Source organism: Nipponia nippon, unplaced genomic scaffold (assembly GCF_047370975.1).
Source record: "Nipponia nippon isolate SJK-2023a ecotype South Korea unplaced genomic scaffold, ASM4737097v1 scaffold_1, whole genome shotgun sequence".
Taxonomy (NCBI): Eukaryota; Metazoa; Chordata; class Aves; order Pelecaniformes; family Threskiornithidae; genus Nipponia; species Nipponia nippon.
The window spans coordinates 126,690,951-126,835,129 of NW_028262290.1; the positions used below are offsets into that span (position 1 = coordinate 126,690,951).

Consider the following 144,179-nt stretch of genomic DNA (forward strand, 5'->3'; position numbering starts at 1 on the left):
GTCCTCTAACAGAGAGCACTTCGCAGTATTAATTAATCTGGTATTACACATAATAGTATATTGCATATGTTTTTTCGTTTGCCCTCGCAGTATGCGCTGCATTGCATACATTGTAGTTTCCACCTCTGTATCTTGTTTTGATAGAGGTAGTGAAATAAGAGTCATATCTACTACCCTAACTGAGCTACTCTGATGGTTAAAACCAGATGGTATAAACATCATCACTGTGGTTGCCTGAGGTAGGGGGCTGGACATGGGGCAGCTGAAAAGATGGGTGGGGTATTAAAGTTGGGTATCTGGAAGTTATCCAGCTGCCTGCATCAACAAAAGCTTGCCATTGGTCACCATACCATGGCTGCTCTTCTGCCCCTACTGGTGATCACCAAAAATGAGTGAAAAAGTAGATACAGTGAGTCTAATCATCTGTCTTTATAGAGCCATACAAATTTATCCTGTTATCGAAAGCAAAAGGAGTTTCTAAAATATTTTCCAGCAAGGACTGGATTATCAATTCCTCTCAGAAGCGTCCACTAAAAAAGTTAAAATTCCATTTATTTGAAGACTTTGATATTGGTAGCAATAAAAGTCACTAATTAACATTCCATAGGATATTTCATATCTGATTGCTTGCTTAGTTGGGAAAAACAACAACTTTCTAACTTTGAGCCTTTTACATAAACCACTAAGAGAATGCGTTGGACATCAGCCTGTAACACCACACTCAGACTTGAACTCTGATGAGAAGTATCTAGAATGCTCCCAGAATCACAGCTCTGATTCCTGTAATTTACTGTAATTATATGAAGCAAGTCTTTCCTTGTAATATAAGTCAGTAAATCTAAGATGAGAGCAAATCTTTTCATACTTCACCAACTCCAGTCACAGTAGCAGCTGTTTTGCCACATGAGTACACCTGCTAGAAATAAACTAATAATCTAGAGCACCTCTGGCATCAATCATAGCATCAGTCTTCATAGAGGAAAATGTGAAATTGCTTACAGTAAAGAGTCAGTCAAGCTAGAAAAAATCACTACTAGGAATACCACACTATAAATAAATAAAATAATACAGAGAGTGTAACCTGCAAATAACCTAATAGAAATACAATTGGCTTGAGATGAGAATAATGCAGAAATAAGCACACCTTGGTAACAGAGAAATGTGATTATCAGGATATGGAAATTCAACATTAAAAAACAAAAGATAACCTGCAGAAAGACCGCAAAGTGTTTCTGAAAGAGGTGTAACAAAATTAATGGGTAACATTAAACACAATAGAAAGAAAAAAGGTGAAGACAGTTTTTTTAATCTTGATATAGGTATACTCAGGGGGAAAAAAAAGTAATTAAGAATAGCACTTAGATAGCATAGAGGAAAGCATTCTTTTTCAATCAAAGCATGGTTCATTTAATCACAATCAGTGTATTCGTGTCAAGCAAATGAATGACTAATGGCTAAAAGACCTCACTAACATTGCTGGAAACTGCCAATTGCCACTTGGTCAGATGCAAAACACCTGCAAGCTTTAAGTGAGACAAAGTTTGTAGGGAAAGGTATCAATTTTGGTTAGAATAGCTGGTGCTTAGCTGAAAAAAAAACCAAAACCAAAACCAACAACCCCCCAAGCCCCCAGAAGTTGAGCTCAATGAGCTAATTTCATCTAATGTTTAGAGTGAGCTGTTTGCAAGGGTCCAGATGAGGCTGTTAGCTGCTGTTGAGTGGAGGAGTGTGCCCAATTATTGCCTGTAAAACAGTGAGAGGCCTGTAGGAAGTGGATGCGAGGTTAATTGTACAATATCAGAAAACCGGTGTTTCTACTGGGTATGTGATTTTTTTATATCCAGTACTTCCTTTTTTTTTCTTTTTCTTTCCCCAGGCCTGTTGGATTTTTTTGTTTGGTTTTGGGAGAGTTATTTGGGGGCTGGAAGGATGGGTTGGTAGGTGTTTGGTAGACTCAGCAAGCAGACAGAAAGAAGCAAAAAGACATAAAGAGAAACTAAAATTGTTTTGCTTTGGCTTTGTGTAACACTACTAACTGAGGAAGAGGGTCTACTGTGTTTAATCTGCTCATAATCTTTCATGCTGAATCCTAAAGAAACTGTGATTCTTTTTGACGTGATCTCATGTCTCAAAAGGGGATCATCACGCTGCATAAGAAACTGTGTTTGCAGGGCAACTTATTTGCTGACAGGAAACGCAACCCCAACTTTATCAGTATCTATTGATGAAGTAAGAGACTAAGTTAAATGATATTTATTTACATGACTGTAAAAGCTACATAGATGAGGCCAGCTATTCTGAACTGGGGAAACAAAAAAACCATAATCTTCCAAGGAGTGGGAAAGGATAAATGCATACATATCATGGATTATGGTTTCTGTCATGATCTCTGAGAATTTCTCAAGTTTGAAATCAGCTTGCCACATGACATCCAAGCTGTAATGAATAAAATCAAGTATGCAGTAGCTGTTAGAAAAGAAAAAATCTAGAGCTACAAAATGCTAACTTCTCAGATACAAGAATACCATTTATTCTACTGTTAATGATATTGCTTAGCTGATTTTTTTTCTTCTCCCATCATAGAGCAGTGTTTAATCAAAGTTCACCACTCCATGTTCAATATGCATAGATATTAGCATATACTAATCAGTTACAGTTGTTACAGAAATGCCTTAATCAAAGAAAAGGCCCACGGGGTGGCAGGGAGGTGAACAGTGGCCTCAAGCCTGGCACTCCCCGGGGAGGCTTCCCTCCCGGCCAGGCCGCCAGCCTGACCTCAGCGGTGCTTGTCCTATGCTTCACGGCTACGCCATGCATAAACCTCACAGAGCGGCAGTTGCCATCATCTTCTCGAGGGGATTTTGGAACAATTTCTTTCAGAAAATAAGTGTTTGAAATTAGGTTTAACTCTGCAGCTTTTATAGTATTTCCATTCCAAGCTGCAACAGCAGGAGTTAGAACTCCACAAGAAGCGTGGCGCAGGAAGAGTGGGAAAGGCTCATCTTGCTGCTGCTGCAACAAGCAGTTGCTCTAAATAAAACAGCTAAGACTAATGATTTTTATCTCCTAGTTGTGCTGTTTAATAAACAGCTGTTGTTCTGCTTCCATGGCTTTCCGCTACAGCAGCTGAGGTGCTGCAGGTGAACACAGGACCCGATGCGAAGCTCCGGCCGGGGGAGCTGCGGCGGGGCCCATCAGCCTTCAGGCCGACTTCAGCCAGAACCCCGGTGCGGGGGACGGCAGCCCCGGGGCGGCCTGTGGGGCCGCTAACGGCCGCAACGGCCTGCAGGGCCTGAGAGCGGCTCCACTGGACGGGGCCGCCTCACAGGCGAGCCTCCGGTGTCGCTTCGAGGGGCGGGGCCAGGCGCGAGGCCCGGATGAGCGTGGCGGCCGTGCAGTGACGCCACGCGCCGCCCCCACCAATCCGAGGGCGCGGCGGTGGTTTTTGAACGTCGGGGGGCAGTGCCCAACCGTCCGGTCGCGCGCGCGGGGACGCCTTACCGCCCCCCGAGGCCGAGCGCGCGGGCAGCGGTTGCTGCCGTTGTCAGGTAAGCCGGGGCTCTGCGGGGGCCGTCGGGCGGGAGCCGGCAGCGGCTGCTGCGGTAACGGCCGCCGGGGCTTGGGGGTGGCCGGGCCGGTATCGCTTCCGCCAGGGGCGCGGGCAGCCGCGGCCGTGCGTGGGAGGTGCCCGGCGGTGTATACGCCTTTCTGAGGAGGTACGGCTGGTCGGTCGGTCGGTGGGTGGGTGGGTGGGTGTCGTGAGGGTCTTCCTTCAGTGTTAGAGGAGCCGGGGGCCTGCTTCCGACGCCTCGGGGATACCGCCACCACCCCCCTGCCACTTCCCCCCGTACCTCCCCGATGCGGGTGTTCAGAGGCCTCGGCCTGGTCTTCACCGCGGACACCGTGCGGTTTGCAGTTCGGATAATCGGCAATGGTAACAGTAGCCATGCTGCAAAAATTGTTTTGAAAACGGCTATAGCTGCGTGTCTTTTCATATTTGTGGGTCTATTCTACGTGTGTGTATATGCAACTTAAACACACCGTGAGCTTTGCTCTTGTTTCTCCGTTCCTTTTGGCGTCGGGGAGAATTGTGCAACACCAGCTTAATGAGTTCTTCCCCTGTTATATTTCTAAAGGTAGAAGATGGCTGAATACTTGAAAAAGCCCTTCAAAGACAGTCTGGCTGATATAAAAGAACGAATGAAAGAGAAGAGAAATCAGAAATGGATGAGGTTGGGTAAAATCAGCCAGATCTCCACTGTAAAGTGCAAAATAGCAAGTAAGATGCTTATATATTTTAATAGTTTTCACAATTTTTTTTTTAAACCAAGTTGAAATAATCACTGTTCTGTTGCAGCCAACAGCTCCATGCAAATGAAGAGCATCCAAGCAAACAACAAAGCTCTAGCTCAGGCTTTGCAAGAAGAAAAGCTCAAACTGAGGGATGCCGAGGCTACCATCCTTCATTTAAGGAAAGAGTATCAAGATCTGAAGGTTCACATGTTTGACTTGCAAAGAAATCTTGGGTTCAAGCAAGCACAAGGACTTGTTGAGGTATTTATAATAATAATAACGTTACGATTTAGTGAAGCTGAACATCAGAATCTGCACCAACCCACTGATATCTTTATGATCTTAAAGGTTTCATAAAAAAATAACTAAACATATAGAACAAGTTTTTTCATATTTTCATCTAATCTTGTCACTAACTAAATGTTTGGGTGTTTTTTTTCTGGCTACTCTTTCCTCTTTAATTAAAATCTATCTTCTGTGAATTTTTTTTTTTATCACAGTTGAAGGTATCTGACACAGGTACCTTCAGGATTTAGTCATCTCATAATACCGATAAAAAGTTATTACATTGGCAGTGGATACTAGAGTATGACAATAACAGTGTTCTTTTCCTCCTTTTGTCCGTTAGAATCAACTGTCAGCCTTGAATGAGATCATTTCAAAAGTTTCTCAGAATTTACGGGACTCAATTGATCTCCTTAGCCCAGCAAAGAATTTGTGTTCCATAGGCATAGTAAGTACCTTTTCTTCTTGAGGGGCAGGATTTCTGTTAATTCTTCCCCTTACTCCTTCCAGCATAGATGCATGTAGTTTTTGATATTTGAGTCTTAGTTTGGAGGTACGACTAGTCCCACGGTTCCCAGCATGACAGGGGGCCCAGACTGTGAGGGTGTGTAGTAGGTTGTTAGTGGGACTGAGGCTCTGCTATGAGGTGCTAGGGGCACCCTGATTTTCTATGGTTTTGTGTCTTGTTCTTTCGCAGTTCCTTCCCCTGTGAACTATCTGTATGATTGGGCTGGTGATGAATGTGCTGACTTGCAGCAGCTGAGTATGTGAAATCCCACAGCATTTTGCATTAGCCAGCCAGAAAGAAAAAGAGTCAAGGGCCTGTTTGGCCTTTCTGTGGGCAACTTGGCTGTTGTCTAAAATTTGTATATGGTGCAAGCTTGTTTCAGCTATTTAGTCACGGTAAGATTTATTTTGTTGACAGAATCAGAGAGTGCTTTCTTCAGTTCTTGAAAATAATTCCGATGTCGTAGGAGAAATACATTCAGTGTAAGTATCTTTTATTAATACCTATTTATGTTTGAAAATTCTGTTACAGTAAGCTTAATTTTCTGACTGGAAGAAGGGAAGAAATCCAGTGTAATGAAGTAGTTCATTGTCATAAAATATATTGCTATTGAGTAAATACTACCTTTGGTATTTTCTCTAGAGGACATCTACAGTGTGCTGATGGAGATGATCAAGTACTTCCAAGTGTGATGGAGGCTGATAGCGATAGAAATGAGCTGGCTCATTCTGTGTCAGAGATCTGTGAGGAATCTGACAATGTTATTTCCTTAATCAAAATAGTTCCAGACAAAGGTAAATCAAAGTATCAGACATTGCTCTATTCTGAATCAGGAAAAAAATGTGTGAGTATAAGTTTAAAACTTAATTACTGCTTTTGAAGTAACTGTCAAGCAATTTTCCACTTCTTATAAAGGTTAGATATTTACATTGGCAATCGGTAAACTTTCTGAATGAAGATGCCTGGCAAAAAGGGAGAGGAATTTGAAAATGCTTTGTCTTCCATATACCTGCAATCTATTTTCATTATCTACCAAATAGTTCAACAGAGTTCAAGAGTTCATCTTTAATCATCTGTTATCATTTATGAAATCAACAATTGTTGACAAAGCTAAATACTCAGAAAAATAAATGACCTGTAGATAACCTTTCCAAACAGAACAGTTTTTAAAGGAAAATTCTAATGTAGTATACTTAAGTGCTTTCTGTCTGGAAGCTGTATTAAACAGAGCTTAACTTGATTGCCAAATACTGATTTATACGGATCTGTGGAGAAAATTCTAAGAATAGCCTTAATTTTTGACAGGTTCAGAATTTGCACAAAACCTTAACAGGCTGTTACTATTTAGCTTTAATATGACTTTTTCTCTTCAATTACAAGGACGAACATCTGATTTTCATCTGGACAACACAGGGTCAGAGCTGGAAAAGGTTTCTTCAAGTGGAGAGGATGGATTTGGTAATGTGTTACCAAAAAGTGTGTCCACCAGGCGTCGCTATTCAAAGATGAGAAATCACAATGAACTTTGCACTGGTGTCTTGGACCATTCAGAAGCACCTGATTCAACAAAAGAGCTTTCTAAACAGGATGAAATTAGACTTGAGGAAAGTCTAGAGAGGTGTACTATAGAAAACATAAATTCAGATATTTCTCAGCTGAATGAAAACAAGGTAGGTTCAGAGCTGCTGTTGAGGCGGATAGATTCTGAAACTGCACAGTATAACTTAAACAATAATTCTGATCTTAAACAACACAAGTGTAAAAGCAGAAAAGACTCTCAAGTATGGAAAGATAAGCGTCAGAAGGGAAAACTGGAATGGCCTAAAAATAATTCCAGACAAAGACCGAAAAAACAACAGGGTAAAGAGGCTTCCAAAGAAAAGTTGGATTTCTTGGGCGGCTCCAGCGATGCTTATGACTTTCATTTTGAGGAGAGTGTCCATGTTACACCTTTTCGACAAAATAAGGTGAATGACACAGATACTCGTGTGGATGACAAAGACTTATCTGAAACAAATACCGTCGAGTCAAGTGATATTGAAGATTCAGATGATAGCCTCTATGAGCCTTACACGAATAAATCAAAAAAAAGGAGAAGTTCAGTGGACAAGAAAGATACATCACCAGTCCATGCAAGACCAAGGTCTAAAAGATGTTTGGCACAGCGTGAGCAAAAACTCCATAATGAAAAAGAGACTGAAAGCAATAAATCAAGTGACAAGTCTATTAGTAAGTATAGAAAGTGTTCTGTAATTTGTTTTGTTTCCTTGAGAGATTGTTTAAGGGATTTTAGGCTTTTTTTATTTTAGGTTTTTTTAATAAATACAAGCAGAATAATGTTATAAAAAATTATTAGATTAATTCTTCTGTCTTATTTTTTTTTCTCAGCAGAAATTGAAATTAAAGATATGTTTTGTTTAAGAAATTGGTCAACAGTGAATTAATACTATATTTTAGATATGTCTAATGATGTATTAAAGCTGAGGAAAAAGAGAAATAAGTATAATTGAGAGAGAAGTGGAATAACAAATCACACTTTGCCTGGCACTGCTTAGTGTTAATTTATTTTTCCAAATTAAAATCCTGAATATTTGTTGATCCTCTTCTGTGTTCTTAAGTGGAAAGATGAAGATAATAGTTGTAGCTGAGAGTTACTTCACATCTACTATGCTCATTGACATTCTCTTTTAAGCTAGCTTGCCTGAATTGTCTTAAGTGTCCCTAATTTCTTCCTAGGGCAGCCTTCTGAGCCATCTCGTGGTCATCTTTGTGATGTTACCAATACCGCTTCATTGCTTCCCAGAATGGGGAATGCAACTATTGTCCCAGAAGGTGAAGGACTACGATCTCCAAAACGCAAGCGAAGCTGTACTCTTACTGTGAACTATAAAGAACCAAGTATTGCAGGGTAGGTGTCTTACTTTCCAGTTTGATATAAAGTTCATGATATTCCATCAAATGGAGGATTTGAGGGGATTATTTAAATATTGGAAATAAGTTCTTAACAAAACATTGAGAGGTCTGATGTTAGTAATATGAAATAGTTCATGTGAAATTGAACTTACTAGCTGAAAGTTAATGTTTTAAGTGATGTGGGGAACAAAACTCAATTTTGCTCGGGTTTTGTTTTTTTCTGTTTTTTTTTAACAGGAAACTGAGGAGAGGAGATCCATTTACAGATACACATTTTCTGCATTCTCCAATTTTCAAGGAGAAAAAAGATGCTAAGTGCCATTCTCTTAAGAAAGAATCTCTGTCAAAATACAATGAGAAATTTGTTGGTTGTCGTTGAGATTTGCAGTCATGATAGCAAAACCACGCTTGCTCCATGAAGAAAGGCAATCTTTCATCCAGCAATTATTGTTGTGCAGTATCTTACGCAAATAAGCAATTATTTCTATGTGTCTAATAACAAGGATATAAAATTAAAGGGTTTTGTTTTTAATCCAGTGGCTCGTTTTTAATGATATAGACAATTTTTATAACTTAAGGTGATTCCATTCAAACCCTTTTGAGAGAAGGCATCCCTACATCATGGATCTGTGAGTGTATCAGGAATATCTGATGGAAAAGATGGTGAATGTAATTTTATGACTTATACCCTTCTTGATCTTACAATGGTTGCAAAGGTGAACTTCAGGCACTTAAGATCAAATGTTTTTGTGGTTTTGTTTTTTTTTTTATAACAATGTTTGTACAGATCTTGTTTATGTAACGGTTGTAGTTTCACATTGAAGCTCGTAATAAACATCTTAGTGTTTGGAAACAGCTTGGAGTAGGTTGGTGTTCTTTTTGCACAGTTTCTATATTGGCTTCAAGGGTAGCAATGTCAGTAGTAGGCATACTGCAACCTAGTGTACTCCTTTCCTATCTTATGGGGCATAAGCATTGTTTAGAAGCAAGAGTGCCAGGTGTAATTTGATTATGAAGCTGCAGCTCTCAAAAGTAGGAATTTAGAGTTGGTTGGTACTGCTACAAATGCAAGTCATAATCAACTTAAGCGGATAATAGGAACAAAGCAAATTTATCTGTGAAAGTTGGTGAAGAGTGCTCTGCTTTGGCAGAGCGTAAACTAAACTGCTATTATGGGACTTTGTAATAATTTTGGCCCTGCTTTGCCAAGTGCCTTTACTAGGGGAAGATCTGCCACATCTGAACTGGTACCATTTGGTACTACAACAGGCAATATGCTAGAACAACACTGTTATAAACTCTACAGCGAGATTTCAAGGTTGCAGAGCCCTCAAGCTAGCTTTTTTTTGCTTAGAAACATTTAAAAGTATTAATGGATACACGAATACAAAGAGGAAAGCTACATTCAAAATAAATAATGGGAAAGTACAAAAATACAGGTTCTTCACTTGCCTTGCAAGATTGCCTGTCTTGCCCGTCCCACTTCAATAGGTGTAAGATCTTTCCCTTTCTGTAACAGCTGTTTATGAGGGACAGAAAAAGAACAATGTGATAGCCAAGTAGCCCAAGGCAAGTGTGGTGGGCCTGGGGCTTTTTTGGATTGAGTAAGCTTGAAGAATTGCTGCAGTTCCATCACAACTGCAAGAAGGAGTCTGAGTCTAGCTCACCTGACATCAACTGATGTTCCTAGAAGCATCCAGGAAAACAGCTAAGCCTCTTTACCACTCCTTGCTACCCTCTGAACAGCATGCTTTTATGTGATGTGGCACAGGACTAAATCTTAGGGGATGGGGAATTAAAAAAATAAATCTCTTCATACTCTCTAATTGTCTGTGAGGTATTAGCATGGTCATAGCTTTCCGTACTGAATTCTCAGCTCCCAGGGAACTCGGAGGCTTTTTTGCATATTTTCCAGTGTACCTGGAAGAGGCACGGACTGCGTTCTTGTAGAGCCACTTGCTCAGTTGAGAAATTGCTTTAGTGTGTATATCTGTAGTGCAAGAACTAATTAATGAAAAAAAGAGACCAAAATAAGTAGGGTTTTGTACATATATAATTTAAAACTATTCTGTACCAGTACAATATATTAATTTTACAAATGTAAAATTCATCAGCTGTTAAAGCATTTGCAAAACCACATATCCTACCGTAACTTTATTGCACAGTATCTATGAAAATATTAATTCTTAAATTAGAAAACAAATGTTTCAATATAGAAGAGACAAATCTGATTGAAAGACGATAAGAAAATCTACTCTGAAAATAACAAAATTTCACAGGATACCAAGCTTAACAGGTGCATCTGTAGGCCCAATCTACAAAACAGGATTATAGCATCCAGTACTGGCTATTAAAAAAAAAAATACTCACTGTACCTTTGTTATAGATCCAAATGTAGGTCAGACTAATCTCATACAAAACACTATGGCAAGTCTAGTGTTAACATTTTGAATACCTTGTGTACCACATTTACTACTTCCAGGTAGTTCCTGACATCTACTTGCTGAATCGACTTGTGATTTAACATTGCACAGGCATTTTGCAGGAATATATTCCTTGACACAGCACAGGATTGGGGTTTTTTCAGTCTTATAACTACTGAATTTTACCAGTGTAACATCTGTAAATATAAAACACCAAGAATTAAAGTTAAATCTGTTTTTCACAAAAGCAATTCTAATTTACAGTTACAAACTCTAATTAGAAAATGTCAAGTGACAACTTTTTGGCCTGTACTGATCTCCATTAGGAAGTTAGGTGTACCTCTTAAATGTAGTGTAAGCAGCAAAATATATATATATTTTGTATATATATATATATAAGTGCTCAATTTGAAGATATACTAACATGAGTTGTAAAATGTTAATATGTTCCTGGGTCTAAATAATCACAGTTAATAAGCATTTACAATAAAGCTTGGTAGAAAATCCAGTTTACCACAGAGCCAAGTATATAAGCTAAGCAGCTGTCATATGTTGACGTCTTTTGTGTACAATAGTCTTATCTCTGCTGAATAATCTAAAGAATTTATCAGTGAAGAGCAGTAAATAGGGTGGATCATGAAGTGCATCAAAACCTTAACTCTACTAAGCCAATTGAACTTGTCTAGTATGCGCAAATTGAATTCTCTGAAGTTATTTTGGGTACTTATGTCCTGCATAAGCCAAGTCACTATGACATTACACATCTAGCCAGATTTTTTTTTTTTTTTTTTAAATAGTGGTTATGAGATTACAATCTGCAGGTAAAATATTTATCAAAACCCAAAATGAATAGAAAAACTTGCATCTATCAAAGATTACAGGCAGTCCTTTTTCAGAACTGGCTGCTCTTTTCTCACAGCTTCTCAACCAGCTGAGTGTTTCTTTTAAAAAATAATATCTTATAAAAAGATTCTACAAAGAAACAGTGTTTCAGAACCCCCCCCAACTGTTGTTATCCCTTACTGTTTTCTTTTTTACTGGAAAAAAATAATAAAACTATCAAATAGGTACTGCATTAGGTAAGCTATAACATTTGTTGTCTGGGAATTTTCTTCATATTCCCAAACATGTGCAATTTCCCACATGTTTCGTGGGGTTTCTGAGGCTGTAGCTGATAAACTTACTATGAACATATGGTAATGGGCACACAAAAGAAATTTTCCGTAATTAAATACGTTATAAAGCATTTTAATAAAATAATTTTTGTAACTTCAGTATAATACATGTTTGCAAAACTAAAAGGGTTTTTAAAAGTGCTAAGTATTAAACAGAAGTTTCTTGAAACCTTAAAGTCCCACAACTCAGATATATAACGGCTTCCCCTGCCCATAAAGCAGGCACGCTGATTGGTTGTAAAAAAGACAGTGTCACTTGTCAATTAATCCAGCTTCTTTAATTTTTGTGTAGAAGAATTTCTCCAGTATATTGGCACATTTGTAGTATTCACTCTCGGGGGGGTTGTACTCTCTGCAATTTGTAAAGACTCGCTGCAAGTCTGCCATGAATAATTTCTTAGACACGTAGTACCTATTCTTGAGTCGCTCACTCATTGTTTTGAGATCTGTACAGGAGAAAAATAGATTAACAGCGTTTGATTCAAATACTTTTTGTATGCAATATCCCTTTAGATTGATATGCCAATTACCAGGAACTGGCAAAGCTAGGATTTGGCATTCCTAATTGCCTTCATCTAAGGCGTGGTCCCTTTTTTAGCTTCAACAGCAATTGAGCCCCTGGAACTAAGAAATATTTCACTGTAAGAATGATTTTGTGTAGAGTTTATTTTTTCTTCTTTAAAAGATTAAAGCATCATTCTTTTGTGTTCTCATACTTCTCTGAGATTTCAGTGAGTATTAGGTGTCTCTAACTCTCCTCTAACTGTTCTGTCAGGCAAAGCTGTTGTCAGCTCTGCTGGAGGAGGCCTTAGGAGTGTACAAGCAAAGAAAGAATTCAAACATCACAAAACATGTATGTTAACCTAAAATCCTCACTTCTGTGCGAACACAGCAGAGAAGAGACATCTGTCTATACTACAAGCAGTACTTGCAGCTTTGAAAAAAGATTAAATGTTCCACACTCTACGTATATTTTAATTCCATCTTCAAAATTTATAGTTTCATATCCCTTTTTAAGAGTCACGTGAGAATAGATCTCTCCTGCTTTCAACACATCATACGAAACCTTTACTTACAGAACATTCTTTAAGAAATGTCGTCCTTTATACTAAAATCAGTCATCCATAAAATACGTAAATCATCTCAGTGTCACCCCACACAGTTGCTTTCCCAGAAATTCTTATCAGGCATTTAAAAATTTTGTCTACATTACAAGTGTTCTAGGAGTGAGTACTGGAACAGAAGTAGTGGGAGGTGTGCTGGATGCCTTGGCTTCTCTCACCTCAGATGCTCTAACAACCGTTTTTTTAGCAATGCTTGAGCCAGGCTTCAGCAGCATCTTTGTGAAACCATAATAGAAACAGCTGAAACTGAGAAGACTGACTGCCAAACAAGTATTGCAAGGAAAGAAGAAACCAAAGACCTCCAATGCAAAGGAATTAAACCTTGAAACTTAAGATTTAAAAATACGGTTGTGGGTATTTTTGGTTTTGTTTGGTTTGGGTTTTTTTTTTGTTTCTTTAAGGGAGATTTTACTTTGGTAAAATAGAGAAAAACTATGTCAAATTGACAAGAGGGGATTATTTAAGAAAAGCTTGACGGATGCTCTCAAATACTTCTTCCAATGATATACAACTTGCCATTCACTAGTGTTGCGCAATATTTTGCAAAAGCAAAGGCTCATTCAGCTCCCATTACGTCTGAAATTTAGGTGCCTACATCTAAACTAGATATCCATAGTCTAATTATAGTACCCGACTGAGAAGGCTGTTCAGCTCACCCTAAAGCAAACATTGCCTGGCTGGTCAGTTTAACTGTTCTCCTCTAACTACAGTGAAAGTTTGGCTCCATCTGCCACTCAGCCATACAGCTTTTGTATTACAGATGAAAAGAAAAAAAAAAAAAACAAACAACCAGTATTTCTTGAAAATAAGCAGCTGAAAGAGCACTTAAAACAGGGGGGAAAAGTGTTTCTACATGAGAACTGACCTTAGGAGGTAGTAAAAAAAACCTACAGCCATACCTCTCAAACAGTGTACAATTTATTCTGTGTGCAAAAGTAAGGACAAATGTTATACCTTGTATGTGATAGCAGAAGGAAAGGCAATGATGTTTCTTTTTAATTGAAATTATGTCTGAGCGATTTTTGTATAGTATCAGCATGCTGGCAGCAGGAGCAGAAAGCAAGCAGAAGTTGATCATGAATCAAAACATGGTTTAGTTGTGCTGTTTCCTTAGCTGAAAAAACAAAGCAAAACTAAACCGAAGACCTCAGCTTAATCCTAAAACGAGAGCTGCTGCCCCCACCTCCAATGTAATACATCTGAACACGGAAAGGACAGACAACATTCCTACTTTGGGTTTGCCAACCCAGGCAGTAAGTTCTTTGTAACCACTGTTCAGATTAAACAGCCTTCTAGATCTCGCCTCTACTCAGAAAAGCAGATGGAGAAAACTCTGCCACGGGAGGGTGTCAACATTCTTTTTCTTCATTGCTAGAAAATACATCTGTGCCAGGGATACAGGAAGCCGGCTGCTGTTTTATAAAGTACATATATATTTGCTATTTGGAGATGAGAAGTTGAATATAAAAAATCATTAAGCCAAATTGGTATGCACAGGCGAGGAGCCTATGCAAAGCAACAGGAACAAACACTTCCACTCTCTGAGAAACTGATTGATAGTAGCCTGCAATGAACTTGTATTTCATTCTCTAATAACATTAAAAGATACAGAAAGCGTAATCAGAAAGATGGAAGTGAGTATTGCATAAACAATGAAGGAAGAGCAGGATTCAGTTTTAAATCTGCTGCAATGCAAATCAAAACAAGCATCTGTTTAGAACAGCACTAAATCATCATTGAAATTATATGACCCAGCAGTCAAAAGCAAAGAAAAACGTTATTAGCAGCTGTGTACTTCCCTTTGCAAGTAATCCTGCATAAACAATAGCTGCATGATTTAAAAGTAAAATAAATAAATAAATAAACACCTCGGACAACTTTGGCAGATCTAAAATACAAAGATAAAAGTTATCTAACAATCAGTTGCATGAAGCATTTTCCTAAACTTAAATTGGAGCAAACTGTCAAGACTTAATTAGAAAACCCTGGTAGTTTTGAAAAGGTTTTCTCTATGTGATTTAGAAAGCTTAAATCTGTTTTTCAAAGCAATTCAAATGCTTAGGTGTTCCTGAAAGTTTGCCTTGAGATTTTTTAACATACCAGTAGGATCTGCAATGACCAGTTACCACACACAAAAACATATTCGTACAACTCCCATAAACCAGCTCCGTCCCAAAAGTTTCTAGCCGACTGCACCATTTAAAAGCTTGCTAGGGCTCTCTAGGGCATACTAAGATTTCACATGTATACACTATAGATGCTTCACAAAGGTCACAAAGCAGTCATAAATTTCAAATGACAGCATCATACTCTTGTCACTTCAGAACTGCAAGCTATTCAGCTGCAAGTAATATATATCTTTTAACATAAAACAATCAGATTACAATTTATCTGCTATGTCTCCAGCTATAAAGATTTTTAAACTCTATACTTAAAAAATGTTAATGGCATTACCCATGGGAAACCTTATAACTTCATAATATCCAGGAGCTTCTGTTCTCTTCACAGGTTCCATGAAGGGCCAAGCGCTTTGATGGCTCTTTGGTAAAGAAAAAAGTAAGGTATCTAATATGGAAACTCTATATTGGAAATAATTTAAAAATCTTTACAGAAGGTAAACTAGAACTAGCACTCACCTTCACCTGCTGCAGGATGGTTTTTAGTGTGCTGTAAAGCTGATCTGGATCCTTGGGCTCTTTACTTGAAACAAAATATGAATACAAAAAGATTGGCTTGAATCCCTTATCTTCATTCCTACGACATGCATCTTACCTAAAAGCAACTCCAAAGTTTCAAGCATTTTATGGAAAAAATAAAAGTAAAAACAACGCACAAAACAAACAAAAAACCCACCCCGCCCCCCGAAAAAAAAACAAACCCACTTAAGAACTCATCCCTTGCAGATTATTTATCTGTTTTCCAATGGATGGAAGGAAATATCAAAGGACATTGTTTAAAGACTTTTCTCAAAGGAATCTCCAAACTGCTTCATCATTTTACTTTGTGCAGCACTTACCCTCTTTCTTTTCCGCTTGGTTTCCAGCCAGTCTCTCCTGTACACCAACAACATGAGAGATTACATGGGAACTACAGTAGGTCAAAACATTAACTGAGTTATTGCAACTCTAAAAAGACGAGCCATTTCAGCACTGCTGCAGTAAAATGCATTTGTTTGACTAAAAGCTACTCCTAATAAATAACACAACCATCTAGCCTACAGCCCCATTCAATTTCCTACATGCCTCTTCCTCCAGACTGCTGAAAAGATTATAAAATATTCCTACATGAAATACACATTTTCTCAATAATTCAATACATATTTTACCACAACCTCTGTAAAGAATAATGATGTCAAATTTATCCAATTTGATTCCCTAGGGACAGAGAAGAAATTGCAGAAAAGCACAATTGAAAAAAATCCCCCAAAAGATGATACATAGATGTTCTAATTCTGTTTTGTCCTGTAAGTCCATGCTTAGCACAGAACACATCCTTGTACAGGAATGAAGTGCGTAACAGCAGTGCCAAAGGGAAATTGCTGACTACACTGCGATACAAATCAAAGATGGATCATATATAAATAAAATTACACACAAGTACATAAAAGAGCATCAGCCTGGGATGCCTTGGGGAAGTCTCGAAGACAACACTTGTACTGGAAACACAACAATCTTCATAGAAATCAAATCAACAGACCAAAACAATTACACTTTAATAAAAAAGAAATACGTGACTACATTAGTATTTCTAGTCTTGGACCTTTCTTGGGCTGTTCAGCTTCTGTTCTACATTAAAAGAGGTTGATACATACTAATTCCAGGAATGCTTTCTATAGGAATCTGCCGTACTCCATCTTTGAAGCAAGAAAGACCAGGATAAACTTTTCGTATCTGAGCTTGTTTCCTTTCTATGAGCTTTTTAATGATCTGTAATAAAGCAGCAGAGAAAACAAAAAATAATTCATTTGCTCAAAAGTAACCCAGAGGATTAATGCAAAACTGCGATGAACAGAAACACTCTTGCTTCCTAATCTTATGGTCCCTATAGATCCCCTGAAGCTGGTACACAGGGGTGAGCTACCTGGCTGAACACTGATTCTGCAGGTGAGGCTACCAGGTCTCTCAGCTGCCTGTTTAGGTGCAAATCTGGAAGAAAAGGGGGCTTGCTGTATTTATCACAAGCTGCACAGCTCCTGGGAAGGCGGCAGCAGACGTAAGGAAGGAAATTTCCTGGAAGCAGGTTTGGAAACTGGCTCTAATTCTAACAGCTGGTGCTTCTGAACTGTTTTGGCACAGCCTGGTCAGAAATTTCAAGGCACATATTGAATGCACATATTTCAATGCACATATATGTTCACATTCCAAAATTTTAGAAATGCCTGTTCACTTTGAAATCTCCATGTAACTGTAGGAGTTGCTTAGATATCAGTCAGAGATACTCTTACTGAAGATTTTCTCTCGAGGAAGTCAGAATGATGCCACTCTTTGGAACCGATATTCCACTCTGCTGTGTAAATGGCTTGTAAATGTAAATGTAAATGTAAATGTAAATGTAAATGTAAACAGGCTTTCCCAATTCTGGGGTACACTCTGTTCTGCTTTGCAATCTCATTACCTCCATTCCAAGTAATTTGCTTTGGTGCTCTTGATAAACACTTAGACGCTTACCTAAGCTTTGTGTGTCCTGAATATGTCACTTTCAAAATGGCTTACTCCATAACTGGGAGTAAACAAATGCACAGCCATTCAGACCACCACAGTTTGAGAGACTATTTCCTTTGGAAATAATAAAGATGGACATATTTTCATTTTGAAGGATCTTTACTCCCCTGTATATGGTATTTTCTCTCAAAGAAGAGGAAAAGAAAGAAATCAGACTTTCAATAGAGGTTACAAATGTTAAGAGAGATACAGTATACAACAGCACCATGGCCAGATTCCAGCGTAACATCAAAATACTTTCAAACTAATTGTTAAATCCACCTTAAACCCTTCTTATAATTTAGGAACTAGTGGCTCTTCCTGATTAAAACAAGCTGTTCAATCATGAACACTGATTACTCACAAGTCAGCAGGTCACAAAGCTTTGCATAAAGGGATTTTTCATGTTTTTCAGAATGACTGTAAATGAGCTACAAATCAGGCAGTGCAAACTCACAAATGGTGGTCTGCGCCCGGTACCCAGTGTGGGTGACATGGTCTTAGCAGCCACAGGCACATACTCTAATTCTTTAAATAAAAGCTTAGATCTTGTGAAAACCTTCACTTCTAAAAGGACAGGACTAGAAAAGTCTGATGTCCAGTACTGGCCAATACATGCAGCAAAACAAATCAGTACATAATCCATGCTGTCAACATTCAAAATTCTACTTATGTCCAGGTATAATCTTCACTGCTTTTGATTTGAGCAGACAAGCGAACGTTCTTCATAAAGCTGCGGACTGTGAGGGCTATTTCTAAATTTCCTTGGAACAGGGAGAATAAAAAGCCAGATCTGTGTTTTGAGTGTCAAACAGGCAAGCAAGCCTAAGATGCACTTTCAAAGGTGTATATATTTACCCTCAGAGAAGATACAACAGCATAGATCAGTGTATAATAACAGCTTTCTTTCTAATAATGGTAGACATGAGATGTCTGGAGGACCAAGGCACTTTATCTCCAAGTGGAGTGTCTCCAAGTGCTTTGGAACAATATGGACATCCCACTAAATGAGAGAGCAAAGAATGCAAAATAACATACACTAATAAAGCAGTTACAGAGCCAAAATCTTAAAAAATAATTTAAGTTTTTGGAAGTGACATGTTGATGATTTGGGCCCAGAACTGTATTACTGCAGTTAAGCATGCCTGAGATGTAACAGGCTACAGGAGACACATCCACTATCTGCCCACGCTGACAACATCCCATCCCTGAGGGGAAAGTGATATGTCCAGCAGTAGACTGGGACCTGAAGAGTAACCCAACCAAGCAGAAATGAAAGGGAAAAAATTATGATCTATGTTGTATGGACATATGAAAATTTTCCCAATGAGTGAAGTTAAGAAACCTTGTAAACTACTATGTATAGCACTCAGGTATTGTCTGTCTTTCTGCAAGCATGGGCCAAATAGTTCTATTGGAAGGAAAATGATCATTCCATAGAGAAGCATTTTAACAAAATAAAAAGTCATGAGATTTGACCAACCTTGAAAGAACAAATTATCCTTGTAATTTGTATTTCTTTAAAAACCCAGGAAGGTATTTAAACACAACTGGAAACACCTTAATTATTTTGCTAATAAACTGCCTTATTATATGGAATATTATTATGGACTAAATAAAGAACATCCCACATAAACTCCAAAGAGGAACAGCCTGGAATTTAAGATGGCCCACCCTTGATTTGTATATTACAACAGTGGCAGAAAAAATAATCCTCTTTCTTTCAAGTAAAATACAGGACATGCAGTACAAACACTCCATTCAAAAGTCACTCTAATGAACACTACTGTCATTGGGGGGGGGGGGGGGGGAGAAAAAAATTGACAATGCTGCAGAAAAAATCAATCTCACAAGATTTTGCTTAGTTATCATTATGACAAAAAATTTAGCTATGAAATACTCCTCAAAATATCAGTACTTTTCAACACTTCTGTTATCGTAACGTTAGTAAGGTAGCACTTAATGCTTCAACTGCAAAATTATGGCACTGAGGCTCGAATAAAAGAATTATTCTAACTAATAGAAGCATACATTCCAATGTTTTAAGCGCCAAAGCAAAAAAGAGAGCTAACCTGGCACTGACTGAATTGTTTCTAAACATCTGAATAGATTATAATGTTCAGTGTTTCATTTCAGCCTTTACCTCTTTTTGCTTTTTAATGATTACAGAAAATTCCGTGTAGGGGATCCTTGGATTTAATTCACATCCCATTAATGTGGCACCCTCATAATCCTTGATGTAGCCAACATATTTTGCTTTTGGTACTTTAATATCTTTGGAGAAACCCTGAAGAAGAAAAAAACCTCAAGCTGTTATGATGCCATTTTCCTTTTACATTTGTTTTAACTGAAATGCTATGATGATTTGAACCAAATTAATCATAATGCTAAAATACAATAATAATAATACAATGGAAAGAGTTACAGACCATGGTTCATAGTGTCGCAAACACCTTCTTATGGGAGTTGCTTGATATAAGAACAGTTAATTGCTTATATGTATATATGTATATATGTATATGTATATAAGACTTACTTGTTTTTTGAAGTAGCCAATAGCATATTCATCTGCATACGTGAGAAAGTTGAGAATGTTGTGTTTGATGTGGTACTCCTTCAGATGGTTCATTAGGTGAGTCCCATAACCCTGTGTAAAACATATGAGGAAAAAGCCATTACAAAGCCTTTGGGGACTGCACATATCAGAAACTGTGGACCGAGGGTTATTAGAGACTGTTTTTCAAGATGCAGTCTTTCCTCTAGATCCTGTTTTAAAGATTTTCTCATAACTAACTTGGTGAGGCGTACTTAAGATCAAACTGTTTTCAGCCTTGTAAGGGTATCTTTGTGATCCAACAGGGAACACAAAATATCACAGCTTCTAGTGCCTGATTCACTTTAAATCTAAAAGAGACCGAAACCTAGACTCTCTCTAGGGGTAAAGTGTAGCTCTAAAGAGGTACATCGTCCTGGAAGTTGTAATTCAAGATGCACACATTATTTTTTTCCTTTTAAGTTAGATATCAACTATTAACAGTCACACATTTCACCAATAACAAAACTACATATATTTTAATAATAGGGCATCCTTTCTTTAGCCATATCACTTCAAAACTGCAAAGCAGTAGGAATACCAAAATGACTCCTTCTAGAGAAACCCGTTCTAAGATAAATCTTTGTTTCACTGTGTTCTGTGCACCTGTAGCAGAAACAGCCTCTGCCTCAAAGGATTTATAATCTGAACTTATCATAGGGCATAAAAGGGAATAGTGAAACAGTTATTACCATAATAAGCAGCAGAAAACTATTGAGTCCACAATCATATAAATAGCTATGCCTTCTGACTGCACACAGGAATAATTTCCATTTTCATTCAACGCCAAAATAAACAAAAGGTTCCATTTATTCACATTTCCAAGTAAGCTATAGTCTTCCCCTTCTGCTGTGAGAGGAAGAAATGTAAAATAGACAGGAAAGCCCATAATAACCTGTTGTTCCTGCATATGTTCCAATTTTAACATCATGGAGACTAACTAGACACTTAGAGATATATACATGGAATCGTTTGGGCTACTCCGTTCTTGAAAACTGGGGAAGTTTTTATTTATGTACATAGGCCAGAAAAATAAATTAGAAAATACATACTTCTGATTTAATTCACGATTTAATAGTCCCAAACATGGAAACAGCCAGATAAAAGCAAGTTAGGTAACTGCTGAAACTCAATACAAAAAATTTAGTAGTAAGACATTTTCTTTAAAATCCTGCTAATCTAGGTACAAAATTTGTGCATTAGTCCTTCCTTTTCAGCTAGTGTTTGGAGCATCTGGTATTCAGACCTCATATTCAAAATTAAGACCTCATATGTGCAAAAACAAGTACTTCTGAATTTGAGGAAGCTCTTAAAGCCGTATGTTCACTTGTTAAAGTGGCACACATCATGCATGACATTAAATACGAAGAAGTGGTTTGACAACTGACGACATGTTAAGTGATACAGCATTTCTTAGCATTCAGAAGTGCTCAAGACAATGAAGAGACTTTCCAATTGCAAATTTGAGTTCTCAAATTCTTTGAGGACAAACACTCTGAACAAAAATTTTTAATGAAAAATGTTTTCCTTAAATGCAAGCTAGCAGTACCTGAGCTAGCCAAGCTCCTCACTTCCCTTCTCATCAGCAGGGTGAAAGGAACAGCGTATGAGACACTGACATTTTATTTACACCTGAAACATTGCAATTCATTCCAGTAACTCTAAAGCATCTAATCTCTGACAAAAAATGTCAACTTTGTGTCTCAAAGAAATTCCAGCAATTATGATGACAATTACTTCAAACATTTTCTGCTGACCTATTATTTTTATAACCTTCATAGGATTTATTCGTTCTCACAAACACTTGCCAAAGTCTAACAATCCTAAAAGGAAACTAAGCCATGTACAGTAAAATTTAAAATAATTTTGTAACATGGGATCAAACTATCCCCAAAACAATCCAACTTTTAAATATCACATATAAAGGAAAACAGTACCCATATTCCTTACTCCAGCCTCAAACTGAATTAAAATAGGACTTTATTTTTCCCAAGAGTAGGTAGTTCACCCATGTGCGAACATCTAGTTTTTCTCAGTTACCTGCTGGTAGGGGTCATCCTACTCAGATAGGAATATGGGAAGGCAAATTTTCAGAAATAGTCAACTGATACAGCGAGGCACCCAGAGGGTAACAGAAGAAATTGTGCATTATGTGTGCACATGCAACCTAGGAGACACTCTGGTGGGTCAGATTTATTTGCTCTATTATATTCTGAAAGGTTATTTCTAGAGAATCAGAACACACCTTTGGCAGTCTAACTTGTGTAGTACAGTTGGTTGTTTTAGTAGAATGAAAACACCTTTTATGAATTAGTCAAGCTTAGAATAGATATAACTTAAGCATATTCCATTATTGTTTGCATTTGCTAAAACACTTTGGATACTTTTACGACAGGCCGCTGCTAAGTGCAGGGGAATGTTCCTCTCTAGCACCAGAGTTGAATAAAATGAAATATAATCCAAGTACTAACAGTTGTCACAGGTTTTCAGTCCCACTGTGTTACCCTCCCACACCCAGAGCTCTTCCCTTCAAAAGAGGGCACACAATCTCTGCATATTCAACTGCTACAAACTGAATTAACCCACATCTCAGCTCTAACAGTTTCAACTGAAAAACATAAAGCTACAGCACCATCTAAAGGCAAAATCCTGAATCAAACGGTCATAGTTAGATCTACCTGTAGTCCCCAGGAAAGAGGGAGGAATCTCCTGTATTCATAGTGCTCTATATTCTTTCAACACAACCACTAATTCTTAACACTCGGAGAACATTTTGTGAAATTAAATCAAAAAAGAGTGTATAGAATAGATCGTGTGCTTATATTGCAATGCAAAACTATACCTAATTTTTTTGATCTATCTCATTTTGATTGAAGTCATGTAACGCCACAAAGTGATCATAGAATCATAGAATATCTCAAGGTGAAAGGGATCCATAAGGATCATCGAGTCCAACTCTATGCTCCTCACAGGACTAACAAAAACTAAACCACATGACTAAGAGCATCATCCAGACTGAACACAAATTACTGTCACACACAAGTAATACTTATTTCAGTCAACCACAAGGTGTTGCACTACACAGAGAGGCAATTGCTGGAGACAGAGAAGTGAATACTTGGAGAATGGGAGGCTACTGGCCACTATTGTTGTGTTAAGAAAGATTTTATTTATTTAATTCATTACAAGTAATCCTAATATTATGCTGATGATTCCAAATCTTGCTTTGGTTTTGTGCATTATACTCAGAATCACTGTATCTTTCAAACTCTATTTCTGTTTGGCAACTCAGCAATATATTCAATGTGACTAACAAAATTAGGAGCATATGCAATAGTGAATGGGACTCAAATGCATTTAATAAACTCTAGTAGAGAATTGTTTTTACCTTGACTTGCTCATTAGAAGTCACAGCACAGAAAACAATCTCCGTAAATCCTTGGGAGGGGAACATTCGGAAGCAGATACCACCAATAACACGACCATCTTTTATTAATGCAAGAGTCTTGTGTTTCCTGAGTAGGCAAAAATAACAGTCACTTTAATTCATGTACATAGTACATAAAGTGCCATTACCTTTCTTTTTTCAGAAACTTGATTCACTTCTTTCCATGATGCTAATGCAATTGTATATGCCTCTGTTAAGTTAGCTGCTTGTATCTACAGGAGAGTTGCTATTTTAACATCATGCTTTGAATTTACCATAAAATTCATCATTCATGCAGCAAGGTCCTGGCCTTGCCAAGTACTCCTAGATGCTAGGGTAATGCCCAATAAATAAGAGTTGTATTGCTTTCATTGAATCTATTGCTGGCAGTTATGCCATTGCGCAGTTCTCAGGATGATTTTACCCTGACTAAATTAGAAATTAATGGAGTTACAGGACAGCAAGTCCTTTCTAAGGGATTCCTGTTTCCTTGCATGCACTCTCTGTAGCTTAGCTATCAGCTTCAAATGCAGCTGATGAAGCAAGAAATGATATTTCTTATTTCTAGTCACCCACTCCTAGTGGAATCAAGACCAGAATAAATATCCATTTCCGTTGCACTTACATTGACTGCCAGGAAAGACATAGCGAGGTGCAATCTGAACCCTTGTGTCAAGGATTAAGAATTTTAGTGTAATCCTCAAGGTCTGGAAAGATTTACACTGCAACTGTTCTCTAGATTATTCAATACACGGTATCCTATAAATTGCATAAGCAATACAGTAAATTTACAGAAGATATCTTTTTGGGGGGAAAGGTTGGTGCCAAAAGTGAGCCCCTGCCAAAAAAAGGTAGTCTGAAGAGTAGTTATATTTTATGTGCACAGTTGAAGGAGATTTTATACATTTTATATATTCTTCTTTTTCTTCTATTTATTTTGGTGCTTTTTATTTGTGGAATGACAGCAGCAATGTTGTAGCTTGAGCTTTTAATTTTGTTTACTCATGTTTGTATTGTTTAAGCAACGAGATTCAGTAAGGATGGCTGTTTTGGAAATAAGAACATTAAAGGCATAAGGTAAGGTAATAGCTGAAAGAAATTCGGGAAGAGAAATGTTGGACTCCAGTATCTCACACTTGACGTAGGTTTGTATGACCCACTACCCAGTGTAGGTCTCCAGTGTGTGTCCCTGGAGATTCACAGCAATGCTGGGGTACTCTGAGCTGTCCAGGCAATGTGCTTCCCTTCCTTTGGGTCAACTGCTTGCCTCGGGCACATAAAGGAGGGCATTTTCTTGCTGTAGCAATATCTATACCTCTTTCTCAAGCGCAGACCACTCTCCAGACAGATATCTATACTGAAGAGCACTTAAACTACCAGCAGTTCCTCTCAGCCTACTAGAAGAGTCTTTCCCAATAAGAAATACGGGAGAAGGCCATGACTCAACATCACTACTTCAGAATTTTGCTTTGATGTTCGGTTATGAGGGAACCTGGCTTTTTCAACCAGTAGCCTCTGCTTGAGGTCACAGTGCTGCTAAGGCTCCTAAACTCAGACAAGATCCCAGTGCTGCCTGCCTCTCCTGGCTGAGCGGTGCTTACCCCCACACAGAAGAGGTGAAAGAGTCTGGACTGTGCTGGCCCTCATGAGACAAGTGCTGTTCCAATCTGAAGAACCCAGAAGAAGGCCCCAAGATCAGTCTCCTGCGCCTGGAGACCGAAGTCCTGTCCAACAGTCCCCAGCACTGGGCTGTTTGTGCTTCAGGCACGGCACAGACCCAGCAGCAGCAGTGTTTGCTGGCACTGAGAGAGTATCGCCGAGGGAATGCTAGTCAGCCTAAAAGCAGAGGAAAGGGTTCCAGAAATGTTTTTGTAACTGCTGCAGCTATAATACCGGGCACAAAGACAGAGGCTGATATCACCAGTGGTGGAGAAAGGCAATTCCACAAACCAGGCTGCGTAGCTGGCTGTGATCAGCTCAGAGCTTCTTAAGTCTTTGCTGACACACACAACAATGAGCCCACAGGCACCCTCCACTGCGGGGTGCTGCAGTCAGTACAGCAAACCCCTGGGCTACCATTAGGCATGGATCGTTCAGAGGCAGAAATTTTAGCACATACTGGTTGAAAGGAAGCAGACTCTGCAGGAAACACAATGGTGGAAAAGCGGACACTTCTGAGAAGAACCTCCCTTCATGCTTGCGCAGCTGAGGCACAATTCAGTCAGGACACTAGGGCAGGCGGAGGCCCATGTGTAACCTGTGGATGCTGCTACAGCCAATGTGCCTCTTTTCAAGTGTCTGCAGTGTAGAGTTGCACCCAAAGCAAGACAGGAAACTTGCACTGATAAAGAGAAAAGCAGCGTGCTTGGGTGAGGAGTGATTTCTCCCATGCTGACTTAAATGCTGCTGTTCTTCATAAATCCCACAAGTTGTTCTCACTGAAAAACTTCAGTCTCTGCTGCCATTTAGTTCATGATCTCCACAGACTGAGGATGGAGCAGCCTGCAAGTTAGTATGGGCCTGGAAACCACTAATAAGCACCATAATTACTTTCTGACTTTCAGTTCTAACATTTGAAAGTACAAGATAGGTAGGATCTTTCCCTGCAGGCCCACGTCCCTGTATTGGGTTTGCATGGCAAGATTTTGGTATCAGGGGAGCTACAGAGGTGGCTTGTGTGAGAGGCTGCTAGAAGCTTCCCCTATGTCCGACAGAGCCAACGCCAGCTGGCTCCAAGACAGACCCACCGCTGGCCAAGGCTGAGCCCATCAGTGATGGTGGTAGCGCCTCTGTGATAAATATTTAAGAAGGGGGAAAAGCGGCTGCGCAACTGGGCAACTGCGGCCAGAGACAGGAGTGAGAATATGTGAGAGAAACAACTCTGCAGACACCAAGGTCAGAGAAGAAGGAGGGGGAGGAGGTGCTCCAGGTGCTGGAGCAGAGATGCCCCTGCAGCCTGTGGTGAAGACCATGATGAGGCAGGCTGTCCCCCTGCAGCCCATGAAGGTCCACGGTGGAGCAGATATCCACCTGCAGCCCGTGGAGGACCCCATGCTGGAGCAGGTGGATGCCCAAAGGAGGCTGTGACCCCATGGGAAGCCCACGCTGGAGCAGGCTCCTGGCAGGACCTGTGGACCCATGGAGACAGAGGAGCCCATGATGGAGCAGGTTTGCTGGCAGGACTTGGGACCCCATGGGGGACCCCACGCTGGAGCAGTCTGTTCCTGAAGGACTGCACCCCGTGGAAGGAACACATGCTGGAGCAGTTTGTGAAGAACTGTAGCCTGTGGGAAGGACTCATGTTGGAGAAGTTCGTGGAGGACTGTCCCCCATGGGAGGGACCCCACACTGGAGCAGGGGAAGAGTGTGAGGAGTCTTCCCCCTGAGGAGGAAGCAGCAGCAGAGACAACATGTGATGAACTGACCGCAACCCCCATTCCCCATCCCCTTGCACCACTGGTGGGGAGGAGGTAGAGAATTCAGAAGTAAAGTTAAGCCCGGGAAGAAGGGAGGGGTGGGGGGAAGGTGTTTTAAGATTTAGTTTTTATTTTCTCATTATCCTACTCTGATCTGATTGGTAAGAAATTAAATTAATTTTCCCCAAGTCGAGTCTGTTTTGCCCATGACAGTAATTGCTGAGTGATCTCCCTGTCCTTATCTCGACCCATGAGCCTTTCGTTATATTTTCTCTCCCTGGCCCAGCTGAGAAGGGGGAGTGATGGAGCAGCTTTGGTGGGCACCTGGTGTCCAGCCAAGGTCAACCCACCACAGTCCCACAACAAGAAGCCACTCGTCATTAATACAGCCACCGAGATAGTATTTGGGTACAATCCAATTAGATTGGCCACGAGTTATGGGGGCTTGAAAAGATGGGAAGAGGGTAGCACGGGCAGAGCTGCCCTCCATGCCACCTCGGCTGGCCCCTTCCTACACTGCTGCCTGCAACCAGCACCAGGCTCTCTACGTCTCGCCCACCAAACCCCTCTCCAGCGGTACTCACGGATCAAAGACCAAGCGCGTGATGTACTCCTTCGGCATTCGAGGCAGCTGATGGGAGAACACGTTCTGCAAACCAACCAGCCACATCATGATCTTTTTGTTGGGTTTCTGGTTCAGGGAGTTGCCGACCACGTGGAATTCGATCACCCCCCTACGCTCCTCCAGCCTTGCCGCCTCATCCCGGGCCGAGTGTGCCGAGAGGAAGTTGGTCTGCACCACACAAAAGAGGAACAAAATCACATTTTGGAGATTTCACATCCTCTGATGGAACAGCCTTAATGAACAAACAAATGAAACCCCCTCTTTTTTCCAAGCCATCTTTTTACAAAAATAGAGCTGCCAATGATTATCTTTTCTTAGCAGAAGTGACACCATCAAATAAGCTGGATATAAGTCTACGCTACAGTGTACACAGATTATTCAAACTTATTCTGGTAAAGATTAGGCAACAACAGCGATGGTTATGACTCAACAAGTTCCAAAATCTCTCAAGGGACAGCACTCATCCAGTTGAAGCCTATGTCACTAAGTCTTCATATTTTCTTTAGTCCAGCTAGCCTGGACAAAAGTAGTGGATTCGCCTATGCATACTGCAAATCACATATTTTAATGGCGGTGCAGGCAAAGTCATATTTTTTCATTTTAGAACTAGCTTTCCACTATCTATGCCACTATCGTAAGAACCTAAAAAGAACATTTTAATTCCTACTGATTTTGCTGTTACATATCTAGTAATTGCATCCATATATTTGAATGGAGATCAAATTAATACAGACAATTTATTTAACTTTTTTTTTCAAGATCATTTTACAATGCCAAAACATCTCTGCATGCACATACTGTTTACTTTTTAGAGCAAAGTTTGGCTGCTGGGTTTCTAGTCACTGCCAGCCCCAACAGCCAGACTGGCACAGCATTTGTAATATGCAGAGCCATCAGTCACAGTATATAGTTTGAGTAAGAAATGTAGGTGGTTCCAAATCTTCAGCAGTCTCTAGCTAAACCTTGGCAAACAAGAGCTGCTGGCAAAACATAGCCTGGCGAAGGGAACAGAAGGAGGAAAAGCCAGCCAAAAGAAAAAAAGTGTGCAATTCTGTACATGGCACAATTCTGCGATTCTGTTTGTTTTATTCTTCCAGCAGAAAAAAAGAGCAACTGTGGAAGACAGAGCAAATAACTGTTTAGATCAGCCCTTCTGCACTGGACAGAGGTTTTAACTTTGGATCTTTCATTCTGCTGCAGTATTTGAACCCCATTTACCTTATGAGCTACATCTATGATTAACAATAAAAAGCATACTCTGGAACTGTTCTGTAACAAAAGTACTTTGGAAAATAACCTGGGATCTACTTTTTTACTAGCATCAGTTTCCAAGTCTCTTTGCAAACAGTATACAATGCATTAAAAAATGATAGAACTATTCTTCATGTTAATGATGCATTTCATCAATATTTTTTGCTCACCTAAGCATACTCTTTGAAAGTCTCTAATTTTCTTACTGACAGCATGGTAAGTTTTGTGGACTCTGGGCTTATCATACTCTATCCATGTGGAACATTCATTGAAAACAGGCCATTTGCAAACAGACCAGGTCTATATATTTCTCACCTCTGGCCCAAGCATTGCTGCAGGATCTGTAATTGTTGACATTACTTCATTGATTAACTCAATAGGAATATCTCCTACAACCCTTGGTCTTTTTGAATCCTCCAGAGAATAGGGTTCATTATTTTTTCTCTTTTCCCCTATAAAACAAAACCAGGACAAATTAGAACAACCAAACAGTCACAAGACTAGCACTGTGAAGTCTAGCACTTGTGTTACATTCTTTAATTTGTATGCCAAGTTTGGCGATTTTTTTTTAATCCCTATAGAAAGGGAGAAAGAGCAAGAAATGCAATCTGAACAATACTTATCACTGCTGCAATTCTGTCTTTGCACTGGGGTATTAGCATGAAGCAGGATGAATATACCTCTCCTTCTCCTATACCTCTGTAAATTCACAGTGAAACTATTTGCTTTTCTTTTTGTTTCAGCATCCTCTGCAATGAACCTCTCTGTGCTGCTGTCTTGGAAGGTCAGTGCTCAATACACAAATTATAGTGCATACTTTCAGATAACATGAAATCCCATTTGGGGATTCAGTGGAATAAAGTATCCATTATAGATTTCTTTCACCCTTTTTGTAAACCAAGCAGCACATACAGTCTGGCACGTCATACATACTTGACTTAGAAAATCCCTATGAAGTTTCCAAATCAAAATATACCATGTTACTTATTAACTGCCCTACTAACTGCAGACCAACATGTAATACAGCAAAAGCAACCAGTTAAACAAATTCATGAAAGAAAAGTCCACCCAGGATTAGTGGGTACAATAATACTGATAGAGCCAGCTGCTAGCTCAGGATTTATCCAAGCAGCAAACTGCCAAATACCAGGAAAGCATACAAACAGGAATATCACTCCATGGTTACCTTGTTCCTGTATTCTTTCCCTAAAGATCTGCTACTGGTCATTGTTAGAGCCAGGATGCAGAACTTTGCCATTGTGATCAGCACTTATCAGTGAGATAAGTTGGTTTGGGTTTGTGTGTTTGTTTGTTTTTTTCCCTAAGGAAAATCCACAATAGCTTTAAGATCTTCTTTCTGAAACAACCAGGTCGCTTAGCGCCCACTATGCCCACTATTTTACGTATATTGTACAGATTGTTTTTCCACAGCTATAACGCTCTAAATATATGTGGAACAAACTGTTTATTCCCCTTTTCAGACTTTCAAGCAGTACAATTGTTTTCTTAACAATAGCATTTTATTGTTAACCTCCCTTCATTGTGGAAACAGTTTATTCCTATTCTTTATTTCTTACTTTTTAAACAGTTATTCATATGTGAATGGACCTTCATTCTTGTTTCCCAAGAGATTAATTTCTTGTTTCAAAACAGAATTTTTTGAAGCAATGTGTCAAAACCTTTCTGGAAATCCAGGTACAGAAAACCCTTTCCAAATGCTCACCACTTCCTTCACAGAGATGTACAATTCGTGAGTTCTAGAAAGGGCACAGTGAATTTCCACACATCACATTACTCAAACAATTATTCATTCCAGTCTTAATCAGCTTATTATTGTTTCTTCTAATTGTCTGAAATAGGAGGCTTACAATTGACAGTTTCCTGAATTCTCTTAGAACCCCTTTGCTTTGTTCTAGCTTTGCAAAGCAAACTAGCTTTGCATCTGTGTTTCAATTCCGTAGTCCTGAGGGCAATTCCAATGACAGCTCAGCTGCACAACTTAATAATTAGTTTGTCAATTCCATATTTCTTTTCACACTCTCAAAAAAACATAATTCTTCTGGTGACTACTTACTACTCATTTTGCTGATCTGTAATAAAAAAAAAATTCTTGTACTCATTCCCACTTTTAAGACCATTTCCCAACTTGTCCCCCAAAGAAAGCTGCAGTTTAGGAGCCGCCTTAAGTTCCTCTGCAGTGAACACCAAGGCTAAGAATTCATTTAGCTTTTTCTACTTCCTTGAGGACTTACTTTACATGAGCTCGTGATCATCTCTCTGACCTACAAACTCTCTTGACAGACTCATTAATCGTGAGGTGTTTGAAAAGGGATTTACTAGGAGAATTTATGCATTCAACAACTTTTTTTTCCCCAAAACTTTTTTTTTTTAACCTGACCTCATTCAGGTTTTAAATTTAACCTGGTTGGTATGTTTGTGCTTTTCTTTATTGCTCAAATGTATGTAATTTCAGTACCTTGAAATATATAAAAAACCAAACAAACAAAAAAAACCAATGGCCCCTTCTACTCTGTCTTCATTTAAATGAAACCTTTTTTCATGGCTCATAATACATGTACTCCAAATAAAGTGTTTTTCAACAGTCTCTGACACCAGCAGACCCTTCCCCATTTTAACTGAATTTAAACAAACCAATTTTTTTTTCAAATACAGTTGCCATTTCTGCTAGTTAAACATTACCATAGTGGAGAAAAAATATGTGTGTGTGTGTCTTTTAGCAAAAACACCTCAAGGTCACTATTGCAGAGTGAAGACAATGGTCACCATATACTGCAACTACTGATAACATCAACAAATGCCCAAAAGCAAGTCTCCCTCTTCATTACCTAGGTTTGGGTCAAGGGCAGAAGAAACTTTGCAAGCAGGACTCATGTTCCCACTGTTGGGTTGCTCCAGAGACGAAGGACTTGCACTGTATGAAACAGACCTTGCAACAGGAGGAGGATTGATAACTGCAATGGCATAAAAGACAAACACAACAAGATCAGGACATGGAACCCATTACGGTGCTGACTGAGGGACTGTCACAACGAGGGACCCAACTTCACACCCACCACCTGCCAAGTAACAGCTAATGTTGTGCAACAGAGCAATGCCACCAGTTTGCAAGCAGAGACATTAGAGCTTTATCTCAACATATTTTTCTAAACTTCTACCTAACAAAGAACTGTATTACTGCTGAATGACAGTTAGCTTTACTTCATTGCAAATATCAGGCTTTATTATTCTGCAGTGCTGAGCACAAGCTAAGAAAACAAACTTCCTTCACATACCTGCCAAGCCTACTGGAGTTCAGCCTCATGAAAAGGCTTTTTGTAGGGGTCTATTGAAAAGCAAAATCTCATCATTCAGCTTCAGCTGTCCACTTTAACAGTGTTCAAAGACTGCTTGGACAAATTAAACTCAAGGAAGGGAGAAGCTGTTCCACCAGTTAAGAGGATGAAACTATTATTTTAAAAAGCCGCAGACTAACATCTCTCTCTCTAATATTTAAAAAAAAAAAAAAAAAAAAAAAACACTCATCCCAAATCATCTGATTTTCATTTGTGCCAAGATTTTTGGCAGGCAGGTGGGGAGCTGAGGTGACAGCTTGCAGTCTGGACACCTGCAGTCTTTCTCTTTGCATGGCTTTATCCTGGTGTCATCACCAGCAACAGCTCTTTTGTGCCATATTCATGCCAAGAATTCAGTGCTTAAGAGGTGCACATTAAAACGAAGCACTGTAGAAATGTACATGATAGAATGAACTCTGAGAGCAACATGACTTTAGAATTGCAAGGAACTTGCACCTAAGGCATAATTCACCAGTTTATGGTGCAGACCAGGAACTTCTCACAGAAAAACCCTGTATCTGTCACAGTGGAATTTCCCTGCTACTCTAGGAAATTCACTGTCGGATAAAGTGCTGACATGATCGTTTTGTCAACTGATAATCAACAATTGTTTCAAAATACTGAATTGTTACAAAATATTGAACTAAATACCTCCAGTCTTTGCTTCCTAAAATACTGAAAATTGAGGTCAACCCCTGAGCTGCATAAATGGATTTTAAATACTTTTGAGCAGAAAGGAAGAGGATACGGGGAAAGTGAGAGAAAATCATCATCAATGTCCCCCTGCCATTTCAGGGATGACTTATACCTCAGTACCCTAACTGAGGAAAAGTGAATAAAGCTGCAGAGTAGCCGATGAGGCACATGAATAAGAAATAAAGCAAGGAAAAGCTATACAAAACCAAGAAAATCAAAAGGCATGTGTGCAAAGGCAACGGGACATCTGACGTGGAAGGCCCCTACTTCCCTACTGCTAGGACCCTACATCCTTGCTGCTAGGGAGTCAGAGGACTGGTGTGGGTCCTTGTGCAAGGGGATCACTGTCCAGCAGGTGACCCACCACAGCCATTTACCCACTGACCATTCTCACTTGCCCACATTGAGTGCACTTGTGCTGCTCAGGCGATTTGCCTCAGCACCCAGCCCGCTCCACTGGCACCTTCAATTAGCTGGATTTCATCGTCAAAATGGAATCTTTATATGAGGAAGTACCAGAGTCAGACATCTGTGCTTACTCAAGGCAGACTGATTTTGGTATAGCCTGCTATTTGTAAAGCTGCATATCTACACCTCGTTCCTTAGAATTCATCACTTGTACAGGTTTCTCTATATTCAGGTGCTCCCTAACCCATCACTGAATGCAAATTACCTGTCTGGATTCCCAGCTGGCCAGTTCGGGAGCTAGACACCATGAAATCCTGATCCCAAATGGGAGAATTCTGGCTGTATACTTCTTCTTCCAGCATCGACAGAAACCTAGGCACAAAACCAGGTGAAATATTAACTTAATAGGATCATTCAGAACAGGTTCTTTTTCAGAATAAGCATTTGCAACTTTTTTTAATTTAAAAATATTTAATGACTCAGTAAGAAAATGTTGTTGGCCAATTCCTTTTTTAAAAAAAACAAACGCACACAAAATCACAAGCCAGAGTAGACATCAAGTATTTTAATTCAGTAGAGTGCTTTCACCTATGAAAATTTATCTTTGATTATAAGCAATATTTATCTAATTTGCAAATCCAGAAAGAAACAGTTACAAACCGCTTTTACAGAACAAAACTGTGCACTAATAAGAAAGCTATGAGTTGACAGATGCCAAGCTACTCATGTTATACAATGATGACAAAATATGTCTATTTTGATAAACTGGTGTTTTGCAGATGCACTTGCTTTATGCCTCTTACAGATTTATAAAATCCCAGTGTTAGTTATTAACAATGCTCTTAGGAAGATATTTTCATTCCTTTAAGTGTGCTGCTGTAACATTTAATTGCATGTTTGTGCTTGCATAACAGTATTTTTAATCTTACTTTTGTACACTTACAGAAACAGCATGATTTTAAACCTCTCAGTAGTATTATATGAGAGAGAAATTCCACAGATCAGACTATCCAGCATGCCTGCCTTCACAGGGCTAATACAGCAGTTTCCTCTCAGAAGCAAGATAGGTGCTTATCCTATGTTGCACAAAAGGGGTTTTCAGACCAGAAGTTGACACGGCACATTTTTACTCTCTAGTCATCTATATGTATAGAAACTGTCCAGCTGAAACCAACAGGACTGTTGAGTAAGACATTCTTGAACAGGATAAGGATTTTCAGGATCAAGTCCTACTCTTGTATTTTATATATATTTATACCTTTATTTTTATATACTTATACCTTTATTTTTATATATATACACCTTATATATATACAATTATATATTTATACCTTTATTTCATATATATTTATACCTTATATATACATTTATACCTTATATATACATTTATACCTAAGCACTGCAATGTGCGGTGTTTCCTGCTATCTACATGGCTGATAATGGCTAAGAAGTTTGTAACAGCTATTTGACCACCTGTGACGGAGCAGAAGCACAAATTAAACTTTAGCAAAGGCTACCTTTACAGGTAGCACAAAGACTCTGCGTTCAGACCCCGTGGTGACTATTTCCTAGGTACACATAGACATATAATCTGTGGCTGCTCACTTCACCTCGGAAGGAGCGGCCAGGGCAGCCGGGAGCCCTGCACTGAAACCAGGCACCAGCTTCGTGCTCTGAGCGGCAGCTCCTCCTCAGGGTTCACACTGCGTAACACCAGCAGAGAGACAAATGCTTCAGACAAGTACAGCCCGTAAAAGATTTAAGACACTATTCATATTTCCCACAGATCATCATCAAACAGTGCTTGTCTTTCTTTTTTTCCCAGCAGAATATTAAGAGGAACTGCAGTGAATAATAATGCTTTTCAAATTACTTTTCTAGGCTGTAAAAGGCAGTGGAAACATAGGGGCGTATGCACACCTCCTTCCTCCGCAAATCTGCTCCTTGTATCAGTGCGGAGTTAAATCTTTTTTTATACCTATTTCAGGGCCAGATCATAATCATATTCCCAGATATACCCAAACATTCCTGTATCCATAACAGTCTACCCCAGAGACAGTTTACACTTTTCAAAGTGGTACAAGGCACTATTAACAACAGTAGGAGCAAAAAATCCTGGCTCTACCCAGCTTTGGAAAGCTCATATTGTTTTTCATTTCCCTGAGCACTAACCCACTCTAGCCCCAGATAGCAGCTTGCACAGCATCAATGCCACCAGCTCTCCTGTAGGTTCAGTTCCTTTGTTGTTAGGAGGGACAGACTTTTAAAATATGGGCTAGAGCCAAGCCACCCTCACAAAACAAGGATATTTTCAAGTGATACACTACTTTAACAGGAAGCATACAATGAATGATCCTGTCACCATCACCCTTAGCCACCAGCAAAATGTTTGAAATTAAGGACTGTCATAATTGAGCATATTTCAAGACAAGTCATTCTCCCACATACCCCAATATGTAATTACTGTTGTTTAATTGTGAGAGATTGTCATCAATATTCCAGTACTGGAACAGGTAGTCAATATGAAATTCATGAGTTTAGGATTCACTGATGCAGCTTTATACTAACTACTCTCTTCTTTGTCAAATGAACGCATCTCTTCTGGGAGTGGGATGACTACTTTGTTCCCTATTACAATGTTGAATTAAACTGAAATTCTTAGGTGTATATAAACTCCGGTACAACACTCCTCTCTTTACTGCTCCATCACAAAAGCAGAAGACAGCATGTTTTTGGAGATCTGGATCTATGTGGCTCCCCAGGACTACAGAAAAAGAAAGCGAGAGAGCAACAATACCTGCTAATAGGCAATAAGCACAATCCACCAGCAAGATGAATAACCCTTTTTAAAAGTAAAGCCCTAGGACAAAGCAAAACAAGCGGTTGTGTACATAAAATACACTAGTTCAAGCTATGACAGAAAAAAAAGCTGCAGTATGTACTAGTTACTGAATAAAAGGACAAATTATTTTAAGCTGCAAGTAATTTTTCCATTTCCATGCCAAAGTTGCATACTACTGGTTAACCTGAATACAGGCACATTGGGACCCCTTACTTTGGAAAATGGGTGAGGATTAGTGTTCGTTTCTCTTGAGGAAGCTTGTCTTTTTCTTGCCTGGCCTGCTCCAGCAGTTGCCGTCTCATTACAGTAAAAACGGAGCGAAGCAATGTCCTACCAAAAACCTGGGTGGTTTCATACCGAGGTAGACTGTCGCAGAACTGAGGGACATTGCAATAACAAAGCCACCTGTAAAGGAGGAAAAAAGCCAGATAATTATCACCATCTAACATATAAATTAATGCAATAAAACCACTACCCACATCATTTATAATGCAGCTGAGAGCTATATGACAATATAAATCGGTTCCACATCAAGTCTGGACAGAGTTAAGCAGCATTTATATTGCCCAGTTTTTTAAAGAAATGACAGCCAAGTACTTTTAAGTCTCCATATATTCTTTTTCTCTGCAGTCTAGTTTCCACAAAGTGTTCCAGGCAGTGATCATAGATCACATAAAACTCGTGTTGATGTCAGGGATTCTCTCCACAGCTCATTCATTCAGCCTCACACGTCTTCTGCCTGCGACTCCAAAGACCCTTAGCCTGGCCCATTTTCCCCTCTTTAAACTTCTGCATTTCCCCGCATAGATACAAAAGGAGCAACGCTTCTATCTCCACCCCAATCCGACTGGACTCCCACCCTGCTCTCCCACCAGCTAGCTTCTTCCTGACTCGATACTCTTCCATTTACCAGTAACTCCCTCTGCAATGAGTTTTGCATTAAGAAGTACATATGAAAATATAGCATGTCATGTTACTCTTCTTGGAAAAGGGATTATGGTACTGAAGAGTTAGATCAGGAGCACACCGACTATGTAGGTCACGATATCTGTTAATTTTATAAACAAGATTTCAGTATCTGCATGTAAGTGAACAGTCAATGGTATCTGTATTTTCAACAGAATCAGACCACAACCACTATGAAAGCTCCAACAATTTTAAAAAAAAAAAAAAAGTTAAGAATTGGATGCAAACAGACAGTGCTGGATCCTGCACTGGTTTTCTCATCCACACCCGAAGTACAGCCTGTCTCAAAACGCTCTCCCAAACTCTTGTGTCTCAATCTTTGCAAACACAGGAGTTGCAAAAGAGTTGTGAGATACAGATGTTCACAGACCTCTACTCCCTGTTGTTGGCTGATAAAGCACACCTCTCAAAACACAAGGATACCTGTGAAACTCTGATACAGTTTCACTCAAATCATCAGGTCTTCAAATGAAGTCAGTGACCGCACGAATTCACGAGGTGTGCCTGTGGCACACAGCGGCTTCCTCAGCACCTCAAGCAGTGCCTCAAACACCGCGGCGGGGAGAAGCTCACGCTGACAGGTTAGATCAGACAGAAACAGTCAGCACTTTGGGTCGGAGGCAGCCTTAGGGACTGCAGGCAGGAAGGTTTGAGAAACAGCAAGTGACAAAATGATTAACAATAAAAGTCACCAACCAGAGTCAATGCTAGCTATTGATTCCTAATAAAAGTTGACTCCAACCAACCCATTCTATCTGACATCTTTATCACAAACAAATGGAGGGCAAAGACACACCAAAGATGGTCTTAGGAGCCCCATGGATTATCAGTAACTGTCCTTTAAGCCAGGTAGTTATTTGAGGCGACAGGTCATCCGAGCGCACCCCAGTTGGACACAGACACAGCACAGTCTGCTGTATCACCAGCCACAGTCTCAACTCACACCAGGATTTGCTGTTCTCTTTCATGGAGCTGTTTTTCAGAGGAAAGGCCACCAGAAAAGTGGGCTGGAGGCAGTCCTCATGCTCAGCCAGGAAAAATGTCCCTGGCCGTTCCTGGGAACAGGTGTGCTGGCAGAGACGTTAGCTAACTGCTGCCTGCACTCACGGGCGGCACGTTAACTGCTGCCTGCGCCGGCAGGAACCTTAACTGCTGTCTCTGTGCTAACTGAAAAAAGGCGTTGCACTATTGTTATGAGAAAAGCAAAATTAAGAGAGACACGGCTTTTTATCCTAGCTCTTCTTCCCCCAGTGACTAAGTTATTCCTTTGAATTCTGAAGACATCTTAAAAGGTCATAACAAGAACTATCATTTTAAGGAACCTATCAGTATCTATTCATCATTTAGCATTCAAGCACTCAGAAAATTATTTTAATTTTTCAAATCTTCCATGATTTGGTTTCAAACTGTGATGCTTTGCAATGCTTAATGTTATCTTCTTTCTTTTTCTTTTTTTTTTTAAGTTGAATAATAACCTGCCTGAATTTTTAGTACACGAAATAAGGATCTTACATGAGGCTCATAACTTAAGACTGAGAGCAACTTTGCAAACACAGGACGTGCAAAAAGCATTGTTAGATACAGATGTCCATGACCTCTACTCCCTGTTCTTGGCTGATAAAGCACACCTCTCAAAACACAAGGTTGCCTGCGAAACTCTGATATAGTCTCACTAAAACCGTCAGGTTTTCATATAAACTCCATGACTGCAAAAATTCACAAGGTGCACCTATGGCATACAGGTACTGATGTATTCCTGAAGTGTGTACATGCCATATTTGTAAGCAAGACTTATAACAAGCAAAAGCAGCGTTACCTGGTATAATTCACTTTATACCCCGCAATATCATCATTGGGTGATCTTAGTCGTCGCTGAGAAGGTGTCTCCAGGTGCCAGTAGTTAATGCGGTTCAGAAACATTTTAGCCAGTTCCACTATCGTTTGTCTTTCCTTTGACGGCAAGTGGCTAAATTTGTACTGCACAAAATTATTCACACCCTTAAAACAGAAGAAAACAATCTTTAATTATTTAGCCATAATTTTTGTAGGAGTGTCCTTGAACATTCCTCACTTTCTGTTTATTAACCCTGAACTTGCATTACACGGGAAAGAAAACAAATACTGGAGACCATGAACTCCTTGCTCAGCTACTCATGTAGCTGCTACAAGCTGGTTCCCCTGTACACAGCAGCAGATGCATCCAGATGTTTTTATTCTATCCACCTCCAGCAGCTGACTTAAAGGGAGTGTCGAGGTTTAACTCCAGTTGGCAACTAAGCACCATATAGCTGCTCATTCACCCTGCCCCCAGCCCAGTGGGATGAGGGAGAGAATCAGGAAAAAAAAAACACCTAAAAACCATAGGTTGAGATAAAGACAGTTTAATAGACAGCAGAGGAAGAGAAAATGATAATAATAATGATAAAAGAATATACAAAACAAGTGATGCACAATGCAATTTCTCACCACCCGCCGACCAATGCCCAGCCTGTCCCCAAGCAGCGATCGTTGCCCCTTGGTCAACTCCCCCCAGTTTATATACTGAGCATGGCGTCATACGGTATGCAATAGCCCTTTGGCCAGTCTGGGTCAGCTGTCCTGACTATGCTCCATCCCAGTTTCTTATGCACCTGGCAGAGCACGGGAAGCTGAAAAGTCCTTGACTGGTGTAAGCACTACTTAGCAACAACTAAAACATCAGTGTGTTATCAACATTATTCTCATACAAAATCCAAAACACAGCACTATACCAGCTACTAGGAAGAAAATTAACTCTGTTCCAGCTGAAACCAGGACAGAGAGAAAAGGAAAATTCTTTATTTTTCCTTGCTTCTGAAAGTAAAAAACTTTGTCAGGGAAAGAGAAAGATCCAGCAGGCTTTCTTTCTTCTATATGCTCACATATGCACAATTCTGCTGATAATCATGCTGCATGATTTATTTCCTCTATAAATCAAGTATCACCTATAAACTTCTCCAGCTACTTTTCAATAGTAGACTAGGGCTTGTGGACTTCTTGTTAAGTTTGTGTCTACGCATCATATTATTTCTTAAAAAGTGCCAGTATTTCACAAGTACGTTGCCTCATTGCACTTTGTATACTGTCCACTTTAAAAAAAAAAACTACTGAAGATAGTTAAAATGTGTGACTAAAAGTGCTGCAATACATATATATTATAAATCAATTATAATACTGCTGCTTGGCAAATAATTTTGTGATTGAGTTGCTGAACTACTAAAAACAGAATTCAAAATATCAGTCTATTTTAAGAGAAAATTATTTAAAAAAAACTGTAAGAAGAATTACCCTTTTATCTCTATGCTTTACTTTCTTAAGCAAATTGAACACTATGACAAATGTGACAAAAAATTATATTGTACAAAACCTTTTTAATAGCATATTTAAAGAACTAGGAGTGTATGGAGATTACATACACTTATTCTTTGTTTATACTCAAACTAAAGGAGAACTTAAGGTGAAAGCTTCCCAGAAATTCAGCAATAAAGTGTTTTGATTTTCCTAAATTATAAGAAGTAAGAGTTGCAAGGAAATAATTACTACACATAATAGTCTTAACATTTAAAATATCCTGTTTAACAATAGAGCATTCACTCATCCACTGATGGGAAAACATTGAGCTCCTGTTTCAGTGAGGTATGTGAGCCTCTGCATAGTCTCACTGGAGCTAATGGGCTCACTTGTGTGCCAAAAGTGCATTCTCAGCAGCTTATTTAACCAAAATCTGAATTTGTCATGTTCTTTATCCACTAAGAGTTACAAAAGCCTCAGTTATTCTTTGATTTTGGCTTTGTTTTTTGTTGTGTACCCTTTGAAAGAGAAAGCTATGATCTCACTGAATCGGATTGTAACATTTTCATTGATTTATAGAAGACAAGTGTCATTTTAATATTGGATTTCAAAACTTCAACAGCATTTTTCATCACTTTAAACAAAGAAAGAACTGCCACACATAAAAGTAGTATTTTGAGTTCATTCCCTAAAACCACAAAAAAGTCAGTTTCATTAAAGCATAAGATGAATGATGAGGGAAGTCAAATAATGTAACTATTGTACCAACACTAAAGGAGAAGCAGTAGAAGTCTCCTACAGTCCCCTACTTTGTCCTAAGTAATACACAGAAACATCTGCAAACTGCCTAAAATGCCATGTTTTCAAAACCAGTGCCTATGTTTAAAAAAAAAACCCAACAACTCCAAAACAAACAAACAAACCCCCAAAAACCCCACACCAACCAAACCCATGTGTTGACTCTTTACCTGTTCAATGCTAGGTTTCTCAAAAGGGGGACTTTCCAAAGATCCTTCTACTACAGGTTTTCCCATCTGTAAAATACACTTCCTCAAAAGCTGTTAAAAATATACACATTTTTTTAAGTTAGCATATTTGCATACAGAGGGCCAATGGAAGTCATAGGCGCACAACACACTGCAAGTAGCGTTGAAAATCTCCTGGCTACATATCTGCTTGTTTAGTCATCTAAATTTATAGCTACTAAACTTCACTGTGAATTCACCTTCTTTGAAATGCATATGAGAGGCTTCTCTGAGCAAATGGAGGCAGCTAAGTTAGCATTTATGTCAACTGACTTTTCCCAATGTGTGAGTGAGGAGGGTAAGGCTTGCAGGTTGGACAGTTTATAGATGGGACTCAGGGTCAGCTTCTGAATCATCTGGATGACTTTTGGAGTAAGATATGCTACATTGCAAGTTCCACAATATCTAGCCCATAGTTAGCCACTAGAGCATCACACTAGAGAAAAAAATCTCACCAGATAAAGTCAATACATGCATGAGGGGCAGTGAAATTGGCTTATGTGTGAGAGAGTGAAAAACCTGAGAAGATACTACACAAGTTCAGCTTACTTTGAACAGGTAGAAATAAACTTGCTTGGTGTCCGCATCTTCTTCTTTGTGGACACAGGTGAACAGATACTCCACATCCAATACAATCCCCAGGAGCCTATTCATTTCTTCTTCGGACACATTCTCCAGGTGAGAAACATGAGTAGCTAAATGAAATAAAAATCCAAACCTGTAACAAGCCTACTGAGAGAACCAACAGCACAAGTATTCCCCAGGAATCTCAAACTAAGCCCTAATGGTAAAGGCACTGATCCTGTAATAATCTATTTAAACCGAACGTCTTATCAGAGGTAACTGAAATATATGTCACATCGGAGGATGAGGAGGATGTAAAGGTAGTGCAGGGGTGGTAATTCCCACAGTAGATGAACAAAGGCTGTTTGGAATCACAGTGTCTGTTAACACTTAAAACAGACCACACAAGTCCTGTCTATATAGATATGTTGCAATATATAAATACCTACATATATTTTTGTCCAAGAGCTATGCTGTTGAGACAAAGTTTCTTGACTAAAGAAAATAAATCCATAATTCCCATAAATTAGGTAATCCAGTTGTTGATACAAGTAGCACCTTATTCCATGAAGATTTTTTTTAAAAAAAAAAAGCTCCATAAACAGGCTTTTTGTTTTAAACAAACAAATGGACATTACTGGCTAAGTCTCATACTTTCATATCATGTAAAGTCAAACGATGCTTTGTGCATGCTATATTAACAAAGCTTTTGCAGATTGTACATGCTCATTTGTGCAGAAGCTTACAAAAAAGCATCTTTCAATGTATCATAACTTACAAGTAACAAACTCCCTTTTATCATCTCCAAAAGTAAATACAATTCCACATTTGTAATTTTCAAAAGCTTGAGATTTGTACATGTGAAGCAGGACCTTCATTTCAAGCTGGTTTGAACAAGTGGCCCCAGGAAGAGAGAAGCCAATTTAAAACAGAAAGTCAATTCCCAGAAAGAAGATATTTGCATTACAAAAACCAATGATCTTCGCTGAGTCCAGGCCAATGTACATGGTATGCATATCCTTTCCTCTGAAAGGACAAGAAAATATCCTGTACGAGAAAAGGAAAATTATTTAAAAGGTTGGGCATATTCAGTTTTATATATTTTAATAACTTGTATCAATATTTACTTCTTAGATAATTATTACATTATCTTAGATATGCCAGTGTGATTAGGACTGGTAAGAAATTTTCACCATAAATCTGATTCCTTAAGGGGAGAGGAACCGGAGAGAAATAACGCTTGACTTGGAAACGATCATATTTATTGGCCACCCAGCAAAGACGGTTTGTTTTGGAAAGTTTGGTACCTGTCAAAACATTTAAATTCAATAAATTTGTGCAGCTTCAAGCAAAAAGGACACTATGGCCCAGAACATTAAAAAGATGACACCAATCCCTTCCACTTAAATGAACATTTATAATATAGTGTCTTAAGTTCTGAGCATATGCTCAGAATGGAAAGGGGGATGGTCATCATCGGCTTTCTTTAAGGACAAATTTTCAGCATTCTGGGCAGAATAAAACTATTTCATTTCTGTCCTTGAGCCATATATGAAGGTTTAATATTCCCAGCTGTCTGTTCTGATCTTGTAAAAGTAATAAATTCCCTCCTAGATGAGCATTGCATTAGAAATTGATAACATACTAAAGAAACCTCACACTCAACCAACAAATGAATAAAACATCAGCATAAGAAGCCATTTCCACACAGTTTCCATAACAATACTGAAAGTTACCTTGACTACTTAGTGGCCATGTTTAAACAGTTTATTAAACTAGAGAATTATTACCCATATGGTGAATCTAAAAGTAATGAGTGTATTACCAGCATGTATTTACTACTGGTTACCCATTTTCACCAATGTTTGTACATCAGTCCAACAAACTCTTTCTTCGGATGTTCACAGCCCATTCCCAAATTCTTGTGGCCATTAGTAAACGTTTTATTAAAATCAAAGCTTTAGTACACTGACATCAAATACTGAGTTACTCTTGACTAGAGTTACACAGTCCCACTTATCTGCATTGCCCAATTGGTACATCCTTCTTCAGCTGCTGTTGCATTCGCAAAATAATAAATTTCAAAAAAATAAATCACAAGTATAGCTTGCTACAGCATATAGAAGAAGAAAGCAAGCAGAAAGAGCAGGGCCAATGCAATGATATGAAGACTTGAAAAATAGCAAGTTAATTCTTCTAGTTGTGCAACTTCAATAAGCAAGTACTTGAGTGTATGAATTAGGAGCAGTTAGAAAACAGACTCGTAAGGAATGTGGCCACAGTCTATCTTAAAATCAGTGTGTACATAAAAACACTAGTAATGTATATAGGACAGACAAAGCAAGAAACACCCAAATATGCTACGTGAAGGTGCGTAGCGGGAACTGAAGGCAGTGCCGGGGAAAAAAAAGAAAGCCTGAGTGTGTACATAGTGTACTAACACATTAATTAACGAGGTTTAAAAGTGCACTAGACTCAAGACTGAACATGTTTACCAATAAGAAAATGCACCCTGTAACACAGGAGAAACCAATTAAATATAAAACAGAAATGAGCCTCTGACTGTGTAACACCTGGTCTTGAGGCTGGTGGAGAGTGAATTCTCCCAACACACAATTCAGTCACCACTTCACAGTGTTACGGTAGTGACCCAATATATCACCCAAATAAAATAAATATTCATTGAAAGCCCAGTACAGAGCCAAGCTGCGGGGCTGAGCCACAAATAGAAGAATACAAGTTGTAGGTAAGTAGATAGAAATAAGATTGATAAGCTAATATGCACCACCAGACAGACTTATGCACCAAAAACTGCACTGGCTTGAAGATTGAACCATACCCCTAAAAAGAGATGTCTCAAGCAAGACTAATGTCTAGGATTACCTTTGGAAGAAAATAATAAGTTAAAAAAAGGCAAAAAAGCCAAACATCCTACATTTTACATCAGGTATGGCTTTAACCAGTACAGGAATTTCTACATTGCTACTTCAACGGCTCTCTGAGGAAGACAAAATGCAGCGCAGATGATAATCTGAAGCCTGCACACCTTGTGGTCAGTCCGGTTTTAAAGGCATTCAGCAGGAACACACTAATTTCAAGGAGATGAATAGGACAATTATCTTGGAAAACACCACTGAAAGACATATTTTTGCCAGTAGCATGAGGAAGCAGACAGCAACTCATTTCAGTTATTTCAAATGAAACATCATCCTCATTAGCTGCAACCGGCAGAATAAGAAACTTTACCTTTTCTAAAAACAGCAATAAATAAAAATACAGTTTGTTCCATAAGGTACATTTCACTGGTACTGGTTTTACAGTACTGGTTTTCCCTGGTTCCCTAGCTAATGAGCAATATAAGATTTTTTAATAGATCAAAAACAGTCTCAGCCTCTAGAAGAGCCTTTTGTAAAAACAAAAGCAAAAACAAAAATACATAGCCATCCACAAATTCTGTTGAAGAACAGGGAACTGACAGACACATCTCATAAGAATTAAAAAAAAAAAAAAAAAAAAAAAGAAAAACCTCTTTCTTCAAAGGCCAGGACTGCAAGGGATGTGTAACACAAGCTACCCTAACTGCAAAAGAGGCACAGGGAAGCTGCCTGATGAAAGGTTGAAACTAACTTGACTAGAGCGACCAAACTTTCTGCGATACTATGCATTTGTTAATCTTCTCCTGCAAGCAAACCCAGAGATTTGGGATATCAGGAAAGGACAGGAATCTGCTGAAAAGCCTAGAAATAGATCAAATGTAATGAGAGCATAAAAAGAAAAGAGAGCAGAAATAGAAATAAATCCCAATTAAAAAAAAATGTATTCCACACAAAGTACAATATTATTTTTGAAAGTAAAAAATAAATGATCCATTGTGAAGGTTTTATGTTTCCTTTTTCTTATTTCACCGTCCTAAGTTTTGGATATCAACAAAAATTAAATAGCAACTGCTTCTTTTCAATTAGTTCTGAATTTTATTTTAGCTCAATTTTTATTCAATATTTCCTAATGTATACAGAAAAAGTCATCAGCTTTTATTTTGGATAACCACAAATTCTTAAAAAAAATAATACAGTGATTCACTACTCTTTTTCAGGCTATGTGGTTGGTTAACAAATCATTATTATTAGTCGGGGAAAAAAAAAAAGCCCCGCAACAGTATTTAACAGTGGATTTTGAGCAGCTGCTTCCAAGATATGCAAGCTGTCTGCACAATAACTTAGTGCTAAGATGTACAACCCCAGTATTATTTTCTGTGACACGGAAAAGGCACAGTTCTTTTTTTAGGTAAGAATACCTGCTTTAGCAATGTCCAAGAATATTTTATAGTTTATTCTGTAGTAAGAAAACGTAATACAGCCTACAGGAGAGGGTTCACGTTGTAACTAAGGCAGCTGACAGATAAAACAATGTGAGGTTAATGCATATGTTTCACAAAGTATTAAAATTGTTACGGGTAGCTTAAAAGTGCTTTTGCATTTTAACAATTTAAGATGTCGGGGTTGTTAGAAGTTGTACCTTCATTCAATTTCTTCAAAACTCATTTTAGGATATTTCCGACACATTTTAATCTAAGTTAATTGACATTTATGTCCAACCGTTACACCCATCTCTAGGTCTTGGCATGGCATCTTGACTTCCGTCTCGCAAGAGTGGAGACTTCTGGGTGTAAGCACGTGGATTGCAGGAGAAAGGCAAAAGCTTACCCAACGCGTGGCTGCAGCTGCGGCAGGGTTCAGCCAGGCTGACAACCGCCTGCTGCAGCTCTGCCCGGGGTGGCGTGGGAGGAGGGTTGGGGTTCTTCCAGCCATTGCATTTACAGGATTCCTCAGCCTGAAATCAAAGCAAAAGGGTATCGATCAACAGCGTAAAAAAACAGGAACTTGCCGAAACTGCATTATTTCAAAAGCAATAAAAAGTAACATTATTAATTTAAAGTTGTTTGTTTTGATGTTTTGGGGAGGATATTCAGGGTGTTTTGTTGTTGTTGCTTTGTTTGGTTTTGTTTTTTTATCTACCACACAGCTAGACTTTATTTTCTAGAAATAATCAGAAATAGAACAGCACCCCAAACAGAGAGATTAACATGGTTCTGGTAAGCAAACTGTGCTTGGAAAAAATACATACACAAAGTCTGGCTAATTCCTTTACAGAAAGCCCTCACTCTAGCTCCTATATGAAAGAAGTATTCAAACATTTACTGGTATATCAACATGTATAGATCCTGCCACTGAGACAGTTTTAATGATTTCAGCACAAACAGGTTATCTAACAGGCAACAACACATTTATCACTGCCTTATCAGCTATACTGGCAACAAGGACTCACGCAACTAAAACCAAGCCCATGACAACCCAAGCAGGGTTAACTAAATACTGAAATAAGCAAACAATAACTACACTATTGGAGAATGCTGTCTAAAGCAAGGCTTGGCCACAAAAGCCACGGATGCCAAAGACAGTGACGCTACCAATGAAACCTGCTGCTTACCCTGGAAAGTTTATTTATGCTCAGTGACTCCGAAACACCACTCATAGACTGCAGCTAAAAGGGGTGACCATGAAGGGAGAGGTTGTGACTTGGGTAATCACATTTCAAATCATTCAGAAGTTCGAACCCAAAGTTACCCAAAGAGCAACTTCATAGGAGGGGATTCTCTTCTGCATATCCAAAAGATCTTAGTTATTCTGATGGTAAAGTTCTTCTAACGGTAAAGTTCTTCTAACAGCATTCATATCCCTATGTGAAGATCTAATCGGAAGAAAAGCATGCTTTTCTACTGTTCAGAGATACCTGTGCACTGGGCTGTAACAAGATACTCATGAATTGGCAGTGCCAAGACCTCAGTGAGGAAAGTATGCCAATTGCTGCATAATATTTATGACTGAAACAACCTTAGTAGGAAAAATTGTGATGTTAATATATCCAGCACTAATGTGTCATTTTTCAAAACCAATTCTGAATATATTTAATGCAATCTATTTCAGGAACCTATTTCATTTTCCTTTTATGTTTCCAAATCCCATCTTACCTAAGGAAGAAGAACCCAGGAGAAGCAGAAAGGATCACAGCTTGACAGCTCCTAAGACTGACAGCTTTGTAGATTGATGGCAAATTGTTCTTCCAAACTAATTTCAATATTCAGCAACCTGAGCACCAAGAAAAAACTGCTGTCTGCAGTTTGCTGAGCACCACATGATGTTTTTACTATCTCTAATGCTTAAGTCTTTATCCGGCTGGGCTCCTGGCCCCAGATGCCATGGCCTCTGCCTGCGCCCAGGACAGCCTGGCAGGCACGAAGGGGTGTGAGCGGCATTTTCAGCAGCCAGAACCACCAGGATGACTCAGAAATCCACCTGCAAGTGCCCAGCAAAACCACTTCCACATACTTCCCTTGGAAGGGGGACAACCTGCGTCACCTGAACCCCCTGGCTCTGCCAACTCACTGCATGGGTGCAGACTGCCTGCCACCCCGTGTATTTATAATATGCCATCAGGGAGGTTTCAACGTGAAATCTGGGGAAGATTAAAACAATTTATTTTTTTTTTAAGTCTCATAAAATGCAGTCTGGATGGATTTATGGTGAATTTTATGTTATTTTTCTATCATGTTTTCTATGAGTAATATGATTGGCAGAGACGTGAAGAAGGCATGATGTTATTTTACAGCAGAAACCATCTCTCAGTTTCACAGGCATTGAGCCAGTTTTACTTTTGTTTGTTATCCAGACCTACAGGACCTCTTAAAGTTTAATGAGTATCTCAGTGATTGAGTGACACCTGCGAACCAAGGATTGCCCTGATGTGGGGACTTTGGACATCTGTGAGATGATGTGAAACCACATTTTCAATTAGCATCTCAAGCTAGAGATAAAACCAATGCCAAATGAGCTATCCACATTTGCTCTGTGGGAGAGGCAACATTGCCATGAAAGTTTTTGCAGTTAAGACAAGGATAGAGAAACTGTCACAGAAAAAAACTGTCAGAAAATGAGATTATTGCCAAAGAAAATTCAAGAGACAATCACAAAGAAGTTCTCAGACAAAAATTGATTGAATATTATTTTAGGGAAGTAAGATTTGATCCTTCCCATGCAGCTGTCCGGACAAATGTTCAACACTCTAAATTACTGGCATAATATCATGCTTATTATTAATTGCCTTAAATCATACCACAATGAAACATGTCCAAAAAAACCCCTCAAGCTAGGCACAAGCTTTTGGAGAATTTTTTCTCCAAGTGGAAACAGTATTTCACAGAAGCTCACCACACAATGTTTACTATCAAGCCTTAAAACTATAAACAGTGAGTAACTACACAAACTTTAGTGTCACACAATAATTAACAGCAAAGATGCAAACAAACAGATGTACGAATCGTGATAACAGCTCAGTTAAACTGCCAAAAATAAATATCAACCCACCCACAGAAGAATAAAAACAGCATGCTCAACGGCACAGATTTTTTCTGCCCTCGGTAGTATTTCCTCGCCAGATCTTTTTGAAGCAGATGTTAATTTGTATTGTTCAAATTATTCCGGAGACCTTTCTCAAACAACTACGAGGGTGGGGTTTTTTCATTAACCTCTCTATAAAACACCAGAATCAGCATAAATGTTCTGTTAACCGAGGGGAAACACAACCGGAAAAGGTCCTCTTTAAAACTAAGCTTTCATTGTAGATGTTGACAGCGCAAGTATTTTGCAGTGAATAGGCAACGTGCATTCCTCAGTGGCTTAAATTGCTGAGTTGTTTTAAGTCTTCCACAGCGTTTTGTTCATTCAATCCTTTCTTTGACTATCTTCAGCTTTCTCCTTTCTTTCTGCTTTTTTTTTTTTAATGTCACTCATCTGCTTTTCATTAGAAAATAAAGTATGACTTCACCTCTGCAAAAACTTTAAGATCAAAACAGTTTTGAGGGGAGGAAGGAAAAGAAGCACTTGGACTAGTGCATCCAGTCCTTGGAGCCTTGTTTTCTGGGACATCTGCACAACTTTGATAAAGCCACCAGAGCAAGTTGGGGACTTCTGCTTTACTGAAGCCTGCAAAGTAACGACTGTCATCTTTGCAGGCTCGGGGATCACGAACACTGCATCTTCATTGGCAGTTTTTAATAAAATTGGATGAGTGCAGTATAATGAAACACAATTACACACCGTTGCCTGCCCCCCTCCAAAAAAAAACCCAAAAACCAGTGCAGAAATTATGTACAGTTTGCACTGTACAATATAATTTCAATCATTTTTTTGACCCCTTCCATGTTAGGCGGAGCATTACAATGTGGGAAATCAAACTGTCTGGTAGCTCTGGGCGGTGAAAACTGCAACTCCGGACAAACTAAAGTTACTGTTTCCTTTAAAAGACTGAATATACTGATAGCAGTTCAAAAATGGACAGTGAAAAAATACAGCACATTTTAGCACGTTATTAGCATTTTTATTTACAAAGGAAGCACTGAAAGTTACAACATTGCACATCTCGGCTCCTTTTAAGTGGGTTTCAGGTGTCAAAATAATAATGAATAAATGAAGAATGTTACAGTAACTTACGGACTAAAACATTCCTCCCCTTTTTGGATAGTGAAATGAGCATAGGAACATGCAAACTTCAAGCTAATTTAATTACAAAGTAAAAGACCCCAACAGTCTTAAAACTGACTTTCAAAACAGCTGTTGTGCTGGGCTCTCTTTCCAACTCAAAATCATACAGGTTGCCCTGTCTGGTAACTGAGATGCAAAGCAGACTCAACAGATTATATATACACAGTATTACAGATCTTTATTTCCAGCAAGTATAATTACTCTAGAAAAAAAAATATTCTTCTTCCCAACACAAAAGCCGTGTAAAATACCCTGTAAGTTTTTTCCTGCAAGCAATAATCTCAAATTGATGCTTTTAACAAAGAACATCACACAAACCATAACAAATACATTGATGAATTTAAAATACATATTTTTCCTACTCAAATGTCCAGTACCCAGCAACCAGACAGTTAGACACTGCTTGGAGAGCTACTCATACAAATCAGGAAATTAGCTGACCCATTTGTCTTTAACGATACAAAATAATCAGTTCAATGTTAAGCTCTAAGGACATGTTCTTCATTTATTGACCAATGCAAGTATTTTATTGCCTGTATTTTCCAGTTTCACTTACAGAATAGATGTAGGCTACCATACAAAGCTTTTATGAATAACAGGGGCCCAATTCCCACCTTGTAAAGTCAATGGTAGATTTCCTGTTTAATGTAAAGGAAGATGCTTTAATTGGACCTGTAAGACATTGTAAAACAGATTCACCCCACTATCAAAATGATTGTAAGAAAGCTTTAGATGTCTTGTATGTCTCCTATACACTTCTGCAGAAAACAACTTTAACACATTTCCAGTGGAGCTTCAAGGAGCTGTACTTGCACTATACAGATTCCAGCAGTAATATGGCCAAGTCTGCCTCATCTTAATCTGCCTTATAAAAGTCAGGAAAAAAAATATTTCATTATGGAAATGATGGTACATATCTACCTTATGAACTCTTTTTTATGTGTAGGAGCAGGAGAACTCCATAGAGGTCACTCTAGGATGAGAAGTGGGAAGAAGTGCCTCTACCAGGGGTCAGCAGCTGGTCTGCAGTTCGGGACTCAGATTTTACTTCAACCTCTGCCACTCGCTCACCTGCCGCAGGGCCTTGGCCAAGTCATCTCATCATAACCCTTCTCACTCACTGTCCATTTTGTTTATCTGAAGCACAAGGTCTTTCTCCAAGGAGGTATTATTCCCTGCTACCTGTGCAAAAGCCTTAGGCTACTGGGCTCTAATTATATTTATAAGCATCCAGGCATTACTGTAAGATATGTATAATGAGAAATAACCAATTTTACAGAAAACTTAGTGTACTAAAATAGTACATATTTCAACTTGTTTATAAGAAAAACTCCCAGTGAGACTGGAGAGAGAGTTGTATTTTCACATACTGCAAACCAATAGGGAAAAAAAGCCAAGGAGACTTCCTCCTACATCTTCATTAAATATATTTATGTGTGTAAGTCACACAGTGCTGCTTTTATAGAAAAGGGCTGCAAGCTTGCATGCCTAATGCTCAATTTCACACTGGACAAAACCAAAACGATGTATGCAGCCATTCATATGTGCACAGATATAGCAAGTGCCAAATACAAAACCTCACACAGCATACAGCACTACTGTGCGCTTCCAAAAGTCATTAAAACTGTGCAAACTCCTAATATATATCTTATTGTTCAGAACATGCTTTCTTCCCCACACACACAAACTTGGGCTTTAAGAAGGATTTTTTTTAAACAGAAGAGCCTGTTCTCTCCCTTCCACCCCGACCTTTTCTCACAGGGGAAAAAGTCAAGCAGAGCAGCCCAACAGCTACAACTCTCCTGTCCCAATTCTTTATCAGGAAAAAGAAACAAACCCCACATTTACCTGGCCTGGGCAGCAGCTCCCTAAACTTCACTCTTGTTCTGCTCAGAATGTGTGGACACTGAAGATGTCTTCGCCAGCAGTCTTTGTCCATGTTTCCCGTGAAGGGGTCGCTGAAGAGGGACCAGGAGGTCCCTCCTGGGGACTGAGCACCCTACCCCACAGCAGCATCTTCCACCCTTCTCTGCTCAGCCTCTCTGCTGTCGCCAGTGAGACTCACCCTCTACACGGCCACCAAGCTCTCCATCTTCTTGTGTTGCTGCTTTTCATCCCTAGTGAACACATGCTCCCAGCCTCTGCTACTCCCAGCATCTCTGAGGTTAAGTTCCTAATAAATTCTCCCTGCTGAATTTTGTGATGAATTTTACATGGGAGAAGGTGATCAATGCTAAGGATGCTGTTACATATTTTCTGCATTCCAATTTGTACAGCTCTATGTAGATTTACACAAGATTCACGTATGGCCACTACCTGAATGAACACAGATGTCCCATTCTGACATGGTGTATTTGCCTTCTCTCACTCTTTGGCACTCACATACAGAAATGCAAAATAAATGGAAGAGAAGTTGCAACCCAAAGTAAGAAAAAGTCCAAAGTTACACTCTGCACTGCTACAGTTTCTTGCAAACCAGTAATGTTACAAGGCAAGCTGTGTCATTTTGGAGCACCTGCGGGGTGTTCAGGAGGAAAAATAACATTCTCCCACCCTGCTCCATCCTTCCCCCTTTATCCCACAGGAGAAGCCACTTGATTAGCTTACAAGGAGCTTCCCGTCTGCCTACTTGCTTCTGTTTTGAGACCTGGAAGAAAGCTGCCTGCCACTGAATTACTGAAGAGAAGTGAAATAGCAAAGGTAGGTTTTGCATTTTAATCTGAACACAGAGCAGCTTTCAGTGCTGTGGCCGTGCCTAGATCCTGGCAGGAGGTAAAAGGCCATGGGGTGCCCTTGGCTGCGGGTCCCGCTCCATCCATCACTGGAGTGCCAATGGGGCATCCAGGACTTCTCACAGAAGAGGGCCAGCAAGGACACCCCAGCAGAGCACGGGCAGTACGAGCTGTCACCGCACTGTACCCCACCACTGGAGCCCTGTGAGAGGGAAAGAAGGGCTGGCGGCAGGCCACAGCGTGCCCTCCTCCCCTCCCAAATGGCACTCGTCTCACTTCAAATAAAGCACCTGTGACAGTGCACATGTGGGGCTGGTGAGTCCCCAAAAAAGCAAAGGGTTTGAGAAGAGACAAGGCTGCCTGCACTTCTTCACAGCACAGCCACCTCTGTGCAGCAAAGCACCTCAGGAGAAGGCTTTTGTCCTCACAAAGATCACATGGAGGTACATCAGAGGAAGAAAAAACAACCAATGAGGGAAGAAAAAAGCAATTCACGCACTCCTAACAGCCCGCGAAAATCTTACCCACCCCACAACCAGCTTCATTTAACAGCAAGCCTCGGTAACATTAAAATATGGTGGTGCAAAGGGGACTCAGCACTGGGAAAGCTTCAAACCATGCCACCCAGCCTGCAGTGAGGGCCACAAGTTCCAAGTACACCAGCTGCTCTTCTAGCTTACTGACACCAGTGTAATCTTGCCATGTCCCATGTATGCACCAAAGCTGAAGCGGAGGTGCCTGCACATTTGGAAACAGCTAAGAAATAGAAATGTGTATGGCTTCCTTAATTTGCCTTCACATGACAGCATTGCGCCATGCCTTCAGCATACAGTTAAAGCTCCTCACTCCACCAGACAGGACTACAAAGTCATACTATGATGCTTCCTCATGTACGTTAGCATTTAGTTTGGCTCTTCACTTAATGTTTGCCCTTTTGAAGCTTCCAAAGTAAGGGAACAGAGAAAATAAAGATGCACATTTCTCACAAACAGCTATTTTCAACGCTGAAAGCATTAGTAGTGGATTTGACATCAGCACTGCCAACCTGAACATGACAGACCCGCTGTGCATCCAGGAATTGCCCTGACAGCAGCAGCACAGCCAGCGGCCCATGCTCCGAGCACGCTGGTCCTCCTCTGCGCGCCGCATGTGCACAAGCACAGACGACAATGCCCGTGGTCACAGCCCTCCGAAGGGGGAGCGACAGCCCCGAGCAGTCTCCCTCCATCTCTGACAAACAGGCAAGTCCTGCTTCTCCCACCAAGAAGAAAATTGCAGGTGGAAGGAAAGTGCTTGTGGAGGGAAACCCAGGGCAGGGGTCCCGAATATGAGAGGCGAGCACCGGGCAGGCGCTGGAGAAGAGATCCCCGCTGGGGCAGGGTGCAGGCGGGCGGCGGTGCCCGCTGCTGGCCCGGGCACCGGACACCGGGACGGCGGTACGTGATCGGCGGGGACACAACTTTCCCAAGGCCGAAGGCCGCGCCCCTTCGCCTCTCTGCCAAAGCGGCCGGCGACGGTGCCAGCTCGGGGCAGCGGCTTTTGCGATGTCAACAGCCCAGCGCTGCGAGGCCGCCGCCGCCGCGCCCCGGCCGACAGGCAGCCCCCGCCCGGGGCCGGGGCGGGTCGCGCCCCCCGGGCAGGCGGGTGTCCCCGCTCCCCGCCGGGATGTTTACGCGGCGGGCAGCTGCGGTTAACCCAGCGCTTACCGCCGGCACCAGGAGCTGCCCCGCCCCGCCCGCCGCCGCCTCCCACGGAAGGACGGACAGACGGACGCCGGGGACCGGCACCGCCGCTGCCGCCCGACTCGGGCAGGAGGAGGGCGGCGCTGCCCCTGCGGTCCCGTCTTCGGTGCGTTTGAGGTTTATTTCTGCCACCGCCGGCCGGAAAGCTCCGGGGGGAGCAGGACCCACCGGCACCGCCGGAGCCGCCACTTCCGCGGGGAGCGCCGGGCTGCAGCCAGGCCGCCTCCCCCGGCCCTTCCCCACCGCCTCCCTCCCTCTCCTCCCCTCCCTCCCGTCAATCCCCACCCTCCGTGGGCGGGTGGGCGTCCGCGGCCGGGCGGCCGGGTACCTTGCAAGCGGAGTAGACGCCCAGCTTCTCCAGCTTCTTGGCCCGCGGCGCGGCGCGCAGCTGCGCCTTCTTCCCCGCGGTGCGCGCCGAGCCGGGCCCCCCGGGGCTCTCGGCGGCGCTGCGGGCCGGCCCCCCGGCGGCCACCCCCCCGGCGGCCGGGGAGCCCTGCTGCGGCCCGCCGCCGCCCGCCGCCCCGGCCCCGGCGCCGCCAGGCTCCGCCATGCCCGCGGCGCGGCGGCAGCCGCCCGTCCGGCCGGCCGGCGCGGTGCGGTGCGCCCGGCCCTAGACCCTCCCCTTCGCCGCGCCGCCGCCGGCTGCTCCCCGGGGGGGCGGGAGGAGGGACCCGCCGCTCCGCGGGCGGCTCCTGCCCCGCCGGGCGGGAGGGGGGGGGACGGACACACGGCTCCCGCCTCCCGCCGCTGCGCACCGCGGGGGGCGCGCCCGCCTCCCCGCGCGGGGGCTGCGCAGGGGCGGGCGGCGCCCTGCGCCCCTGCGGAAAGGGTGGCGGCGGCGGCGGCACCCGCTGCGTGCGGGAAGCCGCTACGGAGCCATCCCGGCCCTCCGGGAGGCGGCGGAAAAAGTTGCCCTAGAAAGAGGCGAGGTCGCTGGCCGGGCGCACGGCGCGGAGCCCGGGCCGCCGCGGGGGCAGCGCGGAGCGGCCGCGCTCTCGAACCGCGGGGAGCCCGCCGTGCTGCCGCAGCTCAGCTCCCCCGCGTAGTGGCACTACTTTGTTTGACTTAACCGTTGCAGTTCCACACTACGCACTTCACAGCTGCTTTTAAACGCTTCATTTTTTTTTTTTCCAGATAATTTCTTTTTCAGCAGATATATAAATATCAGTCAGTTTTAAATACAGGAGAATTCAAAGGCTCTCTGCTCAGTTCCTCGCTTCATGGTTTGCTTTTTTTTTTTGTCCAGGAACAAGTGTTGACAGCAGGTCAACTTATGTCTTAGAGGCACTACCTTTTAATTGAAAGCTAAAATTAAGTAAATGGTCCCGCCGCAGAAACTGTGCTCTATGCACAGAAGCAAGTGCTTCGGTTTTGAGGCGGTTACGCTCCGTTGCACGTATGTAAAAACGTGGTTGAGCTGTGAGAAACCACAAATGGCAATTCTATAGCATGGCACCACGGTTTAAAAGGTTGGGACTGAGGCTGGGCGTTTGTGTGGGATCTACGGCTCTTTGATGTGTAAACCTGAAGCAGCAATATTAGTTTGGAAGGGAATCCCAGCGTATAAAGAGCTCTGGCAGACGCAGGGCCTTGCCACCTTGCACGGGGCAAGCAAAGATGACTCCAGACTTCTGCAAAGTTAGGAGTAGTATTTGGGGGGTGGGGGGGGAGAAGTGAGAAAATATTTTCGCTGTGGTCTCCATCTTCCCTCACCCCCATTTTCTCAGCTCCTGGTGATATTTTCAAGCATGAGGTTATACAGTGAGTTGGTATTTATGTTAAATGATAGGGGGGGAAAATGGAATAAAATGCTGTAGTGTTTTAATGAAAAAGGGGGTCTGGGGTTTTTTTTGGCTGAGATTTTTCAATCGGCAGGAGGTTGGGGGGGGGGGTGGGGGTCGGGACCTGCACCCCGGCCTCCGACGCGGGGTCCCCGGGGACCCCGCGTCGGAGGCCGGGGCTGGCTTAAGGCTTCCCAGCGGCTGTGACAGCGACCCGTAAAATGGCTGCTGCCATCCCCGGTGCTTTAAGACGGACTGTTAAGGTGGAGGAGCCGCTGCCCTCGGTGGCGGCTGCCCCAAGCTTTGCAGCCAATTCAAGGCGGGGAAAAAAAAAAATCCAGTTTCTCTTAAATTTAAGAAAGACCGATTTTTTTTATTATTTTTTTAAGTGTCGGAATCACGTTTTAAAATAACAAATAGCCGCTGTATGGTAACAGCCACTTAAGAACTCTTTGCTTTCATTTTTTTATGCCAGTTAGGTTTCTACTTTCCTCCCAGGCTTGAAAATGAAACTGTTATTGTTTAGTTTCACTTTCAGCTTTCCCATTTCCCTTCTTCGGTAGCAAATATTGTAAGTGAAGAGCGCATCTGGAACAACATATTGGCTCCTGTGGACCACTTAATGTCCACGCCTGAACATAGACTCCTAGTTTTTCTGGGAGACGCTGTAGCCTTTACATCCCCCAATATGTTTTTTCTTTTCTTTTTTTTTCTCCCCTTTTTTTTTTTTAAATCACCAGCTTCTCCTTTAAACAGTAGCTAATGATACGTAACCCAGCATCAAGTTCGCACACCCGCATAGAAATGAATTACAAGGTTCAATTCTGAAACTACATTTACTATTTTTACATAGGTCAGTAACTCCACTGATGTTTATTAAGGCCACTGAGCATGCATTTATGTCTGAAACGGCACAGGCGAGTGTTCACAGGATCACAGCCTAGGCAAACGACCTTATTCTTTCACCTTATTCTTCACGGTCCTTAAAACCCTGATAAGTTTTTATTGCCATTACAGTAAAACCAAAGCTGAAAGTTGTTACGAAGCAGATACAGAGTTTTGTTAAGTGCCCAAATATTTGTTTACATTTCATGGTGTCTCTGTGAGGATCTAATGGGAAAAACACTGCTTTATTGCATACAGTAAGGCACTGGATAGTATAAAGGCAAAAAATACTTTTGCTGCAGTTCCTCCTTGAATCCTCAAGAGCATGGCTGTCTTGCAATACTATGTCTCTCTCTTTCCCCTTTTTACCTCGCTGCTCAGTAGATAACCAGAACAGTAAGTCTACCAGCCTGTGGCTACGGATACAGTTACTATAGTAACATTTATAAACACTAATTTCACTACACATGCAGAACTACTGCCTGCTACTGCAGAGAAGCAGCTTAGAAAGAAATCATTCTTTAACTGCAAATAGGTGAGTCTTTCTCTTTTTTTGAACTTTAAGCCTGATTTAAATCATTGTTCTCATTCTAACTTTCTGTAAATATATTGTTAAAAAAAAAAAAAAAAGCTTGACATTGCCTTAAACTCCTCCAGTGACAGGTAAATATTACATTCACAATTTTGGCAAGAATAAGGAATGAAAAGATCATTTGCTGGCTGGAAACATGGGACTATAACTTGGGCTATGTTGACTTGTGGTGGCTTCAGTGAATATAAGTTGGCCCTGACAGGTTGCACTACATTAGGAAAACAGAAAAAAAGTTATGCTTTGACATGTGAGTGTATACATGCCATTCTTGGTTTCATATATCCAAGCTGGCTTTTTCTGTTGCCTGAATACACAAGCAAGTACATATTAATTTTCTAATTGTAATGCATGTATAACTCCATTTGGGCACAACAGAATCACTCTGGTGCTTATTTTTCATCATTAAACATGCACTATGAAGATATTAAATTAGATTCAAACTCAAAGCATTCTCTGAAAAACCCTCGCTACATTTTTCAGTTTCTGTCCTTCGGGGCATGTCAGTGGGTTTGCACAAGCCAAGCTGACTCCGAAGCCAGAGTTTAGCAAGCGCTGGTGGGAGCAAAGCAAGCCTAGCTGCCTACTGCCTGCCTCCGGCCTGCGCCGCTTAGCTTGAAAACTCAGGTGAGTAGCCCCATGACTTCAAGAAGACTACTCATCTGCATCAAATTAAGCAAGCCAGGAGCTGGATGAGACACTACCGCCAGCTCCTGTGATTCTCAGGTCTCTCTCAGGCTGCTGATAGCCCTGAGGAGGTGCCTGCTCAGAGCCGGTGCTCCCAGGATACGTGCATCTCACCTTTGTTGCTCTCGCCCGAATTCACCGTGAACACCCGACAGGCTTAAATGCAAGAGCGCGTGCGTTATTCCAGCAAAGGAGGCTGTTGCGTTCTTGAGTCACAAAAGAGGAAATTAAAATGCAGTTTAGGGTGTGCCTGACGCCTGGTTATTAACTAGTTGTCATTTGGGGCTTTTGAGGCCTCAGTCACATAAATTAAAGAATGACTCAACTAATAGCAGCATAATGCTGAATGCTCCCTCTCTGAGAGGGACGTCCCAGCCCGCTGAGGAGCTCTGGGAGCCCACCCGTACCCCTCATCCCCGTCTCCCAGCCTAGTCGGAGCCAGCGTCCCCAACCCAGTCATCTCTCCCTCTCCTTTTGTTCAAGATGGGACTTTCTTCCTGCTCTCCCACCTGTTTTTCTTCTTGCCATTCAATGCAAATGTGAAAAGCGGAGCTCTTGCCCCTCCGGGGAATTTCTCCGAGTATAAAATCCTATTGTGTCCTTTCATTAGCACATTCCTTGTGGGGTGAAGCGGCCCCCCTCTTGGCCACCACACATTCAGGACTGCTATCAATATTTTATGAGTCACTGGAAGTATTAACAGTACAAAAGTTTTGTTCATTATGTTGTCCCTAGCATCTTGTCAGCTTCCCATGGTGCTTACATGTGACTTTAATAATGCAGATGGCAGACCTTCGCACTAGGCCTTTGTCTGTTATAGGGAACCTCACCCCCCAATTACCCAGTTTTTAAAGGAAAAAAAAATGCGAAAAAAAATTTGAGAAAATGTCATTGCAACACTCATGGCTGTTTTAGTAACACAAACTGCTTGTTAGTGATGGAGCACTTAGCAGTTTTTATTCACTTCTTACCCAGAGGATGCTCTTCTTGACTGCAGTCAGAGTTTTGATTTAACAAAAAACAAGTGAGAAAACTAAAGGCTAGGCTCATGCACTGCAGGACATTTACTGCCTTTGCCAGTACAATGTGAAGTGTGTGTGCCAAGTTCAGAAGCTGCTTGTTAAAGTTATTTAGCCACCTGCAGTCACTACATAGGCTTACACTGTGTTATGTCATGGTAGTTAGAGTTCTAGATTGCTTCATGCAAACATGGGATGTACCATCTATTTTTCCCTTACCTTTTCTTTCTTCTGCCTCCCCACATTTTTTTTTTTTTTTTGGTTTATTCCTTTCTCTAACATCTTTTTCTCTTCTTCCTGCAACTTAATATGTGCCAGAGATCCCCGTAATTCTCTGGGACCCCACTCAGCGTACTTTGCCTGTGCTTTGACAGCTTTGCCCACCCTCGTGTAGGGCAGGTCCATCGGTGCTGGCAGCCTCACAGACCCCTGGGCGACTGGCACAGGCTCAGCTGGCAGGAGGCAGGAGGGAAGTGGCCACCTTTCTGCTAGCTGCACCAGAGTAGCTGCCAAGCAGCACCCTTGATATGACACTGATTTAGGTAATAAAAATCCACATTAAAAAAATCCCTTTTATTTCTGTAAAGTTACTAAGCACATCCAACCATGCAAGCCCATGCCTGTGCCTTCCCCACATCTGTGTGGCAGAGCACCTGGAAATCCTAAAAACTAGGGACACAACTGCAAGCACCATGGCTATCTGCTTGACTGAACTGCAGAAACTAAACAGGTTAAAAACCTCTGTTTAGACCAACTGTAATTGCAGTGTGTACGGCTGGAAAAAGCAGAGGAACCCCAGGAGTACAGCAGTAACCCCAGATGTGGTTTTGCGGGGTGAGGGAGGCAGGGTGCTGCTGGGAGGAGAGTGCAGGAGGCACAGTTACGTTATCTTAACCCATCTTCCACTTCTGCCGCAGCTTTCTCCTTGTGGATCCCCAAAACCTCACACATCCACTGTGCCTCCCCTCCCCTGCCGAGCCCAGAGGGCTTGCCATCCCTACTTGATGCTTCACAGCTTCTCTGCTGCACGCAGGCACTCGGGGGTTACGAACTGCCACCTCTGCCCCACGAAGACAGACCCAGTTACTGGGAACAAGTCCAAAATATCTAGGGTGTAGGAAGAGCTATTTTTGCCATTTTTTTTTCTGATTCCCATTTCCCAGTTTGATGCTCCCTCCGAGCTGAAGAGCTACACCTCTGCCCAAGCAGACAGTGTCACTAATTATAACTCTCACCTAAGAAGTCCTAATGATGGGGACTGTTTCCACTTTATAGGATGACACAAAACCAGTGGGCCTGGAATCTCAAGATTCCAGTTTTGGATAACACCTAAGAAGATAAGTAAGGAGACTAATTATCTTAATTTATTCCATAATTATTTTAATTATTAATAACTTCCTTCTTTCTTGCCTATTATCAGGTCTAGAGGTGGGAGGGTTCCCAAGTCCCGAAGGCAGGCTCTGCCCCCAGCATGCTCCTGTGACTCACCAGGTTCATCTTTATCTCTTCCCACACCTTTCATAACAAGACTGCCTTGAAGCTGCATCATTGCTTCTGGGGAATACAGTAAGTAGGCTACTACGCACATCTAAGTTGACCCGCTTGGGAGAAGATGCCTTCTTCCTTCTGCATCAGTCCCTCTGCAGATCGTTTTGGAGAATGAGAGGGCCGGCTCTGCTAAAACTGGTAGAAGGTGTAGGGCATGACTGCTGGGTTAGCAAATGAGTTTGTCTTTTCAGGTGAAGAGTTTTTCAGAGGTCTTATATGCATTTAATACAGGCTAGCCAAGGTTTTTCACATATTAGCGCTTTGCTGCTTTGGCCAAAGGTGACCATGTAAAACTGGGACCTGGTAAGGCAGCCCCTGCACCGGTGACAATGCTTGCCTGTAGCCTGGCTCAGGCTGTGCCACAGGGCATGCACTGCACAGCACTGTCAAGCTGCACCATGGCAAATACTACAGCTCCACTGGTCACCCATGGTGGCTCCTCGGCAAGGGCCAGTCCCAGTGATGCCGAGAGTCCCCACCACAGTTTCTGTAGGTGGGTATGATGCATTTGCTAACAATTTTTCAGGGGAGGTGCCACTGCCAAACTGTGCGACAGGTGGAGGGAAAGGAAATCAGTCAGGAGGAGAGGAGCAGGGCTGAATGCATGGAGGCAAGAAGAGCATCACAGGCACATGGGGAAGGGGTGACTGAGAGGGAAGTGCTGGCTGAGGCATGAGCAGTGGAAAGGTATGGCAAGAAGTAAAGCAGGGAAGAAGGAAAAGACAGGCAAGGAAGCCAGGGCTCATTTAGCAAGAATTTGCAGCAGTGAGGCTTGTTTATACATTTTAGCAGATAATGTTGTGATGAGAAGCTCAGGGAGACTGTACCCTCCATTTTACATCACACAGCCCTTCTCTGCCTCCTGTTGCCCGCAGGCAGGCAGGCATCTTCCCAGCGCTGGTTTCGGCATCAGTAATAGTCACTGTTTTCCAAGACCAAAAGTATGTAGCAAATAATAATGAAAAACCCAATCTCATGGGGGAAGGAGTTCAGGACTAGAGATTGTGCAAGTTAAATGCTGACAAAGGTAAGTGAGGAAGAAGCACACTCTGGGTGGAGACAGGAACGACATGTGTCAGAGGGAGATGACTGCATATGGGACTCTTCAGTTTGGCTACAAGTCAGATCCTGCATCCTCGAAGCTCAATTAGTGACATCTTCACCAATTAAAAAAATAAGATTGTAGTGCCAAACTGCAGAAACAGAAAATAATCTCACCTTGCTGTATGAACAGCAAGCAACTCCAAGTGCCACAGCTAGAGAGGGCTGCCAGAAATACGAGGTTTACGGAGGTGATGGTATCCTCTGCCACAGAAGCCCCTGGCCTGCATTCTCGTGTTCTGCCCCTCTTACAGACAGGGCAGCGTATGGCAGAGAGGCAAAGCAGCCTCCCTTTCTTAGTAGCAAGACTAAGCACTGACCAAGAGGCTCTTTTCTGTGACACAAGCAGTAAATAGGACTTTTTCCCTTGAAAACGCATACAATCTCAAACTGTGGTTCCCCCCCATTCTACATCTTCTAGTTTTTTCATCTGCTCTATTTTCAGCTCAGAACATTACAGAGTGCTGGGTTTTGGCTCCCTAAATAGGCACAGGGAAACTGCAGTGAGCTAGAAAGCAGAGTTTTATCTTTTGCTCTCTGAGGCTGAGTGCGCTTTAGCTTCATGTATTGCGCTGTCAGTATCTCACCATCATCCTTTAACCTGACAGCAAAAAAACTTGTGAGTCTGTATCTGTTCCTGATGAGGAAAATGCAAGGAGAGAAGGAAATACAGACTAATCTTTTTACTTCATAAGGAGATCAAAGGAAATATTTTCTTTTCTATTTCATTTTTACAAGGTTTTCAGCTATTAACATAAGCTGTGCATGTGTACTATAAAAAATTAACATCAGGCCTGCCCTTTTAATAATTATGAACAAAATGATTGCAACTGAAGAGTTGCAGTGTATCTTGTTGTTCTGCATAAATTATTTTTTATGCATATTATCCTGGTTATTTGCACATTGTAATAAAGTGGGACTGTTTTGGTGCTCTGAAATTGTCATTTGTTAGCACTTAACACCCACTTACTGAGATTATAAACATGTATAAAGTATGTTTGTTAAGAATTAAGTTTACTGAGGTCAAACTAACATTTTGTTGTAAGTTCTCCATTTCCTATCTCTAATCCAAGGGGCTTTTATATACACTAAATGTAAAATGGGTTCATATTTAAAAGGCTGACAAAAAGCAGCTTACCAGATTTTCTGTATATATTAGTCCTAATTTTTCCTCACACCTGAATGCATCATCACGATGACAGCAGTGAAGAGGTTTGTGTGATCTCCTAGTCTCACATTCAAACTATGCAGAATAAAGGAAAAGGGATCTGCACAAGCATATCTCTTGCTGCTGTTTTAATCACATACCTCCTTAACTTGACCCACTAAAGTGGTGCAGCATTTCTAAAGGTGGCTGATGCTCACGTCTTATGGAGAGATGGACTTTCTCATAAACTGATCCTACAGCAGATTGAGAGCTGTAGTCCCCTGTAAGCTCATCTCTGCAAGGACAAGGTATACTACTGTGTCAAAAGGGTTTTTTAAGTGGCTCTGCTAATACTTTAGTCAGTATCACTTTCTACAGAAGACATTTTCTTTTAAAAAATTTATAATTGATCTACCTCAGCTGATCAGAGGCACTTGATTCTTTAAGATGTATTAAGATTAATTGGAGCTGGAGGAGGTTGGGGCTTTGTCTTTTAATGCTCCTGTAATTCTCAAACAGTTGAGGGAATTTTGTCAAACAACTGTCACCACAGGAGAAAAGTGCATGCCTTGAAAAACAAATAATGGAAATGCTTGTAACCTAGAGGTGACGAACAGAAATAATGAGAGAGAAGAAAATGTACTTCCCAGCTGAAATCCTGCAAGAGACAAGTTGCAAAATAGTTACTTTAAGGTGTGGCTGTATCAAGTTTAAGGGGAGAGCCCCAGAAAATGGATGAGGCTGAAGCAGGAGGAAATTACCAAAGGCTACTCTTCTAATGTGGCTGTGGGATATTACCACTGCTAAGCCACTGCCGTTTGCCCTGGTGGTAGATTAACAGCAGTAATGGTTTGAAACAGAAAGAGAGTACATTTAGGTTAGATATTAGGAAGAAATTCCTTACAGTGGGATGGTGAGGCACTGGAACAGGTTGCCCAGAGAAGCTGTGGATGCCCCATCCCTGGAAGTGTTCAAGGCCAGGTTGGATGGGGCTTTGAACAACCTGGTCTCGTGGAAGGTGTCCCTGCCCATGGCAGGGGGGGTTGGAACCAGGTGATCTTTAAGGTCCCTTCCAACCCAAACCATTCTATGATTCTAACAAAGGTTAACTGAAAGTCAGAAATCTCAGAAAAGAGAATAAAAATCTATAATAAATGCATTTTTGTCTGATTTCTCATCCATACACACATAAAAACACTAAATAAAATAAACACAATTAACAAATGTAAACACTATGCTTTCATACTTAGTAGAGAGATGATGTGTAGGATGGCAAACTGAGCTTCTCGGTATCAGGATTTGTATGTTATCATGGTGTCTATACATGTATGTTATGTGCTCATCTAGGGGGAGAGGTTGTTATTATGAAAACAGCTGTAAGGCTTAGCTGAACATCACTTTATAGGACATAGTAGCCATTCAAACAATTAATTTAATATACTGAGTAAGCAATATTGATATTTAAATGGTTTCTTACTCATTTCAAATTATAGGCAGAATGATTAGTGCTGCTACCAATAGGGTTGCCTCATGTTTTCAATAACTTAAAACTCTCCCAGATATTAACTGTTCATACTGAAATTTTCCAAGCCTGAAGCAGAACATTTGAAAAAGTTCCAGGTAATATGGTTTAGAGAATATGATTTGAAAAATATATTGGTTTGCATGCATTAAACCAAAATTCTAATAACTATTTTGTATAGAAATCTCCAAGATTGTCAGGTTTTAAACTGGGGCCTGGAAATCTGGGTGAGATGGTGTCAGTGGTGCACCTTTTGTCATTCTTGTAAATTTACCCAAATCAGAGCAAGTTACAATATTTAAAAAGAAGCACCAGTTTGCCAGCGCTGAGTGGGGATATGCCAGGTGCTGAATTCAGGCAGTCCCCTCTGCGCCGGCCGGCCTCTATCAGGGAGTGCCTCACTAGGACTTACTCTACAGCTCTGATTCTCGGTATTGTAGCACCAGGTGCCAGACTTAAGAACAGTAAGACAGCATCGAGGAAGGAGACTGAATAGAGACAGACTGAGCTGGCGAGGAAGGGGAGACTGGAGCAAGGAGCTGAAGTGGGAGAAAGGAGGTGCATGAGGACAGGAGGAAGGTATTAACTTTGGCTGGAGAACGGGCAGAGAGGCTTGTGCTGACTAGACCTTATGATGTCCTTGCAGTACCTGGCCTTGATGCCACATTTTCAGCCTCCTTGTTCTTCCGCGAGCTCTGTTGCAAAGTGCATCTCTCTCCTTCCATCCTGATGGCTGGAGAACACAGAGGGCACGTGCTGCTGCTCGCAGGTCTTGCGGCTCAAGGAGCAGGGGTGTTTCCCACACATCTAAAAGCTCAAACAGTGCTTGGCCCGTTTGATACTACTTTTGTTCCTCATTATGCTTTCTTGATTTAGAAACTGACACATTCAAAATCCATCCTACATTAAAGAAACATGAACATCGCAAAATTTAGCTTTTGTAAGCAAGAAAAACAATAGAATATTGTCCACATAAATGTAATTTTTCTTCTGTGTGACTAAATACAATGGTATAAAATATTTTTTTTTCCAGTTGACTCCTAAGTCCTCACAACTAAAACTGATGGCAATGAGAATGAAATATGATTAAAGAGATATACCAATGCCTCTGGCCCTGTTTCATATTTCCCATGCAAGACTGGTATTTTATTTTTTTTTATCTTAAACCTGAATATGCCTTTTTTTTTATTTTCAAGTAGGAATTACACTCCACTACCATGTCGGGGAAGTGATGAATAGATACAGAAAAGCTGACGAGGAACTACATCACATGTACAGTTCTAGCAGTGTGAAGGCACAGGGCTATGCACTGAATCACAAGAAGGAAACAACTGATTGAAACCTCACTAGGTACCAGAGTAATCTAAATTATGTCATGAGCTCTGCATTTCCAAACTTTTCACTTTTTGAATTTGCTGTATTACTGATTTTCAACATAGTTATTACTTAAAATTTTTATATAATCTCACATGCCTTTCCCAGTTTCTTAACCACATATGCATTAGTACGCAACGATGCAATTCAGAGTTTATAAGAGAGTGAGAACAAGGCTTAGGTAAATGTAGTGTTAACTAATATTAGAATATTGAATTATGAAAATGCAAAAACTCTTAACATATTCAACTCCTTTATAGAATGACATGGGAGGAAAAATCTCAAGACAAAAACCCACCTGATTTTCAACTTTCCAGAGATGAGGAAGATCACCTGGCGGTCACAATTGCACCTGAGAATGATGATTCCAAGCACATTTCAATTTTTTGCTCTGTGTGTCAACAAAAAATATATCCATACCACCTTCTTTATCATAAAAAAACGCACAAAGCCCTAACTTTACTGGGCTTTGATAGCCCACAAACAAAGACTGACAACAAAACACTTTTGGCTCAGAGACAGAAACTAATTTCAAAATTGACCAAGATTCCTAAATATTCTGAGACACATAGGCAGAAGATTGATTATTCATTTGAATTCCTTATGGATAATCACACTCCTACATCATATTGTGATCTTGCTAATATTAACAACCCTAGTACTTTTAAGAAGGTAAATAATTCTTTAATAAAAGCATTATCAATTTGCCAAGATAAAAATTCCACATGGCAGGGAGACATGGAAGACAGATTTATTGTGCTCGACAACTATGGAAATAGGTCAGATACATGTTTTCTGGGGTTAGTTGATGGCTCTCATGGTGTGACAGCTGCAGAAACAGTTGCAGCAGAGCTTCCACTTCTATTTCTTGACCAGCTTGCTCAAATGGATTCCTCCTACAAAAAGAGTAAGGATGAACAGCAAATTCTAGATTCTTTTGCCACAGTAATCAATGCAGATTACAGGGAAAAAGAGAAGATTTTCTCTGATAAACCAGGCAATGACAAGACCAACAAGACCAATACTTACGAATGGATTCACAAAGCGTATGCCAAGTCCTTTTGGAGAATGGATAGACTTTTACGACTGGGAAGGAACGAGGTTTCCAAAGTTCGCTGGAGTGGCTGTTCAGCAGTTACCTGTTTGGTGGAAAGAATCCCCAGCGAAGAGACAGATGGCACTGAGGAAGAAGACAGAAAACATTCTGAAAACAACACACACAGTCCCTTAGCCAGGGCAGCCAAAGGTGTTGCTGGGTTACTGCACATTGCTAATATAGGTATGTACATTCCACACCAGGATTTTTTTTTTCCCCTCCATACAGTAAAAAGAGAAAAAATAAGCTAATCTAGAGATTTGTTGGCAGTAGATATCTGGATATAAAAAGCAGCAATTGTTTTAACTTGACAACGTGAAGGAGACATGACAAATTCCCTTGCAACTGATACTGGTATCAGACAATAAGCATTAAACATATTAGAGAAGTAGCTTCAATATGGTATTTGAGTTAAAGCAGTAGTCAATTAACTAATGTGAAAGACATAGTTAGGAAGCATTCCATAATACACAAGTGACCTCCGTAAGAATAGTAAGGACTTTGGTTTTGCTTTTTTTTTTTTTTTTAAATTAAGAGGAACTTTAAGGTGTCATCATTTAAGGGCAGGCAATCACAGGTCTTCTGATTTTAGGTGTGATAAATCCCTTGTGTCAATGAAAGATGCTTAAGATATTCTTTTTATTCATTTGTTTCATTGAGACTAAGTGCCACCATATTTTGCTACCAGCAAACTGAAAACACGAGCTGTGAGGATCATCTGAATTATTAATTTCTGAAATACGAATTGGTTGTTACTTACTGTTGTTATGGAAGATCTATTCAGACCTGTTTCCTTATGAAGTAGGACCCTGCTTTGCCTTTCTATAGTGTAAAAAATCGGTTATTAATTACAATCAGAAACACTGATACATTCCTAATACTTCTCCACCCTGTCCTGCTGCAGGAAACACTAGACAAAGCTCTTGCAGTTCTTAGCAACTCATTATATATTGCCACTCAGTAATTTTTGTTACCAGTTAAGTTCTCTTGTGTACATGAGATGGCTATAATACTACAAGCAAGATGCTTGCTTTTCCATAGAGAAGTACACAAGCAGAATTACATAAAAAAAGCTGTTGGGTGAATAGTGTCAAATGGATTTGTGTCTAGTGTCTCCCAGTCTCTGCTTGAAGCACATGCCCAGCACTATAATACTTTTCTAACACTCTCCCCAGCATTAGTAAGGAGTGTGCTAACACTGCAACTTTCCATCAACAGGGGCACTCTTTCCTCCTCAGCTGAGTGTATTCACAAAACTTGTAAGAGTTCTTCATATTTCTTCATATGAAATTTGACTGAAATTAATCAAGAGGGTCAAAGATCAGTAGGGAAAGGGAAAACCATTTGAGAGGCTTTGTTTCCTCAGGAGGCAAACCAAACCAAAAACATATTCCACATTTGGAAAAAATGATCCCAGATTTAAAAAAAAAAAATTTTTGCTTAACAATAATATGCAATCCTCTGCCAGCCTGAGGAACACTCCAAACCAACTTGAACATGCACCGACAATGAAATAAGCAACTGTGGTCTATCCCCTCCCTTTCCTCCATTCTCCCAACACTTGTTGCTGCAGCCATACTTTCTCTACCTCCAACAAGCACTTTGGCAGCTACCAGAACGTTACTGTAATCGGTATCAAAATTGGTAGTTTAGCGCTAGCTCAAGATATTCTTGCAGGAGATGCAGTCACACCTTTAATGCAATACCAGAGTAACTCACATAAAGGTTGTAATGTCTTCAGAGCTACCAAATGCATTTGTTTTTACCTTATTGGGGAAGAAACCCATTTTTATTACCATGAGCTTAAGAGGTAAGACAAAGGTAAGAAAATTTGGTAGAGAATTCACCCAACCTAAGTGTTGTGGTTCTAGTTACCTGCCTCCATACTTCCCTCCCAGATGAGGTTTTATGCTGGCTGCAATTAAAGATACTGTAAACTCAAGTTCTGCTAATGAGTTAAGGCTTGAAGTTGATCAGAGATACTTTAAGCCTTTCATGATTAAAGTCCACATTTTTGAACCACTGCTAAACACACATTTATTTAATCTAATACACTCAATTTTCCACCAAATGTATCACATCAAAAGATTTGCACAACATCAAGCTTCATTTCCCCCCCAGGAATGTGTTCTTACAGAAGCACAGACATGTTCCTTCAGCACCAGCACTGAAGAGAATGGTCAGATATACGGAGCAGGAGATGGTGGCATTGGCCAGCTTTGTCATCTTCATTTAGTCCCACATTGGCAGGTCAGCTACTTTTTGTTGATTCTTTTGCCCTGTCTCTGGTTTGCGGACAAGAGACTTGCATCCAGAAGCAACTAGATTTTACTCTTTCTTGCAGTCAAATTGTTCCACATGGGTTATATTATGCCCTTTGTCAGGCTTACAGCTGGTGGTCTTACTCCGAGGGTTCCAAGGAAATTTTAGACAATCTTCTAGCTTTCCATGGAAATCAGAGGAAGGAGGAGGGAGCAAGCACAAGGCAACATTCACACAGCATAACCTAAGGCATCTACATTCTATAAACAATAAAAAAGGTGTGTCCTTCAGTTTGATATTCTGAATCACCTTCTAGAGAAATCTGCCTTCACACAGACTACATTTAGCTGTCTCCTACACTAGACGATGCCAATACTGCCCAAGAAGTACAACTACTGTATAAGCAGTGCCTACTTATAAACACTTTTTAGAGATCTGTGCCCTAGTCTAGCCAGATGATATTAAAAATACAATACACAAACACACTGCAGCCAGCTTAGTGTCTGGAAAGCTACCATCCCACTCAAGTTCCTTCTGTAAGACATCATTTTTTCCCTTATGCCAACACATGGGAACAGACCAATAACTTCCTCTAACACAAAAAAAACGGTCTTCTCCCAGCATAGCCAGAGAGGATCTCAAACAACACATCACTTTGTTTCAGACCTGCTTTCCTTTATGCTCTGCATTCAAGTCTGACAAGACTAGTCACCTGCAGTGTTGTGATTTCTAACACTTTTCATTCTCACCCTGAAGATTTCAGAAGTGTTGAGGGAAAGGCAAAGTACCTATTCCTACTAAAGGAAAGAAGTTAGTCCTTGACTTCTCATGATGATTGTGAGAACTCTTGCTCCCTTGGGTCCCTTAACCAAGGAAGAGATTTAAGGCATCATGTTAGTAAGCTGTAAATTCTACATGACATCCAAATTTTTTTCAGGTACTAGAAATTCTATACTGCTAAAAATAGTCTGAACCTGAAACTTCTCTGAGTTCATTCAGCTGTAACATTTTGAAAGCATACACTCTCCTGGGGGGGTGCGAAGTATTTGAGAAAAATATGCACTCTTGCTTAAAAATCAGTCAAGGTGCAACATTTCTATCAGACTGCACTTTAAGCTGAATGAAATGTCACTTAAGACTCCTCATAAGAGTTCAGTTGCAGTCAGAAGAATAAGGCTCTGGAATAGTCTTCTGAATAATGGGAGGGAAAAAACACACAGAAAACTTTGCTGCAAAATAGAACCAGATTCATTGATGGACATACTGTTGCCTGTGGCAGTAGATAATTGAGCTATGACCTCAGGGTTTTTTTTCCCAGTGCTTAGCAGAAGGGTGTTAATCTAACAGCAGTATCTTAAAAAAACAAACAGTATGCTATAATGCAAAATATTATCTTATTTCAATTTTAGGTAATGCACATGCAGTCTTATGTAAAAATGGAAAGAGTCACTGCCTCTCAAAAGAGCACAGCACTTCTAATGTAAGCGAGAGAGAACGCATACTTCAGAATGGTGGAAACATCAGCACTAATGAACCAGACGGATTAGTAGAGGGGTACCTGAGAACTACAAGGGGTCTTGGACATCATGGAGATCCAGTACTGAAAAGATCTGTTATACCTGTACCTCATACTATATCTGTCCCTATTGATGATACTTGTCAGTTTCTTATTTTAGCTTCTAATGGGCTTTGGGAGGTTTTGGATTACAATGAAGTACTTGGATTAACTCTAACAACATTCAGTCATTATTTGAGAATGTATGAATATGTTCAACAAAACAGGCCTTCTCCATGTAAGTGTCAGTATTTGATGCCCCTCACTGAAGACAACTTAAATGACTCAAAGGCTATTAATGATCTGAAAGATGGAATAGAGATACTGTATTCCAATAAAGACATTTTTCTCACGGACTCAAAAGGCAACCTGAAACCAAATAAGCCAAAATGTTCTAAGAGGAACTATTTGCAAAATGAAGATGGAGTTCCTAAGGAAACTGATGACCACAAAAATCAAGCTGATCCAGAACTGTCTCTTTTCAGTAACGATAAAGTAAATTCGCAGAACAGAGAGGTAAAACAGTCCAATTCTAGCACACAAGGTGGCTCTGAAGAACTGAAACAGTTTGAGGACAGAAAGGTTTACCTATGTAACAGTTTTCAGCCACAGTCTGCAGAGCAAGAAGAAACAGACACTGATACTTTCTGTGTGACAGGTACAAGTCACACCCATAAAGAGCTGCGAGAGAATGTACTGGCAATAGGGTTTAAAGACATGAAACAGTCCCCAAAAGACACAAAAGCATGCCTATCTAATTATGACTCGGGTCCACAGCTGGCAAAAAAAACAGACTCCAAGATATTTTGTGACAAACCTGCGAGTTACACTGGTCAAGAACTGCTAAAGACTGTATCACCAGTGAGTTCTAAACCACTACCACCATTTGAAGAGCACACAAAACCATACCTGTCCAATTGCCAATCACAAACTGCAGGAAGAGGCAGGGTCACCTCTGAGACACTCTACAACAACACAGCAAGCTACATTAGTGAACAACTGGTAAAGATTGCATTAGCTGCAGGTTCAAGAGATAATATTACTGTTTTGATTGTACTACTAAATGGATGCGATAAGATACCCAATTACCTCAACATTTAAAAATTTATCATAGGATAACTGGAGTGCCACAGTACATGCAGCACAAGCTTATAATTAGCTGTGTCATGAATTTACTTGTAATCATCTTAAATGCTGATACGTATAGTAAATCAGACATCTTGCCTGAAACTGTGCAAATGCAATAAAACCTTCTGAAACTGTCAATAAGAAACAGTAATCAAAAAAAATTTTTTTTTAAACCACTTTATTCAAACCTGAGCACCTCAATATAAAACTAAACACTGGCAAACTGTCATTTTCCTTGCTAAACCCAGATTACTGCAAATTTAAAATCTGCACAAGTAAGTTTCTGCTATCAGTTCAACATTTAAATAGGCTAATTCATCTCTTCTGACACACTTGGTAGATTTCATATAATGAAAATAACTAAAAGAATTAGTGCAATATACTGGACAGATCAAAATAAAATGTACTTTGGAAAACAAAGTTGCAAAGTTCATTACTGACAGACAGCAGTACTTATGTTACAGATACAGGAGCATCATTTATTACTGTTCTAGCCATAAAGGAAGAACTTAGAACCCCCTTTGATTAGAGAGGAAAAAAGTTAGCTTTAAGTAACTGTACATTCTGTATACCTCTAAGCAACTCTTAAATATTACAGAAAGTATTAAACAAATGTAGACTACAATGCAGAGTACCTATTTACAGTACATTAATATCCAAATTTAAAATTAAGTTGGGTGTACATAATCATTAGTGCACTATTTTTTTTCCATAGGGAAACCAAACTGTAATGGCCAGCAATGATCAAAAACAAGAAAGAAGTCACAGACACCGAGTTTGTTGTGGTTTTACTTGAACAGCTCTTACAGTCTGTAGAAGAAGAAAGAAATCCTAAGCCATAAAGTTGAATTTACTGGTCTGTACCCTCTGAACAGATTAGAAATGAAGTTAAACTTGATATCACTAATTCCTTTAGATAACTAACTGGGTTGATATAGTTTACATACAGTGTACCAACTAAAACTCCACTGTCCTGCAAGCATAGGGTTCTTAAAATTCTTAATGCAAGTATTATTTGTAATTAAATTATTAAACTATGGAATGTATAGCTAAACAGTAGATACCTGCAGAAACAACTGGTTGCATCAATACTGTGAATAAGTTTAAGTAACTTTTAGACTCTGTTTCTAAAAAGGTTTTAAAGCGCAATTGAGAATTATGAAAAGTCCCAATTCTATTTATTATAACAGTAATCAGTATTGAGGCTACAGGAACTGGCCAATTAGGTCCACAGAAAGTAGTTCTTCTACACCCCTAATGGTAAGTGATTTTTAAAACCTTTCAACTGAAGGAAGTTTATTCCGCTTCCATCTCTCCTCTATTGCTGAAACATTACAGCCAGTGGTGGATACATGCATGTTAAAACTTTAGGTCAAAAAAAAAAAAAAGACACCTCTGTATCATGAACTTCACTATTATAAGTCTCTTCGCTGTTTGGAAGCTGTACTGGGCCAGGTTAAGCACTCCAATCCCATGGTTATTAACAGTTAGGAAGCAGAAGAATATTCAGAACAGTTTAAAGCAATTGACGTTTTAGTTACTACAACATTGACTCTTGGGTGGTTGCGTGGGTTCAGTAAGGTCTACTCCTCTTCCTCTGGCAGAGTTGGCTCCTGCATTCTGTGGTTCATTCTTGGGCAATTTTTTTGCTATAAAATCAACAAGAAATAAGAGTTAAAACTGAGATTGTACCAAGATTAAATCACCTGAGTACACAAGCAGCCAACGCTATTACTCTATAAGCATATCAATATAATCACTATAAAATCTGATTTGATTCAGTGCATTGGTAATAAAAGAAGTTAAGACACTTAACTTCTTAATGATTAACCACCTTATCTATGATTTTCAAGAGTGAAATGCATTAGTAACTTGAGCAGTAAAATGTATCTGCCAGGTATGCTATGCCTGTAAATGACGGCTCCTGTGGGAAGCCACCTACACAGAACAGGCTTTAGGATTAGGATGTTAGTCCTAAAAGATACAGAAAGATTGAAAAGGCACAGAACATGGACAGAAATGGGTCAAACTACTGCCCAGCTATCTAGCCAGAGTAAGTATTTGCATACAACATATAAAATGGCCCTCAGCACTAGATCAAGTCTCTCCTCTTTCTTTCAAGTTCTCTTCTCTCCAGCTCTTATGAGTCAATTGACTGTGATAATTTCTTTGTTGTCCTTGTAGCTCCAGGGTACCTCTGCAGTCCTGACATGGAAAATAAGGGTGACAAATGTTACCCTTCTGAGCAGTAGCTCCTCCTAGCTTTCTCTCCATCAGAAAATTGTTAAGTTCTACATAAAAGGACTTCCATGAGGCTGTCTTGCCCGTGTTACCAGGACCCAACAACCATCCCTGTTCTACTGTTTGGCTGCATGCTTTGACTCCAAAGTAATTACTTTGGCCATCTTCTTAAAGAACAACTTTTCCTAAAAGGAATGAAACGCAAGTATGACAGCCAGAAAATCAGCAGAGTACACATCAACAAGATGTGTTGTGGTGCTAGATAATCTCAGGGTGCTAGGTAATCTCATCTAGGCTCCCTTTCCCACAAAAGGGTCGCCCAGATGATCTTTTGGGGTCCCTTCCAGCTTGGGCTGTTCTACAATTCCATGGCAGAACCCAAGATTTCAGATGGTACTAAGCTGCTGAGACAGCACAAAGGGACAAAGCACCAGCAGAAAAATCCCTTCGGACCACTGTCGTTTTGGATTCTAGATACATTCTAGAACTGTCATTAACATGATTTTTTTTAACTGTAAGTTCTGAATGAACTCTAAAGCAGTCAATTTACAAGCAGCTGTAGCTTGCATCCCTCAATTCTCTCCACATTCTCATTTTTCATTTTCTCCCATTTTTGAAGATCATATTCACACAGGGTCCTGAGAACTGCATCCATGTTGCGCAAAAGGCGACTCCAAGTTCCATGCAATACTTATAACCTCGTCAAGATTTCCTTTCAGGACCCATTGCTGCTGAGATCTTATTCTGATGCACTGACAAAGCTGAATTTCACCCATCGATGTGAAAGAATACTCACAGGGACAAACAACCTTGCAGACAAAATACCCAGGTACTAACTGGGCATTGTTTTCTCAAATTTACTTTGTATACTTCATTAAAATATGGAGAGGTAAGAATTATTGTTGATATAACAAATTACAAAAAAACCCAACAGATTTTGGGGATTAATTTTTTTTAAACAAGATGCAAACTATACCTTTAAACAAATTAATTTTAAAATTTCACCAGAACAGTGTAATTGAGCATTTCTTTATCATTAAATGCAGGCCTATCTTGAGTATTTATAAGAAAAATACACTTTCCACTCATACAGTCGTATGTTTTTTTTCCTCCCAAGTATTTATAGTTAATATAAAGCAAGTACTTGTTATAAAGTGTTGCTATAGTGATAATTTAATTTGCATCTGCTGGAAGTTTGAACCACATCACAAATTACCTTCTGCTTTACTGACTTGGAAAGCAGAAGACAAGAGCTCTTTAGAAATGTTTAATTTTGATAGCAATGCTGTTTTTCACAAAGAGAAGTGGGATAGAGAGGTCACTGTAGTACAAAATACAAAACAGATTTAATAAGGTTATTTGACACTATACATTACTATTCCCCAGTAGCAGAGCCACTACTGTGATTAAGGCAATTACTAAGTAGGTTGGTGACCAACCTAAAAATGGATGCTTTCTTTTTCCTCCACTTTCAAAATTTTATTAACAATGAAATACAATTTTGTGTCTATCAATGGAATTCACAAAATTTCTTAGTAATTTATACTTACTATTACATGTTAGCATCTTTACAGAAATGCCTAAGACCACGTCAGGGCTAAAAATATATTAGTAAATTTACTTTTCACATGAAGTGTCCTTTACTTATACTTGGACATTGAATTTAAGCACACATTGTCATCTTTGGCACAACTTTTGGATTTCAGATAGCTGCATTTGGAATTCAAACCAAATTTTAAACACAAAAGAGTATTTAGCAAATATTTTGTTTAGACTAAAACGTATACTTTTTTTAAGCAAGTCCATTATCATTCTCCAATTTTGAAGTGTTTCCAGCTTCAATTACCACTGTCTCATAAAAGTTACATTATTCCAGGTTCTGCACCTAGCCAAGGCAGTGCTTCTGCAAACAACATACCATCAAAAGGCACACATTTATACACCTTCACTTACATTCTTACACTAATTTGATTAACAAATGTCAAGTACATCTTACGATTAAGAAAAGCTGTGTAAAGCTTTTTATGGTTACCTATAGCATGGGAAAGGTTTTTTGTTTTTTATATATAACAACTAAAGCTTAATTTGCTTGAACTTGAAGCAGTACAAGTTTTCATCATGGAATCACGGAACTTGCTGACAGAATTCAAAAGTAACCTAGCTTCGCTATTCCAAGTTAATACAAGTGTTTTGGTGCTTGACAGAAGACCTGTGCAATTGTGCTTCAAGTAAGTTTATCTGACTTCTGAACATCAAAAAGGATCTGAAAGGGCCTAAGGAAACTTCAGTGCCAGAAATAATTTAGGTGAAAAACAAAGATCTTGGGTTAGGAAGATTGTGGTGGTATGTATCTCGTGAAAACAATTCCCTTAAATTCTCAGTTTGTTCATAAACTCACCAATTGCCATGAATATTTCATTTACGTTCATAGATGTTTTGGCAGACGTCTCCATGAACAATAAGCTGTTGTCATCTGCATAAGCCTGTGCTTCCTGAAAGTTAAAATAAGAACACATTATTTCATTTAAAAAAAAAAAATAAAAAAATCACACAATCATTACATGTTGTACTTTTATTGCTACTAAGGAACAATTTCTATACCATTTTGAAAGAAAGAGTTTGTTGAAACACTCATGCAACAATGTGCTATTCATATCAGCTATGAAGAAGTTACAATTCCATCAAGCAGTTAAACATTTAGAAACGCAACCTTAAAAACTCATCTTAAAAATATCCAGATGGAAAAATCGCAGGCAAAACTAAATAATAAATAAAAATATTTATTAAAAAGACAAGTCTGATCCAGAATGCTAGCTGTGATAGCAAGAATGAGTAAGCTCCAGAAAGTGCCAAACGTCAGAAAGTCTATTATTACCCTGCAAAGAAGGCAGTTTATGAACTATTTTGAATCTTTCAACCATTGAGGCAGATGGATCAGAACAGTTTCATTATCCTGACAGAAATTCACAATTATAAAACAAATAAGCAGTATTAAATATTTTGCCACATTATCTCCCTTTTCAGTCTGAATTTTAATCTGAAATACACTGTTTCTAAAAAGTTTCCTATTTTTGTCACTTCCTGTTAGCCAATTCAGCCAAGAATCCCCAGCTTCTTATTGATTATGTAACTGTCTTTGCATTCAATAGGAAATCTGCAAAAAGCCAAACTATAGAATACCAATGATGAAAAAAATAAATCTACAGCATTCTATATTCATTTAAGTGACATCTGCTAAGATCTAGGTAACTATATCTGAAATAACACATTAACAAATACCTAGAAATCTAAAATGTGCTTTGCAATGAGAAAGAATTGTCAAGACTGCAAGAAGCCCATAAATCCACATTAACAAAACACTAAACATTTGAAAAATAATAAGATTGTAATTGTGCAAAAAAATAGTAAAGGTAGTTCTACTTTGGTAATTACAGGTGATTAAATTTGACTGCACACATGTATGAAATTTTTGTGAAATACCACAATTTTTCACAAAACACAAAGGTCTTCTGTCACACAGCTTTATGTTACAATTGACATGGAAGTATAAAAATTAGAAAAATACCGATTAAAACTGTAAGAGAATTAATGACTAATAAATATGATCTTAATTCAAATTCAATCAATCATGAATGGACCAGAACCACCTGCAGTAAGCTTTGTTTGCTTTGGAAGCTATTTTCTGATGACTTGGTTAAACTTTCTGGAAGATAAAACATGGCAGTGAGAACACAGATATATCCACTAAACCAAAAAGAATGCCATGAAAAGCACAATTAAAACTTGAACACTGCTTCAACAGTATAGTCTAAGCAAGTTAAGCACATCAGTCAGCTTTGTATCACATAATAATCAAAATTCTCCTGCTGACTAGTCAGAGAGAATTGTTTGCACTGAGAGTTACTGCTGTCTCATCCACTGAACCTCTAGTTACTGGTAATTTCGGGTAGAATACAGGAAGAGGTCTCATCAAAGAACAGAAATTCAATTAGCCTTAAAGATAAGCAAATAAATTAGCTATTCCTCAAACTTAATTATTCAAAAAAGTCTATTGCTACATAACACTTGTACAGAAATAGATTTTTCAGTAGCATGTATAATTTAATTAGTCTCGGTTGACATTTATATTTAACAGCATGACCTCTATAACAACTGGCTATGCTATGCATATAAGCTCCTTGTAGGTTTATTTACTTTCTATTCCAACAAAACACTATTTCTATAAACAGAAGTTACATACATACCTGGAAATCCACAGCTCTCTTGTTAGCTAGATCAGCTTTGTTTCCTGCTAAAGCTATTACAATGTTAGGACTTGCTTGTCGCTGAAGTTCTTTGACCCAATTTTTCGCTCTGGCAAAGGACTCCTGTTAATGATTGCAAAATGATGCAACTGAGTTTTATCATCTCTTTGTACTCACCTATTATCCCAATCTCTGTTATCTATACTTCAAGCAAAAGGCCAACGCAAGGCTGCTACCTTTGTCCAAAGGCACACTCCAACTTGCCAACTGAGCTTTTAAAATGAAACATTCCTACCTTAGTTCTCAAATATGCTTAGTTGGGATAATGCTGAAAAAGTAAGTAAAGATAGGAAGATCTTTATGTAAACAGAGTAAGGAAAGAAGTGGTTAAGAGAGAAAATGGGAATTTTAATTTCTCCTCTAGAAGAATCAAGTTTATGACCAGCCATATTGAAAGGGTCTCAAAACACTTTCTAATTACTGAGCACTGTTCATTATGGTACAGGGTTTCTGGGTTTTTTGAGGGTTTTGGTTTTTAAGTCTGATTTTACCAAAACACGTTTATCTGATCTAAGTTCAAATAAAAAGAAATTAAATAACCTTAGGTTTTGGTCTCAATGGCTTGTGCTACCTTCCCAATCCTTACCTGTAACTTGCAATAATACAATATTAAAAGAATGTCTTTCACTATCAGAAATAAACTGCCACCAGCAATGTGGTGAGAGTAACAGCTCTATTCTGGTGAATTGATTTAAAGGTGGGTTTGAATCACTTCTACAACAGAATTTGCTTTCTTTCTCTCTCTTTTTTTAAAATACAATAAAAAACCCGAGAAGCGGTCTTTTGGCAATAAAAGTTTACAGACACAATTTAACATTACATAGTCCAATATGAAATGAGCAACCTGATCTAGTGAAAGATGGCCCTGCTCATGGCAGGAGGGTTGGACTAGATGACCTTTAAAGGTCCCTTCCAACCCAAACCATTCTATGGTTCTATGAAATGATGAATTGTTTCACACAAGTCAGTGAGAAAAAGTAAGTAAAAATTGATGCAAGACTGCTAACTTCTGAATCCCCCTTGTGTCTCCCTAATATAGTACTTACCTCATTTGTAATGTCGTATACCACTATAGCTGCTTGCGCTCCTCTGTAGTACATGGGTGCTAAACTGTGGTACCGCTCTTGCCCAGCTGTATCCCAAATTTCAAATTTTACCGTTGTATCATCGAGACATACAGTCTGGGTTAGAAAAGCAGCTACAAAAGAGACAGAGGTGCTGAAACCAGAAGTCTGCTTAGATCTCTATATTCATATAAAATAATGTTTGCAGAGATGCAAATATGATTTCCTTAAACAATTCAAGACTATTATTAAAATATAGCAAGTTTGAAGAAAGCATTAGCTGATAGACCATAACTCTGATCAACACAGAACAGTTATTTAAACAACCAGTCTTTCCTCACATTAAAGGCATAAGAAATTGGACCGAATTCTCTTTTTTTTTTTGTAGGAGTAGTAGTAATCTGAGTAACCACAAGTCTTCTCTTAAGCCTAGATACATTTCATCCTGCTTCAACAGACTATACAGACTACCAGTAACAGCATCCCATCATGCTATAATCCAACAGTTCAGATATTGACAGTTCTACATATTTACATTACTCAAATAGTATCTTAAAGCCTTGATTTTTCAGCTCCTGACAACTCCACCTTAGCTAATGGGGATGGAAGAAAGAACCACTTCTCAGAAGTTCTTGTTCTTAAAGCAGCTATATTTTTGACTTTGCAAGTGATCTCAAGAATGAATTTCAGCATAATTTTGACTGCTTGCAGTTTCAGGGGAAACTTGCATCCATTGCCGCTACAGCTGAATGCGTTACCATAATGGTCTTCTAATTACAGAAAAAATTAACTAACTTATTCCAAGTGTTCAAACATTTACTCCTAGTAAAGGTTTTCCATTCAGAGTAAGGAAATATGGAGGTGAGTACCCACACAATATAGAAACACATATTACAAAACTAAGCTAGAATTTGAAGAATTTCTCAGGGAAAAAAAAACAACACTGAAAAGCAAGACTTTCTTCTACTCGGTTCTCTTAACACTTTTGAGTTTTAACTAAGCCATCTGTTCTACCTTAGCTTTTCAAGTTTAAAAGTAAGCACAAAACTATTACAGTGGTCTCACAAGCCATCTTGATCACCGGCTTTATAGTCACATTGTTTACCCAGTTATAGTACCTACACAGCAGGAAATGCAACAATTCCAAGAATTTAGATGAAATTGAGCAAACCAGCATAAATGCTTGGAGTTGTTTTTCCAGTCATGACAGACATTTAGTGAAATATTGTAGACTGGCTTGCCCTTGCTCCTTCCACAAACAAAGAGCAACAACAAAAAAATACTGAGACTTTCTGCTTGATGAAACTCTAAGGGAAGTCCCCTACTTGGCTGAACTAGGGACTCTTATCATAAGCATACTGACACATTGTGGCCGATTTAAATCCAATGTCTGAAGAGGCACTGACCTGTAACCCTTGCATACCTGGGATGTTACCCTGCCCCACATACTCCAAGACATTATAGCCTATGAATCATTCCAAAACTGCTGCAACTTTCAACTCTACTTATTACAGTAAACCAAAAGCAAGTCAATCTTGCTTTATAAAGGACACTGCAACTACCATACAGAAGCTGACTAATTAAGTGGTCAGGTGTTCCTGCTTCAGGGGTATTAGCATCCATCACAGATGAGCAGGCAGGTTGGAGAAGGTAAAGGCTTTGATGTCCAAATGTTAAATACCCAAGCACTGGTAAAACAGGCTCCTCTTGGTAGCTCCCTGAGCAGCCCAGAACCAAAATAAAGAGAAAAAAACATACATCCTGCATCAGACTAAGGGCTTCCTCCTCAGAACCAGCTCAGTATTATATTTCTCCAATGCAGAGACAAGATGTTAAACAAGTTCTTACAAACATTATTCTCTTTAACAGAAGAATGTACCTACCCTCCATAAATGAAGAAATGTACTCAGGAAGAGAATTAAAACAAGGGTTTTATTCTATGACATCCTCTTGTTTTTGTTGAAAGGAACATTTCAACCACAGTAAAATGCCAGTTAATTTCTGCAAACAAGGTAACTTTCTTCTATCTTGCAAGGCCATAGTAAATTGACAATTAATCAGCTGTGTTAATTATCTGAAAGCCTATCATCCTTAACAGCCATACTTTTGTCTTAAGCAACTAACAGGCATTGCTACACTAATCTGAAGTGGTGAAGTCTATCAAACACACCACCACCATCCAACATGTCTGCCTTTAACTGCACTCTCCTTCAGATGTTTTTATTCAGATTGACAATGCACATAAGCCTCTCTTTGTTAAAAGGCCCCTTTGTATACAAAGAAAATTATGCCTTAGGCAACTACAAGCCACAGAGTTAGACAGCTTTATAGAAAACTTTTTCTGAAACCCAACATTGCTACATTTAATATCTCTCAGCTGTATTATATGGCATTTCCTTGTTTCTATTTTATATAGAAGAGGCACAAGTTAATACAGAGATTACACTAAACTCTATATATTTGAACATGAACTTAAACTCTTATTTAACCTTTGTATGGATTTTAACAGTGCAAACCCTGTTACATTATCCCTAGTTCTACCCAGACACTAAAACAAACAAAACTAAAACAAAAAGGAGGTTACGCATTGGAGATTGCTGAAATTGAACAATGAATCTCACTTAATTTTAAGCGTTTCTTAAACTAAAAACCATATTGATATTGGGAAGTTAATTCACTATAGATCTTTGAGAATGCTCTCCACATTACCACAGCTGTATGAGATAACACAGAAACTTTTCACACTAACACTTATCCTAAAGCCATTATAAAACTCAGAAAGCCAAAAGTGAGCATTAGTAAGACTTGTAAAGGAGAAAAAAAGTCGTTCTCCATTTATGCTAACAGATATACAAAATAAATATATAGAACAGCTAGAAATAGGGTAAAAAATGGTGCAATAAAATTCAGCTTGGGTTTATTTTTGTAAGCTTTGAAGTTTTTTTTACATTTCAACAACTGTTCACATGTAAAGACATATACAGACCACTGAAAGGGCTTCACATAAATATTACAATGAAACAGACCGATTCATGCAAGCAGCAACAGGGACTACTAGAGAATATTTATCAATCCATAAAATCTGTATTTTGTTTAGGTCTGTATGCCATTAGGTAGTTTTAGGATAAGTTTAAATTTCTTCAAGGAGGAGCACAGCGAAAAGCACAAACAACTTCAACATACAATATAACAGAAGAAATCTGCTGGGGGGGGTGGGGTGGGATAAAATCTGTTTACAGTTGAACAGATTTATTTTTTTTTTTAATTCTAGTAGCCAGCACCTGTTTTGTTTGAAGTCACAAAATGTAAAAACAGAACATTAAATTCTGTGATTACTAACAAAGAAAGGTATATCCAGAAATATAGCAAGTTCTCCCAAATCAAAAGCAAAGCCAGGATGTATAAATGGCAACACAACATTTTTGGAAGATGCAGCACCTTGTTTTCCTAAGTTCTTAATTCTTATTAAGCAGTTATTTCATGCATTAAGCATACAGCACAACTAAAATAGCCACACATCCACCCACAAACAAAATGGAACATAAAGCCCAGTTTTCAACACTATGCAGTTCAAGCACACGCTTGCTTTCTCCACCGGACGTTTGCTACAGCCTTCTGCTGACTGCCACTTTTAGCTTAGAAAGTTATAGTTCTCAAGAGACACGGGGCTCAGATTTGATCCTTACTGCCAATGACCCATTCTAGAAGTGCCATTACATTTGAGTTTGTCAAGGGCAAGGACAACAGACTCAGCGTGAAACAAATTAACAGGATAATTTTCTCACCTCCAATCGTACTTTCTTGAAACTCATGAAACTGTCCTTTTACAAAACGAAGCACCAGACTTGATTTGCCAACTGCAGACTCTCCTAAAAGTACTAGTTTGAACTGGCAAATTTTATTTCCAGCATTTGGCCCATTGGGTCTTGTTGCTCCTCGATTAGCCATGCCCAAATTAAAAAGAAGTCCTTTGTTTCAAGCTCTTGAAAGCAAGTTCCAGGATTCAGATCTCAGTGGTGCTTCTGCCAGTAACAACCTGTTTATGAAAAGAGAGTGAGTGGTGTTAGATTTATAAAGCAAGTAAGAAAAATCTAATTCACTAATGTAACAGGGATTACATATAACTTGTCCTAATATTTACCAAAGTCAAGAGTCCAGAGTACAGCTACCATCACTGTTAAGATGTCAACTATAGACAAAATCTATGACAAATGATCCAGTTATCTTCTTCAATACCTAGTCTTCCCATTAAAGGTTTAAATTAGGACATTAATAGGCAATTATGTTTCTTCTTGCAAGACTTCAGTCTCTTATTTCTTAACATATCAAGATCGAAGCATAACACAATAGATTCAGACTTTCACATTACTGGTAAAAATATCAAATGACAAGAAACAATAATTTTTCCATAATTTTGCTACTGCTAAGCAGTATTCTGAAGTCAGCACCACTAAAGGATGCTAAAAAAATTGAGCAAATTGGGAAAACTCAATCACCACATCAAGTTCTTTGCAAGTATACTTCATCAATTCACTTCTATCACGTGTATCAAATGCAATTTCCTTAGAGTACAGAAGATCTTGATGCACAAATCATTAATACCTTCTCTAGTTAACAATTGTACTTTGAGAAGCAAAAATACAAAACCTTCCATATGTAGAAAAATGGATTGTCTTGGCCAGTAAGAATTCCAGATGACTTTGTGCAAGCCACTAGAGAACTATCATACAATGATAAATTGCTATTTCCAATACTAACACATGTCCTAGCAGATCAATATTCACAACAGAGATCTTTGTTAAGAACAAGGATGAACAGTGTATTCCTTAGTCTACATACTCTTCTTTCAAACTCCTTAAACAAAACCCACAGTATTTATTCATACGGTCAGGGAAGACTAAATTTAGACTCTGCTGGTATCACTTCTGAGCCTAAAACTTATGCTTTTACACACTTAACAGTAGATTAAATCTTTTTGCAGGTAGGCATTGCTGTATTGGCAATAAGACTGGCATAATAATTTTCCATATTCTTATGCCTCCCAGTTCCTAAAACAAAATTCCAAGTGAGCCCACAGGAAATATACTTAAGTCGCTCAGCTCTCAGTGAGAGAAACAGCTGCCTCTATATTTCTGCTAAAAAATGAAAACAAAACCAAAAATCCCCAAAACACCAAACCAAAAACCAGCCTATAACTTTGTCCTACTCCAGCTGATTATCTACTTGAATTGTGAACACTTTGTGGAGATACAGCTTTTCTAGCATCTAGGATGCAAGCAAATTAGTTTAGAGCACATTCTCCTAATGCAGAAAATGGCTTTAAGACATATGTTGCAAAAAGGTAAGCAAACCTACTACTTTCAAATTACTTCTTGCTCTTTCTTCCTTACGGTAGAGCAACAACATTTTAAACCAAGCAGTAGTCTTTAGCCATCTTCCCATTTCAAACCAGTTAGCACATATATCAGGCACTTGAGCACTCCAGTTTGCTACACACCTAGCTCACCCTTCATTCCCCTTTCCTAACTCTCCCTTTTGTAAACTCCACACACAAGTCCTGAAAAATCTTCTTTTCTGGAAAGTGCTTCTAGCACTCTAGCAGAACCCCATCCTCCCCTAAGACACTCTCTTACAAACTAATTTCTATGCAATAAATGAGAAAAATCTTAGCATTATTTATTCACTAACATAAGAGTTGAAAAATTGGTGTTTTGTCACTGTAAACAGAACTTGAATACAGGTCTTAGAAAAAAATATTTTCAACATCTTAAAGACACTCCTATCTGCTCACGTTGCTCCTTTTTCCATACCTCTCAAAATAATTTAGCTTCTTCCAGGTAGGATATTCCAATCCTGTATTCGTCCCTGCCTGTCCTGAGTTTGTGTCCTGTTTGACTATTATGATATCCTTAAATCAACAGCATTTTTTTTTTTTAGTTGCACATCATGATCTAATAACTATCCAGTTTTAGATATATGTTCTTACAAACACGTGAAAGTGTACCACAGTGAAAGAATGTTTCTATGAAGCAAAAAAGCCCTTGCACATCCCACCACATTATTAAGTACCATGATAATTACATCCTAAAATTCTTACTCATTAATTTAATTTTAGTTGAATATTTTAGAATACAGGAATGGATCCAGTTGTTTTAAAAATACCAGACCTTTCATCCTTACAGCATAAAACAATTCATGCACAGCTGATGTTGTTGGTTCTCAGGCAAGACACTTCCCCTCCCCTACATGTGCTGCTGAAATACACTTCAGAAGTTGTGGAGCAATTTGGATAAAAATGGATCAGTGACAACAGTTAATCTCTCCCTAATTATACTACAAGAGAGAAAGCAAGGCATAGCCAAAATATAAGTGGCTCATAATACTGTTAGCCATTTGTTTATCTTTTCATTGCAAAAGTAATGAAGACAATTAAGTTATTTCTGTTTTAAAATGAAATACATCTGTTTGTTGTAGCATTCTAGTGTGCTTGGATAACCATGAAATAATTTTAAACCCTTTAATCTTAATTCATCCCATGTTTTTCTAGACTCTGCAGCATTAATAAAGACGTAAGGACTACATCCACTGACCATGCCAGTTAGTAGTCTTTGGAGCAGGTGACTTCTAGATGACACACAGCAAGGAAATCAACCCACTACACTGGTTACTTGCTATGACTACTTTTTTGCCTGCTGTTTCCCATATTGGGAGCAAAAGGAGAGATGACAGAAAACCAGGCAAGACTGATTTAACTCCCATAACATCTATTTGTTTCAACTGGCCATTTACAACTTTTAGTTATTCAGATTTATATCACTTACAAAACACTAATTACTACTCCTTGCAAAACTCCTTCAGAACCCAAAGCTGAAACGGGTTGTCAAGAAAAATACCTAATTCAATTTTTATGGATGCCCAAGCTAGAGAAGCTGTAGTTAGAGAGCTTCAAAGTTTACATCCTTATAACACTCCTCCCCCTTCACCAGAAATCATTCTAGACACTCAGATACCATGTACAAAAACAACCAGCTGCCAAGCTGACAGAGATCACACTACCTGACAGGAAGGCCATCAAGTCCTAGAAACATACTGCAAACATCACTCATTCATTAGCCACATCGCTATATCTAATAACTTCATAATAAAACCTACTACAGTCATACCACTCACTTTTTAACAGCTCAGGATAAAAAAAAAAGTGCAAGACTGAAAACGTGATAGAACACAATCAGATGATTTTGATATATTAAAAAAAGTCACTAACACCTTCTATAAGTGTCTATGGAAATCATCATCTTTTGAAGTTTCAGATAATACTGAAACTGTTCAGCAAGTTCACAACATGGCAGCATACAAACACAAAAAATGAGGAAAATATTTTCTTAATCTGAAGAGAAGCAGTACTACAGTTTGACATAGCCATTACAGAAGGTTTTTGGCCTGTTCTTTTCACATTTGTGTGCTGAACATAGTGCCTCACAAGGATTTAAAAGTAGATTTCAGCACAGCAGACCCCATGCACGCTCCAAGCCTCAGGTCACATTCATTCTCCAGTTCCTTAAGTCATCTGTAAAATACCTGCCTTGAGAACTGTAAAAAAAGCACCACACAAGAGGAATACTACATTCAGTACCCTACACACACACACTGCAAATTCAAGTCTTTTTTGACAAATCACTTTCAAGACAATTCTAAACACGTACTTCAAGGGCTTAGCAGCCATACCTATTTTTTACCCTTAGCTTTGGTGAAAATTTCCAGAAGACCCACTAATATCCGCCCCATTTTTGTATGCTAAGCAAACTTTGTAATTAATAGGTTTGGACATGTGAAGAAAGAAAACCTCGATAAGACATTTTCAGTCATGTACACAAAAGCAAGTACACAACTTTTGACTTGAACCAAGTTCTTAAACTGATACATACAGAAGTTATCTAAGGGAATTATATAAAAATCTGCTGAGGAAAATACTGTGAACGTTTCTTAGACGGATGGCTTCGTATGGATAGAAACGAGGGAGATTTTCTTACTTTTATGGAGTTTAATGTGAGAACTCTAGCACATATTAAAAAGCAAGGCCCATTTTGCAGTCTTGGGCACTACAAATACACAGATCCTTCTGGTAAGTACAAATTTTCACTCTTTTCATGAATATCCCCCAAATGCACAGGAGCTGCATGCTGAAATGCCAGAACAACAAAGTTGGGAGCATATTATTAGGAAAGTACTCCAGTTAATCCTACCAGGTAATCTACCAGATGCTGGGTATTCTCACCACTCTAGAAGAGAAATTTATATGCTGCTAGATAGTCTTTGTTAATGAGTTTTATTTATGAAAGAAAAGAGTCATAAGTATTTTAATGGATCACCACACAAATTTTATTATTTTTGAGTCTTGTGTACAAAATACCAACAGTCCTAGCCAATGCCTACAAACTCACAATTAAATGGCGTAATTCACAGTCATGTAAGTGCCTATTTTAAACTACAAGAAAGCTAATACATAAGTATCAAAATAACACTAGTGACAAAAGCCAGCCTACTAAAGAGATTAAGACAGCTAACACTGTTCCTACAATGAATGCGATTAAGTGCATTATCAAATACAAAAACTACAACAAAAATTCATGATAAATTTAAAACTGGAACAATCCACCACTTTTATATTTCAGAGCAAATAACAGTGTTTCTTACTATGAACACACTTACTATTGTAGTAATTTCTAATAAACTTTTTCACACTTTGTGAACAGAGACAGATCATACAATGCTGAGGCTGCAACCATAATCTACTTCAAATTTGTTTATATTGGACTATGTTGAATGTTTTAAAAAGCAGTATCTAAAAAGCCTTATTTATTGGGCACTCCTACTAACCAAGTTTTTTGTTATTCCCTTCCAGGTTTGGCGGAATTAGTGTGGCATCTTACTGCAGCATTCAAGACAGTGATACGTACATCTATTAAAATGCTTGTCACATGTAAACCAGTTTATATTGAAACATAATGAGACATTAAGTTAAACAAGGAAATTAACACAGTCACTGCAAAAAACCCATAGCCTTCCAATTAAAGATAATAACTATCTCATAAGCTCATATGAATGATGTATAGTACCAACTGCGTTCAGATAAACTGGTTTATCATACAGGACATGTAAGTAACGATGACCGTACTATCCTTGTCTCTAGCCACCTCACTTCAGCCAGCATCTGTCTTTTTCCTGACGTTTCCTATTACAGAGTAACAGTACACACATGTGACCTAACCTGCCTGCAACTCTGAAAAGTCACTACCAAATTGGAAAAAAAATCAAAGACACCATGCTTTTTACTTGATCTGAACCTTATGTGAAAGAAGCTGATTAATTTCAGCTGCTTAATTAGCTGTTCAACCTCTCTTTTCCATCCCCAGGGTCTGAAAGAAGCATAAGGTAGAAAAAAAAATAAAATCATCGAAAATGCTGAGAGAATAACCTTTCACAGCCCTATTGTTTGGAACGTTTTGATAGTTCTTAAACAATTCAGCTCTCCTCTAAAACATAAGAGGGTATAGGTTTGTTCCTCCACCATACGCTAGCTTCCAGTTAAGTCTTATGTAGAGCATACCCAGCATACTAGGCCCGTCGCGATCCCCCGGATGGCGACGTGTTGTCGGAGTATTTTACTTCTCACCTTATTCACCGTCCCTCCTCCAGCCGCAAGTGAAAGGGAAAGCGAGGGACCCATCACCCAACCTCCCCTTCCACATCTCACAAGCAACTCCAAGGGAACAACCCTGCCCTGGCAGCTGAACCCAGACAGCATTAACTCACCGCAGGAGAGCCCGCACGCAGGGAAGGATCCCCGCTCTCCCCTTCTCGCCGCGGCCCCGGGCCCAGCCCCTCCAACCCCCGCCGCCGCCACCACCAGCTCCCCTCCCCCGCGGCTCCCTTCCAGGCACAGGAATAAGGGGAAGTGGGAAAATCGGGGGCGCCATTTTGAAATGGGAGAGATCAGCCTCTCCTCCCCGCAGGCCAGACTGCCCACCTCGGCAGCCCGCACCACGGCCCGATGTTCCCGCAGGGCCTGGAGGCGGCCGCCGGTAGGAGCCCGAACAACAGACGCCCCTCTCTCCAAACCCACCCACCCACCCACCCACCCGCCCGCCCGCCCGCCCGCCACCGGGCCCCCCCGCCCCGCCAGCCCCGCCGCCTCCTCACCTGGCGGGGCCGCGGCGGCCGCGCGCGGGGAAGGGGGAGGCGGGGGGCCCGGGCGGCGGCGCAGCGACGTCTGTCTGTCTGTTTCTGTCCGTCCGTCCCTCGGGGCTGGCGGGTAAGCCGGGGCAGGGTGGGTGGAGAAGGGGGAATAGGGGAGGCGGCTCCTCGGCGGAGCGCGGGAGAGGGGTGGGGGTGAGGGGCGGGGGCGCAGCCGTGCCTCACCCAGCCCGCCGCCGACTTCCGCCGCCGCCTCTGCCCCGACCAAAACACACACGCACGCACGCACGCACGCACACGTACTTCCACCGCCGCTACGTCACGGTCCGCACGCGGGTATGCACTTCCGGTTTGCCCGCCCGTCACGTGACTTCATTTCTTGCCCACCTTCCCCCCCCCCTTTTGTTTCCTCGTCACCTCCTCACCCTTCCCGCTCCCCAGCCGTTACCATGGCAACGCGGGGGGGGCTGGTACCTCTTCCGTACCCCTCAACACCTTCCGTGCCCGCCCTCTGAGGTGGCAGGGGTGGGAGCCGGGTGTCTTGCAGACAGAGGGCACCTGGTGTAACGCTTCCAACGAGCCGGTTTCCAAAGCTATTAGTCAAATGAGTTGAAAGAAGGAACTATACGGGAAAATCTGAATTACAACGGGGAGCGTACCTAACTTTTTAAAAATTGAACAACGGCTGATAAAGCCCGAGAGATAGGCTTATTATTGGGAGAGTGCTAAAACTTAACAGGTTGCTAACGCAGAACAAGTCTTGATGGCTTAGCAGGTGGATACAAACAATCTGACTTAATACATGCAAATATTAAATAACACACCTTGCTCTAGAGGTTGCTGGACATACGTAATTGATTCCTGTATCACTGGTGTATTTTGTGAAGCCTTTGTAATCCTGTTAGATATTCCATCACTGGAAACACCGAATCAAGATTTGATGTTGCCGTCTTCTCAAAATACACTTTAGTTCAACCACATGTATTTAATTGAAACAAAAATGAAGTTAGGGAAAGCCTACGGCCAGTGTTACACTAGAGCTGAGGCTCAATTATGCCGTTCATTCATAAAATATATGACTGTAGTGTTAGTTGTCCTGTCAATCCTCTTGCCAATGCAGATTTATCTTCTGTTGTTGCTGCTGCTGCTACTTTAGAAATATGCTGAGAACAGAAAGAAAGGTATAATCAATCATGTCACAGCCTTTTTTTTTTTTAAATCCTCTCCACTCTTTAGTGTTGCTTTAGAAATATCTCATTACTTATAAAATATTATAGCCGATGGCCTATATTTGTTGAGGGAAATCAACAAATCTCGTATGTGTCTGCTTTTGTGTTTTCCTTTGTCTTTTTTCCCTTCCCTAGTACGGACACATCAATACCTTAAAAATTACTGAAATGCATGGAATAAACCCAGACTGTTCTTTTTCTTTTCCTCTTCTTCAATTCTTCTTTTCCATGTACTTTTCCATTGTTAGCAGATTGGTCTCAGAATAATAATTTCACCATTCTGTTTTACTAAGTAAAAGTTAATCACTTACAAAAATGCTTTTTTTAAGGCCAATGTGTACCTTAAACAAAGTGAAAAAGACTTTATGTTCACCAGTGACGTAGAATGCCAGACTAGCTCCAGAGAAACGTGTTTGAAAGTACGCAAGTTTTCTGAGCTGTGAGTTTGCTGAAGCTTACAGTAAAGACTGCCTTTTAGAATATTTGTGAGAGTTGCCCTTTAAATCAGGTAGTCCTGCCCTAACGCACTGCTTATTTGCCATAACTCCCTGGCTGGTTTCAGTATGTTCAACCAGACTGCAGGATTTGCTGAGCAAAACATCAGAATCCTGATAAACAGATGTTTTTTACTATATACGTTATGAGCGTACATCCAAGCACAGCATAATAGTAGAGTATTTTTTATATAGGTGAGAGAGACGTATTCTTCTCTACCTTTTTACTAGCCAGTTTTCTCAACAGTATCCACCCTGCTATAGTAATTTATGATAGAAGCAGCTACTGCAGTTAAAAATGTTTTCCTGCTTTCTCTGGCACCTGGATGCATCTCTCGTGGAAAGCAGCCAGTGAGGCATTTCCCTCTTCCACAAAGAGGCTAGCAGATCAGAGCATTTCTAAGAGCAGGTTTTTGGTCTGAGGGGGTTTAGGGTCTGCTTCCAAGAGATGTGTGGAAAGATAGCTAAGAGAAGCATGTATATTGTTAGTAGGTTTCAAATTGATTCATAGGGACCTGCATCTCTGCTGAAAAAAACAGAGGGGCAAAACAGAGAAGGCTGAGGACTTCTGCTCTACTTGTTTCTGGAATAGGCATTCTTTTTACAGTGCCAGGTCCTATTTTTCTGCCTTTGACGCAACCCATTCCATCAGGGCTGACTGGATTCTTTCAATTAGTAAGTGTGGCCACCTGCTGGGGAAAAAAGCAATATAAAAAATAAATCGGAAAGTACAAAAATGATAATACCTTGAGCACAGGTAGATAGCCAGCTAGAAATACAACAAACACAAGAATAAAAATTCAAGTCCCAATTTCCTGTGCCATACCATTACCATATAATTTTTGTGATGCTATACTTTGCTCTTCCTCTGTATAAATACTTCGCTCTTCTGACAGCTTTATCCGTACCGAGTTACTCCTCTCAATCAGATTAAATTCATCCTTGATTTCTAACACCTGCAGTTGTGTTTAAATCACAGTTTAGCCTTTACTAGATAGAAATTGCACCTGTCAGAAGAACAGATCACAAGGCAAGACGTAACCGATTGTTTTGTTTTATTTATTAAACTAACAACAATTATTGCTTTATTTGGCAGGAGCACTCTAAACTTTAAGTAACAACAATTATGATTGAAGGAAGTATAAATGAACTGAATGTGTTAAGAGTTTACAAGAGCTTCTTTAGGTCCCAAGTGGTAATGGATGTTCTATATTTGCAGCGTTGTACAGGCATGTCTACAGCAGAACAACGTACCTACTTTTGAAAAGTGGCAATGGCCACAGCTAGATAATAGCTGAAGGTAACCTATGTTACCTGGAGAAGATTAAGCTACGTTCACATGTGCTAGAAGCTAGCTGATCATAGTACTGACACATACTGTCGATGCCTCTGACACCCCTACTGCCCGGTGGCCTGGGCATCAGAGAGCCATCGCTGCCTGAGCCTCTCACCTTCCATTTGTAGGAAAGGGTCCCGGGAATTCAGTTTTAATTTAGCTTCCTTAATTTTAAATCCTTATCAAACAAATGTTAGAGCCGAGAATAAAATGGCAACAGCTGGTAATGTTTGTTAATTAATTACGGTTAAGGTCTGTATGTTTGTCTAAAATTCGTTTTGCCATCATAGGACTATAGAGAATGGAGCAGGATGTGATTAAATTTAGATGTTTTGCTGGGAAGAAGGGGAGAGTTTACTAAATGTCACCTGAGAGTAAAAGTCTTTGTAAGAGCTGAAGGGGCTTTTAAACAGTGGCGAAACTTGTTCAGTCTCACCCACGCCGCTTTTCTGAAATAATCCGCATCTGTTTCTAAAAGGCGAATACAGTGGTTGAGATATACGATGTGTTGATTCATTTACGACAAACAGTAAGAGCATTCATGTGTCCTGACATGGGTAGTGCTGACAGGCTTCTCTCACCCACCTCTGTGCTGTTGCATAGATAGGAGTTGCCGTTTTCTCTAGAGGAACAGTCTCAGTATAAAATACTTTGTTAATATGTTTATACACATGACAACATTTGTGAAAGGAGCTGTATTTTTTATTAGGACAATTAATATTTAAAGTTTGAGCAGACTTTTAACCATGAAAGACCTTCTTTCAACCCAAAGAAGACTCAACCCACCTGTCTGAAAGCTGGTTGGTTTTCAAGGACTTTAACAATTGGTCTAAGAAACATACTAGTGCGCTAGTTGCTGGGTGTGAGGGAGATGGCGGGAGGATGGTGTGTGCTGGGTGCAAGGGAGATGGCGGGAGGGTGGTGCGTGCTGGGCGCGAGGGAGATGGCGGGAGAGCGGTGGGCGCTGGGCACAAGGGAGACGGCAAGAGGGCAGTGGGCGCTGGGTGCGAGGGAGATGGTGGGAGGATGGTGCATCCTGGGTGCAAGGGAGATGGTGGGAGGATGGTGCACGCTGGGTGCGAGGGAGATGGCGGGAGGGCGGCGGGCGCTGGGGTCGAGGGAGATGGCTGCAGGGCTGTGAGGGACGGCCGCGCTGCCCGCCCCAAACGAGCGCTCCCATCGCTGCCTCCAGGGAGCGCGGTGGCGCCGGCCGCCGCCGTTACCGAGGGAGCGGGATAAACGGCCGCCGCGGCTCCGTGCCGCCATGACAGGGCAGCTGCGGCCCGTCTACGAGGGACTGTTCACCGACAGGTTTCCCGAGCTGTCGGCCGTGAGTGCCTTCGCCGAGGGGTTTCCCCGTTGCCGCGGAGCCGCCCGCCCGCTCGCTCGCTCGCTCGCTCTCTGCGCTTTTCTGGGGCCGGGGTCTCGCCGTGGGCTGAGGGAAGAGGCTGGGGGAGGGGCAGCGTGTGGGGCAAGCAGGCGCATCTCGACGCCGTCCCCCCTCTCTTCCCCCAAAAATGCGTGTGGCCCCTTTTTTCCCCCCTTTTATCAAAACGGGGACAATTAGACAACATCTCGTCCAAGGTGTCAGGTCCCAATTTGACGAGTGGTGCTTATTAGTACAATGGGTTGGGTTATGCCTCATTTTTTGATTGTATTGTTTAGGCTGGAAAGTTGCTTCCCACTGGCGATACAGCTGCGAGTTGCCTCACTGAGGTTTTACCCAGGGTGAGTTGGTTTTTCAGACACTCCTTGTCAAACTTTTGTGATAATTTCCCATTAGTGATTGTGCTTTGACAGGCCCTGGAAAAAAAAAAGAAAATCAGTGAAACCTTCATCATTTTTTCTACATCCTGTCTCATTAGAAACTACTACTTTTTTTTCAATGTTAGTTTTTGTCAGATGGGATCATAGAGAATAGCTGGTAGGATTGTAAAACACTTCTGGCAGTTCTTTTTCACTCAGCATGTTTTACAAAATTCACCATGCTTGCTTAGATGGGACTACATAGAATCGTTTTAGACAGTTTTTCTTCAGTAATACAATTATAGTGATTATTATTAGGAATTATTATTACTTCTGATGGAGGTCCTCCTTCTTTATCAAGGATGCCTCTCCGAATTGGGCTTCCCACTGGCCCCATGCCCCAGAAGAGTCAGAGGGTACTGAGACACAAACGGATCCCTTAAATAGCAGCTCTCCCTTTAAATGGGTAATTAAAAAAACCCCAAAACTGTAGTTAAAATAATTTCTGAAATTGCTTCATTGATGGTGGAATTGTTTTGAATCGGGTTAAAGGTTTCTGAAGTTGATAAATGTAACATCTACTTTTCATGAAGTATACATGAAGAAGCTGTTATCCATCTTAAGGATGGAACCACATAGTTGAATCTTAGCAACTCTCTCGTTACTTCTGTTGCTGGTTTGATAAAATTTAGACTGGGCTATGTTGACCTTATGCTCAGAATATCAGCATCTGCAGGAGCGTACGCATGTGTTACAACCCTAAAACGTTTTGTTCTTACCTCTGTGGAATCACACTGAAATGGCTGCAATACATTTTCTTTTTATTACTATTTTGTGAATATCTGGTGTAAAATTGTTTTTGCTTTGCCTTATATATAGCCCATTACTCCAGCTACTGTGAGAAAGTTTCGAAAAACAACAAATCCAGCTCCCGGTGCTGAAAGAATATTCTACGGCAGAGCAGATGATCCTGACATTGCAGCTCACTTGACACATGGCATAGAGTCGCGTTCTTCACTCAGTGTAAGAATGTGACTTGTTTACTTTTGTTTAAGAATGGACCGCTTAGGAATGTCCTTAATAAGAGCAACTGATTTCTTCATAGTCAGGGATAAAGGTACCTAGTTGAGTGATTTACACTGCAGCATTTCACCGCTGTTGTGGATTATCTGAATTCTGAGGTCAATTCATAGGATTTAGTTAGCATGATTGAAATAGGAAAACACTTGAAGTTCAGTGACTTTTATCTTATCAGTGACTTAACTTTTGCAATGACTACTGAATTACTCATTTAATTTCAACATTTCAGTTAATGAACAGTCTTCTACCCAAAAATTTTGCTGCTTTCTTCTTTACTGATTACAGAGGTAAAACCTGTTGAGCTCTTAGCAAGAGACCTGCTATCTGAGAACATGCTTATAGTTCAGTGTAATTGTTGTGTATTCTTTCTTACCTTTGGGTTGAAACTGATTTCGTTAGCTAAAAAGTGATGTTTTCGATATGTGTGACTATTTTGTGTGTATTCTTTACTTCAGAAATTATTTTTGTAATCTGTAATCAGACAACTGAAGAGATCATTGGTGGTTTTATCACATAATTATTGTTCAAATCTCTAAAAATAACAGTTGTGTTAGTGAAATACACTTTTACGATGCATTTCATCAGCTGGGCTTGTAAATTAATAGTTTTCCATTTTACAAATTAAGAAGTTGAGGCAAAGAGGAGTTCAGGTCTCAAAAATAAGTCTTCAGGTTGAAACACATAAGTCCCAAAAATAGAGGATGTTGAGTAGGACATTTATTAGGCATATCCACAATGAAAAAAAATCAGGTTCTTGGTGTCCTTCCTCAGAAGTTTTATGTTGAATGGATTGATTTGTTTAGCCTGTACTGTCTGTTGAAGACAGTTTCACTTTGCATTATTAATTAAATATTAACTGGAGGGAGTGTTGGAATCTTAGTGAGTTCTCTAAGCGTGGGTTTGAATCAATTGCATTTGCTACTAGTTTTTTCATATTTATTTATATAACATTCAACAAGAGTCTAATAATAAACCCTCTCTAGAATCCCCATTACTTTGATGGGTAGCCTGATAAATCAAATTATTTGGGAAGATCAAAATACACTGTTTTGACATATTTGAAACTTTTTTTTTGGAGATTTTTTTTTTCCCCCCCTTGAAGTTGACCTAATTTTACAAGTAGCTTCTGTTGACGCACACCCAGTGTGTACACTGAGAAAAAAATGTTGTCCAACCTAGTGCTAAGCTTTGAAAACCCCACTGAAGTAATTTCTGTTGGTATGTCATTTTAGGATGAAATATTAGTGTATATCTTTAAATATTATTGTTAAATTCTGCATTGGCAGAATTGGGAGAAGCTGTTTAGAGAACAGATAGTCTTAACTGCTAGACAATAGATGTTTTTAATCATAAGGACCAGGAGACTTCATTCCAAAGGGGTTATAACTATAATCGTTTTCACACGTAAGTTTTGGTCATAGTATAATTTGACTATAGTTTCTAATATATGCTAAGAACAGAAAGGCCGCAGTCTGAAATTTTATAAATTAACAGGTGGAAAAACTTGCATAAAAAGAAAAAGTTCTGTCTCACAATATGTATTTTATTTAGCTGGAGATTTAGCATAGCAATGATTATTAGTGGCCTTCCCTCAAAATCCAGTTTTGTTTTGCAACTTGGTAGATAAAATTATGTCAGTGTAATCATATAAGATCTCATTAGAACACTTATGATCAACTTTTGTTCGTGTGTGTGTGAGGGGGTAGCCATACTGATGTGTGAATGATTAAAATTTGCTGGTTTTCCTGCCTCTTGTGTTGATTGTGATGTTTTTAGGCAGCTTCATTGATAAATCCACTTCCTAAAACTAATTTTCAACAAAAAATACAAGACAAAAAAGAAGCAATCTACTTTAGTAATCGTCAAGCACCCTTGGGCACATCACATGATCATTCTTCTATGTTACCTAAGGGCTTGGATATAATTAATACTACATTTGGAACAAAAGTCATCCAAGGTAGGAAAATTTAGTGTTAAAACATATTTCTTCTAAGTACAAGATAATCTGCAATTTAGTATCTAGCACATATTCTGTACTTCCAACAATTCCAGCTTAATAGAAAACTTGTTATTATTATAACAGTTATTGAAAGGCATAAAAATGTACTAGTATTTTTCAGTTACGATGAAGAAACAAGCAGCTGTGAACATTTGGTAACTAGTAGGACTTTTGGCTGTGTTCCAGATCTGTCTTTGTAGATTTCCCTGGAGAACTGTTTAGGTAGCTGACAACTTACCTTCCTTTTCCCAACTGTTCTAATAGGTCTAATAAAAGATATTACCTTGACCTGTGAATCTTTCCTCCATAGATGGGAGCAAATTACATACGTGTTGACCATGTAGCTCTCTTGCAACAGTTATGTTCATCTCAGTTTCTGTGATTTTTTTTCCCTAGTCCAATGTCATTATGCTGTAAGATTCCTATAGATTGACTAGAAATGTGGTAAGAAGTATTATTCTTCCACAGTATTAGCATCTTCTCTAACAAGATATCGTTTAAAATTAAGAATCAACAAAACAAAACACCCATCCCCCTTGCCTTCCCCAACCATATGTTTATTCCTTACTTTCAAGATGTATCAGCTGGAGAGCTTATAAATCCACCAAAAACTTTTGAGGAAGTGGATAAAGAATCCAGAGAAGGACATGATCTGTACATTGTGTCACACAATGATTATTTTGTGGGTAAGTTCAAAGGCTGAAAAGAAACCGCATAGACGTTCTGATATAAATAAAGGTAATTGTGTCTTCAACACATATTGTATGCTATTTTATTACTTTTTACTACTGTATTAATATAAATTATTTTTAAAAGTAATGATGTGAAAAAAATACTTACATGCAACCGAGAGAGCATGATGTGTTTCTAGAACTGTAGATCACTTCGTGGTGGGTGTATTAGACAGCATAAGAACTTAACGAAGGAGTTGGAAGCCTGATTTCTGTTGGGTGCTATTTGAAAAGCAAAGTATTTCCAGGAAACTAGAAACTCATAGATGTCCTGGTTGCTTATTGAGTTTGGTGTTGTTTGTGCCACTGAGAGCAATCTCAGGCTTAAAGCCACAGACTGTGGATGCAACCCATTTCAGTATTTTCACCTCTGGTTCCTCTCTTTTATCAGGATCCAAACAGAATTTCAGGGCAGCTAGACTTTTTGACAGGGAGCTCAGCATCAGGCTCTGGTTACAAGCAGTTTCAGGCTGCTGACTGGCTCTCTGGAATGCAGGTTCCTCAGCCTAGAGCATCCTGCCTGTGAGTCTGTCCCACAGCCTCTGTCTCTGCCCTTCCAGTGGGCTGGTGCCTGCACTGCTTCAGCCTCTGGGGTCTGTACTTGTGTGAAGTGGTCTGCTCAGGGATGGTTATCCTTTATCTCATAGGTCTGCACAGGAACAGAGTGACAAATAGCATTCTGAAATGCAGTACTTGTATTACTTTTGCAGCCACTTCCATTTTTCCCAGTTCCATCATTTCCACAGGCCGAGAGACTTACATTGCTGCTCTGTAAGATTAGTCTTATCCTAAAATTGCCCATTGCGCTAGTACCAACAGTTTTGTAGGTGTAGGCCAAACATGTAAGAAACTGCAATAAAGATATTTCAGTCATAATAATATAAATTTTACATGGAGGCAGTTACATAGAAGTGAAATTATAGTACTGTGTTCTCTCATTGAGAAATTCTACTACAAGTATTATTGGTATGAATTGGCCAAACTTGTAATTTTATTTCCCCTCTTCCCCACCTTTATTAGGTTTTTTGATGGAATTATTCATTATCTGTTTCTGTCTCCTTTGTAACTTCCATCCACAAGATCAGGGAGAGGCCAAACGGCAAAAAAAAGAAAGTCAACTATGTGCCCCAGTTTTGAACAATAACATAAAAATTCCATGCTGCCATACAGCCAGAGGAAGCCCTTATTAGAAAACATGCAGTGAGTAATATTTTTGGAAAGTTGTAATTGCCATTCTTTTCAAAAGGTGATTGAAAAGAGCTTGAAGAAACAGAATGGCATTTTTTTTCTGTGACAAGAAACTTGCAGCTCACTTATGTAGAGTACTTATGTGATATTCTTGTATGTGAAACTTTGTTTTATAGGCAAGACTGGATTGATAGATTCATGAACAAGTAGGGTAATAGCTTGTTTACAGTGAAGTCAGTGGCAAAATTTCCATTGAAGTCAGCGTAGCAAGAGTATATCTGAAAGTACAGCACCTCAAAAACATTTTTTTCCTTTTAGCATTTTTTTAACAAATAGTAAATTAAATAGTACACGCCTCTGCTCAGGTGCAGAAATTATAAAGTGATTTGTTTGCATGACCCTGACTACTTAGGTATTTTTTCATTAATTCTGTTGCCTTGTCTTTAGTCAGACATAAAAGGACATCCAACTGTTTTATCACTGAAGCAGTTTTTGCTTTTTATTTTGCCTTTTATCTTCACTTTTGACAATGAGATTATTCCTAACTACTTAATAAACATGGGGAATGCAAATTAGTTATCTTTAATTCAATAGAATTGTTAATTAGTTGTTTGCTTTTGTTTCTTTATTGTTTTGTCTTAAGAATGAAGATACTTAGTACATTTTTCTTCCTGAGGTGTTTTATACAGGTTGTAATGCTTACTTTTTCCACAGGAGAAGCAATAAATAGGAAGTATGTCTCGCCAAACTTCAGCAAGTCTTCTGTTTATGGAATAGAAACCCCTCACTTCAAAGATGGGCGAAATGTTTCCAAATCCTTAAATTGGCTCTATGATCTGCAATCGTAAGTTGCAATGATTAAACTAGTTAATTAGTGGTGTGAGTTCTCAGAAAGAGTCTTCATATTTGAAGATCATTTTACATCTCACAATCCCATCCTTAGCTACATTGAACTGAATAGAAAATGCAAGGAGTAATTTTCAGAGTAGTTTATCTAAATCAGTTCTACCATAGTATAAGAGTACTTGGCATGACTTTAGCATTACGACAAGACATCTTTGTTTTTAAAAGCAAGATTTTTCAATTACTAAATTTGTGTTTGTCTTGCAGAGGAGTTGCTATTTCCTTCTAACATATAATAATATTTTTTAATATTATTGAAAAACTGTTGAAAATTGTTAAACAAATACGTGTAAGAACTATTTGCATAATTTGTAGGAAGAGAGCAGCAAAAATTGTATCAAAGCGAAGTGATGATTTCAAGGAAAAATTTCAGCCTCAGCTTGGAAAAGTCCTTGATCCGTAAGTAAGCAAAGATACCTTCTAAGAACAAAATTCGATCACATTTGCCAAGTCTCCAATATCTTTTTCTGTCTTGGGTAAAAATTATAGCTGTGTGCTCAATGCTTCCACTGCAGTACTCAGTTGCAGAAAGGGACTTTCTGCTTGCCCTAGTTAGACTGATAGTATGCAGGTTACTAGTGAGGGCTGTATTGTGTCTATGTGGTGAAATTAAGTCTTACTTTTAAAATGGTCTATATCTGAATTGATCAGATTTGCACCAAGCAAATTACAAGCACACTGTAACACTTCATTTTTTTTTTTTTCCTGTCTTTTGCACTTAGGAAGGTTTGATAGAACTGAAATGTCTCACCTATTGTTTGGGGATTTGACCATTTTACTTACTCTGACACTCTGATGCCCCTCTAAAAGAAGGGTCGGAAGGAGGATCCGGGGAACTACAGGCCTGTCAGCCTGACCTCGGTGCCAGGAAAGGTCATGGAACAAATCATCTTGAGTCCCATTATGCAGCAAGTGCGGGACAACCAGGGGATCAGGCTCAGCCAGCATGGGTTTATGAAAGGGAGGTCCTGTTTCACTAACCTGGTCTCCTTCTATGACAAGGTGACCCGCCTAGTGGATGAGGGGAAGGCTGTGGATGTTGTCTACTTGGACTTCAGTAAGGCCTTTGACACTGTCTCCCACAGCATTCTCCTGGAAAAGCTGGCTGCTCATGGCTTGGATGGGTGCACTCTGTGCTGGGTTAAAAACTAGCTGGACGGCCGAGCCCAGAGAGTGGTGGTAAATGGTCACGAGTGGTGTTCCCCAGGGCTCAGTACTGGGGCCGGTCCTGTTCAACATCTTCATTGATGATCTGGATGAGGGGATCAAGTGCACTCTCAGTAAGTTTGCAGACGACACCAAGTTGGGTGGAAGTGTCGATCTGCTGGAGGGTAGGAAGGCCCTACAGAGGGACCTGGACAGGCTGGATTGTTGGGCTGGGGCCAACTGCATGAGATTCAACAAGGCTAAGTGCCAAGTCCTGCGCTTTGGTCACAACAACCCCATGCAACGCTACAGGCTTGGGGAAGAGTGGCTGGAGAGCTGTCTGGTGGAAAAGGACCTGGGGGTGTTCGTTGACAGCCGCCTGAATGTGAGCCAGCAGTGTGCTCAGGTGGCCAAGAGGGCCAATGGCATCCTGGCCTGTATCAAGAATAGTGTGGCCAACAGGACCAGGGAGGTGATAGTGCCCCTGTACTCGGCATTGGTGAGGCCGCACCTCGAGTACTGTGTTCAGTTTTGGGCCCCTCACTACAAGGACATCGAGGTGCTGGAGCGTGTCCCGAGAAGGGCAACGGAACTGGTGAAGGGTCTGGAGCACAAGTCGTACGAGGAGCGGCTGAGGGAACTGGGGTTGTTCAGCCTGGAGAAGAGGAGGCTGAGGGGAGACCTTATTGCTCTCTACAACTACCTGAAAGGAGGTTGTAGCGAGGTGGGGGTCGGTCTCTTCTCCCTAGTAACGAGTAATAGGACGAGAGGAAACGGCCTCAAGCTGCGCCAGGGGAGATTTAGATTAGATATTAGGAAAAACTTCTTCACCGAAAGGGTGGTCAAGCGTTGGAACAGGCTGCCCAGGGAAGTAGTTGAGTCTCCATCCCTGGAGGTATTTAAAGAATGGATAGATGTGGTGCTTGAGGAAATGGTATAGTGATGGACTTGGCAGTGATAGGTTAATGGTTGGACTCGATGATCTTAAGGGTCTTTTCCAACCTTAACGATTCTATGATTCTATTTTTGGTCATCTTTGTTACATCACCTGTATTCTCACTTTATTACTTCCTTGGAAAAGGACATGGAACTAAATTGTGTTATTAACTAGCAGCACTTATCAATCTTAGTCGAATCATTACAATGCTTCATAAACCTCAGGTGGTCTGGAACAGCTTTTTAATTTTACAGAACAATGCTTATGAAGACCTACAGTAGTCCTAAGGTACTGTGGTCAGGATCCAGCTGTGCTACAAATCTAGGGTTCCTGAATGTATACAAAAACTGTCTTTGCAGATGCTTGAGATTTCTGCAAAATTTTATTTGAAGACTCACAAACAGCATTATTTACTTGGGTAGGAAAATGTAATTTTAAGCTCAGGATCAGAGCCTTGAGTGACTCTGGAGAACTATGCCTATAGTAGCTGTAAGGAATGAACACAAGTGTGAGCCAGTTTCTCCTCTCCCCTTCACTGTGTCCTAGCTTACTGTGAAGTAGACCTGGAGTGTGAGCAATATGAGGCAGTATGATCTGTCAGGGAATACAGGTTGCAGTGCAAGCTCAAACCCAGCACTAATATTACAAGACGGATACAAGCTAACCTAATTTTATTTAGCGAATTTTACACCATCCACATCCTATGTGTAATATGAAAATGATAAAAGAAAAATACACATAGTAGTTTTTAGATTAGTGCTTCCATCTCTGTGTGTGTTTTTTTGTTTGTTTTGTATTTTAGAACAAAGCATTGATTCTCTTTTCAATTTTGATGGAGATTTCTGATCCATGTAATAGTTTTAATTGTTAAATGTTGAGGTAAAATGAACATTGCATCTTTTTCAAATTAAGAAATAAACAAATGGTTCTTCAGTGTCACCAACAGCATCTTAATTTTCTGGTAAATAGAACTGGGCCAAGTTTTCCATGTGGATACTGGCTTGGTTGCTGGTTTTGATAGACACAAAATTGCATATAAAAAAGCATGTGAGATGTGATTCAATTTTTCCACTTTAGCCAAAAATAATCTATTTGGAAACATTATTTCAGTTGGAGATCTGGTTTGTCCTATACATTCCTATTATTTGACCAGTATGTTATAAGGAGTTTTCTCACCCATTTCTGTCATTGTCTTAGAAAAAAAAATATTTTAGCATAGAATGTTTTTCCTTTTAATGAGTATAAATATTCAAAAAGTTAATGTTTACATTCGGTTGTGTTATATTATGAACAGCAAATGTTCTAAACAGGTTTATAAAGGGATACTTTTCTGGAATGGCAACTTTGAAGCAAAGTACTGATAAACACATTTCAGGTGAACTATGTGTATCATCACTAATTATATAACAGATGATCACTTTTACTAATAGCATAGGGTTTATTTTGGGTATTAAAAAACTATTTGACAATTAACAAAGAAATGTGCTTATTGACAGTATAGCAGAAACTTTGAATGTTCTCCCAGGCCATACATTTGGAATGTTACTCCGTCCAGATGAATATGGTAAGTTCAGGGACAGAATAAAATATTACCTTGTTGACAAAACTATGCTGAAGCAATTACTGTTGGTTGTGTAGTATATCATTTTCCTAAAATCTTAGAGGCAAGGTACAAAAATTTAACAGTAATACTAAATTTTTGGAGGGAAAATTTGAGAACAATTGAAATGGCTCGTGGAAAAAAAAATGAATGTCAGAAATAAAGAAATTTTAGTTTTTGGATGTTCATGGGGAGGTTTATTTGTTTGTTTTGTTCTTTTAAAGCCTCTGTATCTGAATGTAAACAAGATGGGAAATGGCAGAAAACTCATATTGACATCTGACAAAATTAAAAAGGCTATTTAAATCAATTATGTGCCTGTCTTCTCAATGATTTTTCCAGCACTTCTATAAAAAGATTAAAAATAACAAGCCATAAATAAGAATAATAAGAAGTTTTTGAAAGTAGCAGAGAGACAGAAAACAGATTGAAAATAAAAAATTACTGTTTCATTATGACAAAATTTTGAAAACTAGTCAACCCAAATAGTCAATGTTGGGGTTTATGGTATTTTAATATTATGTTTAATGACTAGGGAATACAGTGAATAGTTAGGCAGCAAAAAATGTAAGTGGCTCAAAGTTATTTAACTAGTCAAGACCATGTTCAAATTCTACATAAGCTTTTACACACGCTTTACTATGTAGCATAACAAAGCTAAATATTTTAAATGTGTAGGTATGCTTGTCCTATAAGGAACAGCAGAAGGAACTGAACAAAAAAAGTCATTATTAACAAGTAGAAAATAATGCATGTACATTGCTGTTAGAAGGTGAGCTACTCCTGTTTGTTATTGGACTCTGAATGAACTTCTTGCCCTCTAAAAAGTGACCTTGGTGTCCTGGGGACTTGATGAACACTGTAGCTCAGTGTGCCAGTGTTTAAAAATACTAATAAAGTTAGGATATGTAGAAAATGGGAAGAATAACACAAAAATAGTACATTGTCTTTCTAGAAATCAGTGGTATATAATTATCTGAAATATTACATTGACTTTTCCATTGGTTCTTGTAAGTATCCTGAAATATGACTGACTGGAAGTGATAGATTAATAATATATGTTCTTTTGTTCTCAACTATCTGGACATCAAGTACCTCTTACTGCTCTCAGAAGCTTTTGGAAGCGGATACATTTGTGAAGCTATATTAAGATGTTTCAAAATTTTTGATATTAACTGCATGTGAGTAGAGAAATCATCATATGGACCATTTGATCTTTTAATGAAATGGCTGTATCAGATGCTCAGCAGTGCTGAAAATCAACATCTCAAAACTGAAATTCTCCTTTTCCTTAAGACTGTAAGTCATTTTTAAAAATGTCTGTTTTCTGTATATGTGCAACTAATTGAGGAAGTGTTTATTTTTATAGGAGTTGGTGATCTTCTTCACTGCCGGGTTCCATGTGAGTTCCTCTGTGGTAAAGACAAAGAGAGAGCTGTCCTGACTGCAGTTCGGCAAAGTTTGAAGAAAGCTAACTATGAGAATTTTGACATGTTACTAGAAGCATTCAGGCATTACGATAAGGTTAGTGCTTTGAAAAAAAATAAATGTAAAGGAGTGTGTGACATTAGTGCTCCTGTGCTATGGAGATACAGACATGAAGAAACACAAGCATAGCAAGGCAAATATAGATGAAGACTATAAAGACAAGGTAACTTCATAGTTATTGTATGTTTAATATACTGTGATATGCTGTGGAATTAAACAACAGTATTTGGAGCCTTTCAAATCAGTATTTGGAGTATCCAAGTTAACAGCAAGCAAGGGATTTGTGAGCAGTAATAATCTTAGCATTTTTTGCTCTTCAAAATTTGGTGTTCCTTCTTAAAAGAAATACAGTTGAAGGTATTATGTTCATATTTTCTTCCAAGCCGTACTTTTTGACTGAGTCACCAAGCATCAGAATTTCATATCTTTTCTTTTTTTCTCTCTGAAAAAAAATTATAATTGACATTTCATATGTAACATTAATTGTAATGTATACAGAATGATTGATGCCTTACTTTCAAAAGAAATCTTGGCTTTGCCTCAACATTTATGATTAGATTGTTATCTTGTCACAATACCCTGTCACACTGACTTTCTTTTAATCTCAAATCACTGTATTACTTAAATTGAAAATTATTTATTGACACTTTTATATTTAGATTTTTAATTTGAAATTACTCAGGGTTTCTTTTTGTACTCAGCAATGTTACTCTTCTGAAATGGTGTGCCTGGTGCGCTCTCTCTCTCTCTGTTTATAGAAACACGTACGTGTATGTGTTCCTTTTGGTGGAGCCTTTTTATAATGGCTGTTATAACAACTGTTTTATTTTACTATAATAGAACGGTGATGGAATGATAGACAAGGATGACCTGCGAAAGTCCTGTTTTCAGCTTAATCTGAATCTAGATGATGAGCTCCTGGATTCCTTGTTTGACTATTGTGATTTGGATAAAGATGGTCTGATTAACTATGTGGAGTTTGCAAACTTTCTGAACTGGAAAGACAAAATGGCTGTTAAAGAGTTTGAAGAAAAAATAATTGCAAAAGGTAGATGACTTAATACCAGGAAACTGTGGAGATGATCTTGTTCTTACAACAGCTACTGAAAGGACATTGCTGGTCTCGACTAGCTGCCCCTTTAGAAGGGTGGGATTTAGAGAGTGCATTTTGTCCTTGCCTGCCACCAGCAGAGCCTCAGATACAAATGTATTTCAGAACCTTGTAGTTCTGTGCTGCGTGTTGAGAATGTCCCATAAATCAGGAGAAAGTAAAAAATCATTATCAGATATGCAGATTAATTATGTTATCTGTTTTATAGTTTTTCAAGGATTTTTTTTTTCAAGGATTTTTTCAAGGATGTTTTTTACCTCTTGGTCTATAATGTACTGATAATAACTCCTGGCTGTACCATAACTTTTGTTTATAGGGAAAGAACTAGATGCTCCTGTTCTGCCTGAAGACACAAAGACAAATGATGAGCCACTGCTGAAGCAGGAAGATCTTGTGTTAAAAGAACTGGGAAGCTCAGAAAAGACACCAAAACCACTTACAAGATCAACAGATCATGCATTTGCAAATTATCAAACAACTTCTTCTCAGTATAATGCTGTAGTAGGTGGTCTCCCAACAACCTGTAAGTACCATGGACCGTACTTCTCACTTCTCAGCATTATTTGAGACAAAATCAGGAACAAGTTTAAAAAGTATTTCTACAGGTTCTACTAGTGTACAGTAGTGAATTAATTTATCTAAACTAAATTTGTCTAGGATTGTGGCTTGGAAGTTGGCATGGTTTGGATGTTTGGCATGGTTAATCCATTCAAAACATGAAAGTTAACCTAGATGTCTTTGAGAAATTATACTAGTAATTTTAGGAGAACAATATCTTTTTGGAATCACCTAAAAATGTTTTTAGCTGGAAATACTGAATAAGTACTAGAATATTACTGCAAGATTTCCTGTTGTCATGCTTCATGATGTAGCTGAAGCTAGGAATTCTAAAAAATCTGAAAAAAAAAAAAGAGGAATAAAATTATGTAAATTCTTATTGAACTTATGTAAGATGAAGTATCAAATTTGTTCTCATTTCATACAAAATGTTTTCTCCTCCCTGGCACTCTCTTTATATACAGCCTTTTCCATGCTACCTGTTGATTGATTTCCACAGGTTATCCAGTGTGTGGTGTTCCAACTATTCGTTCAGATATTCCTGCTCCTCAAATTCGCCGCATCAGTGACAGAACTAATTATGGTGATGAGGCCAATGCTTATGCATTATTGTTCCCTTCTGTCTTCAGTCAAAAGGGAGTGTATGAAAGTGACTTTTTTAAAACAAGACCAAAGGCAGAGGTATAGTGCATTTCTTCAGAATATTCTTCCAAGATAAATGTACCTCTAGCCTTGTGGGAGTGGAAAGTCATATTATCAAATAAACAGGTTGTAAAATTCATTGTTGCAACATGACCGTCTTTCTTTACATCCATTCAACTGCCTGAAAAATCTATACTCTTCACATTCAAAATTATTCATAAAGGTGGTAGATACTAATTTTATTGAGATCCGACTTCAGAAAGTAATGTAAGTAAGTACGTCAGGTTGTTGCTACTCACGTGCTCAAATGTTGTGTTGAACGAGGGTTGGTAATTAATCTAGGGCTTAAGAGTCTGTGACATCATTTCTGCAATGCGAGAAGAGCAGAGCAGTTGTGAAATTTCCATCCTCAGACATATTCAAATTTGTGAGCAAGGTCCCAAGCAACATGGATTAATGATAAAGTTAGCCCTGCTTTGATTATGTAGTTGGATGGATGGCCTCCAGAGATCTCTTCCAACCTGAGTTATTCTATGAGTAGATGTCTTAAAAAGCCCCACAAGAAGATTTTTACAGGTGTGTAAAACTAGTTTCTGTCACAGAGGGATGTTCAGTGGAAAATTTTACTCAAGGTGTCTCCTCAAACTTGCAGGTTTTGTTAATGGCAAATTCAGCAACCTGCTTGAATATACCTTGTAAGTGTTCTGCTGAGTCGGGGTCGTAGGCTCAGATCTACAAAGGACTTGTACAGTGATAGAGGATATAGGGAGTCATACACCAGTGCGGTGCCATCTCATATTTCTGAACAGAAAGACGGGGCGTGAGACTGTAGGGACTTTCTTGGGGCCTCTCTGATTTTTCCATCTGGTATCTCTGGGGGCTGCTACCACTTTGTTATCTCACAGCCCAGAATTCCTTCCACATAAATACTAAAACAACTTTTCTCCTTCTTCAGTATTGTTTACTCTTTTGCTTCTACATTTGTATGCATTTTCTAATGAAAAAAATATTAAGGGATAACTTCATTACCTGAAATACAATTTATGAGACAATTGTAATGAAATATGAAATTCCAATCTAAAATGAAAAAAGAAGGCTTGACAACCTCTCTCTTTCTACTAGTCATTATATTAAATATTCAGTCACATTTGAAAGTGGATCTGGAACTTGAGTATATATTTTACAGAAAAGAATGTTGCTAATTAGTGGCTGAGAATGTAAAAGGTGTGGTGTCATGTTCTATACATAGCCATAAAACGGCTTGTCAGAATGTCGTGTACATGAGCATTTACCATTTTACAATCTAGCTCTGAAGCAGGAAATCCATGCATGCAGAAGATCGTTAACAGTAGATAGAATTCATGCTTCATTGAGAAGCCCATTATACTTGTCAAGCATTAGCTAGAACTCTTCTCTGAAGTTATAATGTGGCCTGAGATGTCATACTTCATTGTAGACTGTACAGGCTATACAGAGTTCAATAGAGAACTACCTCTGAGTGTGTTAAATCACCCTATACTCACGAAATGGACTGTTTCAGTGTTTTAGTGGTGGTCTTTAATATATTTTGATATGGAGCATTAACATTTTCAAACATGTAATAGCTAATGAAATTATTACATGAAAGCCCAGAGTCATTTAATACTACCAGTTTTTGTATAGGCCTGTAGAAATGAATGCGAATTCTGACTATAAAGCAGTTTCATAAAGTGACTCTTCATGTTACAAAAGAATAAAATAGTTCTGGGATCTGCTGTTTTCTTCACTGGAATTCATCCTAGTCTATTGAAAAGAACAGATGTTATGTAACTAATAGTGTGGAATTTATATTCAACATGATCATGTTGATAATAGGTAAGGGTCAGTTTAACCCCATCTGCACACTTGATAGTCTGTGGTTTAGTCAGTGATTATTTTATGGCTGTTGATGAGCCAGGACAGAGTTGTATTTTGATATGGTGAAACTGAGTTATGAGAGCATGTAGTCCTTTATGGTCCTTGCAGTGGTACCCTGTAATGGAATATTGCTTTTAGTTTAACATTTAAATTTCACTAGCTTGTTGAAGACATTAGATCAAATCTGGTTTGTTTTCCTCATGACTAATATTATTGATTTAACTGAAACAACACCTGTGCTTAAAGAAACAAAATTTAGTCCATGTTTTCCTCCTGTAACTTCAGCTGGCATAAACTGTCAGATTTATTGGCTAAGAGGAAGCTGCAGATTTGATGTACTGTGGATCAGGCCTATATTTACACAACAGACAGTTTTAGAGAAAGATGACAAGGTTGATTTGACTGTGTTGAAGGTCTTATTTTATCAGAGCATGCATAAAATCTCCAGAGCATAAATATAACACACGTGCAGACACACAAGACACAATTGAAGAAGCCAAACGTTTGCTAATACTAGCAAAAGCACAACTCACGTCGGTATTCTTCTAAAGCCACCTTCCTCTAACGAGTCAGAGGTCAGTGTAATGAAGCATGCAGCAGGAAGCATCCAGGTCAGAAAATATGGAAAAAAAAAATTTCTTCTGAATTACTTTGGTGTAAAACTATAGCAAGACCCAAAGTTGATGTGAACCATTTCATTTTAGTCATTTCACCCATTTATCTATACCAATTGAAGATCTTGCGCATAGTATTTTTGCTGTGAAATGCAGAAAATAATATAGTTTATGTTGATAACTGCAAACAGTAAAAATAAAATGGATAAACAGGACTTGACTCAGGACTTTTAAAAAACTTTTACTTTTGCCTGAATCTTCTGTGTTTGATTTTTCCGATGTTGAAGTTACATCAACACTACTTTATTAACTAAAGACGATTTTGTACACCACAGCTTTCGTCCCGATAAGGTTCAGATTTACTTAAATAGAAACTTCTTTGGTTAAGAATGCAGGACGTGGTTTGTAGTTTTTATTTAAGAGTGGGAAAATATTCTTTTGCAAATAGAGATTGCTAATGTATGTAAAAGCCAGACTCTATAATATAGATTAAAGAAAATGCTGACCAGAATTACATGAATTGTATTATTTTGTAGATTGCACAAATTCTCCACAACATTGGTGTGAACATTTCAGATGAAAGGTTTGAAGAGATATGGAAGCAAGCCTGTATGAAATATCAGAAGGAAGAGGTTTGTGTAGAAAGCATCAGGAATGTACTGGATGAAATACATGTATCACACACAAAAACCAGTCGGTAATTCTAGTCTTTGGGCATGGCGTTTACATTTATTTAAATTGACATCAGTCATAATTCTGATGCTGAATACAACAAACATTTTAAATAAAGTGTGTTTACAGAACTGGAATTCACTGTTTATTGTCTTTCTGAATAGCGGGTTCACCACATGTATATGAATCTTTCTGCTATCATTGCAGTTAGTAGGAACTGATATCCATAGGAATGAAAGAGGATATAGTATGTTTGTGAATGGAATTCAAATATTTATCTTATATTCTTTATTTTATCTTTTTTACAATGTTTCTAAGTCTAAATAATAATACTTTTGAGCATGGACACATTTTGCATTTTTTAATTTATTTTTTTCTCATAAACAGAAGGACACCTTTGAAAGTACTTAAGATAAATGTTTCAGATATGCAAGACCTCGTAAAGGTTATTATCATAGAATGGCATCTTGCCTTGCTTCTAATGTTCCATAATTTCTTGTCAACAAAGTGGTAGCTGGCAGAGATCTGGTTGTGGTAATTTATTTGGTATGTTTAAAAATTGGTGTGAGGAAGTGCTTTATAGTAAGATACTAAGGAAACTACATAGTCATTCGTGTGGAATCTAAAGTGGTGTCATGAAATAGATTCCATAAGAACCGATCGATTAAGAAGTGCAAAAATAAATGCCCAATTTAGTGGCAGAGGGCTCATATTCTTAATGCAAGCTTATGGCTATTAGGTAGTAGTGTTCAGCTTTCACAAGCAAGAAAAAAGAATGGATATTTAGAGGTGTATGTGCACATTACATAAAAATACAGGCAAGGTAGTCAGAAGAGTTTGGGAGGCCTTTCAGAGAGCTAACTGTTCTCCTGTGACCAATGCAATTTCTTGGGAAGAGGGATCTTCATACATGAAAAACACTTGAGGATCATTATGGAAATCTCAGTGAATATATATGAAGTCCAAAAACAGTGAACAATGGAAAGCAAGTACTAGTAAAATCTGGAACTACGAGTTCACTCTTCACATACAGTACTGAGCTTGGTATAAAACAAACGGAAATTGTTCAGTATTGACAGTGAGAATGATTACTTTTAGACTTTTTCAAATTAATTCAAAAGAAAAATCCTTGCCCAATGTAATCTTAACATACATGATTTCAGGAAGGATATCCCTTGTCATCTGTCAGTGCTTTAATACCCTAGTAAGATTTGGAGGATTAGATAATGTTGCCAGCCACAAGTTTTACTGAGTTCTACAATGTAAGTAAAGGTTCTGTATATCTTAAATACTAAGAATGCATGAGTAATGACAGCTTGAAATTTCATTGTAACTCTTCTCTCACTTGGCACTCACGTGATTGCTAAGGGTCCTCTTTTGCCAGTGTTCTAGAAGCTTGTAATTTACTAGCTTGTTATGTGAGAGCCACAAGCCAGACCCTTTTGTACATTATTCTTGTAGCATTAATAGTAGCTGTCTTGCATCAAGTAGAAAGAATTTGCTTTCTGGTATCTCCAGGGAGCAGGTGGTGGAAATGCTGCGTTATGAAGGCAGCTTCTTTCCTGCTGTGAAAGTAAGTTGTTCTGCGCCGTTGTTGCCTTGCCTTCCCATCCTTCTGGAACTCTGTGCATGCACTGGGAAGCATGCAGGAAAGCAGATTGTGACTGTCCCATGTGAAATCATGACAGAAAGATGAAAGTACTGCTAATTTCAATTGAATTTGTTATGCCAGGATTTCACTACCTCCGGTGAAATTCTCTAAAGCTCCTCTTCTGCTCGTATAGGGTGGGAGGGAAGAATACTTTACCTTTGTTGCAGTATGCTTCCAAAAGCATCGGACAGTATTGTTTAAAAAAAAAATACATTGTTTTTCTCCTTCAATAGAAAATTTTAGACAAAAGATTTAAGCTCACTTCAGGGAAAAATTAAAAAAAAAAAATCAGATCCGTGTGTGTATATATATTTATAAAAATATATAAAAGAGATCTGTTGTGTTTGTGCAGCAGCTGAAAATTCTGTGTACCCTATTTTTTGAACCTGGTGTAAGGATACCCACTTTCATTCCTCTACTTTCAGTAGAATCTTTCCCTTTGTCAGTGAAATGGAATTAACATTGTTCTTGGACAGTCTGCTAAATAAGTCCAGAATAAAGAAGACTGATAGATCATGGTTTAGTTTTTTGCCAGTATGTTTCTAACCGCAGACTAAATGTTTCCTTTTGAGTTTGGGTTCTAAATGAACTGGAAGTGTTGTTCACCTAAACTTACCTCTTCTGAAGCCTTAAAGGATTAATCACTGAACGGAGCTGTCAATTTTACTTGTAGGTGCTTGTTTTTCATCACGATATACGTATGAGGCCTCTGAAAGATTTAATTGCTGTGACACAGACCGTTACTTCTGTGGAGTTTCTCAGTCTCTTTGTTTTCTTTTGTTAAATGCTTTATGCATACAGAGTCATGGTGCAGATTTTTGTATTTCGTTTCTGTTTGACTTCCCAACATGTATGAATTCAATGACGTATTGATAGGCTTTAGAGCTGCAAGTTGTGTTCTGTGATTGTTATGTTTCCCATCCTATATTCCAATTGACAGAAAATAAAAAGTTTGCTTTCTTCTATATTGCAGTGTGATTGCCTTTGTTTAGGTATGGAGTTGATTTAACTAGGACAGTACACTACCTTTCACTAACCTGTGGGCTGTATCCAAGGCAAAGTTTTCCAGAAAGGGTTAGCAAAACAACCTTCACTATGGCTCAAAAGCCATGTGTTCTAAGAGCAAACATACAGATTTAGCTCCTGAGTTAATTTATTCTGTTAAGTTATATTACAAAATCACAGAGATTGTAAATATATTGACTGAGACTTTGTGGACAAAACTAGTAAATGGCAAATCCTGACAAAAGTTAAATGTTTTGGTAAAAATCAGTGAGTTCTAGACATTTTGGGCCAAATTTTCTTCATAGAATTTTCATAAAAATAGACACTGGATAAAAGACACAGCGCATTCAGATACTTGTGCACTATTTCTCCATGAATCTCTGTTTCACTACAACGATTATTCCAAAGAGTAACATATTTAATAATTACGTGTTTTTAATTGGTTAGGTCAAATGAATTGAACTCCTCTTAAGCTCATCTTAGAGGAGATGTATTGGTTTTCAGGGACAGAGTGGGGACGTCTTCCTTTCTACAGAGGCAGAGGCCGGGGTTTTCTTCTCCCCAAAAGCCGTGGCAGGGACACTGTCTTTCAATACCTGAAATCACTTACATGTAAAAGATAAGGCTGAAGATTTGAATGTGCAAAATTATTTGTTATTAATTCTGTATTTCTGGCTCTTAATCTTTAGAATGTGAGTATTAGCACAGATAAGCATACAGCTAATGACTTATTTGGCAGTGACTTGTGCTATGCAAAGCAGATGTTGGACTTGATTATTCTTTTTACAGTTGTCTAATGGAAAAACTGGTCTGTGCAATGTCTTGTGTTTGAGATGCTGGAAGATCCAGCCCACTGTCTTCCATAGAAATGTACGTACAAATAAATGCAGGCCTTGCCTTAATATTATTACTACATAACTGTCTTAAAAAGGTGGGTGGGTGTTTTTTTTTCAGTAAATTAAAATTACTAAGAATTGCTGGTTTTCAGTGATTTACCTGACTCAAGTAAATTTGCTGGTCCTGGAGCTCATTCTCAGAAGTGAATAGCCAGTTTTGTTTGGTTGGTTGTTTTGGTTTTTAAACAACTGTATGTATTTATTTGGGTGATAAATAGAATGCTAATAACCCTTTATGCTAAGAAGAGTACTTCAAATGGATGTCTAAGCAGAAAAGGAGGTATTGGGGCAAAATGCCCGGAAATATTATCTAAGTCTTCATCTTGCCAACAGATATGAATAGGTAGGATGTTTTTGGAATGGCTTATGCAGCCTAATTAGTTGGTGTTTGCCATTAGGAGGTATTTCTTTGGAAACTGCTTATTTGCATTTGACAGTCTATCATTGGGCACCATCTGCCTGTGTGGTTTCACCTTGCTGAATGGCCAGAATGCTTTTCTAGCAGATGGGTATGTGTTTAGGCATGCCAAAGAACCACTAAATGCTACCTGGTTGAGTAGTTGGGATAGGATCTGTATTTCTTTATTAGTCTTGATATTAATTTTGAAAATGCCAACATACATTATGTAAACCTGTAGGAAAGATTTTGGCATCTTTGATGAGTAATCTGTAAAGGGAAAAGTCGTTAAAACAGTCTTTACTGTGTTCTGATTTGCTAAGATAGGTGCTTGCTGATTTCTGCCAAATGTGTGTGGCCTCTCTGAGCAGACTGGAGTAGACAGAGAACTTGTGCATCCTGCGTCCACATTTCTGACTTCCACATGTCATAACCATGGAAAATTTATATGCCTCGGGACACAAGTATGTGCAGCTGTGTTCTGGAATTGTACTCTAGGAGATTAGGCGGTAAATTCTGTAATACCGAAATAGTAAATCTTTGGTGTATTCTGCGTGTTTTCCAAGCTCAATCCTTATTCCAGTGCCTAGGTGTAAATGAAAATGGCAAAGCCAAGACCTAATCTGAAAAAAAGAGAAGGGCCTGAGTATTACTGACAGATTTTATTCATGTGGCTTCTGTGAAGTATCTCTTCCTCTAGTAACAGGGATCGTGTTCCACATCTTAAAAACAAAATAATCTTGCGTGTGGTGTATACTTACTAGATAAGTTCTACTGCACAATCAGATCAAAAGCAGCCCGAGTAGCTTAAGAACACATACTTCTAGAAATAGCTTTTCTGTCAGCCTTGGAATTTTCTGCAGATTCTAGAAAATGTCAAGTATTTCTGTGAATCTGAGGTGGAACAAAGGACTCAAATAAGAGCAGAAGGGTTTCCAAATCGTACCTGTTAATCATGAGGTGATTTTGTTTTCCCAGCAGTTTTCACCAGATAATAGAGAGAGGCATATGCAATCCCATAGGAATACTTTACTAAAAGTGTCCCCCCCCAGTGAGTGACAAGCCTGAATGCATAACAAAATTAGGGCTATTTTTTTGCTAGTGAGCAGTGAATATAACATAAGAATGTAAAGAGTATCTGTAGAGGGCAGCCCAAAGGTTCTGTCTAGCCCAGCATCCCATCTGACGGTGGTCACGAACATGATTAGGGAGAAGCAGCAGGTCAGGGCAAACATTATGATGTTTCTTCCTAGCAGTCTCCCAGTGCTTCAACCACTTGAACTTCAAGTGGTTGAAAGGAAGGAAGGACCTTTCTGAAAAGCTCATATTTTCCTTATATTCGGTGATCTTAAACACATTTCTCTTCGTGAACTTACCCAGTCTGTGCTTGAAACTTTGTGATACTCTAGCCTCTGCAACATCTTTTGGCAAGGAGTTCCATAGCTTTAGCAATACACTGAACAGAAAAACTAGCTCCTTTGCTTGTTTTAAACCTTCTTTCTGATGGCTTAATATGATGTAAATAATTACTCTGTTTGAAGAAACAACAAACAAATTAATTTCTAGACGCTGTCAGTAATACAGATATTTATAGACCTTTGTCACATCCCTCTTAAGTCCTGGCCAGGGACTGCTTGCCTAGCTATTGCCTGTATAGAAATTATTCCGAAGTATTCTTTCGGCATGTTACTCTTCTCTGAAGTTTTTCTGATTCTGCAGCACATTTTCTGAGATACAGTGAACATGGATTTAAAAGTGGCAGACGGGAGCTTTTTCTGTGTTGTCAGTTTATTTCCCATAATAACAGTATTAGGAATGATTACTTCAAACATGGAGGCAGGGGTAGTTTCAAAGATGTTTTGTACAATTATAGGGCAGCTAACACAGACTGAGTCAGTAAGGCACTGCTGAGTGCAGCAGCCTTGCGATACATAATTGTATGCTTAATGCAAACATGGTCCCCCATGACCTGCTTTGCTGCTATAAATACACTGAGTCAAATGGATTTGATTCCAGTTTGCGTGTTGTTGTGAGACCAGGATTTGGTTCAGTTTATACACCTGGAACTGTCTATGTGTTTTCTTTCATAAAATGCTTTGGAGGTGTTGGATGGAAGATGAAGCCTAAGATTAAACTGGTTTTGCTTTAATAAATAATCGGTTTCAATGCTACCATGGTACATATAACAAGGTAAATTGTTAAGCTGCTAGTGAGAGATGTTTATTATACTTAGATGTAATTCTTCCTCTGCATAAATTCAGCAAAGGGATCTAGCTACCTCTTACATCTATAATAGGCCTTGATTAGTGCACAAGCTTGCGCTAACCCTGTGAAAATAAAGATCAGATTCAGTATATTAGCTTTCTTAAATGCCAGGTCTCTTGATCTAGGGCCAAAGCTAATGCTATCTGCCAGTGTTCTTTTTGTTATTCAGTCGCAGTGGGAGTGTAGAATAATGCTATCTCTGTACTTATTGGTCTTCTTATTCCGGTGGATTTATATGGGTAACAAAATAGCACTCGTAGAATGATTCACTCAAAGTACAGTACTGCTGAAAGCCAAATGTGAATGGATCCCAGACTTCTGATCTCTCAATAAGCATCTCTTTTGAAGTCCTTATATGCACCCTCTTTAGAATGGAAAGCAGTACAAAGAATTTCTGAGGAAAAAAGCAAGCTAATGATTAATTACCTCATTTGTACTGGACTTAAATTATAGGTAAAATAGTAACATGATGCATAGGGCTTTTTTTTTTTTCCCCCAGGTCTGCTTTTGTTCTTATTCTACAGGCAGGGAAACAAAGACTCATATTGCCGTTTTTTAGGACAAGTGTTAAATACATTTGTAGCTGAGAAGCTGTCTACTGAAGACAGGAGGCAATTGTCCTTGCATACATGCAGGCATATAATTGTTTGTCACAGACCTGGTTTTCTTTTCTAATTTAATCACACAGTTGGTTAAGTAAATCAGTTAATCCTTGTTAAACCATCAGTTAACCCTTGTTAAACCATCGTCAATGTTTAATACATCCTTGCTTAAGATAGTACACAGTTCACCTCTAAAGTTGCTTTGACGTGAAACCAAATACCAGTAACAGAGGGGTAAGATTGGGACCAAAAGCTTGTATATCATAACAAGTATTTCTCACTTGAATAATAGGTGTTGTTTCTTAAAAGTTGGGGTTTTTTTAATTGCTGGAAACAATAGCAGTAGCCTGAGTATGTTGTCACAGAAAGTGCTAGTACTTCGTTACTGACTCATTTTTTGCTTCAAGCCATTTCCCACCATTTATCGTGTTTGTCAGCTTTTCAGTTCAGACGATTTACTTAGGGATAACATTGAGGATAGTAGGAACACGCAGCCTAATAGTGTTTGCAGGTGGTCAGAGATGTGCTAACAATGCTCTGGTATCATGATTATTGGTCTCACTATTTGAGAACAAGAAGAACTGAGAGTTTATTGAATAAAATGCTGCATGACAAACATTTGTTCATAAAACTAGGCATGGTTCAGATGAGTGGTGATTGTTTCCCTTCCTACTGCTTCTTCACTGAAAAGAGCATTGCATGAATTGAAGAGCTGAAGAGCTTTGGGCCCTGGGGCTTGAAAGATGTCAAATGTCATGTCAAATTCTCCCCCTGGTTAAACAGTTAACAGAGCTGGTGGGGAAAAAAGGCCCTGTTTGGAATGAAAGGAAAAGAAAAAGTGTTACACACTTCTGTGGATTATTCCCTTCTTCAGTGCAAAAAAAAGGAGGTAGGGAAACAGTCTCTCCTCTTTTTCTTAATTCCGCTGAAGAAAGTAGAACAAACACAATAAGAAGAAAACAGGAGAAAGTGGGGAAATTAGAAATAAGTAACGTGTGAAAACACACATTTTTTTTCTTTTCAAAGAGAAGAAAAACTTGCATCAAAATGACTTTGTTTTTCTTTGATAAGAAGAACAAAAGTCTGAAGGGACTTTTCAGTCGGCTCCAATCCGTTTCTGCCAAAGAGCCTACATGGAAGAAAGCTGTGATTCTCTAAAGGGAAATGCCTGAAAGTACATTGACCCTTTCTTGAAATACAGCAGAGGGTTTGTGAGAAAAGATGTATTGTACCTGTCTATAGACTAGTAGTCATTCTTCAATATTAAAAGATTATTTGAAACATTGAGGGAAATATTGTGTATTGGATTGTACGACAGTGGTGTGCCAGTACAATGTGTGCCTGGCTCCCCAGCCTGTGCAATATGCAGCACCTTTTATGGAAGGACTTTTATACAGGATAGTTTTACCATATATCATATTTTTTTCATGTCTAGCTACACTTCTTAGGACTGTCAGTCCAATTATAAATTCCTGTAGTGAAACAGAAAGCAAACATCAGCATTTAGAAGTATCTGGTGGTTATGGATGGGTTATTGCATATATAATGATGAAATAATTTTAACAAATAACTTCAATTACCCAGCAGCTCTTAAACTGAAAAGCAAGTCCTGATTTTCTGCATAGCCCTTTTCAAATAGAAAGTGCTCATTTCTAACACAGAGGGCATGTGAGATATTCAGACAGTATTTTATTATCCCAAGAGGTGTGGGAGGAAACATTCCCTGTTAGGCAAATTATTATTTTGTGGAGAAAGGTGGAGGAAGTGAGGGAAGGAGCAAAAAGAGTAGGGGCAAAGAAATTTCTACAGAATGTGTTTTTCTCCCCCTTATTAAATCATATAAGAATTTTCCAGACAGGGAATTTCTTTCTGTCAGTCACCTAATTAGTTAGAAAAAGGCAAGTAAAGGCAATAAAATGATGACTGTCTCCTTATTCCATTCTTACTCTTTTTCTCGTTATGTTGAAGAAACACTGATGAGACCGACAATAGTACTTACATATAACACTCATTATAAACTAGAATAATTTATTCTGCTGATTCTCTATTTTGAATGACTATAGAAATATGATCATAAATCATTGTTCTTCCGTAAGTTGTTAGCCGTGCAATAGAAATACGGTATTTTATTATTCTTTCTAATTTCAATGGAAACTGTAGGAATATCAATAATTATCATTTTATTGAGTGACTGCTGGTGGGGTGATGTGGAAAATATACTTGCCTTAAATATTTTTTAGTGTTTCATACAAGTGGGAGGATATGTTATATTGCTTCAACTCCATTTTCCTGGCAGAAGTGAAAGCTGCAACAGCTCTCTTCGCATTTCTGACAAGCAACCCATTTGTTTGTATTTCTAGGTGTCATTCACATCCTTAGTTCCAGGATTCCAAGTCAGTACTATTATTCTGGAATTGTGAGTCGTCCAAAATGTTTTCATCCAGCATTCAAGAATATATTTCATTATTACTATAAATATGATGATTGAGATATATATTTATGAAATAGGATAGTTGGTGATGTTAAGCACAAAATCGCTATGCCTGTCACTTAACTGTAGACAATTTATTGAAGCACCATCTTGCTTAAAGGTTCCTTTATATTAAACAGAAGAAAAGATGTGCACTTGCATGACAGTTCAGTTTTTCAAATATTTTTCTCACTTTTCAAACATTTTTCTCACTTTTCAAAGACTAAGGGAAGGTTTAGAACCGCTTTGGTACATCAGTTAAGCACACAAGCTTGGTGGGATGTGCACTTAATTTACCTTCTTCTGTCCCTAGCCTTCATTTGTGCCTTACACGTATACATACATTAGATTACCATGTCGAAGAGAATAGTTTTTCTCGAGATTAAATTACTTGTGAGTTTGATTTACTACTTTTTTTTTTGACCAAAGGCCTCCCTTTGTAGCGCAATGTTGGCTCAACATTTGCTCTTATGGATTCAAGTGATTTAAAGCTATTTATTTTTACTAGGTGGCAGCAGAAAGACTGGGAAGAAATCCTTGCCTCTGAGATAAAATTTAAAAATTTAAATTCAACCTCTAATTATCCACCGCTGTAGCTTTTTTAATTGAATATTGCTGGGAAAAAAAGCAAGATTTTCTTTTTTTCCCCCCGCTGTCCAACTTACTCCGGCTTCGTAGCGGTGCCGCGGCAGCCGGAGCGCGGGCTGGGCGGAGCGGCCATTCCAACGGCAGGGGGCGCTCTAGCATTGCCACGCCGGGCAGGCGCGGCGGCCGCGGGGCTGCGGGCGTGCGGGGCCGGGGCCGCGATCGGGATCAGGACCGGGATCGGGATCGGGATCGGGACCGGGACCGGGACCGGAATCGGGGCCGGGGCCGGGGCCGGGGCCGCCCGGCCCGCCGCAGCACCCGGCACAGCACGGCTTCCACACGGGAACAGTAGCTATTCACCGACGGATAGGGTTGCTTCGTACTGTAGTTTCCAAGGTGAATAATGTCAGGTGATGTGTTTCACTTCTGTTGAAGCGCAAATTATCCCCCTTTCTCTGGATTGCCCTTTAAGGGGGGAACATTAGTTTGGGGGTGTCTAATACTGTGTGTTCATTCTGGTCCGTATAACCTCGTTCTCTGAGAGAAATGAAATTCAATAATTCCAGAGTATTGTAATGTGTAAATAAACACCTTAATCATACTTTCTCCCCTGCTATACATCTGTGTTACTAATCATGTGTTTCATAGTGTTTGTATGACTTGATTTCAACATACAAATTTAAGCAGGTAACAGATTTTCCGTCAAGTTCAGCAAGTATTAAACCAACATGCAAATGCTTATGCAGATGAACCTGGGAATACTTTTGTGAGGGTTAGCATGTTTGTATCTGTAGTAGCTTTAGTTTATAGCTCAGAGATCTTCAGGAAACATCACATTTTATCATTGATGCAAACAATAATGGAAAGTCATATAAAAAATTCTTATCCCTGTAACGGTAAGTTTGTGATTTAACATACGTAGCAGCCACGGTGAATGGCAATTAAAATGGGAAAAAGGAAAAATCCTTAAAGGATCTCCAAAAGCCACAGGATGTTTTATGGTAGTATTGCAATAACAATGTGCAACAGCCTAACAGTTATGGGAAAAGATTCATTAGTGACTGCATGTATTAGAGAAATATTCATGTCCTCATTGTTAATATACAGGTTTTCATCAATCAAAAGGCCAAAAAGCTTTTTTTTTGTTTGTTTGATTTTTTTTTTTAAAGCATCACTAATATAAAATACTCTTGGACTAAAAGGATGGAAAAATTACTTTTAAAAATTTTGATGGCTATTCATATTTTACTGCTGATACCCCTGGTAACAAACATGCTTTGAATCAAGCATTTGGCCATGTAATGCTTAAGTATGGGGTTTTCAGCGGTGAATTAATTACTCTGTTGCTCGAACACATACTGGTAATGCATTTTCTGTTTGATTCTCATATCCTCTCAATGCTAAACTTATGTCACGGTAAAATATACTCCAATTCACCCAATAACAGATTCACTCTAAATATCTGCCCCCAGGAACTGTTGCAGAGCAGGGGAGCAGAGCTGGGGAATGTCACATTTCCAGCTCTTGGGTTTGAGCTATATTAAAACCTATTAGTCTTTCTCTGTAGAAACAAAATGAAACCAAAACAAATTGAGCTGAAAATCAATGAAATTGTTCCTGTATTAAGCAAAACCTGAGAGTATATAATTTTTTTCTCTTAAATCCTCATGTGACAAATTTCTTTTTCAAATAAAAACCTAGACTGTAAGCCAAAAGGCATCTTTCTGTAAGGTCATAGAGATGGGGGAAGGAAATATAAAAACTCTCCTGTGTTCAAAAGGACTTCTTTTTTTTTTTGCTTTTTAAGTACTGGAGATTTAACCTGCTTTCAATTTTTTTCTGGGACCACTTGAATTACTTTTAAGAGGTCTGGTATTTCAAAGGACAGGCTATCAGCATTTTCTAAAAGTAAAGGCAATTAAAGTTCCTCACAGAGTAACTGGAAATGTAGGCACTCACAGGCAGGAGACATTACAAGCAAAGTAATATGTCTTCATATTACTTTACCCATCATCTTCCAGTGATTCATACTCTAACTTTGTTACATGGTTCCTGACTTTAACTTCTGCTTTAAAAGAAGTGAATCAGAAGCAAGTCCAAAATTGGTTATGACACTCTTGTCTAATGAGAGAGAAATTGAGCCAACATCTCAATTCTCCACTTGCGTATTACTTCTTCTGATTAATATAGGGGAAAACCAAGTCCTACCTGATGTTGTCAGGTTGCCTGATGTTTTATTTTTTTCTTAACATTTTCTTCAAGGTTGGTGAAAATTCTAAAATTTCAGCTGAAAGAGCAACTACAGCTGTAAGAGTATTTTGACTCGATTTGAATCTACCCTTAGGGTTGAATGGGAATCATGCTTTGCTTGCAAAAGCATATCCTCTCCAGTGCCATCCAACAGCAAAACATTGCAGCCCTTGCAAAGAAGTCTCTATATTAGCAAGGGCTCTTGCCGCTGGCAGTGCTGCAGAAAGTGATGATAGTGACACAGAAGTTGCTGACAGGCTGACACTGCATATTAATCTGTGGACAAATGGTTCGTGGTCGGGCCACTGTGCAAGTCCCTTGAGCCATGTTCTGTACTTTGTTCAATGGGTGGGCTTGTATGTGGAAATGAAATCATTTAATTAACGGCTATTCACCTACCCACTTATGGTAGTTGAAAATTATTTCAGATGCTTTCCTAAGTATCACTGATGAGGCTAAATGGAAATTATTTTCTTGGAGCTAACAAAATTATGTCTTTCACTAATTTTTGCTGTTGAGTGCATTCACTGCCAAGGCTTTAATCTGACCGTAATCTTAGAATTCCATATTGATGCTGAATTTTAGTTCTTCCCTTTTTCTGCAAACTCTCCTTCCTGACATCTATCCCAAAGTTCCTACTATGGTCTCATGATGAAGGCTTCCCTTTACCAGTCTTCCCTCTCAAACTACTCTTGTACTTTCACTCTGCTTTCTCTCCTCGATCCACAATCTTAATGTCTTACTAAAGACTTTTCTTCTTCTTTCCTTGAGTACATCTTGCATCAGATTCCTTTATATTGTCCTCTGAAAGTGTTCTAAAGCCTCTCTTCCCTAACTGCTTTAACGTTTTATCTTCCACCATATCATCTCCTCACCTCTTTGTTCCATTTAAAATGATGCAAATAAAATCACTGTATAATGATTGTACACTGAACAATGTCCCATTATTCTTTTTCATGTCTATCTCTAAATCCTTCAGTCTTTTCCATGAAGTTTAGGTGTATCTTATTGTCAGTGAGGCTAACCCAGTCTTGTAGTTTGCCCTTTTTACCTCTCTGTGATCCTTGCTTCCCTTTACTCCTTCCTTTACTTGTGTTAGCCTGTTGTCTAATGCTGTGACTATTCCCACTACTATTTTTATGCCTTTCCCCATCATACTCTGACACAAAAAGTATCTTAGTATGTACCAAATGGATTCCTTCCCTATACTTAGATTCTTCCTTCCTTAAAATACAAATACACCTGTTGCTTTTCAGCAGTGAAACGTTTTAAAGATACTTGAAATACTTTAAAAATAGACCTCCGCTCCATGGGCTGTGTCTGACCCTATGTGTGTGTCATGTACCCTGAGAGATCCCTGAGGAGGGAACCGGACCTTTCTCTTTCTGTGGATAGACATGGATGATGGTGGAAATCAAGTGACAAAGTCAGTCTGAAAAAGGTTGGGATCTGAACTACACTGTCTTAACGTAAAACTGCTAGTAGAAGGATCAAAAACTATGAGGACAGGCAGATTTTTGAATTACATACAGTAAAGCTCGTCAGAAGGCTAGAAGCTGCTGCCTCTCAAATGTTTACTTTGCTGCTTTTTTTGGGATTTAACCCCAAATCAGTGTGAGTCAAGAGGCTTACTTTGAAAGTTCTGGAAGACTTCCAGTAGGCTAGTAAGCTACATGGGACATCAAATCCTAGCTCCCAATAAACAGAAATGCCCAAATTCAGGGGAAAATGAGAGATGCTGCCAACCGCATCTGCAAGAAGCAGTATTTTCCAGCTCTTGTTATCTACCTCTATAATAAATGCTGAATTTGGAAAAGTAAAGTTAAATTGGACTTGGGACCCTGAAAAAGTTGCCAAATTCTGGCACTGTTCGCCTTAGACAAATTTTAAAGCACAGGACATTAATGGAAGCAAGGTATTTCTTCAAAAATTAGGAAATGTATGTGTATATCCTACTGTAAAGAAAAAAAATCAGAAATAATTTTCTCATTGCCAGCATTGGCATTACTACTGGTATATACTTTCAGGTCAAAGAAACAGAGTGATGTTTTATATGATTTTGTGAAGACAAATACCAGTTGTAAGTTACAATAATAGTAGAGTGTTCATCTGAAATTTCCACAATTCCAGGACATTTTCTCCTTGCTACTTGGGACAGTGGGTTTTGTGTGTGTGTGCACATGTATGCAGGTTGGTAAAGAAGATTTAAGCTCTTTGCTATGTCTTATCCTTACTTCTGTTACCTGCAGCTTCCAGCTACTTCAGCCTTTGAAACTGAAGCAGGATAGTGCAGAAATGATTCTTTCATTGCCCGAGCTTCCTGATTCTGATAATGCTGAATCAAGCTCTACCAGTTTGTTAAGGGTCATTTTTAGCAATTTATTCTATGGGCTATGACAGTTCTGCCATTGGGCATCGACCTCTAACATCACTTCTATAGGTATAAAGCAGAAAAAACTCCACATAGATACAAAAGTGGATAACTAATGCAAGGAGAAACAGACCCTATGTATACACTGAAATAAGTATTTGTGTAACTAAGTGCAACTGGTATTGGGCTAAAATCCGAGAAAATGTAATTTTAAGTGTGTATGTTACTAGATGTGAGTCAGGTGGTACTTAATTGCAGGTGGTGCTGAAGCTGGCATTTCTCCCTACTTACTGTGGCTTTTGGACTAAACACAATGAAGAAGTGAAATAAAATATGTTGGATTTGTGTGCTTAAACTGGATATCAAAATAATGAAGTAATTAAGTAATTGAGCTCATGCTTTTGTAGTGACTGTTGGAGTGACCGATGCTTCTCTGTCTCGAGGGTGGTTAAACTATGGCAGATGTGAGGCCCTCATTGATCTTGCTTTGTGAAGAATGTATCTGCTTTGTCTAATATGTTAACGTATATTTTGTGTGTGATTTGACAGACAGTAAAAAGTGAATAAGCCAGGCATCTGTGCCCCAGAAAATGAGGGAGAAAATTATTATTTTTCAAAATTATTTGTGGCTAATTTCCCCTAAGAAATAAATAAAGAAACCCCAGAAACCCAGTGAAAGCTGCTGGATTTTTTGTTTGTTTGTTTCATTTCCATTAAAATACTTTTTAGCAACATCTGCTGTTGAGATCTCTGCATGGCATTTCCTTTAGGTTTTAACCACCCAAACACAGCAAGCAGCATCAACAGACGCAGTGGACTAAGATTAGTATTAATCCACAGGTGTAAATGCTGTTCCTGAGACAAACTGAGGAAGCTATTTCTATTTAATTTCTTTAATGCCCATTTTGTTTTGCATGTAACTGCAATGATGCTTCTTTACTTGTAGCTTTCCAATCAAGTTTTTCTAAGTTTCTTTTAGAAATCCATAGTTAAATAAACTTATGGGCTAGCTGCAATACTTAGTGCTGTGTCTAGCCATCTCTGTATTTACTATACTCTTCTTATTTACTTTCACTGTTCTTCGAAGCTACATGCTTTACTTCAAATACAACATGTTTCTGTACTTGAATTACTCATTCACTAAATCGCTAGAGAAGGTGAAATTGTCAGGAAATATGTTCTGTGTAAGTATGTTTTTTTGTATTCTTAAAGAAAAGACATGTTATTGTTAAATATCTTTGTAATTTTAAATTATAAACAAAGCTCTATTTGCTGTATTTACCCCATTGTTTTAAAGACTGAACAAAAATATGTTTATTGGTCCATATGCTTGGGGTTGATGCATGTCCAAGAGGTGAAAAAACCTTTCCAGTAAATGGAAAAGTTTTAGTACTTCAAATATATGAAGGTATACTGGGTTTGTGTTCTAGTTACTCAAATTTCATAAATACAGGAAATTTAGAACAAAAATTAACAACATAGAGAAATCAGTAATTTTCAGCGTAATCTTGTGTAATAAGACTCTGACTTTTATCTTTAGGTTTTTATTACATCAGGATAAACATATCTTTACATTCATAAATACATAGCCTTCTCATAAAATTTGTCTAGACTCAAAGGACAATTTGGTAGAGCACTGTCATTTTTCCCATGAAACAGTGTTTTCCATAGTGAAAATCATGTTCAGGTATTACTTGTGACTGTGTAAAGGAATACAAGAAGAGATTATATTCTATATGAAATGTATTAGTAAAATGGGAAAGAAGGAAAGCATTGATACAGGAGTAGAGAAACTGATTCAGTCCTCCCTTTCACACACAAATGATGTGTGCCATAGTGTAGCCAACAGCAAAAGGAGCACAAAATATTTCAGCTGTATCTTTCTTCCTCATACCTGTTCAGGGAAACGGAGACCAAAAATGTGCAGTGTTGGGCCAGCTTTGGTGGATGAGAACTCTAAAAGGAAAGTAAACCTGCTTATTTAGCATATTTGGCAGTTATTTGTCACTTTCAAAACTTGACCTACTCTTTTTGTAAAGCAACCAGCCTGATTAATAGAAATTATCACATACTTCTGCTGTTTTAGGCCAATCTTACTGTCTCTTCACTAAAACCCCCTATTCCCCTCCAGTCTGTTTTGTTCTCTCTGCTAGGTATGTGGACTTTAATTGCACCAGGACACTGTGTCAGAGTTTGAATAGTCTGCCCTCAGCCTGAAAGGGAATATGGTGATGTCTTTCACCTGGGAAGAGTCACAGCTGCTCATATTAACTGAAAATAACGCTCAGATGAGAAGATGAATACAAGAAAAAAGCTTTTCTCTCCTCACACCCCCCTTGTTTTTCCACTGCACAATTAGCTTGGGATCTTATTCAGGTGTTGTTGTTAATATTTCCTGGTATCCTGTGTTTGTGGGGAAAAGGGTGGAGAACTCCTAATCTGTGTGGTATGGCAGAGCTAGGGTTTCTGCTTTCCCTTGGTCTGCTGCTTTTGCTATTTTTTGTGGTGTGATCCCAGCTCGTGCTGTGATGATTTCATATTGAGATGGAATGAAAAGAGGTATGTGATGGTCTTCTTGGTGTTGTTAATTCTTGTGGTATCTGTGTGGTTTGTTTGCTCTTGTTCAAGCTGCAGTCCCACAGGTAAATTAAAATTTTACTTCTGATGTTTTTTTCTTTAAATAAAAGCTTTTCTAATTCTTATGGCTTTATAGAAATACTTGAAAGGGTTATTATAAACTATTATATAGATAGAGGATGGAGCTATTTTTCCTAACTCCTTGGACTAATTAGTAATGTTTTTATGAAAATATGCTATGAAGTTTTTCAAATTGGGCAAATAACCATTGAAACTGGGATATTCAAGTGAGGTAAAGGTGTGGAACTTCAGGTTCAAGTATGTGTATTTCTTTGTTTCTCCTTTTCTACTGGGACCCAAGAAGCTGCCTTAACAGACATAAAAACAGACTTTATGAAAACTTATTTCTGTCTGTTCTCCTTGGAAGTTTTGTTTGTTTACTGTCAATGTTTCTGAAACTCTCCTCTCAGTGCAATCCACTCTCTGCAACCTCATGCCCTCAGTAGCAGTATGAAATGCTACCATCTGGATTTTGTAGGGTTTTCTGTCTGCTTTATATTTCCATGGATGTGAATTACTATATGATGTTCAGAACCATGCAGAGAGGGACCCTCTTTATCCAAAACAGTTACTGTATATGGATCACTAAGGTTATGTGGATTTTCAGTATGCTTTAATTACCTTCATAGACATTCCTAGTGTGTGTACCTGAAAGGTAGCAGCTTTCTGTTGAAATGAAAGTGAAGCAAGCTACCTTTCCAGGGGGTATTGGGCAGTAGGAGTAACTTGTCAGTGAAGTGCAGTACAGGTATTGTGGTGTAGCTTCAACATTCCCCTGCACCAGATTTCCTCACTAGGGAAGAGTTATATAGCTGGGCGGAAGACAGAGCCAAATAACAAATTAGAAGGTTTTGGCCCTGTCCTTTCTGAAATGCAAAAGCAATGCTGGTAGTAATCTATTAGAGATTGACCCTAGGTGTGTGATAACTGCTGGGTTACAAATCCTCTGTGCTTCAGTGCTGTCCAGGTCAAGAATTTGGTTTTGCTTGCAGTGATGCTGATTATAAACAGGCTGTAAACTAGCTGAACCTAAATGATTTAAGAAAGTTGTCAAAAAGACGAGAGCAGGGATGATCTTTAAATCTGGCTAAAAACAAAAGCATGAAAAGTGTGATACAAGTGCTGAATATGGCTTGATTGATGCAAAATCAGACAACACTGCTGTCCTCAGTGGTATTATGGATGAAGAATTCAGCTATACAGAATAATGACTGTTTATGATTTTTAGCGCTACCTTTAGAGATGGAGGATGCATGAAAACTCATTATTTAGTGCCTATGAGCTTAGTGTCTGGTCCCCATATGTTTAGGAGATTTGAGTACTGGTTATTTATCTTAAGAAAATGGACTATAATTCTTGAACCAAGTGGCCATGTTAGCTTTTTATAAACTGTTGAAAACATTCATATTGGAAAAACAGTGAACCTGTTATGAATAAATGGATACAGAACAGAAGGTGCTCAGACATTTTTTTTTTTTTTTTACCTAGTAATGTTGAGGAAACAGTAAACAGATGAATAAAAGGTGATTGCGGAGCATTCTGTAGATGAGGTTGCAGAAATTCAGCTGGAATGTTCCTTAACTATTTTAATTTTGTCCTTGTAATACCAGACATTTCTCACCAAGAATAAATGTTTTGGCTAATGTCACTGTCTGCCTTAGGTTTTAAATCCACATATACTGAATATTTTTCCTTCTTTCAGTCTAAAGGAAAAAAAATAGTATTGCTATTGGCTTCTCTAGATTAGAAAACTATAGAAGAGTTATTTTTTGTTCTTTTGTGCCTCCTACCCCAAAGTGGGGGGGAGAATGAAACTGGTTCCTAAATATTCAGTCTTAAGTGTTGTACCTGTTCTTATAACAAGCTTCCTAAAATGAACAACTGTAACTATGTATTTTGTATTCTGTGTTTTGGTTTTTTTTTTTTTTTTTTTTGCTCAGAAGAAGAAGATTAGAAATCCTTTCTTGTAATTTTGTTTTGTTGAATTCTTGTTTTCATTTGATACTTCAGAGGAAAAATGATGTCATACTGCTGCAATAAAACTTGTGATTTGACAGTTCTTCCTTTGTGTCCCATGAGGCAGAAGAGAATAGGATGAAACAGCTTATTCCCCTTTCATTGCACATAGGTGCCCAGGAAAGACAGGCAGCCGTTGCTTCGTGCAAAGAAATCTGCTCTGAGGGCAGGGCTGCTGCGCCTTGCCTGTCAAGGAATAATCCCTGTATCCTCCCTTCAGGTTCTGCAGGTGTTAGTTATGCATAATAGCTCCTAAACCTCTGGACTGTGTCTTTGCACCTGATTCAATGCCTGGGGGCTGACCAGGAATTGAATCTAAAATCTAAAACTAACTCACTAAATCTAAAATCTAAAACTAAGTTACTGCTTAAACAGGATTGTGAGGTGTGCTTTTTTTTTTATTAGATATGTCTTGGACATTTTAATGGTCACTATTAAAATACTAACTGAACTTCTGACATTTCTTAAGGTATTTATACTGTCCTTGTAGCCTGGAGTCAAAGGTGCTGATATCTGTCTCCTAAATCTTCCTAGACCTTTGTTCCCCCAGTGACTTGTGTAAGGTCACATTGAGTAGCAGGTGGTAAGCCAGGGAGTTCCTTCTGGGATCTTCTGAACTACAGCTCGGAGTCCAAGCTGCTGAGCTATTCTTTTTTTCTGCAGTAAAAGAGCAATACTGACAAGACAAGTATTTAAACAGTCCTAAAAACAAAGGTCAGTATTTTTACATTCATACTCAGGAAAGAAAATCTGCCTAATGTTTCAAAGGTGGAAACGCTCCTGGAAATTTTACCAGAACTGTTGCAGCAGTAATTAAAATGCTACTGAAAAAAATACAGAGAAACATCCGTGTTCTATACTGCATCATGTTGCTATCTGAAAATTATATACCTTAAATAAAATTATCAACTCTGTGTGGGGTTCTCGGAATAATCAGGTGGATGATCAACAATACTTCAAGGAACTGAAATTGTTCCTCTTCTTCATTTTCCTTCCTTCGTCTAAAGATTGGTGCAGTAAAAGAATGAACTGATCTGGTGCAAGTTACAAATTGGTTTTGTGTTTTGAAGCTGCTAACAAAGAAAAGAGCAACTGCAATGCAATAATCTACTGCTATTGAGGAAATGAGGAGAAACTGAATAATCTTAGCTTGTCTCCCCTGACAAGTTCAGAAATCGGTAGAATATTACTTTGATCAACACTTAAGACACTAAATTATACCGTGGCACATGAATCATAAGGATATGATTTAAAGTGCCAGAATACGTTAGCCAAAACCTGTTTAAATCTTTGCTCTTGGGGAAAGGAAAGGAAGGGAAACAAATAATTTGCTGCAACGTTAGAGATTTAGAGTAGTATTTTGCATTTCTTCTAATATCTGCTTTGCCTTGGACACTTAAAATGATTTCTCAAGACAAATTTAAATGCTTTAAATGAACATTAGAAAAGTTGTCTGCTCCAAAAGTGGTTTTTTTGTTTATTTGTACGGCCCTCAAGGTGCTTTAGGAACTTTACAGAGAGCTATTGGAAGAGGGAGCTTCCTTGAAGAGCTTGCAGTGTATTGAAGAAAGCAAGTGGTGGCCATGCTCTGGCGGCTGTGCCGCCTTGTCAGTGGTGTGGACTGGTACCCGCGTTCTCTTTGAGGATTGTGGGTGTGTTGTAAGGATGGAGGTCAGCAGGTATATCATTCAGAAGTTATTTTTGAGAAGTCTTGTGGTTTGCTCAGCAGCCTCAGGGGAGAAGTAGGCATAGAATTGTAGAATTGTTTAGGCTGGAAAAGACCTTTAAGATCATCAAGTCCAGCTGTAAACTTAGCACTGCCAAGTCCACTGCTAATCCAAGAGAATACAGGTGCTAGAAATCACAAAATACAAGAGTGAGGTTGTGATGGTCTATCTCTAGTTTATATTCATTTTTCTTTCTTTCATGTAGTATTATCTGTCACTCAAAAATAACTTCTACAAGTGGAAAAAAAGTAATCTTTGCCAGGGCTTTCAGCAGCCTGCCACAATTTTGTACAAAAAAATGCAGTTGAAACTAAAGTGTGTGCAAGCAGTAGCGTTTGCTTAGTGACACGCTTTTCAGAGTCAGAAGAATGGTGTTCGTTTTTTTTTTTAACACACAGTTCAGCTGTGCAGTGCAAGGTTGAATATGGAGTTCTTTGTGCAAAATGAGATTTTTGGTAGAACTAAACAATCTTTTAGTTGTATTAAGCAATTTGAGTAAGAATAGGAAACAAAACTGACATCCTTCTAAGTACCTCTTCTTCTTGAGTATATCACCAATAAGCCTTTAAGTAAGGTGTTGAAGAGTTCCTGTTGCCTTTGTTTGTTTTAGTATGCTGACAATATTTTTTTTCTTCATGTGATAGGCTTTGCTTACTTGAACAGCCCCTTTCTAAATTAAATGGATGCTCTTTTGTTTGTAGTTGCTTTTTTTTAATAAGGAGGCAGATATAAAAAGAGCTCAGTATACTGTTCTCCATCCTAATTTAGATTTGTACAAGTTAAGTGTTAGGAAGTTATCTAGATTCTGATAAGAGTTCTGCATTTTGACTTTCTTGTGTTAATTCCTTAAGCCAATATAGGACCAAAAAAAAAAAAATCTCAGAATTTGTCATAATACTTTGAAATATACTTCATTAAAGTCAAAACACAGACTTCAAGTTTTGTAATATAAAAAAAGTGTTTCACTGAAAACATTTCCTGTAAAACAAACCTAAAAGAACAAAACATCCAGCTCTGAACGGATGACAGCTTATAGGACAACTTCCAGGAGCAAAAGAGCGCAAAAACCTATTTGACCATGTTTAGCAGCTAGTAGTTTCAAAGCACCATTTCTCTACTTAGACTTCTTACAAATGTCTGGTAAAGTAAGCAGCTATAGTAAATTGTGTTCCTTCAGCAATATCCATGCCCTCCCCAGTGAAAGAGGAGGAACTTGTGTACTTCTGACTCGGCTGTTGCACTCCAGTGTAAATGGATGTTGACTGTGGGTCTCTGGCTAAGACAATATGCTGTAAACTGGGACAGCTGGGGCCTGAGTGCTTATTCTGTTTTTTCACTCCTGCTATGAGGACAGTAACAGTGAGGAGTGAAGTATGGGATGAACAGCTGCAGATAGTAACATGATAAACTACCACAACCATGTTTACTAGTTTGTTGCATCTTTTAAATAAAAATCTTAAGTCTGGGGAAGTTCCAGGAAATGGGAAGAAAAGCTAAGGTCTTTTCAGCACTTAAACAGAACAGACAAAATAACCTAGGTAACTGGGCTGGTTGCCTGGACACTGGCACCAGGCAAGATGATTGTGACTGATACTGGATGCAATCAGACAGTAATCTGAGCAAAACTAATGCCAATCAGCATGGTGCTATGGAAAGCAGGTTGCCTGTTGTATTTTCTTTTGAATTAGATTGGAAGTGCTAAATGAGACGGTCTTCACTTAGATTTATGTATGACACGGAGCCTGGATGCAATGTGAATTTCCTTAAAGCAACGTACATGCAGACAGCAGACATGAAACAAATTAGAATGATGTCAATACACAGTAACTGTAAATGTGAACGTATCCAGTTAAGCAGGTATTTTCTAATGGAATTCTCTGAACTTGAATTTGGTCCTCTTTTTTTTTTTTTATTTTAAATGGGTGTTGTGTTGAGAAAAGGACAAAAGCTGGTGCTGTGTGCTTCTGAAATGGAGAGTGCAGAGTACTTGAAAGCAGTGAGGTTTTAGGATGCAGTGTATTAGCAATAATCATTGCTTAAGAAAGTATTTTTGGAGGCTAAATACATGTGCTACTGACATAGTGGTCTCTAGGTAAACGCATCTGTAAATGTGTTTATGAAAGCATCAGCGGTGAATATCTGATCAAATTTTCTCCTTATAAAGATGTCAGTGTTTTACTACTGTATGCATTGTGAATTGCCTTTTCCCTAGTGTACGTGTGTAGGACACAGATCACCAGTGTTATTAAGAATGCCTTTATTCATTAGGTGGTAATTAGCAGGTAACTGTTCAAACAAAGCATGTGCTTATTTGCTCAAGTAGCTCACTCACATGTTCACTCATATTACCCTTGGTGGAGCCACAGCTGATGGGCCAACCCCAGCTGGATGCTCAGATGCAGAGGGGAGTGCTTATGCCCCAGGGGCTGCCAGGCAGCTGCTTGGGGAGTCCTCCATTCCAGCAGGCGCATAGGTATCCCTGTGGCTTCATCTCTGCGTGGTCTGGTTTGCACAGCCCCTTGCTGATGTTAGTATGTGCTAGTGGCCTCGTACAGGGTGAGCAGAACCTTGTGGCCTGAGTTTGTCAGTCCTTGCAGATTCAACAGGACCATCAGTCTCCAGAGCTTATCGGCACTTGGGAAATTGTCACATGCTACTTTCCTGCAGAAGCAATGGGAAAGGAAGCACATGTTGTTTGCTTTCCAAAACCTTCAGCTGCACCATGTGTTTCATCTGCCTCTGAAAATTCAACACCACTGTTCTAAGCAACTTTTATTGTTATTTAGAAAGACTTGAAAACAAGCATGCGCACACGCACCCCTCAAGCTACAAAGTCCTTAACTGATGTTTTTGAGTAAAACCCAGTATTTTCTTGAGACTTTTGACAAAAAACAACAAAAATTCATGTGTTCTGCTGGCAAATTGGAGATCTAATTTATATATAGTTATGCAAAAATGTGAAAAAGCTTTCAGAAATATTGAAGCCATAGTAGATACAACATTTTTCCATTTCAGAGAATGAGCATAAAATAACTTTGTGGAGAAAGAAAAGCTGCATGCTTACTGAAACTGTTGACTCATTGTTTGAGGGAAAATATCTCAGTTATAAGTTACCTCTCAGTCCTTCCACTCTGTTTTGTTTGGTTTTTCTTTAAATCTTGTTCCAGATTCTCAGTCTGGTCTCAAAATTGTTTTTTGAGTGGTTATTACTTGCAGACTGCCAAATAGTGATAATCCATCAAAAGCCATGTGAAAAAGGTTGGTAGTATCCTAAATGGTACTGCCTGAAAGAAATCTCTTCAAAATCTGTGGCAGCTGATGCAGTTAGGATCAGCTCTGTCAGTTCTTTGTGGACTGGGTAAAACCTCACCAAAGGTGATATGTGTTGTGACTTTTCAGAACCTGTTAAACCCTTTTTTACTGGTTTCAGTTACTTTGTTCTAAATGTATTGTCAAACATGGGGGACTGAAATCCTGGCCAGAAACAGACCCTTGTGGGTTTTGTTTTGAAGACAAGTGACACAGAGAAGCTGCAGAACACAAAGTGTACAGTCAAACAAGAGCTGTTGAAATGGTCCTCAGAAAAAAAACTGAGAATGCCTTTGGGGTAAGTGCTGTCTGGAAAGGGCCTTGGAACTAAGGAAAAATAAATTGTAGCATGCCTTTTGTTCCCTGAACGTGGAGGAATTTGGGCTCTAGTACATAGTTTTGTTGTTGGTTTTGGTTGGTTCGTTTGTTTGTTTATTTTTAAATAAATGAATTGTGTGAAGGAAATGACTGTACATAAACCTCTTCCTCTGGAGAGAGGTGAGAGGGAGGTAGGAATTATTATCTGAAAACAATACAAATAAACTTTTCTGCAGCTCTTAAATAGATCTATACTGGCTAAGCTCTTCCAAAAATTGCAGGAGAAAGGGTGAACGAGATTGTTTTGTCTTGTACTTCAGAGAAGTAAGAGTTGCTTTTGGATAATTCATATGTTACATATCCAGATTTATTGAGTATATAATGTCCATAAACACCTTCGACTAAGCATTGATGTTTTAAGCTTTCACAGAGATCGGTGAAGTTTAATTATATATTTCTGAGATATGGAGCCAGTTTATACAACTGAGCCACAAGAGTTGGCTTAAAATATAGATAGCTTGCAAAAAAATGTGAACCTCACAAAGCGTGATTTAACCTACCTTGAAAATACTTGCTTTATTATAATTTGAAGTGCAGGTGACAAACAGCAAAGATTAAAAAGTTGGTTTTACAGAAAACAAATACAAGCTTCTTATGTAATCTTTTCCCAGTACTGCTGATGTGGAAAATGCTGTTATTGCTTGTAGTTGATTTAATGCATCTTTGCTTAACTATTTATGATTACTGCTATAATTAGTATCTCCAGAAGTATTGTTATAAACCATGTTAGGTGGAAATAAATTGCTGATACCAGTGGTCAGAGCAACACGAAACCACTTAAACACTTGCAAAGGGTTGTACTGCCTGGAGAAGACCTGGCTGAAGAAGATGACCCCAAGGCCTTTCACTGCCATGAGGAAGGCTGTGCTTTGTTAGCTGGGTCTGTCACCTATAAAGCTACTGTGGCCATCAGATGGTAGCAAGAGCAGCTGCAGCATCAATTGCTGTCTCGCCTCCCGCACCCCTTCTGACCTGTGCCTGCAGTAAGAGAGAACACAGCACATACCGGTGCCAGGCACTAGTGCCAGCTGCAGCTATGACAAAATGACAGGTGACAGTTTGTGGTGGGTGACAGTCACAACCAATGGACCAAATGGGAGCTGCTACTCACAAGCAGCTGTTCTGTGAGGCAGGAGAGACAATTGGCAGGCAGGATGCAGCAGATGACATGGCTACCCTAATATGCAGCTTCCTAGAAAATGAACCTATGTCACTTTTAAAAAAAAAAAAAAAAAACAAAAAAACAACAAACCAAATGCCAAAACAAAAAACCCCTGAATTAAAGGCAAATCTCTGCCTTATTCAGCTGCTGTAACAAGATTGTTAATATTTTCTCCTTCTGTTTCTTGTAAAAAGTGCCCAGTTTCATCAGGCCTCTGTTCTCCTTTTTCCTGAACTAGACTTAACTGCAAACCTAAATGATGTTTTACTACATGTGAACATCAGAAATGTAGTACAAATCTGAACAGGAAACTTTTATAGAAATCGGTTAACAGGACAATAAGCCCTCCTGCATGCAACTAAGTATTAGATACTTAATTGAGGAAAAATCCTCAGAACATCAGCTGTCTCTCCAAAATCACTCCTTAAAAAAACCAAACAATATTTAGCATGAGGTTTGGAGAGGAAAAAAAAAAAAAGCATAGAGAGCAGGAGATATTGAGGAGGTGATTCATACCTAAATACGTTGAGGTAGATTAAACACAGGAGTTCTTGCGGCTCAGGTCTTAAACAAATACCAGAGGCTAAACCTGCTGTGAGGACAAATGTGAGCTCTGTGGCAATCGGTTATATTATTGCTTCTGAAGTCCAGGGTGGGTTTAACTGTAAAGGATACGGAGGTAATGCTCTGTTACCCTCCAGTGGGGTGTGTTAGTCATTCTGTGAAAGCTGTACAGTTGCTTTTGACTTCAGATCAAACGAGGCATGTGAGGACATCTGTGGTTTGACTGGGGCACAGAAGCATCCATGCACAGCACCGAGTGGGACTACTGAGCAGGGGTGAGGGAAGGGGGCAGATCTATCTTCTTCCTCAGTAAATCCACGCTTGTGTAAAAGAAACTCTCTGAAATCCTATAGATTGGAACTGCTGCCAGCAGGAAAGAACTGATGATTAAAGAAAATAATCCTTGCCTTTTGATGGCTTATTCAAAATTTGTGCAGAAGATGAAGCAAAGTATCAAGTGTGCCTAAAAGGCAAAATAGATATTTTCTGTTGGCTGACATTTATTTTTATTTCATTAGAATGGCTTTAAACATCCATTTGCTCAGGATTTTGGGTGACATTATGTGTGTGCTTCATGTGGCTGTAAAAAGAGAGGGAAAAATCTTAATTTGCTGCTTGCATTTTTTTTGTTGTTGTTGGTTGGTTTTTTTGTGATTGGTAACCTTTAAATCTATCACTTTTGCCTAGGATTAACTCAGTAATACCCTCATGAGGGGTAAAGGCTCTGGAACTTCTAAAGGAAAGAAGGATTGTTTAAATTCCATGTGCTCAAACTAAATACAGGGCCATAAAAATTTCTTCTGCATTGCGATTACACATATTCCTAGCTTAAACCATGCTTTTCCAGTGGCTGAGAATGATCTGGCTGATTTTAATAACTCATTGAAGTGGGATATGGATGAGTAGCTACAAAATTAACAGGACAATAGACTGGTTTTCAAAATATTTTTCTTCCAATTGGGAATGTGGCTATTCTCTACCATTTCAGATGTGGCTTCCTATATCACCTGAGGTGATACTTCCTGTATTTAAATCTGAAAAAAAATTGGAGTCAGGCATTGAAAGGATTGTTATTGATTCATAATTGGTCTTACGATATTTATATCTACACTGATTTTTATCTGCCTTTTGCTCTCTGTACTTTAAAGGTGGTGGCAGGGTAGGAGGTTAAGGTTCTCAGGCTGCTGCTCCCTGTTGTTGTGAAGTATTATAGAAGTTAAGAAATTGCTACTAGAGCTAATAAATTCTCCTACTAAAGAATGCTGCTTCTCTCACATTTTGCTGTGGTTCGGGTCACTGAACCTCTACTGAGATTCAGGCCTACCAGAAAATGGGTAGACTCCATAGTAATATGCTAAAAGGCTTGGAGGGAACTGAGGGCGGTCTTCACTATCTCCCATGCAGGCTTAGTAGGAGATCTGCAAACTGTGCTAGGATGCTCAGCTGTGGAGGCCTGCGTTAATGCAACTAAGGTCTGAGGGAATATTACCAGGATGTTATTTTTCCACATTCCTCTTACAAAAGTGGTCTTGAAAGATGTCTTGGGAAAATGAGTGATAGAAGGAATGGCCAAAATAAAAGGGTAACTCTGAGCACTCAGGCTTACTCCTCAAAAATAGCCTCTGCCATCAGTGGTCCAGTCTTGTAGCTTGAAAAAGAACAGGTTGGCTGTTGTTTCCTGGTCCTCCAGCTGAGGTTGTTATAGCCGGGAAGTGGGGGACAGTGGGTGTTGGCTTTTTTTGGTTGGTTTTGTTTTGTGTATGGGTTTGTGGGTTTTTTTGGATTTGTGGGGGGTTTTCTTGTTTGTTTGTCTGTTTGGTGTGGGGGTTTTTGTTGTTTTTTTTGTTGTTGTTGTTGGGCCTGGGTTTGTTTGGTTTTTTTTCTGTTTGGTTGGGTTTTTTTGGTGTGTGTGTGTTTTGAGAAGGGTCATGTTTGTTTAAGGGATCATGATCCTGGAAGTCTGTTTTGTCCAGGAAGATTATTTTCATTTCAAGCTAAGGGTGTGATTTTTTCCCTAAAAAGTGGTAGAATCTAAATTATAAACTGAGGTATGGCTCTCTTCATGCAGTACTGCTGGTCTCCAGAAGAGTTAGATGCCTGCTCAAACTTGGTTCCCCCCACCACCACCCCCCGCCCCCAAATAGTTGATCTGTACGGTTATGTTGAGTGATTGAAGATGGCTCACAGCTCTTAAGTTCACTCCTCTGTGTGAATAGATGAAGCCCAATGGGATGTTCTGATAGATGATTACACTGAGAGAAAAGACCTGAGCAATGAATAAAAAGTGGTCCAGAAGCATTCATGTACAATGTAATTTCCATGTAAAATTTCTTCTCTCCTACTTTTTAATTGTACTTTGCTATCAACTGGTAAATACTACAATTCTGTTGGTGTAGAATTTGACAGAGTCGTCATACTTTTCTAAAGGAAGAAAAAGCATTTTAAAAGCTTGCTTCTTGTGCTTTATTTAAGTACTGCAAGGTTTCTTCATGCCTGGAACTTATGTAAAAATACAGTGACTAATTATAAGTGTGATATAATGAATGAACAGTTAAATTACAACTCTCTCTTCCTGTGATGTAACTAATCATAGTTTAGTCTCCTTGAGCTGAGTAAAGATCGGTGTAACTTCCTGTGCTCTGTAGAGACTGCGATTAGACTATCTCAGCTTCCTGTAAACCTTGCTCTTAAGATGTATCATAAAAGATATTTTAATATTAGTCTTAAATGTAAGTTACATAAACCCATGCTTCCTAACAAAATTCCAAGACTTGCAGTTGAACTTGCTTCCAAAAAAATCACTTGTATGGAGAGGGGAAAAAAAAAACTTTAAAAATGAAGAAGGTAGCCTATCCTTGCTGTCTGAGTCCTACTCAGCTACTGGAAGGATAGAGTAGCACAGCAGGCCTGGTAGGATGGGGAAGCAGGTTGCTGAGGTCTGGGCTAAACGTGCTGAGACTTGTTTGCTGGGGACAACAAAGCAGTGGAAGAGATGGATGTAATATGCGGCATGCATCTCCAAGTGTAATTTGTAAAGTGCTTGGGCGTTTGTCCTTTTAGGCTGCCCTTGTAATGTCTGGAAAGTGTTAAAGGAAAATATGTCATGCTGGTTCCCACAGACTGAGAGAACTGAGGCTGCTGCAGCTCCTCATTCCCAGATCTAACCACTAGCGAGGCTGAAGATGTATTCCCAGCAGGCACAAACACATGTATATGTGGTGGTCACACAGATTGTGGACAGGCATTCAGAGCACTCACATGAGCACAGACAGGACCGATGGCCTCATCCTGCTCCCCTCTCTGGCTGAGTAGGTTGGAGGTCTGCTAGTGAGGATCCTGCCATCAGGATGAAGCTGTTTCTCCCTGCCTGCACTTCTCCTGCTAATATTTCCAGGTGCATGGCATTTAAGATTCTGGGCTGGGAGGGAGCATGACTGGGATTTCAGAGAGAGCTTCCAGGAATGGGTATATATTTTACATTGGACCGTGCCTGGGTTTAAAAACAAAAACAACAAAAAGAAAAATCTTATCAGTATAGATAGGGCAACAATTCTTCTCATCTTTGGTACCTATCAGAGGGGTGCTAGCCACGAAGCTGTGGTTGGCATCTCTTGCAGGTTCATAAAAGAAGTGGGGAGCATGCCTGTACAACATCCTGTCAGGCTCACTGGCACTTGAGGACTGGAGCTGGGGCTTTCCTAGGTGAGTGCTCTGCCCTATAGGCTCTTATGCAAAAAGTAAGCAGCAGATATGGGAATAATAGCTTAGCACCTGGCTGGAGGCAGACATAATTTCCTTGTTTCCTTGTGATCTAATGGGTTTCTGTCCTAAGAGGACTGGGTCTCTCCCTGCATCTTCCCATATTTGGTCAATGAACAAAAGGAACTGCCTGAATTAAGCAGATTGAAGTTATTCAGAGGAAGATGGAAAGAAACCTGCCTCTCTGTGCTGACATCGTACACCCCTCAGGCAGTGAACGTCAGGCAGGCTGGATTAGCCCCACTGCCATCTGTTAGATAGGCTGAGTTAACCTGCAGGTTTTGTTTTTATGTATGTTTTTGGGTTTGTTTTTGTCTTGTGTTTTGTTGGGTTTTCTTTAGCATATCCAGAGAACTGTTTTAAATAGGATTTGGCTGTCCCAGCCCATGTGAGGACAGTGAGAAGAGTGCCCTAGTTGCTCTTTGGAAGATTTTTTTTTTTTTTTTTTCTGTTCAGAAATTTGCCCAGGATAGCCAGTGAAACTGGTGTTTCTTTGCAGCCACAATGAGTCAAAATGAAGATAGTGGGAGGCAGGAACTGTACAGGACTCTTCCTGCCCCCCATTAGGGGCTATCTGAATCCTGCTCCACATCTCAGTATGCACCTCATTTCAATCTTTTTTCTGGCACTGCAATATAAGCCTCAGCTGTCTCACTAAAGAGTCAAGCCCTGAAAAGACTGTGTGTCCTAAGATCAGGATCCTGGGGAACCTATTTGTGGTCAAAGGCTTTTCTGAGACAAAGGCAGCTGATCTTTGCAAATGTGCAGTAGGATTTTTTCCCCCCTTTGTGAATGACAGTTCCCTAGGGTTAAAGGTGTTGCTCTCCTGTGTGCTTCACAGAGAGCCAATTAACGTTGATTTGTTTGATTTTTTTTTTTTTTTTCCACAGCGCTTTTCTCAGATTGGAAAAGAAAAACGTGGATGAGTCATCTTTTCAGTTTTCCAATCCTTACTTTACCTGCTGCTTTTACAGCTCCTGATCAACTGTAGGAATTTGTTGATATTTCTAATGGTGAGATAGGGCACTGCTATGACAAAGCAAATAAGTGGTGCTGTCTCTCATGGGGTAAGTTTCACTGACTCTGTAACTCCCAGAACAAGCATCAATAATTTAATTGATACTAGACATCAATAACTTAATTGGATTTAAGTGCTTACCAGGTCCACCAGTATGTGCTTGTTATTTTCCACAGCATGTCTTGTTTGAAACAGCGTCATTAGTTGAACACATTTATTAGCATTGCTTTAGGTTAAATGACAGTTCAGCGATGTGGATAGCTGCCTATAGAAAATATCCAAGCAATTTCTTTTCTTCTTTCCATGAGAATAGAGCGGCGGTGTGGGTGGCAGTGAATATTTAGAGTGCTTTTATTAAAAAAGAACAAAAGAAACAACACCCCCAACCAAACACAGGCTTTCTAACAGCATTCGTTATAATTTAATTGGAAGCTTACCAAGGTGAATACAGTTAAGCACTATGTTGCACTAAAGGCAGGGGTTAGATTCATCCCTGGTGCACTTCCAATGGACTGTGGAGCTACACGAAGAGTGGATTCTGCATGCTTTCCATGTATTTTCTTGAGTCTGTTTGGGGGTGGTGGTGGTGGATACTTAAGAGTTAGACATGAGTTTAAGCAGCAGATTGGAGAGAGAAGTACATCTGTGGCACTTGTGATGCTTTAAAGAATTCTGTAGGTTCCATTTTGGGTCTCTTTTTCTAAATATCTATGTAAATAAATGTGCTCTTTTCTGGGAGGCTTTGATGGGCAGGGGGAAGACTTAGAGCAGCAGTGAAGGGACTGCACAAAACCCTGTAGCAGTCATTCTGCATTGAAAAGTGCACTGTGGAGAAAGTAGTCTCCTAAGACTGTGAATCCATAGCAAAGCCTCTTCATGCTTAACCTTTGAAACAAATTATGGTTCATTTATAGCAATAATACACTCAGCAAAATTTCGATTTACATTCACAACTTCTAATCTGGAAGCCACGGGAGCCTTGTAATGGGTATAAGTGACTTAATGAAAGGCTGGGACTGTCTAAACAGCAAAGGAATCCTATTCTTGTCAAGCAGTATAGTTTCAAAGCAGGGCACTTGGCTGCAATGCAGAAAATTTTGGTTTCTTGCCACACAGCAGCTCTATGATGTTAGGAAAATCTATTCCTTCCTGTGTGCTTCATTTATCTTTCTGAAAATTTATAATTTCTCTTATGTCATCATGAGCTTCACAGGTTAAAGTCTAGGTAAGACCAGATATAACCAGCAGAATACCCACTCACAGAACTTCATGAAACAAGG

At 39.4% G+C, this 144,179-nt stretch overlaps 5 protein-coding genes and 1 long non-coding RNA gene across 12 annotated transcripts; 3 read left to right on the top strand and 3 right to left on the bottom strand.

Moving 5' to 3' along the window:
• The first annotated feature begins 3,433 nt into the window (after positions 1–3,433).
• Positions 3,434–8,816, top strand: SGO1 (shugoshin 1). Its single transcript, XM_087746548.1, has 9 exons — positions 3,434–3,548; positions 4,137–4,279; positions 4,358–4,554; positions 4,922–5,026; positions 5,504–5,568; positions 5,729–5,880; positions 6,467–7,315; positions 7,823–7,994; positions 8,237–8,816. Exons 2-9 carry the CDS (start codon positions 4,144–4,146, stop codon positions 8,376–8,378), a joined length of 1,818 nt encoding a protein of 605 aa, XP_087602674.1. The 5' UTR covers positions 3,434–3,548; positions 4,137–4,143; the 3' UTR covers positions 8,379–8,816.
• Positions 8,817–10,034: 1,218 nt separating this feature from the next.
• KAT2B (lysine acetyltransferase 2B) lies at positions 10,035–55,631 on the bottom strand. 5 transcript variants are annotated; one of them, XM_087771658.1, is made up of 18 exons: positions 55,296–55,631; positions 46,600–46,726; positions 41,882–42,027; positions 41,276–41,365; positions 38,815–38,996; positions 36,246–36,437; positions 33,456–33,562; positions 31,580–31,705; positions 29,049–29,185; positions 27,442–27,650; positions 23,403–23,529; positions 19,958–20,068; positions 19,565–19,708; positions 16,533–16,647; positions 15,738–15,774; positions 15,358–15,421; positions 15,176–15,260; positions 10,035–10,619 (listed from the first exon to the last, which is right to left on the bottom strand). In XM_087771658.1, the coding sequence occupies exons 1-18, from the start codon at positions 55,515–55,517 to the stop codon at positions 10,399–10,401; spliced, it is 2,442 nt and encodes an 813-aa protein (XP_087627784.1). In that variant the 5' UTR covers positions 55,518–55,631; the 3' UTR covers positions 10,035–10,398. The 5 variants fall into 5 exon arrangements, 4 of the variants coding, with proteins under 4 accessions (XP_087627784.1, XP_087627757.1, XP_087627762.1 ...); XM_087771631.1 differs by lacking the exon at positions 10,035–10,619 and adding an exon at positions 11,655–12,043 and having other exon boundaries at positions 55,296–55,626; XM_087771636.1 differs by lacking the exons at positions 10,035–10,619; positions 19,565–19,708 and adding an exon at positions 11,655–12,043.
• PP2D1 (protein phosphatase 2C like domain containing 1) lies at positions 54,461–72,652 on the top strand. Of its 3 annotated transcripts, XM_087771692.1 has the most exons (5): positions 54,461–55,073; positions 61,349–61,494; positions 66,443–66,596; positions 66,881–67,899; positions 71,388–72,652. In XM_087771692.1, the coding sequence occupies exons 4-5, from the start codon at positions 66,882–66,884 to the stop codon at positions 72,632–72,634; spliced, it is 2,265 nt and encodes a 754-aa protein (XP_087627818.1). In that variant the 5' UTR covers positions 54,461–55,073; positions 61,349–61,494; positions 66,443–66,596; position 66,881; the 3' UTR covers positions 72,635–72,652. The 3 variants fall into 3 exon arrangements, with proteins under 3 accessions (XP_087627818.1, XP_087627800.1, XP_087627809.1); XM_087771674.1 differs by lacking the exons at positions 54,461–55,073; positions 61,349–61,494; positions 66,443–66,596 and adding an exon at positions 58,098–58,168; XM_087771683.1 differs by lacking the exons at positions 54,461–55,073; positions 66,443–66,596 and having other exon boundaries at positions 61,359–61,494.
• Positions 67,379–71,529, bottom strand: LOC148057605 (uncharacterized). The gene is made up of 3 exons (XR_015707792.1): positions 68,477–71,529; positions 67,650–67,800; positions 67,379–67,516 (listed from the first exon to the last, which is right to left on the bottom strand). It is a non-coding gene; the product is annotated as an uncharacterized LOC148057605 (long non-coding RNA).
• A 190-nt stretch (positions 72,653–72,842) lies between the features above and the next one.
• RAB5A (RAB5A, member RAS oncogene family) lies at positions 72,843–90,777 on the bottom strand. The gene is made up of 6 exons (XM_087771707.1): positions 90,471–90,777; positions 84,056–84,306; positions 80,253–80,404; positions 79,147–79,269; positions 77,301–77,394; positions 72,843–74,310 (listed from the first exon to the last, which is right to left on the bottom strand). Exons 2-6 carry the CDS (start codon positions 84,216–84,218, stop codon positions 74,195–74,197), a joined length of 648 nt encoding a protein of 215 aa, XP_087627833.1. The 5' UTR covers positions 84,219–84,306; positions 90,471–90,777; the 3' UTR covers positions 72,843–74,194.
• Positions 90,778–94,771: 3,994 nt separating this feature from the next.
• On the top strand, positions 94,772–111,863 carry EFHB (EF-hand domain family member B). The gene is made up of 13 exons (XM_087750339.1): positions 94,772–94,853; positions 95,189–95,251; positions 96,149–96,292; positions 98,126–98,306; positions 98,924–99,034; positions 100,982–101,111; positions 101,486–101,569; positions 104,750–104,817; positions 106,223–106,377; positions 107,182–107,389; positions 107,769–107,975; positions 108,510–108,691; positions 111,699–111,863. The coding sequence occupies exons 1-13, from the start codon at positions 94,788–94,790 to the stop codon at positions 111,861–111,863; spliced, it is 1,764 nt and encodes a 587-aa protein (XP_087606465.1). The 5' UTR covers positions 94,772–94,787.
• The last annotated feature ends 32,316 nt before the right edge of the window (positions 111,864–144,179 follow it).

Bases quoted from the DNA above. Each gene is read 5' to 3' on its own strand.
- SGO1 (XM_087746548.1), top strand. From the start codon at position 4,144: ATGGCTGAATACTTGAAAAAGCCCTTCAAAGACAGTCTGGCTGATATA. The intron at 7,316-7,822 runs GTAAGTATAGAA...ATTTCTTCCTAG, and splicing joins ATCAAGTGACAAGTCTATTA to GGCAGCCTTCTGAGCCATCT. The intron at 7,995-8,236 runs GTAGGTGTCTTA...TTTTTTTAACAG, and splicing joins AAAGAACCAAGTATTGCAGG to GAAACTGAGGAGAGGAGATC.
- EFHB (XM_087750339.1), top strand. From the start codon at position 94,788: ATGACAGGGCAGCTGCGGCCCGTCTACGAGGGACTGTTCACCGACAGG. The intron at 94,854-95,188 runs GTGAGTGCCTTC...TGTATTGTTTAG, and splicing joins GGTTTCCCGAGCTGTCGGCC to GCTGGAAAGTTGCTTCCCAC. The intron at 95,252-96,148 runs GTGAGTTGGTTT...CCTTATATATAG, and splicing joins TCACTGAGGTTTTACCCAGG to CCCATTACTCCAGCTACTGT.
- RAB5A (XM_087771707.1), bottom strand. From the start codon at position 84,218: ATGGCTAATCGAGGAGCAACAAGACCCAATGGGCCAAATGCTGGAAAT. The intron at 79,270-80,252 runs GTAAGTACTATA...AATCATTAACAG, and splicing joins TATACGACATTACAAATGAG to GAGTCCTTTGCCAGAGCGAA. The intron at 77,395-79,146 runs GTATGTATGTAA...TTTAACTTTCAG, and splicing joins AGAGAGCTGTGGATTTCCAG to GAAGCACAGGCTTATGCAGA.
- KAT2B (XM_087771658.1), bottom strand. From the start codon at position 55,517: ATGGCGGAGCCTGGCGGCGCCGGGGCCGGGGCGGCGGGCGGCGGCGGG. The intron at 20,069-23,402 runs GTAAAAACAATT...TGTTTTACACAG, and splicing joins CTTCTAATGAGCAAGTCAAG to GGTTATGGGACTCACCTAAT. The intron at 15,775-16,532 runs GTATGTATCAAC...GTTGGTGTACAG, and splicing joins AGAAAGCATTCCTGGAATTA to GAGAGACTGGCTGGAAACCA.
- PP2D1 (XM_087771674.1), top strand. From the start codon at position 58,101: ATGCAGAACTACTGCCTGCTACTGCAGAGAAGCAGCTTAGAAAGAAAT. The intron at 58,169-66,880 runs GTGAGTCTTTCT...ACTCCTTTATAG, and splicing joins CATTCTTTAACTGCAAATAG to AATGACATGGGAGGAAAAAT. The intron at 67,900-71,387 runs GTATGTACATTC...TTTCAATTTTAG, and splicing joins ACTGCACATTGCTAATATAG to GTAATGCACATGCAGTCTTA.